The sequence below is a fragment of the Raphanus sativus genome, chromosome 6, assembly GCF_000801105.2.
Source record: "Raphanus sativus cultivar WK10039 chromosome 6, ASM80110v3, whole genome shotgun sequence".
Taxonomy (NCBI): Eukaryota; Viridiplantae; Streptophyta; class Magnoliopsida; order Brassicales; family Brassicaceae; genus Raphanus; species Raphanus sativus.
In genome coordinates, this window is record NC_079516.1 from 24,439,043 (window position 1) to 24,572,644 (window position 133,602).

Below are 133,602 nucleotides of genomic sequence, written 5' to 3' on the forward strand. Positions count from 1 at the left end.
CACTTTACATAATAATATATAACATATCATAGCCAAAGTTGTACTATGGGTATAAGCTTTTTTTTCCTTTTCTTATGTGTATGGGCTCCAATTTCCCTTTTTATTATTATATAAAGCTTTAATTAGTATTATAATTAATATAATTTTAGTTAGGAAAATTATATAATTTTTTTTTTACAATGAACATCAACTTTTCGCAAATTGGGGTATATTCGGACGAACAAAGATTTCGTCAAGAATTTATCCTGATGCAACTAAATTCGTTGAGAAGATAATTCGACGAAACAAATTCTTCAAAAAAAAACTTGACGAATAGAGTGTTCGTTAATATATTTCCCCGACGAATTTGTTGGTATATATTTTTGACAAATTGAGTGTTTGTCAGTATTTATTACCGAAAAATTGGATTTGTCAGTAATAATTACTGAAATTTTTTTAATGGATTGTTACCACATATTTTTTGTTGGGGGTTCTTTCGGTACATAAGTCATTTGTCCCGATCGAATTTTTCCAATGAAATAATCCCAATGCATTTTTCTGTCAGAAATTTGTTGGAAACAATTATTTCCGATGGATTTCTTGACAGATTTAGCCATCGGAAGTTTTTTTTTTTTTTTTTTTTTTGATTAACCAGGTGTTGGCCCCTTCGGGACCCACCACCTAGGCCCGGCGCCAGCCTGCGTCTGTACCGGTTAAGGCCCTGGACACGCCTCCCCGCCCGAGTTTCGAACCCGCGTTCCCTCAGCCGAAGCCTCGGAGTACCACTGGACTAACTCGTCCGGGTAGTTTTTTGGAACGATGTATGTAATGTCCTTTAGAAAAAAATCATCTATATACGCTAATGATTTAAAAGAATCTATGTCTAGGACATATTATTTTAGTTTTGTAAGGCTGCAGCATGCATACTACTAAATTTTTTCAATTTGTTGATTCTTTTTAGTAAATTAGATGTCATGACAGACGTTTATAAAAGAACATAAGAAGTAAAATTCGATTATATATTTCTTTTTATTTTACATGAGTGCATGCTATTGTCATATACCACATTACAATGAAAATAATTTTTGGTAGAAACAAGGAATTTGTTATTATTATTAGGAGATCTATAAAAATCATTTTAGATCTAGCAGTCAAAAATTAGAAAACCATAAAAAATAGAAAACATTTTATATACATTAATATCTAAGAAAATGAAATTTATATTATTTTTAATATATTATTTTTGTATATATATATAAAATTATGTTCTCTCTATTTTAGTGAAGCCATATAGGATCCACGTCACAAAGTCGGCTCTTATGAGCGCGACACGTGTCAAGACCAGTAAAACTCCTCGTTTTATTTATTCAGAGATTTGGTCGGATTTAATCGTTGCGCAATCGGAACTGGGAATGTGCCCGTATATATGATGTGTTTTGGGAGGTAGATTTTGATGGTGTGTGTGGCTCGAAGAAATGGGGTTCGTCCCTAACCCGAAATGTTCGACAGCAACACGGTGACTCATGAGCTTCCGACTGCAATCTATGAAACTGTCCAAAGTATTCATTCAATGAAAAATTTATTTTTATATATTAAAGAAAATTCAAAATAAAAAGATATAGGTTTTTGGGATCAAAGAGAATCCGCAATAGAGACAAATAAATGTATATTATATTTAGTGATTGTAAAAATAATTGTAAATTTATTGTAAGATGCCATTTAAGCCTCTCTTCAAGTATATAAAAATTTTATCGTTTGAAAATTTATTTGCCAAATTATTTTTGTATAAATGACTGTTGGTGTCTATATTGTTTTATTTTATAAGAAAACACCTCACTTACATACCATGCATATTTTTTTTTTGAGTAAATGCATTGTTTTTTAAAGAAAATATCAAAGTATATATCATGCATTATCATAAGACATCCAAAGATAACTATAATATAGAATTTTAACCACAATACATAATTGGTTGTACTTTTTAATAACTATATTTTGTTCAAGAAAATAACAATATTATGCAAATACGACTATGATATATTGGAAAATATAGATGATACAAATAAATCAAAATATATGTAAGACAGGTTGAAGAAAAAAACTTCAAAAGATAAATGTTCTAAGATCCTTGAAATTTACGAAATTATTGGTTCTAAAGCCAAAGTAAAATTTAACAATCTTTTTATACAATAAATAACTTCAAATTAAACAAATGAATCAACAATTCTACACAATTAAAATAAAAACAGAATAAAACTTCAAATAAATAATCTTATTAATCGTAAGAAAAAATCAAGTTAATTGTAATGAGAATGAAACTGAATAAATAATAACAATCAATAAAATAATTATTCATACTAATATAGAAAAAAAAACATTTTAAAATATAAAAAAATATTAAACAAAAATAAAAAAAAACATTTTCTCTAACTATTTAAATTATTTTCAGATTATCATCCCGCATGTAGGGCGGACCGGTCCTAGTTAGTTTGAAAATTATGTTAACTCTTCTTATACTCTCTTTTATAAGATTCTTATGACAACAAAAACAACACTAAGTAATTGACACTACCGGTTCAGGTAGCCAAACCGGAGGTGTTGAATCGACATATAGCATAGCTGAAGGAGAACTCCTCACACCTCATGCAAACTTATCCGCCATAGTATTTCGTGCTCTTGGAATATGTCTGATCCAAAAGGTAGGGAAGAAAGTCTTACTCCGTTTGAATTCTTCCATCTGTGTAGAGAAAGTTGGCCGTTCTTTAGGTATCGACACCATCTGCACCAATTGAGAATAATATGTCGCGAAAACTACATCAGAGAACTAGAGGGTCTTCATGCACTCCATCGCCTAGATCAAGGCTTCACAGTCTGCATGCAGAGGAGAGAAACTACATCGAAGATTCATTGCTCCCATCATAACTTCCATTGAAAACCCCTTTCTGCAGAACCATCCTTGACCAGTATAAATATTCTCTTCTTTCCATAATCCATCAATAAAGAAAACTCTGGTATGATCCGGATAATTCCAAATAGGATTTTGTTGTAATTGTCAATGTTGTCCGACTACCAATGTCTGTGCTTCTTCCCAGAGTGCGCCTTCCACTTCGGCCTTATAAAGTAACTTATGCGTGTTTCCATTCCTATTTGAGTAAATCGTATCATCCATATTCTTCCAAATATACCACATAATCCATGGGAAATTAAAATCTTTTTTTTTAAGTCTTTAGAAGAGATAATCCATATTGGTAAACATCGGTGAAAATGGAAAAATTCCACGAGGCGATGGAATCCTGGACAAAGCCCATGTTGATGGACATTCAAAAATTACATGGTTAATAGATTCCTCTTCTGCCCCAGAAATACTACAACGTGTGTCACAATCGATGTCACGATTCCTTAGATTTTTCGAGACTGGTAGCGTACCCGATAATACTTGCCATACAAAATGTCTCAAGTTCGAAAAACATTAATTTTCCAAAAAAAAACAATAAAGGTTTAATATTTGGTCTAAAGAGGGTCAGTCTGATAGTCTTGTCTGGGTAAAAACATTCTGTTCTGAAACCTGATTTTACCGAATATTTACCTGATTTTGTGTAGCTCCCCCCATAAGAATCAGACCTCTGACACCTGTTTACTGCCCATAAAATTTTTGGAGAACAAACAATTTGGTTTGTCTATTAACGCCAGAACTGTTTGGCTAGTAATGCTGTATTGAAAATCTTGAAGATTTCTAAAATTCAGTCCTCCCTCTTTTTTATGAGTGCAAATCTTATCCCACGAAAACTAATAAATGCCTTTTTTATTCTCACCATCATCCCACCAGAAATATGCAGCTGTGCTCGTTATTTTCTTTGTTATTCCTTTGAGAAGTATAAAGCATGACATAACATCTTTTACGAGAATAATAGTAATTCTGTAGAGTTCGTAAATCCAGGTTACAATTTTGATCAATAAATTTGATTGTTTATCAAAAAAAATTCTAATGTATAGTTTTTTTGAATTTTTTACGCACATCAATATATACCTACTAAATAACCATGTTTGCTTACCGAGTGGGGTTATCCTATTCCATTTGGAATCTTAGTCACACCCTCCATATGAGGTGGTTTCAAACTTTCAGTTTAAACCACTACCTCTAATATAACTACTCTGGCCTTTTAAACATATTTGACTTTTTAAACATAACTAGATTTTGACCCGCTCTTCAAAGGGCGGGTATATGTTTTGTTTTATGTTATTTTTTAAAATAATTTAATTTAATTTTGTGATTTTTATAATTATATTAGTGTTTAATATTAATTTAATTTAATATATTTTTGGTGATTATATTCAATATGTCAAATTACATAATTATACACTTGTACCATATGCATTTCAGAAACCATTTTAAAATTTTATTCCTAAAGTTTGCAACATATTATATTTACTTAATAGTTACCTAACATAATTTAGTCAAGAATATTTATATTCCAATCGACCCAAAATAAAAGTTTCATACTCTATTAGACATGATCTATATACTCGAACGGTTCTTAAATTATTATATTCGAAAGACTAATATCAAACTCAACCCACAACTAAAACCGAACAATTTTTTTGAAAAATGTTTGAAGAAATATTTTTAACATATTCTGTTATATATATATATGTAGTTGGGTTAAAATGGTCTTCACTAACTTTAAGTAGAATCACATTTAATAAATATTTTTTATTCGAATAACCTATTTAGAACCCGTTAAACTAAATGAGTTCATATGAATATTTATTTTTATTAAAAATTAACTTAAACCAGTTGAACCCCGTCAATCATAAAATTAAATTTTAATAACAACCCGCTTCCACCATTAATTAATATTAATATTAGTTAACTTTATTAGTTAACTTTAAAAGTTTCATAAGAATATATATCCATCGGTTTATATATTTTTCTGTTTTAATTTTAATATATAAATAAATACATATATATATATATATATATATATATATATATATATAACTTTTAAAGTTTCATAAGAAATATATTTCCATCAGTTTATATATTTTTCTGTTTTAATTTTAATATATATATATATATATTCCGAAATATTTAATATTTTGAGTTGTACATTTTTAGAAATTTAATTTTCATTTTATTTTTTGTAATCATATATGTTTTTTTGTTTATAATCATATTTATGTATAAGTCTTAATCAAAATATATTCTAATTAATTTTAGGGCCTTTAATTTATCTTTAAATAAAGGAAAATAATAGTTGGAGTAAATATATATTAATAGATTATGTTCCAAATTTAATATAATAGATAATTAAGTTAGTTGTAAGAGAAATAATAGGAAAATAATTAAATGTAATGGTCTAACCTAGACTATTTGCAAGTAGATAAAAGATCAGTTTATTATAAAACAGTCCTTTTATATATTATTTAACTTAATTTATTTTTATATTTATTTTATTGGTGTAAATTTTAATTTAGTTTGAAAATTATATATTATTTTAGTTATATATTTTTATATATTCATTTATACTCCTGGGCTGTTCGGTAACTGTATATGGTGATAATAACAAATATTTATTATAACTATATATTATTAAGTTAACAAATACTATTAAAATTGAGTTTATATTTATTTTAGGTTGGGCTTCACTGATGCAAGAATTGTACTCTCTCTTTTTTTATAGTGGATTCATTTATGTCAAGCAAACAAATGGTATACAATTTTCCCAACAGTCGATGTAAACATAATGCCTTTGCTTGTATTATCGTTCAATTTGAAACAGAAAACAAACTAAAGCACGAAAAATCATTCTTTTATGTTTGAGAGTTATGGGTGCTGATTCCCGAGAATATAGGAACTAATGGAAGAGGTTACTATTAATATCCGCTAAAAGGTAAAAATATATAGTATAAGATTAACAGCAGTTTAGTGTAAATAAAATTAGATATTTTTATATAAAGAGAATAATAATAGTTGGACACAACTTTTTATCAACTGGTCATACAGGAGAATTAATAGAATAGACTAGATTTTGATCCGCCCTTTCAAAGGGCGGGTATATGTTTTGTTTTATGTTATTTTTTAAAATAATTTAATTTAATTTTGTGATTTTTATAATTACATTAGTGTTTAATATTAATTTAATTAATATATTTTGGTGATTATATTCAATATGTCAAATTACATAATTATACACTTGTACCATATGCATTTCAGAAACCATTTTAAAAATTTATTCCTAAAGTTTGCAAGATATTATATTTACTTAATAGTTACCTAACATAATTTAGTCAAGAATATTTATATTCCAATCGCCCCAAAAATAAAAGTTTCATACTCTATTAGACATGATCTATATACTCGAACGGTTCTTAAATTATTATATTCGAAAGACTAATATCAAACTCAACCCGCAACTAAAACCGAACAATTTTTTTGAAAAATGTTTGAAGAAATATTTTTAACATATTCTGTTATATATATAAATATATATATGTAGTTGGGTTAAAATGATCTTCACTAACTTTAAGTAGAATCATATTTAATAAATATTTTTTATTCGAATAACCTATTTAGAACCCGTTAAACTAAATGAGTTCATATGAATATTTATTTTTATTAAAAATTAACTTAAACCAGTTGAACCCCGTCAATCATAAAATTAAATTTTAATAACAACCCGCTTCCACCATTAATTAATATTAATATTCGTTAACTTTATTAGTTAACTTTTAAAGTTTCATAAGAAATATATTTCCATCGGTTTATATATTTTCTGTTTTAATTTTAATATATAAATATAAATATATATATATATAACTTTTAAAGTTTCATAAGAAATATATTTCCATCAGTTTATATATTTTTCTGTTTTAATTTTAATATATATATATATATATATTCCGAAATATTTAATATTTTGAGTTGTACATTTTTAGAAATTTAATTTTCATTTTATTTTTTGTAATCATATATGTTTTTTGTTTATAATCATATTTATGTATAAGTCTTAATCAAAATATATTCTAATTAATTTTAGGGCCTTTAATTTATCTTTAAATAAAGGAAAATAATAGTTGGAGTAAATATATATTAATAGATTATGTTCCAAATTTAATATAATAGATAATTAAGTTAGTTGTAAAAGAAATAATAGGAAAATAATTAAATGTAATGGTCTAACCTAGACTATTTGCAAGTAGATAAAAGATCAGTTTCTTATAAAACAGTTCTCTTATATATTATTTAACTTAATTGATTTTTATTTTTATTTCATTGGTGTAAATTTTAATTTAGTTTGAAAATTATATATTATGTTAGTTATATATTTTATATATTCATTTATACTCCTGGGCTGTTCGGTAACTGTATATGGTGATAATAACAAATATTTATTATAACTATATATTATTAAGTTAACAAATATTATTAAATTGAGTTTATATTTATTTTAGGTTGGGCTTCACTGATGCAAGAATTGTACTCTCTCTTTTTTTTATAGTGGATTCATTTATGTCAAGCAAACAAATGGTATACAATTTTCCCAACAGTCGATGTAAACATAATGTCTTTACTTGTATTATCGTTCAATTTGAAACAAAAAACAAACTAAAGCACGAAAAGTCATTCTTTTATGTCTGGGAGTTATGGGTGCTGATTCCCGAGAATATAGGAACTAATGGAGGAGGTTACTATTAATATCCGCTAAAAGGTAAAAATATATAGTATAAGATTAACAGCAGTTTAGTGTAAATAAAATTAGATATTTTTATATAAAGAGAATAATAATAGTTGGACACAACCTTTTATCAACTGGTCATACAGAAGAATTAATAGAATAGATATATAAATATGTATATATATTATATATATATAACTTTTAAAGTTTCATAAGAAATATATTTCCATCAGTTTATATATTTTTCTGTTTTAATTTTAATATATATATATTCCGAATATTTAATATTTTGAGTTGTACATTTTTATAAATTTAATTTTCATTTTATTTTTTTGTAATCATATATGTTTTTTTGTTTATAATCATATTTATGTATAAGTCTTAATCAAAATATATTCTAATTAATTTTAGGGCCTTTAATTTATCTTTAAATAAAGGAAAATAATAGTTGGAGTAAATATATATAATAGATTATGTTCCAAATTAATATAATAGATAATTAAGTTAAATGTAAAAGAAATAATAGGAAAATAATTAAATGTAATGGTCTAACCTAGACTATTTGCAAGTAGATAAAAGATCAGTTTCTTATAAAACAGTTCTCTTATATATTATTTAACTTAATTGATTTTTATTTTTATTTCATTGGTGTAAATTTAATTTAGTTTGAAAATTATATATTATGTTAGTTATATATTTTTATATATTCATTTATACTCATGGGCTGTTCGGTAACTGTATATGGTGATAATAACAAATATTTATTATAACTATATATTATTAAGTTAACAAATATTATTAAATTGAGTTTATATTTATTTTAGGTTGGGCTTCACTGATGCAAGAATTGTACTCTCTCTTTTTTATAGTGGATTCATTTATGTCAAGCAAACAAATGGTATACAATTTTCCCAACCGTCGATGTAAACATAATGTCTTTGCTTGTATTATTGTTCAATTTGAAACAAAAAACAAACTAAAACACGAAAAGTCATTCTTTTATGTTTGGGAGTTATGGGTGCTGATTCCCGAGAATATAGGAACTAATGGAGGAGGTTACTATTAATATCCGCTAAAAGGTAAAAATATATAGTATAAGATTAACAGCAGTTTAGTGTAAATAAAATTAGATATTTTTATATAAAGAGAATAATAATAGTTTGACACAACTTTTTATCAACTGGTCATACAGAAGAATTAATAGAATAGATCCATTAGAAAATGATGAGTATTTGCCATCGTACAGGACTTGTATATAGAGTATATAACAAACCCGATAAAAAAATCTAAAAGGTGGTTGCTGTCAAAAAAAAAAAAAAAACTAAAAGGTAGTGGAAAAGGAAACTCGAAACATTTGAAGCTTAGGATTCGTTAGTTTGTTGTCATTTGACATTTTTCTACATTCTTCAGGCTATATTTACTAGACACACATTGCAAATTTTGAATAGTCTCTCATAACATAAGAAATTTTCAACAACTTAAGAAGGAATATATAAGGTCACATGTTTATCAAAAAAAAAAAAAATATATATATATATATATATTATATATAAGGTCACACAAAACGCAGTACCTAAACCCGCATTGCCAAGATTTTGGATCATGTCATCGTTACTGATTAAATGTGGGTATTAGATAATCGGAAGTTTCTACTTTTCAGCCTGACTTTGAAATTTGTAAAAAACATTTGGGCCGGAAGTTTAAACAAATATTGGACCTAAATATATTTAGAGAAAAAATTGTAGTTGGAAAAGAATTTAACCCGTGACAAGATATTTACATAGTATAGCTGTTTTACCAGTTGAACTAATGAAAATTTTACAAAATTGAAGGCTGATATTTTATTTATTTAAAAAAAAAACAGAAGCTGGTGTTTCCACGGCTTCCTCCCAGAACCGATACTAGCTTAAATGAATTAAATATATATTAGATCTGGATCTGCACAAGTGTATGCTATTTATTTCAAGTTATATATGTATATAAATATAATTAGTAGCATATATTTAAATTTGTATATAATATTTTCGAACACAATATATTATACTTTTCATGTTGTAAATTAATTAATTAATTCAAATCATTACATATATTAATTTTTATTATATATTTGTCCTATTGAATTTGCGTTTGATTATAAAACCAATTTTATGTGCAGAAATATATATTTGAAAATTATTTATATTTAATTTATTATGATCCTGACCTGTAACTCAAAGCGTTAGATTTACTTTAGCAATTTTTATGTTTATTCATTTTAGATAATAAATTACTGTATATATAAAATTTATGATAAGTTAATTTTTATACATGTATTATATATTTTACTAATGTTAAACTGTTCTACCAACATATCATATTTTTAGCATAAATGTTTTATATTTATGAAAATAAAATATATTAACTTATCTATTTAAAATATTTTTATCATTTTAGTTCAATATAATGGTTTCTTTTACAGAATCTTCTTGAGTCTGTACAAGTCGATGACAAAAATGGTTTCTTTTAAAATGGTAGATATTATCATAAATAGATAAAATAAGATATGATTTTATTTTTTCATTTTAAGAATTATAACTGTATATATAATAATAATGTATAATAACATTTCATGACTAAACTCGAAATTACTGAAATATAAATGTACAATTTTTGACATTTAAGATCTTGTATAATCTTTTTCAACAAATTTGTAAGAATTTTTAAATTTAGATATTTATATTTTAAATTAAATGATATCAGAGGATATCATGATTAAAGTAATTAGAAATGTTATATATATTATATTAGTATTAAGAAAATACATTTAATAAAATGCCATGTGGCATTTTCCTTTTAATAATTAAAATATTTTCTCAATTTTATTTAATGTGTTTGGTGTTAATTGTGATTAGGTGTTAGTTTATTTTTATTATTGACAATTTATTACAATGATATTTTAATTTTGGATTTGAAGTTTAATTTATTATGAATTTTATGTCTTGATTTTTTTTAGATTTCATAACTCTTATGTTACATATTTTTTTAAAATACTTTAAAATATTTCTTAATATTTTGTATGTCAAATAAAAATACAAAAATGGAAACTAAAGTTAAGTATTTTCAAAAAAAAATTAAACATAAAATAGATACATATCCAAACTATTACTTTATGTTTGAAAACATTTAATAGTTTTTATATATTTATTTTCATAGCTAATATATTATTATATTAGTAAAGATATCTATTATTAGTATAAAAAACTCAACTTTATTACTATAGATATCTATACTAATTCATTTACTAAATCGCGGTTCACCCACGGTTGATCCAATGATCCAGAGACCCGGTAAATCGTTCGGTTTAATGTCCGGGTCGGGTGTCAAAACACTGGTTTACAGGGTTTCTTTTTATTTGATGTTGACGATGGAGAATAGAGCCTTTACGATTCTCCTTCTTTAACGCAGTCGACGTAACGTCATATAATAAATCTAGAAATTCCACTCATCCCATTCTAATAATGTTTAGTAATTGATGGCCATTCAAGTCCAAAAGTCTAACATCTGGTCTATTGATATTGACACAAAAACTCTATGGTATCTTCCCATGTTACACTGTGCAAGGAAACCAATAACTTTCCTGATGCATGTTATCCGTGTTTACATTTCAAAAACCGTGAACATGATTAATATACTCTTAAAACTTAACTTAAAAAAGAATCATTATTTCCAATATAAGAGAAATTTAAAAACGTTGCCTGGTTGCTAAAGTTATTTAAAATTAATGTAAACCACACACCATCCTCACCATTAATCCTTTGCACCACACTAACCATTTTTTTTGTCAAAACCATTACTAAATGCAACAAGTCAGCAAGCCCGAATGTCACAGATAGTTAGAAATCGTCTTTCTCATGATCATTATAGATGCTAACATCTTATTTTGCTAATTAACAAATTGACTATTTACTATGAAAATTTGGTGAAATTGTTCCATTCCGGTTAAAATAGAAGTTGTCCATTAAATAGAGGAGTTTATGAACCATTTATAGTTTTTAGATAAAAAACATATTTAGATTCATATTAAGATTCGTTGATATTTCTAAATAAGGGTGGACAAACAAGAATTTCGTTATGAACACACACAAAATCTTCCATTATAACAAAACTAATATAGAAAATAAATTTATGTTTCTTATTTTAAGATACATCTTTTTGAGAGACATTGAAACTAAAGTAACACATACAACTCGCACCTCTATATTTTAAAAGTCAACATAGTAATTTTAAAAATATATATTAGCTACTCACCAATTATTTTACCAAAAATTGACACTTCACCCTTATTTTTTTATAAAATTTGAAACATATTCCATCTTTCTATTATTTGAACTAAATATATTAGTAAAATTTTTATAGTTCATATATAGTTATTTTAATAATTAATAATATAAGTATGTTCTCTATATAAAACATCAACTTTGTTTTATGTTTAAATTCCAACTAAATTAATTTTATTATGACTATCAGCTTTTTATTCTATTTTTATTAAATCGATGAGTAACAACCACTTATGATATTACACTTTGAAATAAACAAATTCAAATAAAGTAATGCACTACGGTCACTAACTATTATAAAAAATCAGAAAATATCATTTTTAATATATTTTTATTTTCATATTTAACATATTTTATTTGTTAAGATCATATAATAATTTATAAATTTATGTAAAAATATAATATACGAACCCGGCGCGTAGCGCCGGAAAATCACTAGTTTCTAATAAAGAAGCACCAGATGTAAAATAGTCTTTCTGTTTGAATATAATCTTGCATTTATTCCAAAAAAAAAGACGAAATCATAATTGCTCGAGGACCAAGTCCAGTGTAAGATGTGAGTTGTCCAAGAAAACTTAGTCTCAGTGTCATTGTTTTTCTCATCGACATCAATCTATAAGGAAGATAACTCATACACACAAGTCTTGGAGAAAAGGGAAACTGTTGTATACAGTAATGGCTCGGTCTCGATGTTCGTTAGGTTGGTGGTCGACCTAATGGTTAAGGGAATCGGTTTAGACTAAGAGGGATAGATTACTTAATTGGGTATGGTTTATATGCCAATTGAGTGGTTTAGTTAATATTTTAATATATGATTTTCAAAACCAAGTGATAGTAATCTAATGGTAATTTCTTGGTGTACATTGTAAATCTGATTGTCTTGAATCATAAAGATCATAGATTTGGAAGAAAAACTTGAAATACAGAGCTCTTGCAAGAAATTTCTCAAGAATTGAGGTTGGTAATGGATCAACAGTCTCCTTTTTGTTCAATAAATGGTCTCCGGGAATATTGATTCAACACACGGAGTTAAGCGGATGAATCGATTTAGGCATACCTATAGACGCTACCTATTGATGCTACTTTGATTCTAATGAACTTCTGAAACTCCAAAAAGAGACTTCACAAAGAGTGGATGAGGCACAGTATAAGATCATGGAGAAATTTTCAAGCCAACTTTTATTTCCAGTCAGACATGGGATTTGATTCGGGAGGTGAATCTGAAAGTCAGCTGGGGTAAGGTAATTTGGTTCACGTTGGCAACCCCTAAATTCTCATTCATCGTGTGGATCGTAGAAAACAATCAATTGGGAACAGCAGATCGAATTGGACGTTGGAACCCGCAAACAGACCCAGCCTGCGTTCTCTGTACTACCCAGACAGTGACAAGAAATCACTTACTTTTCAGATGCACCTATTCTGTGATGGTGTGAAAGAACCTCACAATCAAGCAGCTAGCGAACTGTTGAAAATGCAAGTGGAGCTTGTAGATGTCAATAGTCTTCCATGACTAACCAGGCGACAAAGTCACTGATGCTAAATGCATTAGTCGTTACTACGTAAGGCATGCAGAGTGGTGGGTTACCATGTGGATGCAAGATATGTTGAGATGGAGAAAGATAAACTTGAGGGTTTATATCTTGACGGAGTTGCTGAACTAGTTGTTCATTGTGTGTTAGAGAGTACACTAGGAGGCATGCAGATTGGTGGAGACCATATGGATGCAAGATGCTGAGCTGACGTAGAATAAACTTGAGGAGCAAGTTTATGACTTGAAGAATAAGTACAATTCCAAAAAAAGTGTACATATTAATATTGAAGTTGTCCATATATCCATCATGGTTCCTTGGACAAGGGGTTTAGGAACGTGAATATCACTATAAAAGAGCTATGGAGTCGTGTGTATTCCATAAGACACTAGGGTTATTTTTATAGATGAATGGTGAAAATCCCTTAGGGTGTTCTTGGGTCGTGCTGAAGCAGATGCTGAAGCATACAACGATGGAGAGACAAGTTTGGGTAGATTAAGAATCTTTCAGTAGTAGATATTAGGGTGTTAACAGGTTGTGTAAAGTTGATAAGCAAGTCTTATAATAGATTGTTTAGGCGATTTCTAATAAAGTAATATATGTTTGCTTGTATCTATTTTGTCTCTTGATTTATTTTTTTGCATTACTTAATTGTGGTGTCATCTTTGCACTTACAACCGTTATTCGAATGACTGGAACCATATTCTCACCAGCCTAACAGATAAAACCCTAGACTTTAGTACTCTATTTTTACTACAGTCTGTTTTTAGTCTAAAATCTACTCGATCTGGCGAGAGAAATAATCGACCACACGGAGAGAATCCTAGAGACCCGACTCTGATAACAATATATATCAACAAGCACATCCGTAATCGTATAGATTATGCTCGAGGAAGAATACGTAAGAGATACGACAAAGTGATCCAAGTTTTATCCTTTCAAACCAAGTTACATTCACTATAAAAACGCTTTTTATCTGAATCCAATTTAACATTCATTCAAAAAAAACTTGATTTCCGCTGGAAACTAATTTGCTATTGTTTGGTCAGTCTCGATTTAGGCTTCAGCTAAATGTTTTACAGGGTTACCATGTAACAAACAATCTTGTTATCGCTTAGCATTAGTCAAAACATATTCAAACAAATTATTCAAACCTGGTCATGCAATGTGATAGCTATTTGGTAAATCCATACTGAAGCACTAGGTCCATTACTCCTCGACCGCATAGTCGATATATATACACTATAAATATGGTTTTCAAAGTGTACTTTAAATCATCATGTCAATTTAATTTAATTTTAAAATATTTTTCATTTAACTTTTTTAATATAATTAAATTTTTCTTTTATTTTGAGATCTAAAACTCTTTAGATATTTGGACATACAACTATTAAAATGTTAATTTGACATATTGGTAAATTTACATATTTGACATACTGGTTGTTTTAAATTCTATGTGATAGATTGAATAGGGATTAGGGTTTTACTTGTGAGAATAAATATGCGTATCCTTATGGTTTCCTATTCATGTATCTTTAAAAGATGAACAAAACTTGGGTTCACCCCCTATGGTGAACTCTCAAATTCACCTCAATTGTTAGTACCAATCAAAGTGCCATGTAAAATTAATAAAAAAGGAAACAAAATTTAAAAAAAAAAGAAACAAATTAAAAAGACGTAGACTAATTTTTTTAACGCCATCCATGGCTTCTTCTTCATCACCTACACAAAATATTGAAAACTTCTTTATCATCCACACAGAATATTGAAAGCTTTATTTGTCAAATTGGTAAACCCAAAACACTAAATCTTAAATCCTTGGGTAAATTATAAAAACTAAACCCTAAACCCTTAGATAAATCCTACACCCTTGGATAAACTCTAAACCTTTGGAATATCTCTTTACCCAAGGATTTAGGGTTTACCCAAGGGTTTAAGGTTTACCCAAGGGTTTAGGGTTTAGTATTTTGGGTTTAGGGTTTAGTATTTTGGGTTTAGATTTAAGATATAAGGGAAGAGGATTGTAGACAACAATTTGACAAATAAAACTTTCAATATTCTGTGTAGATGATAAAAAACTTTTAAAATTATGTGTTGGTGATGAAGAAGAACCCATAGATAGCGTTACAAAAATTAGTCGACGTATTTTTCACTTCTTTCCCTTTTTTTTAATTTTGTTTCCTTTTTTACTAATCCTACATGGCACTTTGATTGGTGCTAACAATTGAGGTGAATTTGAAAATTCACTATAGGGGGTGAACCCAAGTTTTGTCATGCACATCGATCTTTTATCCTGCGACCATTAGCGTCAGGAAATTCTCTGATGCTTCTCCTACTGCAGATAACGTTGAAGTGACCTCTGAAAAGATGTACGATAAACTGTTGGAGTTTAGTGAGACAAGAGAGACAGTATCAGAGACGTTAAATCAGTTCATCAGTAATGGATTTCCCCTCATTAGGAAACATCTCTTCGACTACACTAGTCGACTTCGGCAAAAGCAGAAATCCCAACAAGCCCTCAAGGTCTGTCTTTCACAATATTGTCTTAGAGAATTCATGACATTGTTCATTTTGAACCGGTTATAAGCAATTTAATCTAAAAATAACTAGATTTTGACCAGCGCAACCGCGCGGGTGTTTGTTTTCATTTATGTTTATATAAATATTTTGTTTTCACTTCTGAATTGGTATATATCAAAATATATATGTGCATATCAATTTTTAAAACATATTAATATTACCGTATATTTATTTTTCCCAAATAGATTGTTTCAAACTTTCACATGTATTTATATCTTATTCAATATATATTTTTAGATCATTATTTAATTATTGAAATCGTAAATATATGTAAATTTGTATATTTGGGACATTAGATGACGCCGGAGTATATTTTGTGTGATTTGTAATTATCTTATATTAAATATATGATATTAAGAATCGGTTGTTAAGGTTACCTATATTGTCGAGATTGATATATTTATTGTAAATATGGTATCAAGTATATTAGATAGATGATATTATGAATCACTTGTTATGAAAAATAAAGTGACTCTGTTTCAAAAAATATAGGAAATCAATTGAGAAGGTCAGGGCAACAATTAGTATGTGATCTTGATCTCCAAAGTTTGAAATTTATGCGTAGAACATCCTATATTTTATTACTCAGACGATAATTAATTAATATTTAAAAGTAGATATTGATTTGATTAGTTATAACTGATTATCACTTAATATTTAATTAATGTGAATATTAATTAATATGTAGATATTATTGTTGGAAAATTACTGTTGCGGTTGAAAATTCTTAAAGACAAATTATTAATGACGTTAACAATGGAGCAACTTCATCTTCTCCAAATGGTCAATGTGTTCAGTAAATTATTAACAAATGTTTAAAGCTTACAATCAAATAATCTTTAGTAAATGATAGGACAACACACATAAACATTACTGTATCAATCGAGCGTGATTAAATTATTGTCTTCTGGTTTCCATGACTGCGAAAACAACACTACTAAAACACAATAAGTCGTAGAATTTGAGAAGAAGTCTCTTACTGTCAAAATTAACATGAACATGATATTCATTAAAAATCAGATAATGAAAGGATGAGGTGAATGAGTTATACACGTTATGTATGTGACCGTATTACAAACGTATTAATTTAAATGTCGAGATGTGTTTGTAATACTGTCTTATATTTAATATCAAGAATATTAATGGGTGATAAATGTAATGTGACCAACTTTAGTAGATAGTCTATTTTTTTTTAAATCACACATGAATGAAAAGTCATGAATTCTCTTTTAATATAATAGATGGAATAATAGATGGAGCAACTTCATCTTCTCCAAATGGTCAATGTGTTCAGTAAATTATTAACAAATGTTCAAAGCTTACAATCAAATAATATTTAGTAAATGATAGGATAACACACATAAATATTACTGTATCAATCGAGCGTAATTAAAATATTGTCTTCTGGTTTCCATGACTGCAAAAACAACACTACTAAAACAGAATAAATCGTAGAATTTGAGAAAAAGTCTCTTACTGTCAAAATTAACATGAACATGATATTCATTAAAACTGGTGAATGAGTTATAGACGTTTATGTATGTGACATATTACAAATGTATTCATTTAAATGTCGAGATGTGTTTGTAATATTGTCTTATATTTAATATCAAGAATATTAATGGGTGATAAATGTAATGTGACCAACTCTAGTAGATAGTCCATTTTTAAAAAAATCACACATGAAAAAAAGTCATGACTTCTCTTTTAATATATTAGATAATAAGTCTTTCGATAATTTTATAATTATATACTTATGTATATTTTATGTTAATATTTGACTTATGTTTTATTTGAAAGAAAATATTTGACTTATGTTAGTGAGTAAGTTATTTTTTCCTTGTAGATCTTTGAGTGGATGGAGAGAAGGAACATAAAATTTTCTGCCAGCCAGAATGGTGTTTATGTAGATCTTATTGCAATGGAAAAAAAAACACAGTCGCGGCTGAAAAGTACTTCAACAAGTTAGATGACTCTTCCAAGAACCAGGCCACTTATAGGAAGCTACTGAGATGGTACTGTCGGAAAAAAAAAGGAAGACAAGGCAAAGTTTCTTATCAAGAAGATGGATCATTTCAACTTTCTAGATAGAAAGACACCATTTAATGATATGATGTATATGTACTACTATATGAAGCAACTCGATAAGGGAAAAGAGTTCTATAATGAGACTGAACAGAGGAATATCTCTAGAGAATATCTTTGGGAGGAGTGCTGGCTCTATGGGGATGACGATGAAGATGAAGATGAAGAATCACAAGTAATCAAGCAGCACCACTTATGTTCGATGATGGAAAATCTTGGTCACGTCTCTGGAAAAGAGTCGCTGCTGGACTGGAGAGTTCTCGTAGCATCTTGAAGAGGACTGCTGCTAAGGCGGACACCCTTTCTGCTCCTAAAGCTTCAGAGGAAAAAAAAGCATAGGAAGATGATCCAAAAGAAGATACACGAGACAACAAAGGTTACAATGCGGTGACGTTACATAAGCTCATGAGGGATGAGGGTTTTTCAGTCAATAAAACAGATCTCATTTGCTGCGCTGATCTTCTCGGTAAGCAGTATCATTACCAACAAGCACTCGATATCTATGAGTTGATGGAGAAGCTAAAAATGCCATTATCAGCGTCCCAGCATGGAGTTTGTATCGACCGTATTGCACAAACCAAAGGCGTGTCCGCTGCTGAAACCTACTTGAAGAACTTGAACCATTGTTTCAAGACTCAATCCACTTACTGAAAACTTTTGAAATAGTACTGTCGAGAAGGCAAGCAAGAAAAGGCAAATGCTCTTTTCAAAAAGATGGATGGTTTGAAATACCTAAACAGGACTGCACCGTTTCAAGATATGATGGTTTTGTACATGAGTTTGAAGAAGCTCGAGAAAGTAGCTGAGGTGATAAATGAGATGCAAAAGAGGAATATTCGATTGAGTTGAGTTGTCACACTCAGGACGGATTTGAGGATGCAATATATGATTTTTGGGAAGGGTCAGGAGGATATCATGATATCAAAGAAGAAGCATTCGATAGGAGTTGGGTAATTTCAAAGTCGAGGTATGGGATGGATCATCGTGGCGTTATGAAGTCCATGGAGAGATGGGAAAATGAAGTGAATCGTTAAGCAAAACAAAAAAATAGTTGGAATATTGTACGTGCTTGAATGGTGGATTCAAGTGTTATTATAATTGAACTTTTGAACTAATATTTGCTGACTTAATTATTTCAAAGGCCGGTTCTTGTTCAAGCTTAGCTACAAGAACATGAACCGAGATTGGAAGAGACAATCTTTCAACCATAAAAATGTGGCCAAATGGTATGGCAGGTTTAGAAATGTATTAAACACCATGGGTTCAAAACCTACCAAATTCAAATTTACCGCTTATGTGACCAGACGATATATATTTAATTCCATTATAAGTAAACATATCTATTTAATGTGATGGACAGATTTCCAGAGTGAATCGTGGATTTCGGCCCATCGAATACACTCCAGATTATCAAAAAAAGAAAAAGAAAAAAAAACAATTTTTCTCTGTCCCGTTTTAACTAAGGCTGGAATTTTGACCATGACAGACTCAAGAATTTTTCTTACGTATCTTATAACTGGAAGGATGTCAGTGGTGAATCGAAACTCGATTTTGAAGGGTCGTTAGGAGCAAACATACTAATTTTAGCTGGTAACTTTTAAGCAAATCACATACAATTCATATTTCAGTACTTATTTTAGAGGTGTCAAGTGACCCTACTAAGTTGTTAATGGGTCTGATTTCGAGCCAAACCGAACTAGCTGAACCAAAATTTAAATTTTGTTACGAGTTTAGTTCAATTTGGTAGGTTATTTTTAAAAACTAGAAATCGATTTGTTTTTGTTCGGCTGTTAATTTGATTTTCCTTTTAAATTGATATACACTCTCGATCTTAACCAAAATCCAAATTTGTAATCGAGATTAAATCAAAACCAAAAACTATGGCAGAATTTTCATCAACATACAAACCGGATTTTTGTTCGAAATACAGTTCTAGCATAATTTTTTGCTAACCGAAAACCAAATAACCCGGAGCCACATCCTACTTGCTGTAATTCCTTAGGATGAGATGAGCCACGACTAAGGTTTGAATGATTGGGTACTATTATTATGAGCCCACAAGAGAGAAAAGAGAGAACATAAACAATTATCTCATTGTGTTAAAGAAAAAAAGAAGCAATTATCTCATTTATATATATATTACACAAAAGGGAGACTTGTTCTGTTCTCAAGAATGGATAATAGTTAATGGTTTAAGTTCAAGCTCTGAGAAAATTAACGTCACCTAAACCCTCCCCCAATCTTTACAAATTAGAGAACAATAAGGTGACATGCAAAATCTACAACCTCCTCTGTTTTTTTTTTCTTCTTCTCTATCTTCTTTTAATTCAAATCTGACAAACCTCTGTGTTATTTACTTTTTTTAGTAGGTATTTAATGGATTAAGTAAGAAGATCAGAGGTAATGAGTCTGTTGAAACGGCGCAGACACAGCCATCCATGGGCGGTCCAACATGTTCGGTTGCATTGATGATCCCACTGTGAACCCTGTTGTTGACTGTGGTGGAGGTCCCACGCTTGTGTGTTGCTGCATCGGACTGCCCACAACAACAAAAACAAGGTTCTTGACTACACATTAATGGATTCATTAGAAAGGAAAAAAACATGGATTCATATTCTCACCTGAAGGACAGAGATAGAGGACATGATTCAACAGGTGCATGGACACGGTTTTCATCAGGAGAGAGCAGAGACCAGAAAACTGTAAATGTTCAAAAGAAAAAAGCAATTCAATAAAGAGAAACATAACCAACGCATATGCTTTAGGTTTAATCATAACACTCACCTGATGGTTCACGATCATTGTTAACCATAGGGCAAAAGAGAAAGTTCTGCAAACAAAAAAAAAGTATTGGATTCATTACAACAACTCAATGAGAAGCTCATTACAAGTTCATGGCGTCTGAAAGATTACCTCACTCATATCCTGAGATGCATTGCAGACCATTTCTGCCAAAAAAAAAAAAAATGTAGCAATGTCAATGTGTGTAATCATATGACCATGCATTTTCTTCTACACAAGGGAATGATACTTACCTAGTTTAGGAGCGCTTGGTTTTACAGCCAACGTCAAGCCAAGAAAACATTCATCTTGTTTTGTGTTGAAGTCCCAGAGGTTTAGCTCAAGATTAGGCATCTCCGCTGCTGAATAAAACAAAAAAAAGTTAATCTCTGTTGTGAAAGCAATAACAAGAACAAAAAAATCTCACCAATGGTGTTAAGCCTCAGCTCAAGGTCATGTAGAGGATAAGAAGCCTGCGTAGCCATCTATTGGGGTTCTTATATATATCAATACAGAGAGAGTGTGTGTGAAACAGATTCAAAAGAAGTAAGAGGATAAGTCAAATTACATTGAAGAAGGGATGGTTAAGCGCCTGGTCAGCAGTTGGTCGTTTCAGTGGATCCCATGAGCAAAGTCTCTGTTGATTCAAAAGATGTAAGAGACTAAGATGCTAACTTTCTCAATAACAGTAAGAAATATTCAGAGGAAAGAAGAGTAAGAACAAGGACTCACAGTGATCAAATCAATAGCTTCAGGAGAAGCATTGGGGAGTAGATCAGCAATCCTTGTCTGTGGAAACTGTTCACAAATAAATTCAAAGAACAAACTAAATACAAATATTCTCTTAAAAAAAGAACCTTATATCTTTTCACTAAGATCTGTTACCTCTGTGTGACTAATACTCATGATCCGAGAAATGCTTTTTGCTTCAGGAAACGTGGTCCAGTCAGGCTTGCCAAGAACACAGCAAATCTTGTATAGTTGATCTATCTCACTGCTCATAAGGAAAATCACTATATCAGTGTAAACAGTATGCACAAATTTGACCAAAGAAGCTAAACTGCAGTATCAGATTTCACTGTTCAGAGATTCAGTTTAGCATTTGGTAAAAGAACAAATAAATTCACCTTTCACCAGGAAATAGGGGAGAAAAAGCGAAAAGCTCAGCTAATATTGCCCCCACTGCCCACATGTCTGCAGTTCTTTTAAATGTTAGTCTCTCTCTAAACTATATTCTAATGTGATGAAACAGAAAAAAAGATTTTTGAGAAAGTACCAACTGCAGGAGTGTATAATGAAGACTGTAGCAGAACTTCCGGAGCTCGATACCTGTTGCATATAAGAGAGCCAGTTATAAGCTAGTAAAGTTTATAAAATGAAAAAATATAAAATGAATCAATCACTTACCAACGCGTAGACACATATTCAGTGTAAGGAGGCATAGATGCAACTTCTCTAGCCAGTCCAAAGTCAGCAATTTTCAGGATGTTGTTGGTCACCAGCAAATTCTCTTCAAAACCAAAAAAAAAAGAAAAATACAATATGTTTTTAAGTAAAAGACATTCAAAGAAAGACAAGCAATTAGCATGACAAAACATAAGATTACCTGGTTTCAGGTCCCGATGGAAGTAACCATTTTTATGCATGTGTGCGAGGCCTTGAAGCATCTGAGACATAAAACTTCTTATCTCTGCCTCAGAGAAAGGTCGTTGTTCCCTTTCTTTCATTATCTGGTACAGATTGTGATCCTAACCAAAGGAGAATATTATACCCAGTAGATGAGTAAAACATGTTACAAAAAGGTGAAAAGAAAGCGAATATAAGCTCTCTCTCTCTCTCTACTACCATGCACTCAAAGATGAAGAAAAGCTCGTTATGTTCCCTAGCAATCTCCTTCAACTTTATGATGTGAGGATGGTTTAGCTTACGAAGAGCCTACAGAGTCACAAAACTACAGCATTAAACTTTGAACACAAAAGTGGATCGCTTGAAGAATCAATACAAGTACAACACCTTTACTTCTCGCAGATTCATGCACTCTTCCCAATAATAAAACTTTCTCTTCATCTTCTTAACAGCAACCTGAAGGAAACACATAAGGAAAAGTTACAGAATGAAAAAATATATATATTTTATAATCATCAAACTTACAACTTCATATGTTTCAAGATTGACAGCCTTATATACACTGCCACATGTACCATCACCGAGCTCTTCCAGAAACTTATATCTGCACACACAACCAGAATCTTGTCTGTTTCTATAGCATTAAGTTCAAACCAATATGTGCAAAGTATAAGCAAGAAAAACTAACCTTTCCATTATTATAAAAGAATGGTCAACAGATCTCTGATGATAAACTCCACCTTGGATAGGTGTGTTGATGTGTCTAATGTTTGCATAAACGGGTTGATTCTTGTTGACTGTAGCAGGTGGTAAAGATGAACCAGCAGCTTCTCATGTTTGGAGTGATTAATAAGGTCAAAAGTTAGAAACATAGTTCAGCTTTTCTACAAGCTGCGGTAATAACCAACCTTCTTCATCCAAATCCAAAGGAAGATAAACTCAGATAAACAACAGAGTTATCTGCAAACAAAGAACAATTTTTTTTATATTAACAAACAAATGATTTCTATCTTTAATATATTAATTAAGTAAAAGTTTGTTTTATTTTTATTTTATTTTCATTATTTTTTTGTGAAAGAAAAACTGCAGATAAGGATGCTTAAATCCAGATCGGGTTTTAGAATCTGGAGAAACTATTTTTTTTAAGAAAAAAAATTATCAATTCATGAATATGAACAAATTCTTTAAACGGCATATATTCTTAAAGCTGTATTTATTTCGTGAAAAAAAACAATCATAAGGATTTACGCCGGAAAGAATAATCAGCAGGATATGTGCGCAGAGAAAAAAAAAGGTGAAATTTATCTTTATCAAAATTTCTCTAAAACTGAGATTAAAAAACAAAACTAAAAACCAAAAAGAAAAAGAAAAAACAGATCAAATCAATATTGTAAGAAGAAGGTTAATACAATACTAAGAACCAAACCAAGACAGTTTATTTTATTTTTGTATCAATGGAGGAAAAAAACTTACATAGACATAACAACAACAACAACAACAACAAGAGAAACAAAACGATTATTGATTGAAAACGTATTTATCTGGTTTCATTGATAAGATTTTGATTCATTTTACAGAGATTTTAGATAGAAAACTTGTAGCGAAATTCAAAAACCTAATTAAAATATTGAAAAAAATTAAATTAATTAGGCTCAAAATCTATGGAATGATATATGAGATTCCTTACCATTGATACGGGGATAAGTTCAAATTATATTACGATCTGATGATTGAGATTACAGGAAGATTCACCAATGTCGTTTCTTTTACAAAGAGAAGGAGATTAAGAGAAACTAGAATTAATAAAGGGAGAGAAAAAATCAAAGGAAAATTGCAGGTGAAGAGAGAGAGAGAGGAAAGCTTAGGAAGCCATGGAAGAAAGGAAAAACAAATTGATGAAGAAGAAGAAGAAAAAAAAAAATAATTAATTAAACGTTTAAAGTATATCTTGACGAAATAAAATACCAAAGATAATAGTAATTGTTTTTTATTTAGAAATTAATTTTATATTTATTTTTAAAGAAGAAACGGAGGAAAATGGTTGGTTGTGGTGGGGAAGGAGACGGTGGTCCCAGAGTTGATATTAATATTATTGTGATTTGCCCCAAATAATTTAAATTACGAAAATGCCCACTGCTTGTCCAAGAAGATAAAAGAAGAATTGACGACGTAGCAAATGGACTCTAATGGGCGTTTTAGTATTTGGGCTTATTTTCAATGTATCCAATCCGAATAGGCTTTTTAGTGTCGAAATGTTGTTTTCTAGTTATTAAGGAGTAAAAGCCCAAAGTAATGATATCAAAATCTCAACCGACTAAACCAAATGGAAAATGATACACGGAATGGAAATAATATAGACCTTACAATAGCCTATGGTTTTGTAACATTGATTCAACAAAAAATGGTTTGTACCTACAATAGCCTATGGTTTTGTAACATTGATTCAACTAGGGCTGGACAAATAAACCGAACCCGAAAATCCGAACCGAATCCGGTCCGATAAAAATGAATCCGAACTGATCCGAACCCGACATAAATACCGAATGGATCTTATTTTTTGGTAATTTGGGTTATGGGTATTATCCGAACCGAACCTGGATCTAAATGGATATCCGATAGAACCCGAAACATTCAAAACCCTAGAAAAATCTTATACCAAACATGATTTCAATTCCTAATATGAATTCTAAATACATTAAAATATATTGAACATCTAAAATACTTATATATTACATAAATGTTGATGGTTCTATTACATGAAAGTTGATGGTTAAAGTTGGCTGTTGAATTTTGAAATATTTAGATTTAGATTTTCTTTTCAGTAAACAATGTTTCTCATTTCATGAGATTCTGGTTTTCGTTTTATGATTTCATTAATTTGGTTTTTTATCAATAAATATTTTTTTCTTTCGTTCTGCATGATCAATGGTCGATGTTTTTCTCTTATTTTTAAATTGATTTTACTTGTGTTTTAGTTACAAAAAGTAAAAGTTAGATATTTGAAATCAAATCAAACCAAACCAATTTTACTTATGTTTTGGTTACAAAGTAGGTACAAATCAGATATTTTTAAACCGAAGAACCGATTGGGACCCGAACCCGAAAGTACAACGGGTTGTATTGGTTCTTTGAAGATTTACTAAACCCGACCGGTCCCGAACCGAACTTTCAAATAATCCGAATGGTGTTGATTTTGATAAACCCAAAAAATCGAAACCCGATTGGATAAAACCGAAACCCAATTGGGATCCCGAATGCCCATGTCTAGATTCAACAGAAAATGATCTCTTAATAAACTGTATAAAATGTTGGATTATAAAAGGCTTTTTAAGTGAATTAAGACCAAATAATTGGTTTTCCTTGTAAATGTTTTTAGCTATACAGATGTGGAAGATTAAGTTGTGTGTTTTTTTTTAACGCTGATTTATTATGATATTACAATTATTAGGAACATTACATAGATGATTCGACAACCGACAATACTACATGTCTTATGAAGATCTACGCCTAACTGCATCATCTGAGCCGTCCTATGAAGATCTACGCCTAACCAGATTTACTTGCACCATATTGAAGATCTCTTGTAATACTTCCTTCCATAATCGCATAATTGTCTGTAATCCTTCCTTCCATAATCTGCATAGTTGCCTAATAAATCGCGTTCTCTCCGGGACTTGAAACCTGGATTTGAGAAAATCTGCAATAAATTGCATAGTCTGGGAGTCGAACCCCAGACCTGGGTGTAGAAGCCTTTAGACCTTAACCATTAGGCTAAGGTGCTTCCACAATTAAGTTGTGTGTTATGTTACATTTTTATGGAAAAGAAGTGAAAACGTTGTACGACTCTTTTCCATTTTAAACATCAGTTATACGCCAACAAAAAGTTTCCTCTATCGAAAAAGAGGAACGCTCTCAGGCACGTGTTTCGATACTGGTCACTAGCAAGTTGACTTCCGGCAGCTACGCTTCTTATCCAGCAGTCTCTTCCCTCTCTTCTGACTTTACCCATTAGTCCTACTAAAAAGTTTTCAAATTCTTCCCTCTTTGGGAATAAACTACCGGTTCCTTCTCTGCCTTCAGTTTTACACGCCGGGTTCCACCCCCGACCCGGGTCGGAGGGCCGCCGTCAGCCATGCCTCAACTCCGGCAAGCTTCTCCATGCTGGTCCGTTCCTCACCAGCTCCTTTATACTTCGCTGTCTGCTCTCTCTCCCTGCAACAGTGAACCTCCATAGAGATTAATATACTTCAAAACCCAACATCGTCGCTATCAAATCTCTAGATAACCAACTATCTAATAACCTTATCACTTTAAGTGTTGAACCGTCTTCTCACTACTTCGCAACCGAGCAAATACACTTTGTGAAGATAATAGTCTGTATCAACTTACCCACCAGCAAAGATGCAACGACGCCTCTCCTATGCGGAAAAAGGAAAAGCTCCAGTGGCACCTACTCCTCCGCCTCGTACGGCGAGAGTCAGAGCCCCACCGTTTGACAACTCGGAGCTCATAAGAAAACATGCCCTCACTCTGGTTGGGAGGCTAACAAACCAAAAACTCCAACGAATGTGGTCGCTCATCCCTTTCTTCTCAAAACACTGGCAGTGTGAAACTCGACCTGTTGGAGCAGATCTGGGACAAGGATGCTTTCAGTTCCAATTTGCTTCTGAGAAGGACCTCTCTAAGGTCCTAGACAACCAACCATACCACTTTGCTCACTGGATGGTGATAATCCAAAGATGGGAACCTTCAATGGACCCAAGCTTCCCCAATCAAATCCCCTTCTGGATCCAAGTACAAGGTATCCCACTCCACCTCTGGTCTGAAGGGATACTTGCTTGCATAGCCAAAGATATCGGTACCCTTGATGTACCTGAGATAACATCAACAACAGCAAAGATGCGAGTCTTCGTGAATGATCTACAGCCTCTCATCACGAATACGACGGTGGAGTTTGATGGAGGACAAGAAGTTATTGCGACGCTAAAGTATGACAAGATTCAGAATCATTGTACTACCTGCTTTAGCCTATGTCATACCAAAGACGACTGCCCTGAAGCATAAAACTTCTCTGAAAACTCTAGAAGAAATGTTCATCAAATACAGGAGGAAGAACAAGCGAGAGTCCCACCTCCTAGGAGCTACCGAGAAACCTCTAGGCACAGTTCTGGAAATCGCAATGAAACTCCTCACTCCCCACGGGGGGGGGGGGGGGGGAACTACTCCTACTCTAGAAGAACTCCGTATACAAGACCAGAAAATCACCAAAGGAAGCAGCCTTCCAAAAACTCTGACTCATACAGATATGAAATTCCTCCCTCAACGGAGAGAACTTTAACAGCAAGGCATCAACCGAGAGAAAGAAACTACCAATACATACCAAGAGGTAGAGATGCTAGCTATAATTCATATCACTCACGTGAGTATCGTCGTAGTACTGATTTCTCAGAAGGACGCACCCATAACAGAAACAATCAGCCAAGATCCCTATGGGTAGAGAAACCAAACCAGAAGGACGTTGGTGACCACCGAAGTCCTCACAACCTGGAAAAAATTGAAAGATCAGAGTCGTCTCGCCCAGCTCAAGCTCAGCCACAACAAACGAGACAACTTCCCACCCCCAAGGTTACTGAACATGCACTGAATGTGGCGCTGGAGGAAGTAAGGGAATATATGAACCAATACTCAGCTTGTGCTGACCCCACTGAGAGCGCAGCAAGGAGAGAAAGAGTCCGACAGGCAGAGGAGAATGGAGAATTTGAGGAAGTGGCCGCTTCCTTAGCTCTAACAACTTTTGAAACCCAGAGAAGGGATGCACCGGAGGAACCTATGGAGATAACACCTGATAGAATCCCTGCAATGCAAAGAATTGGGCCAGTAAATGATTCAATATCTGCCCTACGTCGTCTCGGCCCCCTCAATGAAACAGAGGAAATGCAGGAGATACCTCTTTCGGAACCGGCCCCAAAAAGGAAGCTCAGTAGATCAACGGTTAGAAGAACGACCCCAACATCGATGTCTATCCATAACGCAGGAACTTGAAGGAAAAGAGTTACAAAAGCTGCCACCTCTCCTAGAGCTAAACCGCCAAGAGTTCCAAAAATAATCCCTCATAATGAGGAGAACATTAACAAACCGTCTTCGTCAAAGGCTGGACCAGGAGGAGCCCAAAGGAACTCCAAATCAACTCGTGGCGGTCCATCAACGTCAAACCAGACGAAGAAACTTAAGGGAACGGATTTTCACAATCCGCCCTATCCTCTTCCTTAAAAATAGTAGCATGGAACTGCCAAGGAGTGGGGAATCCTTGGACAGTTCAGAGAATCCAAGAGATCTGCAAAAGAATTGACCCAGATGTTATTTTTCTCTCGGAAACTAAAAATCCCCACCGTATGGTGCAAGATAAGCTAGAAAAGCTTGGCTACTCGAACCTAAAAACGATTGCGCCGCATGGAGTTGCAGGAGGAGGCCTCGCTATCCTGTGGAAAGATTGGCTACAATTAGAAGTTATCTCCTCTTGTAAAAATTATTTTGATACAAGGATTACCTATGAAGGAATCGTTTCTTATGCGACTTTTATATATGGTGATACTGACAAGAGGAAAAGAAAACAAACATGGGACTACCTTGTATCACTAGCCCTCCTCCGAGATGCACCCTGGTTTGCAACAGGAGACTTCAACGACATCATTGGAAATAATGAAAAGCAAGGGGGCCCAGAAAGATCAGAAGCATCCTTCTAAGACTTCAGGACTTTCTTAGCAGAAGGAGACCTCTACGATTTGCAACACGAAGGGGAGTTCCTATCCTGGCAAGGAAAGAGATGGAGCCATGATGTTAAATGCAGATTAGACAGGGCCGTCTCAAATAGCTCGTGGGCTGAGTTGTACCCCTCAGGGAGATGTGAGTACCTGTGATTCGAGAGTTCAGACCATAGGCCGTTGGTTACATACTTTGAACCACTACGAAAAAAGAAGAAAGGGATATTCAGATACGATCGGAGACTAAATAAGAATCCAGAAATTTCCCAGCTTGTAAAAGATGTATGGTTAGAGAACTCTCACCTAAGAGTGAAGCAAAAGATCAACAGTTGCAGGACTGCTATCATCTCCTGGTCAAAAAAGCAAAGAGAGGGGATCAACAATCTCCTCGAACACCTAAAGGCCTCAATTGAGAAAGAAACAGTAGCAACCCAACCTGATGCAGTGGTACTGAGCGATCTAAAAAGGAAACTGATGGAAGCCTACAAATCAGAAGAGGATTACTGGAAGCAGCATAGCAGACAGCTATGGCTTCACTTAGGCGACAAGAACACGGGCTTCTTCCACGCTTCAACGAAAAAACGAAAAGCCATCAATAAGTTTGCAGTAATAGAAACAGAAGAAGGGGTTTCAGTGTACAAGGAGGAAGAAATTGCTGCAACTATTGAGAAGTACTACTCTAAGATGTTCACTTCTACTATGGCTAATCCTCAACAAATGGCAAATATCATCACGGAAGCAATTACCCCTACTGTTACGGAGGAGCAAAATGAACTACTTACACAAACCCCGTCTGCAATGGAGATAAAAGAAGCCCTTTTCTCCATACACCCGGACAAGGCACCAGGGCCAGATGGTTTCTCTGCCTGTTTCTTTCAAAAGAACTGGTTAGTAATGGAGAGAGACATTGTGAATGAAGTACAAGAATTCTTTACCTCCGGCTGTATGCCGAGAACCATCAATGAGACCCATGTACGACTGATTCCAAAAACCCGAGGTGCCAAGCGAGTTGCTGATTACAGGCCAATAGCACTCTGCAATGTGTACTACAAGCTGATATCTAAACTCCTCTCCAGGCAACTGCAGCCCCTCCTTCAAGCTCTGGTCTCCGAAACCCAATCTGCATTTGTTCCAAAGAGGGCAATATCAGATAATGTTCTGATTACTCACGAAGTCCTACATTATCTAAAGAGCTCAAAGGCAGAAAAGCGGTGTTCTATGGCCATTAAAACTGACATGAGTAAAGCCTATGATAGGCTCGAGTGGGAGTTCATAAGACTAGTTCTCAGAAAGATGAATTTCCACCCTATCCTAATCCAATGGCTAATGCAATGCATCGAAACAGTCTCCTATACTTTCATTATCAATGGAGCTACTAGAGGATTTGTTCAACCAGAGAGAGGAATCAGGCAGGGAGACCCCCTTTCACCTTACCTCTTTATCCTGTGCAGTGAGGTCCTCTCTGGACTGTGCAAAAGTGCGCAAGCTAAAGGCCTCATGAAAGGTGTCTCCATCTCGACTCACTGCCCAAGCCTCAATCACCTTCTGTTTGCCGACGACACAATGTTTTTCTGCATGGCAAACAAGAAAAATGCTGAGTCTCTCAAGGCATTATTGACAACATATGAAGAGATCTCGGGTCAACTCATAAACAAGCAGAAATCTTCAATTTTCTTCTCTAAGAAAACACCCTCTCAAACACGAGACCTTATGAAATCTATACTGAAAATTGATAAAGAAGGGGGTGTGGGGAAGTACCTTGGACTCCCGGAGCTCTTTGGAAGAAAGAAAAAAGATCTTTTTGCGTATGTGGTGGAGCGCATCAAACAAAGGGCTCTGAGTTGGTCCTCAAAGTTCCTATCAACTGCTGCCAAGACAATCATGCTGAAAAGTGTCCTAGCGCCAATGCCCTCACACTCCATGTCTTGTTTCAAACTGCCACAATCGCTATGCTCAAGCATCCAATCAGCTCTAACTCGCTTTTGGTGGGATGATGACCCTGACCACAGAAAAATATCTTGGATTTCTTGGGAAAGAATGGCAAAACCGAAAAAGAAAGGGGGACTGGGATTCAAAGACATCACCTCTACAAATGATGCTCTCCTAGCCAAGATTGGATGGCGAATCATCAAGAATCCCTCCTGCCTACTTGCAAAGGTACTCCTTGGAAAGTACTGCCACTCAGATAACTTCCTAACATGCACAGCGACGTCAACCTCCTCCCATGGATGGCGTAGTGTGCTGATAGGCCGAGACCTTCTGATAAAACAAGTAGGTTGGGTGGTGGGGAATGGAGACTCAATCAACGTTTGGGACGACCCCTGGCTCTCCCACAACACGCAATGCAGACCAATAGGCCCAGCTCCAGAGGATCAGCGCTCTCTAAAAGTCTCAGACCTGTTCCTTCCGAACTCAACAGAATGGGATGTAGTCAAATTAGAACAGTTTGTACCTTTCCATAAAGAACAGATTCTGAAGATAAAACCAAGCAGACTATGAGTACCTGATGAATTGGTGTGGCTGAAGAATACATCAGGAGAGTACTCCACGCGATCAGGATACTTAACACTGATGGAGGAAAAAGAAACCTCGCTCCCCGCGATACCTACAGAGTCATGCGATTGGTTAGCAAATGTGTGGAATATCAAAACAGCAGAAAAGATAAAACTGTTCATTTGGAAGTCCCTACAGCGAGCTTTACCTGTAGGAGAACAATTCGCGATCCGGAACATCCCCATCTCTCCATTGTGCAAGCGCTGCAATGAAGAAGAAACTATACTTCATCTGTTTTTCTCATGCCCCTATGCGCAAAGAGTTTGGAACCTTGCACCTCTCTCATCTACATTCACCATTGACGCAGGGTCAGACTACCAACGGGCTTGGGAGAAGGTAAGAAAGATTCACTCTTTACCTCCTATTAGGCTTGAGGCAGGAACTCTCGCGTCTTGGATCCTGTGGAGCATCTGGATCGCAAGAAATCAGTTTGGATTCCAAAACAGAGACTTCTCACCGGAAGAGACAATATCAAAAGCCCTCACTGACGCACGCGAATGGAAGCTTGCTCAATTGGCACCAGAACCCTCAATAGCGAAGCCCTTGATCAGATCGGAACCAAGCCCTAACCGTGAAGGCTTAACCAGAATCTTCACAGATGCAGCGTGGAACTCTACGACTGGACATACAAGACTTGGTTGGATTTTTGATGATCTGGTTTCCTCACCACAACAATCGACGACAGCGCACAACGTTGCGTCTCCCTTCTTGGCGGAAGCATTAGCAGTTCAGGCTGCTATAACCTCTGCTCTCTCTCGCGGCATCGAAACTATTCAGATTCTCTCGGACTCTCAGACTTTGATCTCCACAATCAACCGTCGATCCATGAACCTAGAGATATTTGGCGTTCTTCAAGATATCTACTACCTATCTTCTACATTTAAGACCATTAAGTTCTCTTTTGTTTCTCGTTCAAAAAATTTCAAGGCTGATACTCTGGCAAAACCGGCCCTTTGGGCCCGAACCTCTTTTATTATTTAAGCTAATGAAAAGCCCAGTTTGAACAAAAAAAAAGTGAAAACGTTGTAAACTTCAAAGAAAAGATGTGGTAGCGAGAAGATAAATATATTTTCTTGTATCACTCTCTAGCATAAAACAAATTGAAGTCTTATATGTTTTCTTAACGTGCCTTTTTTATTTTCTGATCAGGAGATGATGAGAGGGGGTGTGGTAATGTACTTTGCTATTTGACAAAACTTATATTGACATATCCATATGCTTACTGTAAAATATTAAACTCCCTTAATATTTATTTTCCTCGATATTGCTTTTGTTAATGTGTGATGTTGATAAGTATGTAGGGTGTTTATCAAATGTTCAATTTTTGTTCAAGACAAAATTTGTTTAAATCAAAGTTTATAAATATAAACAGTATATATATTATATGGTAAATAGGTTAAAAAATTATATTTATAATACTGTTAGATAAATGGTTAATTTTATTTTAAAATATTGATTAATCAATAAAAATGAAAATAAGAGTTATGGTTATCCAAGTTTAACAAATAGTATTCATCATGAACTCGATACCCGCCAAAAAGTTATTTAAAAAAGGTATAATCCATGAGGATGGTACATGATTTTCAAGTTTTCTTTCAAAACTGATGGAACTAGAAAATCTCTTTGGTTTCTTGACACAGTGATAAGAGAACCATGTAAGATCTGGTTATATTGTCGAGTCTCGTATAAAGATTAATCTCATTGCAATTTGATAAGAATCTATAGATAAGAATACATGTTTTATGCTGGTGGATAATAATTTTAACTGATATAAAGTTTCATGAATCTAAAGGCTTCTGCGGTTACAACCTTCTTCTCATATTTGGAGAAATTATTAAAGTGAAAAGTTAGCAACATAGTTCAAAAGAAGCAGTTTTTCTACAAGCTGCAGCAATCACCAACCTTCTTCATCCAAAGGAAGGAGGATAAAGTCAGGTAAACAACAAAGTTATCTGCAAACAAAATATTTTTTTTCTATTAACAAGCAAAAAAATATATCTTTAATTTATTAATCAAGTAAAATTTTGGTTTTTATTTTCATATTTGTGAAAGAAAAACAGCAGATAAGGATGCTTAAATCCAGATCGGGTTTTAGAATCTTGAAAAACTAATTTTTGTTTTTTTCAAAATATCAATTCATCGAAGCTTCAACCACAGCATCAGAATCATGAACTTCAACAGATCCAGAAGGTTTTAGTACTGCGGTTGTGGCTCTGATGCAACCTATATCAGCAGCCCCAGAATGCAACGCTCCCAAACTGCCAGTGGTTGCAGACCCAGAAAGCAGAGTAAGAGCCGCATTAGAACCTCTGATAATGGAAGGATTTACCCCAATCACAAGAACACCATATGCCATGACATCTGTAGAAGAATTAGGAACGACAATCGGATCAGCAACCATTTCAAAGACCATTTTTCGAGCCACCTCATCCTGAGCAGCCTTGTCCCTCGCCTCCTTGACTTCTCTTTTCGAGCGGATTTTGCCACCTTTTGAGCATGATTGGGAATAGCAACAGTCGGTTCACCATTTTTCAGCAGAAACTTCGACCAAAACGTCGAAAATCAAAGCACAAAAGATGAGAAGAAGACCACACATCTAGAACAAAAACAAGCTTACAAGAAATGCTTGCACAAAAGGAAGAATCACTAGTTTAAACTACAAAGTTAAAACAACAAAAAGACAGAACGATAGAAACAAAACCCTGACTAATCAAGAAGGCGATTAAAGATCAAGCAGTATAAAACACGAAGCCATTAAAAACAAAACTGGGACTAAAGACATAAAAGAGAAAAAGAGACGAAAGAAGTAGACATTTCACTTTTCAGAAGACAATAATGAGAAACAAGGAGAAAGGAACAATAATTTATACTCCGAAAACCGAATGTCGCAAAAGGAATGATTGCGACTCCGTAGACGATTCGGTTTCAATGAGAGAAAGTCAAATCCCTTGATTTAGTTCAATCAAAATCCCTCAATCAAATCCGTAATAAATATGTCAAACCAGATTCATAAACCGGGTCTTAGTATACAACAACCAATGAACTCAAACACATCATGTAAGTCAGATCCAGTAATCAACTCATCTGATGACCTGGTTTGTTTTTAAATCGGACTCAGGGGGGACTATCGTTGGAGCCGGGTTTCACCATGTTCCAGACAAGTCCTGTGATTTCAATCCAAATGTGATAAAGCCTAAATTTAATCACCATCAAGGCACAAGAAATAAATATAGGCCTAATAAGGTCGAGACCTACCCCGGGCTCAAGAAGTCGAACACGCAGAGCTCAGAGAAATCAATGAAAACGTAAAGAAATCAAAAACATTAAAGACCACATTAAAACCCTTGATCCACGCCAGAGATCATGACTATCCGCTATAAGAACCTGTAAAAGAAGGAAGAACCAGACATAAGGGACCAAATTTTTGTTTAGCTAAACTATACTCTCATTACATACAATCTCCATTTGTTATTGAGCACCCATTTGTACTCATTGCCAAATCTTCAATAAAACATCTATTTTCCATAGTTGATCATAGTTTTGTCTTTTTATTTCAAACTTAGTTGTCAATTAAGTCTTTTTATTCGTAAATCCTATATCTAAGTGAGTTTTAGGATTCATCACTATTGATATCTTGACATGCGGCTAAAAGCCTATTTAGCGTATGTATCAACTAATGGAGATATAGACATCAGAGACCCTAATAGAAATTCGAAATGCGGCAGTCGTCTCGAATGAAAAACAAAAAAACTGTAATGTTAAGAGTTATTTTTCTAATGACTAGAAGATTATGGGTCCGTTCCGTATGCTCGTACATCCCCTAAGGAGAAGTTGAAACTATAAGTTTTTTTTTTGGAGAAGAGACTAACAACTGCTTGGTAAATGCGAAAGAGTTATCAAGAAACAGAAATTGATGATGGAGAGAACTGTCATATAGCAACAGCGTAATGATTGTATCCCATCAAATCAGTTTTGGGCTGGAGGTTCTTCATGAAATTGATCAAACAATGTCAGATACACCTGTCGCTGCTAGCAAGGCGGTTAAAACTCTTGGTTCTGCTCTGACAGCCAAGCCAAGTCCCTTATTGTTACCGTCTCTTTCACTGTGCTTACTACACGGTTAGGTACTTAGGTTACATGTGTTATTAATATATCAAAGATTGTCCATCTTGGTTTTAATTGATTCAATATTTTAACTTAAAAGACTGTTTAATTCAAAATTAAGGACATACATGTCACTGAAACCAAATCCAAGATCCGATTCTCATTTCCTTTCCAATACCGGTTTTCTCATCCTGACTTGATTAAACCGGTGGTTTAGCTATTGCCTTTTGAACCATCTCGATACCTGCAGAACAAGAATCAAGAATGGAGGAGACAATCTTTCTCTGCCGCTCTTTGAACTCCATCGCCAATTTAACATCCCACTGCACGTTTTCTCCATCCACAGAATCAGCGTCGCCAAGGTTCTGCATCATGTCGTCAAATGTTGATTTGAGATTCTCGAGTACTCCCATCTCTACTTCCAAGTTCTCCCATAACTTACAAGAACCAATAAAAAGAGACAAAGTTAGACATGTAACTGATCCCTTGTGATAGAAAAAAGCATCAAAACATACATCTGTTTCGGTATGATGAACAAGACCATGAGCTCTCCGCAAGTAGTTCAACAATGGAGTAGGCAAGCCATAGTGGAAGATGTTGTGATTGCTCGAGAGCCATGTCCCACGTAACATGTGAGTTGTCCAAGAATACTCACTCTCCATGTCTTCATCATCATCATCATCATCAATGACATCAACATCTGCAAATGAAAAGAGATTCATACACTAAGTTTTCAAGAGAGCTGAGTGAATGATCACAGATATGATTTATACCTAAGGGAATGATATCATAAAGGTTATCTCCTTTTGGTAGAAACCCATAGAATGTTAACAGATGCGAGCTAGAGTAGTTTCCGTAGCTAAGATAACACTGTTCCCCTTTGTTGCAAGGTCTTGAGAGTGGGAACTTCAACGAACTTGTTTCCACATCTACTTTCCCATACTTCACTATGTGTGGTTGTATCTGCAAAACCCACCAAGATTTTCTCAAATCTCAAATCATCAACTGCTTAAGCATACTAAAAAGGATCATAAACATACAGAATGATTGAGAAAACCGGCGACAGGAATCAAACAAGTCCTCAGCTTCCCATCAGGGAACTTGATTTGCATGCTGTTGGAGTAATACAACTCACAAGCCCATAAGTAATGCTCCCATGTATACATCTCCGGTGGAAATACATTCTTGTGGTTCGACAAAAGAGGTATCAGTTCATCATACCTCTCACGCAAAAGCTTCAAGATACACAAACAAACAGTCAATAGATTCAAGAAATGTAATAAAGATTTATAACATTAGATCTTGTCACACCTCTTTAGATTGCATTATCTCATCTAAGAGCAGTGTACCATCAAGCACCATGACTGCATCAACCCCAAAACTCAAACCTGTAAAGAGAATCAGTGTCTTGTTGTTATCTCTTCAAAACAAAACAAAAAAACTGCTACAAGAGTTAGTTCTTACCGGTACAGAAACTCTCCTGCAGAGAGTCAAAGTATGGTTTGAATCTAGACTCATGGTTATGCTTCTCCCTCATTGTCCACAATAGCATCATTGTCTCAGATGTCATGCCATCTATCTTCTCCAATATTGGGAGCTGAAAAGAGAAGTAATGACTCATCAATATAACAATGAGATGATGAAACTGACACAATCTTTGATTCATACCATATCAGAGCTGTATACATACTCCTCAGAAATGAGACTTGAGATTGGTATCTCTAAAGCAACATCTCCAAATTTCAAGTCTTCAGTAGCTATAGCTCCACGTCCATAGCCCTCAATCTCTGATCAGAAAACACACACTTGGATCACTGTTGATAAGAGAGAAAAAAAACACATTGCAACATCTAAAAGCTTACGAGTGATCTGCAGTTTGGTTTTGACTCCATTTCTCTGACCCCATTCTACTAATCTGCTTTCCTTCTCGCATCTATGGCTATCACCAACTCTAGCTTCCTCCCCTTCCGCTCCAACAACCTCACTGACTCTAACTTTTACAGCTTCTCGTAGAGCTGCTTCCAATGTTTGCGGTTTACAAGAAGAAGCTGGGATGAGGGAAAAGATCCAGGTGAGAGCTGAGACTTCGTTTCTAACACTGTAAACTCCTCCTGGAGTGCAAGCATCATCACCAAAGTAAACTTCCACCTGCATTTCACTCAATCTATCATCTAAAGCAACTTAACAGTGACTCATTTTTGAACCAAGTAGTGTTAATATGCTCTACTTTACCTTGTCGAGGTTAGCTATTCTTCCAAAGTGAAGCAGCTTCTCCAATGCAGCATTCAGCAACTGTTGAGACAATGATCCACTAAGACTCACTGTTTCCTTTACGCCTAAACCTTTGCAACTCAAGAGCTTCTGCAGAGACAAAAGTTATAATACATGTGAGATAATTGCTTGGTTCTCCTTGTCACGTTTCTATACAAGAAGCCAGATTTAACGGTCCCAGCAACATTTTCTAACTATATATCTACATGAATATTCAACTTTCTAATGAACATTAAAATCTAGTCTTCTGATTACAATGAAACTGAGAAACAAAAATAAAAAACTGATGAGTACTGAGATAAGAGAGGAGGAACAGGAGAGAAAAATGGGCAAAATCTGACCTTTTTATGTTGATAAAAGGGATCATCTTCGGACAGCTCTAGGCATAACTCAACAACAGTCTCTGACATTATATTCAAAGCACCAACCTTGCCATTAACCCAACAAACAAGATTCATCATCATTTAAAAAAAAAAAAAAGGTCTATTATTACATAACAACTGATAAATCTTAGGGTTTAAGAGAAAGGAATCTGAAGAGTACCATAAAAAAGAGTTGAGAAAGCGACGAACTTTGCAGACTTGAAGTAACACAGAGACAGAGTCGAGTTAACGGAAGCAGCAGAAGAGGGTTTCATTGTTTAAAGTGGAAAACTGAAACAGCTAATAAAACCTCTTTTTGTTCCGGAAGGTTTCAGGGCCTACCGGTTTGATTTCGAAATTTATGGTTTACTAATCAATCTCAACCGGTTAACTTTCATGGTACTTTTCGCTCATCGCAAGCTAAAACTTTTACAACCTCAATCGTCTAACGAGATAGTGTGTTTATCGAAAACAGTTTATTATCACTGTATATACCGGTTCAATGTACAACTGAGCTGATTATATACAAGACTCGATTGGTTAGGCTAACCAGATGCCTTAACCACTAAACCAATCTATACGGAATCTATTTACATTGAACCGGTATATACAGTGATAATACAGTTTGTCTCATTGTATTTAATGTTTTGCATTGTTTCTCCTTTGACGTTTGATACTAAAAACTCATCATAAGAAATCTCATTCCATTAATTACCACAAAACATGAACACAACAAATGATCTTAGCAGAAGGCAAGACTCCAAAATCATCAAATCTTCTTAAAAAAACTGACAATAATCTCAAGACTTTTTGTTCTTGTTCTTATTCTTGTTCTTGTTTTGGTTCTTTTTCTTGGCACTGCATTCAACAGGCAAACCCTGCCAGAACCGTTTCTTATCCTGACAATAATTATAAACCATGAACTTCTTCTGAACCCATTTGAGAACTTTCCGGCTCGAAGAATCCATTCCTCTCTGCGAAAACCACTCGCTTGTACTGGTGGAAGAAGAAGAAGACGAGGAGCCGCTGGGACTACAAGGGGTAGTAGTCGTGGTTCCATTATCAATCGACCAGACACAGGCATTGTCAGAGTTGTAGTTCATGAAAGATGCTACGAATGGTCCTTCTGACCAGTTTGTCTTGACCAAGCCTCCCCTTGTGGCCCAATCATCTGCGTTCCATAAACTACCGTACATTCTCATGGGTTGGCTCCTTGGATAAGCCACACCCATTGCTTCCAAATTCTTGAATTCTCTAATTGGTTTCCCATCAACGTAGAACCTATATGTAGAGTTTAAATATGTTAACACCAGAAATTATTCAGTGACATTTTACCAAAAAGAAAAAGTGATAAATAATTATGTTGGGATTAGTTTTTGCCAGCCCCTCTTTTTTACTAATTAATCGATTTTAACGATAATTAATATCGGTTTTAAATTTTTATAAGACTAGCTAAAAATAACTGTAAAATATACGTACACTATGTGACTCGGATTCCAAAGAATGGAGTAGTTGTGGAACTCAGCTGTGGGATCGAACCAAAGGTAAAACTGTTGCTCTCTATCACCTTTGCCTTGAGTGTAAACGTTAGTGTGAAGTATGTAAGGATCTCCACTAACATTCCCCAGGAACTCGAAATCTATCTCGTCCCATATTAATCCTTGAGACTTCAACTACACAGCAAAATCTATTATTCAACGTAACATAAGGTAGTAGATTTATATTTATCTCTAGCTAATTAAGCTTACGTAGAATGTGGTCACGGTCCCGGCGGAATTTCCCGGAACAAGTTTGATCTGCATGTCGACCTTTCCGTACAAATACTCGGCTTTCGATTGAAACCCTGATCCCGAAGATTGATCAAGAAAGAGGTTCAGAAGAGTACCATTGTTCAAAAAGTTTCCTCGACCATCACCCCATGTTATGTCAATGTCTTGGTTGAGATAGTTAGCGTGTGCCACAGGAAATGTGTTTAAACCAAGAAAAAGAATTAGTGACATAAACAAAAGTGTCTGAGAAACCATTTTGGTTTTCCACTTTTGGAAAGTATCTCTTCTTGAAGGTTGTAGGTGGTGGAAGTGTTGATTTGAGTTCGAGTCATTCAGATGAGTATTGATTGGTGGGTGTTTATATAATGGGGTTTTGATTCCTTACTATAATTTCAGTCCTTAAATTTACTTTAATTTTCTTAAAGAAAAAAGTTGGATTAGTGTGGCTAATGTGAGAAGCGACCAGCCTGGAGAGCATAAACCAAAGCTATAGTGCTATACATCTTGAACATTTAAGTCAATTAATTATTGCTACTGTATTACATTTTAATCTTAGCCAACCCAATTTAAATATTTCAACTTTATGTATATGGTGGAACTTGAAAAAATAAAGCCAACTTTTTGGACGGTACTATTTCCTCATAGATTATTATGCGATTGACTTTAGCTCTTGAATGCGTTAGACAGACTAACTGGATCCACCAAATATGATTTGTAAAACTGTAAACAATCAAACTGGCTGGTGTGGAAGCTAAGAAATAAATTACATAAACGATTAACTCTTCTTAAATTACATTATAATTACTCTCAACTTTTTTGTTTTATCTACCAAGGTCCAAATGTCATATTGCATCCCTTTAGAGACCTTATTTATAAAGTACTAACAGTAAATGACCATAGAATTTTCAAAATGAGACTTTATTTTAAAGTTTGCAAAACTTTAAATTTGAAATTTTTAGGTGTTTTTCTCCAAAAACAAAACTTCAAACTTAATTTCAATTTTTTTTCTATTTTACACTATGATCCCTATATTTGTTATAATTAATATAAATCGATAAAACTTTTATAAATCTTGTACATATATAAAACTTAAAAATATTAAAGTAATATTAATTAATAAAATATTACATTAAATATATAAAATTATAAATAGAAATACATGGTTAAATATTAAAATACAAGAAAAATACCATAATATTCCATAAAATTATTTCCGTAATGTTCTATCTTCGATTAGACAAAATTATTTTTGGAAAAAAAAATTAAAAACTTTGAGGCTCCGGAGTAATTTTATCAGACTATTAGTTTTTTTGTAATATTTAAATTTATCTAATAATTATGTCTTCATTTATCTTTTTAAGAGTTTTCATTAAGTTTTGTAATATTTTTTGCTTTATAATTAAAGTCTTAAAATATTATAAGAGCATCTCCAAAAAAATACTCTATTTTAAAGTTTCCAAAACTTTATATTTGAAATTTAAAGGTAGTATTCTCCAAAATCAAAACTTGAAACTTAACTTCATAAGTATTTATATTTTATGATAAAGTCCTTATGTTTATCATACTTAATTTAAATTTATACAACTTTAAAATAAATATAACTTATGTAAAAATATTATAGAAATATTGATTCATAAAATGTTACTCTATATAAAATTTTACATAGAATACAAAATTAAATATCAAATTACAAGTAAAATACCACATTATCCTTAAAAAACTATTTTTTGTAATATTTTAATATATGATTAATAAACGCATTTGTTACGTTTTTTGTAATATTGTTGTTTTGTAAATCTAGTTTTAAAAAATATAATTCTTTATTTTAAAGTTTTTATTTAATTTTATGTGTAAAATTTAAATTGTAAAGGAAAATTTGAGATATTTATGAGTTATAAATTTTTTAAGGATTAAAAAAAATTAATTGGAAAAATATTTAAGAATCATAAATGTAATATGTATTTATAATGGCTAAAATGCAAATAAAAATATGAAACTTTAAATTTGAAGTTTTGAACAGTGACACTCTATATTTGAAGTTATAGAGTGTCTTTTAGAGATGCTCTAAGATAGACAAATAATTATTGAAATCGAAATTTTCTCCAACATGTTATTTCCGTAAAGTATACAAAATGTTTATCTCCACAAGATGCGGGTCGAAACCTTGTTTAATATGCATGAGTAGTCCAGTTTTCAAAGCATACATACATATATATATATATATATATATATATATATATATATATAACTAGAATCGGCCCGCCCTACGGGCGGGATATTAGGAAAAGAACTACTCCATATGAATTTACATTAATTTTATGAAACATTTTTAAAAACTTTGTATGATATTAGGATTAAACATATCCTACTGGCAGATAAGCAAATGAAAAATAATTGAAATATAATATATGTAGAATATAAGCATTTTATTAAAACTTTTTTCAAATACACCATATCATTGAAACTATTTTAGATTATTAAACAAATATTATTGTTAGTTTTTATAGTATAAATGGTTGTTGTTTATTTTTATTTTATTACCTTTTGAATACTAACTTTGTACATTAGTTTTATTATATATATATATATATAATTAGTTTATTATATTCTTAAAAATTTACCATATTTTTTATTACTAAAGTTTTATTAAATATTGTTCTTTTATTTTCATAATATTATATTTTCAATAGATATATTGCGTACTATATTTTCGGATCAAGTAACACTGATTCAATGAATATTTTGAACAGGATTTTGTAAAGGTATATTGTTATGAAATTAATTATCTATTATAATCTATTACTATAAGATAAATTTATAAAAGTATATTCCACCAATATTTACCTTTAAATCATAATATGCAGATTTTGATGCTACTAAAGATAATGAATCTTTACGTTTATGGAATTTAACCAATATATATTTTAGTTAATTCCATAAAGAACTTTGTTAAGCATATAAACCTTCGACCAACAGTAGCTGGATATGGAGAAGAGTTTAGGATACAAATCATTGTGTCTACACCTATTGGAAGTAGTGTCGATTTTTTTTTTTGTGGGTGCATTTTTGATTCGATATATGAATTCAATGGTACGTAATTTGCTGTAAACTTACTCTGTGCAGTGAACATATCAATTGATGTACCAAGTGTTATTAACTGAAACGATTAACTGATAATTTTCTAATGATTCAGAGAAGAAGATTCAAGTAGAATCGCAGTCTAGAAAGAATATTATATACAAAAACACATAGACCAAATCCTTGTGTGCACTCATATGCTTTTTCTACATGTGGGCTTATATATTAAGTAGATATGATTACACCCTACTTGCTGTTAAGACTCTTTTTATATTTAGACAAAGTAGGTTGTTGATGGTTCCAGTTTGGGAGAAGGCCACACATCAAATGTAGCTTCTAGTTCATCAAAGTACTGCAGATCTCTGTTTTGTATTTATCCTCTTTTGTGTCCTCTATATCAGTAGCCGTACAACTGCAGCAGATACACATCTATTTCTTTCTTCAAATGATCATGTCTTGTCATGTTTAACGTGCTAAGGATGATGCAATCGACATCTCCGTTCTTGAGACAGCCTTCATACTTTGAACAGTAAGAAGATTAGATGACACAGGGAAAGAAATATCTACCTGAGACTTCTTCATGTACTATAGAGTAAGAATTGAGATCTGAGTGTCTTCTGTTTTGACTGATCCTAAACCACAAATATAAGAAATATTAATACAATGCATAAAGAAGAATCTGTTGCAAAAGTAATATCAGGAAATATGGAATTGCAAGTGCCTCACTTTAAATGAAAGAGACATGTCTAGCTTCTGCATCAGTTTCCTCGTCGGAAAACACGTGTTCCCGAGGTGGCATTCAAGAACAAACGTCCTGCAGAAAATTATTCCATGTGTGTTTTAAGAATATTAAGCTCCTCCTACGTAACTAAATTTTAAAAGTAGTATATGTGATAAGTATGCATGTGTTTTTAATTCAAGACAAAAATATACCTCCTACAATCTTTGTGTTAATGCTACTTGCAACAACAACCCCTAGATATCCCGGAATCCTTCAAGTTTATTGTGAAAAGAGTCAGCCTGTGAATCAAACAGACTCAAAGTGACAGAGATATGTCTGTGAAGAGGAAGACAGATCATAAATGGTCAGATATATATTCAAAAGGTTTTGAATAGATTCAAATATATAAGAGAGTTACCTGTCTATCTTGATAGTCGCCGTAACTCGCTCTTTTACCTGAGGAATGTCACTCAGTGTACTTCTCACAACAGTGAGCTCACCAATAACGGCTGCGAGATTGAGAACATCTTAATTTATTATATGTTTCAATGATAAGTCTGTCGTAAGTGACACTTCTTGTGGTTATGTCTTTACCTTGTTGAGTCTCTCATCGAACTTGACTGCTTGCACTACTCCAGCATCGTATAGCTTAGGGTACGGACCAACTGCATCAAACCAAAGACTTAGAATCTCCAATTTTGATCATATCTCGAATAAGGAGTCTAACTTACTTACCTGGACGAAGGAGATGAAAAGAAGCTGCAGCTCCTCTGCTCCAAGATTGCAGAGCGATGAAACATCGTGATCATCGAACCTGAAACGTTCTCCAGAAATGGGAGAATCTGGTTCGTTTAGCACATCTAGATTGGTTGAATCACTTAACCGGATTTTCAGAAGAGACTCCGAAAGCCTGAAGTTATGGTTGCACCGGTGAACCAGCCTGGAGACTGTAAAAAATGTGAAAAAGATCTTTATAAAACAACATTGTGAAAAAAAAATAGGTTCAGTAATGATCACCAAGAAGAACAGATGAGTTAGCCATAATTGGGAATTTTCTTTGTTTTGGAGAATCACAAAATGTGAGGATGATGTTAAGGGTAGAAGACTTATCCTTTTATAAGTAAAAGAAAACCGCCCTGGTGTTAGATGAGTACCATTGAATGAGAAGTTGTCCTTGATTCACGTCGGTGGAGTTAAGACGAAGACAAATCGTAACGTCTAGGGTTAAATACGAAACAACGGCTGCTTGATACGAAGGTTCCCGAGGACGATTCAGCTAGCTTGATTTGATCACCGGCTGGCTTGATTTGATCTCCATTGTTGTATCGCGTAGATAGAAGAAGACCACTAACCCTATTTCGAGAAGACAACGGGTTAGAGCCTAAAGTTCAAGCCCATACACAAAGACCAAATCAATTGTATTATAACTTAAATGAAACGGAGCGTTTCGTGATGGATCTGACGTGTCACGCTGTCAACGCTTGACTTTCCACGCTGGATCCTATGTGGCGGAACGTGAGAGATGGAAACATTCTTTTATATATATATAGATTTCCAAACTGTATTGGTTTCAAATCCATATATTTTATGGCCTGATCCTGATACAACAATACCCATCCTAATTAATATTTGTCAAAAAATGTTATTTACGTAAAACGTTGCCGTCCATAATCTTATTTGATTAGTTAGGATGGCTATTGTTATATCAGGATCGGCCATAAAATATATGGAATTGAAACCAATATAGTTTAGAAATTGTATGATCTAAGGTGGTGTTATTCAATTATGTATTTTAATAAAGTTTAGATTAAACACAATTCACTGAATCACTGTTATTTGAATTGTGATTATAAATTCTATTTTGAAATCTAGTGTTGTTCAACTTTTAATGATTTTAAATTTTTTTGTACTTTGAATTGATTTCAAATCATTTATTGTGGAGTTTCATGAATAAATAATTGAATTTAAAATCCAATCCACACTACACAGATTTTAGAATCAATCAACTTAAACTATCATAAAATTTTAAAATTTGATATATTACAAACACATTAGTAATTGATTATAAATCACTAATTGAATAACACCCCCTAAATATATATAAAGAGATTTGAAAACTGGATGATTCATACATATTAAATAAGGTTTCAACCCGCATCTTGTGGGGATAAACATTTTGTATACAAATTATATTTACGTACTAATATTTATTTTATATTCTACATATTATAAAATAAAAAATAATAATATATATTAAATAATTGAGAAAACAATAGAAATAAATTGGTGCAAACACATAATCATCAATTAAATATAATAAATAACGTTTCAGTTATATATTTCCTTATTTCATTTTCCTGTTTTAGTATTATGCTTTGTGTTTATGATAATCTTCACAAAAAAAAAGAAGCTAAAGTAGCTACTATAGTGCACAATCTTAATTTCAATACTATGGTTTCCTTAAATAGTCCAAAATTCAAGGTCTTCCCAATGTTATGCCAAAAAAAAAGATAATCTTCACATTCTTGCAACTCCTCTCAACCAATCTCAAAGCCTTTTGACTTATATTAAAAGCTTGGCTGATATCGAGCTCCCTAAGTTTATGGCAGTTTGAAGCTACTTTTGTCATCGATACATCTGTCAGCTCTAAGCAGCCGTAAACACATAAAACCTCCAACTTAGGGCAGCTCAGAGGTATCTTTGTTATTGATGCATCTGTGACACCTAAGCAGTTCTTAATACATAAAACCTCCAAATTAGGGCATCTGCAAATGTTCACTCAAAAATTAAGATCAAATTTTATTAAAATAGTGATGATGTTAAACTTAATTGTTTTTGCTATAGGGGAATCCTACAAGTAGTGATCGCATATACCTCTCGGCAGCATACGACCGAGATTGATCCGAACAGTGCCTAGCGGATCTCCTTGAGACCACATTGGCTTCGATCCACAACACACCAGAGAAAGGAGTCACTTCTGCTCAAACTCGTAACTATACCAAAGACTTAAAATCCGAGTGGACCGAGTCCCCTCAAACCAAGTTTCTAGATCGAAGACCGAATTGAGCGGCGGGTCGACGCAAGCGTACATCCAAGGCTTGCATACGAACATAGGTCCTTTCCAACGTTCTTCAAGGCTTAGCCGTGAGAGTATGTCAATGAGACATATTAGGGACAAAATTCTACATCGAGTATTGGAAGGGATCCTTAACAATCTATAAGATAGATGAATCACTCCTTTTATCACTAAATGGTTCTAAGTGTGAAGTCCATCTACTTTAACATGGTAATCCATCTAGCTTAACAAGACATTCCTTATTCAACTCAGACCAGTCATGGCTTAGACCAGATCCGATCTCCTTCGTTCTTGTCGTTCATTTCGATAATAGCTTCTTTCATCATGTGTTTGGTTTTTCCTTCGCCTTCTCTTTGACACGGAATTAAGTTGCATATAATCAGAATCCTCGGTCTTTCTTTTGATTAATCTATACTTACTTAAAAGTTGCATAAGGTTTTTTTTTTAATCTTTCCCGACATGTCTTTATTGTTTCATATCATCATCTTGTTCCCACAGTCAACTTTTGATTGATTTTAAACGGTCTTTCTTATTACAATCTAAAACCAAAATACAATAAATCGTCCTTTATTATATTGGCCAACTATCTTGGCCTAGAGTTCGTAATAATGAATTCGATAAATTTGCAGAACACTCAATATCCCCTTTTTATTGGGTAACTAGGGCCGGCCCGCCCTACGGGCGGGATGTGTTATATTTATATTTTTCATTACGAAAATATGATTGTTAATATGTAAATCCAATGGTAGGGGTTACTTTGGAATTTGATGTTGTAGTTGGTTTGTTTGTGTAAAGTTAGATCGATATGGATGGACAATTAAAAATGAAAATCATGTTCTTTGAATTATTTTGAGTTTTTTTGTAGCAGACTCTACTGTAATTGTCTGCTGTATATAATATAGTGCGATTTTGGTTGAGCAAGTGCATTAGTGGAAATAACATGAGTTTTATAGGTTGGGTATCGCTGTGGACCTCTGATTTATATGATTAACTCTGGTAATAGTATTTCTTTGTGGGGGCTAATCGATTCTTATTGTTTCAGCAAACATATTAGCCAATATAAATTGTTTTCCACATAGTTTTAAGATCACCTAATGGAAATATTGGCGATTCTACGTTGTTCTAGCAAAAATAATGGCAAAGATTGTGATGAAGTCACAGCAGATCACTGTGAAAATTTAAAGTGTATACGCATATATGATACAAACCGGAAGTGGAATCACCCATAACATTTGGAACGTTTGTGTTATCAGTATCAGAGCCCAATTCTGTTTCAGCGGTGGATCTCAACTCAGTGGAGCCGGTTTTATGGGTTTTCACAGGCTTCACAGCCGTCTTTTTCACCATCACGCGAGCAGTTCTCACATATCATAAAACACTAAAAGGGAAGATTTTTCTGCAATGTGTATGATGAGAAAAACAACAATGATTGTTGATGTTTATTAACTAACTGTTACAGAGTTATCATCTAAGAAAATGAGAAGTAATATTTAATTACCTTTTTAGAATACCAAGCATAATATGTCCGGCCCTATTAACAACAATAAATCTGTCTCACACGCGTAAAAACGATTATATTTGTATTCTATAAATTCCTTATTAAATTTTTTTTGTACCCTCCTTTCATTTAATTCAAAAAAAAGAATCTCGCTTAGATAATTACTCAAACAATATTATAAAGTAGCATAACTAATAAACATTTTAAATTTATACTTATTCAACACTTGAAAGTTAGCTATGGAATTAGTTTTATGTATATTCCTAACGAAAAAGCCTCATGCTCCTAGGAAAAAGTGTAACCGGAGTTTCCCCGATCCTTATTCAACTTGTGTCAATCAGGGCACAATAGCTGATCGGTTAGACTACAATATCCAAAATGATTATACATCGGTAGAGGAAGGCCATAAGCAACTACAAAAGGTTTGATTCTTAACCAAAAACTACATAAGTTATTTTATTGTGAGGTCTTAGAGAACTAACAGAGAGACATGTTTCTTTTATAGGCGGAGAGAACACAAAGAGAAAGAGCAACGGTGAAATGTGCGATGATACTCCTTATACTTTGGTTCCTAATGATTGTCCTTTTAATTCTCAAGATTGTATTGTTTTAGTCACATCACTTACGTATCATTTTTCTAAAGGATCAGCTGTCAGCTGCCCTTTTGTTATAAACAAACGTTAACCATGTATTTTTCTTGTTGAGTTATCATTTTCCAAGCGTATGTAGAGTTTCAAAAAAAAAACAAATAGCAGTTTATTTTTGTTTTTTGTTGTCTTGAAAATTTGGAACTGATGGTAACACTGGAAAGGAAAAAACAGTTTCATCCATGTATAATGGAATCACATTGATAAAATATTAGATGAACGCAGCAGAGAAAATATAAGCTTTCATTGATATTGATAAAAAGTTGAGTACAGATGAGAGAAACGTTTTATGGAGTCTCTCCATTTACTTGCTTGCTGCTGTTTTAACGTAGCTTTCATTGATATTTTACCCTGATACACTATCCCAATCCAGACATTGAGAAGCATTTAGATTAATGTGCATTGCATAGATAGTATCAGGTGTCAAACAAAAGAGACCTTGCATGTGTAGCATCAGGTCCTTTCTAAGATCCATCAAGATGAAGTGCCTTTTCTTGTATCATTCTCAGTCTCGCAGCTTCTCTGATCTCTCCTGGGTCTCTTCTTCTTATTCTTCTATGTGATCCCTCTTTGTCTCAGTTGACTCCCTCTTTAAAACTGTTCCTGTTTCTATTTCTCCCTCTCACTGATATCTAATGTCTCTCATTGTTTCTGTTTTTCATACTCTGATTCCAGTTCTGTTTCTTTCCTAACTCAGGCTCTTTCACAGCCATCTCATCATCCAGAGCCTAAGCTTTATCATCCTCCTGAGTCATGAACTGACCATAGCAAAAAATGTGAGCAACAGAAAATAAGTTCAAGACAACAGAGATGTGTAAAGCATCTAACCGGTGAAACTACTCCGATGGTGAAAATTTACGAACATGAAAAACGTACACAACAATCATCGAAATCTGGAAAATGTCTGGTGAAATAACTGTAACAGAAACTAAAAAAAAATTGACGATTATAAAAGATTCATGACGGCGAAGATGTGTAAAAAATTAACCGGTGAAACTAATCTGACTATGAACAAAAGGGGGAGTTAAATTGATAAACTGAGAGGAAGACTGAAACGTGAGCCATAGAACACCATTTTTACTGGGTTATTTAGAACGAATGAGAGGATGATTCTCAAAGGTGTAAAGCAACCTTTTTATAGCCGAATTCCATCGCCTTGCATAACAAAACTCGCATTGAATAGATCGTGGATCATTAATGGAAGGTTAAAGTGGATATCTCGGTTACTTGTACCGTTCCAGACTGTAAGAAAGAAGATGAGAGATCGTTTTCAGAACCCTAATCGCTATTAGAGCTGGAGACGAAAAAAGAAGAACACGTGATAAAGAAATGGTGCGTTTCATCAAGGAAAAGCTAGTGGGCTAGACAGAGAGGTGACACGGCCCAACAAAAGTAAGAATCCATACGAATGAAGGAAAGCAATAAATGGAACGGTGCGTTTAGCACACAGCGGACACGTGTTGAGACGACAGACACTGAATTTCTGACCAGGACGCTGATGTGTCAGTAGGAGAGAACCAACTCTATTTTATAGTAATAGATGATGTTCTGTTCTTCAATAGTTTTACACGCTGTTTTTTTTCTGTGAAAAGAAGACAATTAAACTATCTACATTATCACATGTTAAGGATTATAATCTCTATCTTTACAATCTAAGAATTTAAGACATTGATAAATTCACAGAACATCTTAAATCAACTTTCATTGGCTAATGATGTTTCTTGTTCAAAAGTTTTTTCAAGAAATTTTTAACAAGACGGTTATGCACTGCTACAGTTAAGTTATTCAAAAATTAATCCATGTGTATAAAAGATATAAAATGTGAGAGAAAAAGACAGAAAAACTATAGACAAATATAGCTGATGAGAAAAAGAAATGATAATGTAGTTTTTTTTTGTAACTAAGGGTCTGACTGGTGTAACCGCAGCGGTTGCGATTGCGGTTGCGGGAGTTTGCGGGTGCGGGTGATTGCGGTTTTAAGCGTTTTTTAGAGATTTGTACGACTGGTATAGCTGTTAGAAATTGTTGCGTTTGCGGGATTCTTATGACTGGTAAATTACAAAACGCAACATCTGTTAAATAATAATTTAACAATATTTATATTTTATGTAATTATAAAATATTAAAAATCATAATAATATGATAAATATAAAATTTATATTTATAAAATCATATTATTCAATTTTAAAAATTTATAGAAAATATTTTAGTTTTGAATTTTATAATATAAATTGAAATATAATATGAATACATTTTACAATTTCTATTATTTCAATTGAAAATTTTTATTGGATATTTTTAGTATTATTTTTATTTATTCTGTTTTTAAAGAAAAAAAATTTACCCTCCCGCAACCGCCCGCAACCGCAAACGCTAGCTGGAACCAGCTTTTGATTTTAAGAGGTTCGGAGCAGTTTGAAGCGATTTGTAGCGTTTTCTGTGATTGTTTCGAAACGCCAACAACCGCTCTAAACCGCAAAAGCTGCGTTTGCGGGTGGTAGTGGGAAAACCAGTCGGCACCTAAATGATAATGTAGTTCCTTGGCTGAAATGCTTAAAGATCCAGTCACCGAACAAACTCTCTAAGGCACTAACACGATTTCAATATCCAAAATCCTCCAACAATATTATCACAAATCATAAATTCATGTACATAAAAGACTTAAGTGTATGCTTAATGCTCACACATCATTTCAGCTCTTCATGGCTTAACATATTCTCTGATGAACTCTTGCACTTGCTCTGTTTCTCCTGTTAGTCCAGATGCTTCAGCGACAGTGACTTTGTTCAAGCAGTGCGAAAAGGAAAACACTTCTCCTTCAATCCCAAGAGTAAAGTCATTGGCTATGTCAGCTGTTGAAACCGCACTCCTCGAAACCCTAAGTTTCTCTCTGCAAAACACACACACATTATTACCAAATGGAACATCGATGAGAGCTTTTCTTCAGGAAAACAAATCTTACATTTCTTTCTCCATCTGCTTGCGGATGAACTCTTTTGTGTGTGCAGTTATTTTATCTGTCTTGTTGCAGCAGAGCAGGACTGGGATCTTATTCTTAACCACGCTTGCATTGGTAAGAATGTCGTAGAGGTACCTGGAGAAGTACAAAACCATGTTTAAGTGTTCACTCTCTAAGAGTCACTTTATTATGCCTAAGCAAAGCATATCTTATGTGGTAGTTAACTTACTCTGAAGCTGCACGACAATTAGGGAGGAACTCAAGTGCATCTACTACAAACACAATAGCGGCTGCTCGTGGCAAGTACTCTTCTAGCTTAGATCTAAGCCGAGAGTGCCCAGGAACATCAACAAGATGAACGGGCTTCGTTTTCTGTCAAACAAACACGGCAATGTCTCTGTTTAGTCCACAAAAAAAAAACACTTTAGCGTCTTAAACGAAACCAAAGTGAAGATCTTTCTTTACATTAGTGTTTTCAGTGTGGAGCACAAAGGTGCCTTCGTTAGGTTCCATTGACGTCACAGAACCCTGATGAGAAGATCCATCTCGGAGCTGCCACAAACATAAAATGTAATCAAAACATCTTATAATGACACAACAGCAGCTCTTTTATGAAAAAAACTAGAATACATTTGTAGGTAAATAAGAAAGCATACTTGAAGTGAGAAAAGGAACAGAAACCATAAACACTCACTTGATAGAAGAGAACGGTTTTGCCACTTCCGCTTAGGCCAGAGAGGAGTACAGTATTGGCCTTCGTACGTCTGAACAAGCGAACTGCACAAGGCAGCCAAAAGTGACGACATTCATTAACCACCGAAACATTTGATTTTCTTTATGTAGTATAACCAAAGTGAGATATTTCAAAAACATAAAAAAAAATTGGAACCAAGAACACAGAAGCACCTTTACACTCTGAGATACAAATCTAAAGTGCCACCTTTAAAACATCAAACTCCTCAACCGCAAACAAGAATGCAAGAAAACTAGCGCAATTTCATGTATAGATACAAATTCTATGCCTACAAGGTTCCCAGTAGAATAGTATCCGGATCCTAATATAAACCAACAAAACAAGTTGAAAGAGAAGAAGAATGACTACTACTACTTACTAGAGAAGAAAAAGAGCAAGAAGATGGTAGTTAATAACAGAACACCAACAGCAGCATAAAGCTGATCCTGTGGTATCTGTTGAACAAATTCAGTTCCTTGATTCCACCATTGCTCCCCCACAATTCTCAAATCCTCCAAGTTCTTCTCCATTTTTCGCCTGCATTAAAACACACAACGATAATTAATCTCCAAGGGAAGCAGATGATTATGCAAAACTGCAGACCAAACAAATCGTAATGATCAACCAGCAAAGACAAACTAAAAGTGAAGTGATCAGCTTCTTCTTTCAGGCATTTTAACGAACAGATCTTGTGCAATCGAACACACATTGTCCAAAGGATAAATTCACGAAAAAAAGTTAAATATATTCACAGATCAACCAGGTAAAAACACACACATTTGGTTCAAACAGTGATGCTTACAAAACCCAGATCGAAAAAAAGAGAAATTGTAAAACCCTAGATCTAGAGAAACAACAACGAGAATTGGGAAAAAAAAATAAGAGAAAGAGGAACATAACAGAGAAGAAACTCACTCAGTCACTGATGAGAAGCACGGCAGGAGTCGAAGAGATGGAATGGAGACTGTCTGTCCTACGTGACGATGAGAGATTCGTTCTGAAGATGTGAATACGTTTAGTTGGTCTTTTTTGAAGTTGGTCAAGGGTATTTTCGTCAGAATCGATACACATCTGACTTAAACAAGTGAACTTATGAGGGTCAACGCGTAGAATAGTTACCGATCGGTTTTTTTTTTAACACACAATTTATTATGATATTACAATTATTATGAACATTACATAGACGATTCGATAACCGACAATACTACCTGTCTTATGAAGATCTACGCCTAACTGCATCATCTGAGCCGTCCTATGAAAATCCACGCCTGACCAGATTTACTTACACCATGTTGAAGATCTCTTGTAATTCTTCCTTCCATAATCGCATAGTTAGCGATCGGTTTAAATTGGGATTAAACTATCAATTTGAACCAATAATAAACCAAACTCTATATTTCTACAGATTAACGGTTTAATTGGTAGAACATTAGTATAAACATTATACTCATTATTATTCAATCAACATTTATCTCCAAATGCTCTTTATTCGATGTTCTAATATAAAGTTTTTGGTAACACATTTGCAGTTAAAATATATAAAAATTTAGATATAATTATATATTATTTATTTATTTTTATTTAATAATATAAAAATTATACTCATAATAATAATATATTTTTACAAATAGAATTTGCAACTAAATATTTTTAACCTTTTAACACAAACAATATCTCACATTTAAATTTATATAATTAAACATATCATTCAGTATTTTTAATTAAAAAATAATATATATTATATAATAAACATATCTATATTATTTAGAAATAAATAAATTATATGTCATATATTAATTTTTATGATAATACTATATATGGATCATTTATTGTTCTACCAATAAACAAATAATGGTAATGTATATAAATTATATATAGTATTTATTTTATTTAATAGTATCAAAATTAAATTTATATCCAAATACAAAAATTTTGAAATAAATTTTACATTTTAAGAAAAAATAATTCACATTTAAAATTTAATTTAATTTATGTAATTAAATAAGATTCATTATTTTTAATAACAAATTATTAATATATATTTTAATTTAATATATATTAATTTAAAATAAATATCTTATATTCTAACTTTTATGATAATTCTAAAATTATATATTGCTACTGCTCTACCAACTACTTTATTAAAAAATTTAATGAAAGCATACAGTTTCTGGAGCATAATAATTCTACAGCATACTGCTATTGTTTCTTCATTAGTTATACCAGTCGAAGCTAACTACCACTTTATTACATGTTTTGGATCACTAATGACAAAAATGCCTCTATTAATTAAACTTGTCAAAATATAAATGTCTTATTATTAAAATAAAAGCAGATTTTAAAATAACTTTTAACTTGATAATTTATTTACAACTATGTCATTTGCTGTCATGTCAATTCTTTATGCTTCCTCAGCATTTTAATATAAATAGTTTTTCTATTAAAGGGTGAGGTCCTAGCTTCGAAAAATATCAAACGTACCAACAACCTAAATTTAAAGCAAGTGAGAACTCATAATGGAGGATTGGGATCGGTGTCCTACATGGCCAGCCTAGGGTCCAGGTGCGGGTAGTTCCTACGAGGTGAGTTGTTATATAAAATGTCAACTTTTATGTAACAACCTGGTAGATCAATTGATGCAACTTGTCATGTGGAAAGGTTGTTAAAAGGTGAGGTCTTATGCTCGAGGAATGCCAAACACATCAACAACATAATTATGGAATCAGTGGAGACTCATAATGGAGATGTTGGAATCAGTGTTTTGCAGGGCAAGCATGGGGCCTGCGGAGCGGGTAATTCCAACGGAGATGATTGTTACGCTTTTTACGGTAAAATAATTATGATGAGTGTCACTGATACAAGAAATATGAATTGCATTGTATATTATAGGGCTGGACACATATACCTATTACCCACTTTAAACTCGTTATCCGTCCCGGTTTTTGCCCCATAAACACAAGTACTCGTCTTAATCAAGGTAAATAACAAGTTAGAAATTTTAATTACTTGTAAGTCCAAACCAAATAACAAGTCTTAAATTTATTTTAACTATTTGACTCGTTTTGACCCATTACTTAACTTTTAAAATGTTTTATAACATCTATTTGTTATTTCAGCTACTTTAATACTTATATACTATATCAAACATGTGGGAAAAAATAAAAATTTTCCATCAAATTCTATGTTATATTAGCTCACATCGATTGTAACATAAGAATCAAACAATTTTTTTGCTATAAATATAGACAATCACATAATCTTAAAATCATTGAAATGGAAATTTTATTTTAAAGGCTCAAATGCAAAGAAAAAAAAATAACTTAAATAAGCAAGTACAAGTAGAGCAAGTTATTCGCAAGTATCTCATATATAGACAAGTACTTAGGGCATCTCCAATGGTACAAAAAAACTTACTGTATATTTCACTCTAAAATAGAGTAATTCTATTATAGAAGTGAATTTGTTCCAATGGTTCACTTTATCTCCTAGACATTATTTGTCAAGTGATTTTGAAACATGTCATCGCTACAATCAGTCTAGCAAAAAATTATGACATTGCATGTTATAATGATGACATGCCTTATGATTAAATGTGACATGTACAATCACATTTAATTATTTATATTTTTGGTAAACTTTTTAGAATATGGTAATAAATTATACAATATTTTATTAAAATATGACATTAAATAATATAATTATAAAATATAATTATATTTTATAAATTTCGAAATACTATTTATTTTAATATTTTAATACTTATACAATTTATTACTAAATATATTTTCAAAATCTTTATAACTTTAAAAATAGAATATTTAATCATAATATTATGAAATAAATTATTTTCTCTTTACATATTTACAAATTTTGATGACAAAAAAAAAATATCTACAAATTTTAGAAATACTGTTTGTTTTATTTTTTGATAATTATATAACTTTTATATCAATTTTTTATTAATTTTATACAAGTTGATTTAATATATTTTATCCAAAATAGAAAGATAAAATTGATAAAATTTTAATCTAAGATTTTGATTTTAAATATATACATATCTATTTTTAAATATAATTTAAAATAAAAAAAAAATATTTATTTTATCTTAATTTGTGTTCAATAAAAATATTAATAAAAGTAATAAATTTTAAAAAAAAAATTTAAATATAATTTAAATTTAAAATTTATATTACTGCACATAGTGGAGGAAAACACCTAGTAATAGCGTGAATTATAGAGTAATGTTGCTTGTCCACTCCAAATATAGAGTAAAAAACAACATTACTTTATAATAATAGAGTGAACTATTTTAGCAAATCCAATTCTATAATAGGGTTACTCTATTTTAGAGTGAAATATAGAGTAAATTTTTGTATACCATTTGAGATGGTCTTAATCAAGTACTTGGTATTATCAAGTACAAGTACAAAGAAATCTTTTGGAGATGGCAATTAATGACTTTTCTGTGTACAATTGGAGATGGTCTTAATCAAGTACTTGGTATTATCAACCTCAACAATATCAAAATCGATGTCACACATGTTTTTCCAACAAACATATTAAAAATTTGTGTTCATGATTTAAATAGTATACTATATTATGATCCATTCTTTGAAAGGCGGATATATTTTTTGTTAAATTTTTGTGTAATCATATTTGAGTTTAATATTAATTTAATTTGATATAATAACCTCTTAAATAAATGTAATACATTATTGGATCAAATATATATCATTTGGACATGATTCTATTTTAATAGAATAGATATAACATTTTAATGTCAATAGTATATATCGAGGTGCCTTACAATATCGTTCAACTTTAGCAGCAACATGCACATAATTCAGTCTTGACATCAAATTTTCAGTCTCTAATTGCAAAGTTAAGAGGTTTGCAATTAGAGACAAGTACACTTTGCAAGTGCACTTCGAGAGAGATTGCAAAGTTAAGAGGTTTTTATATATAAATGAATATTTTTAAAAAATTGATTTGACTATCTATGTCATCAAAGTGTGCTTACCTTTTCGGTTACACATCCATTTAGAACTCTTAAGTTAAGTGTGCTTAAGTTGGAGTAGTGGAATGATGAGTGACCTATCAGAACGTAATTCGCTATTGTGTGAGTGAGAGAAAAGTACAAAGAAAAGTCATGCGATAATTGCAAGGTCAGTAAACAAGATTTTTGAACCTTCAGAAAATTAATGCACAGTTCATCGCATGGAATTGAGTCCACACGTTCCAAGTGAGTGGGCGTGGATGATCCATTAGCTATAAACAGTCGAGGATTAACATTTTGTTCAACAGAATTTTAGTTCAATCAACACAAAATTATTTTAATTTAGTGTTTTTTATAACTTCTTTATTGATCTTTATATGATCGATAAAATATGGAACATAAAAATGTGAAATAAAATTATGTTGAATTTTTTTTCCTTGTTTTGCTAATTAATCTGCTACTTGATTTTCATCTTGTTGAATTCACATGAAATCAACATTTTCAAAATTTCCAGCTCACCATTTCACTTCTATTTTCCCGTTATAGGCGTCAAAATGTTTTCTTCCTTCCATTAACAATCTCGATCATCTTCAAGCAATCACTCTCGAAGTGCACTCTCCTGTATCCTTTACCCCAACAGTTTTGCATTGAGATTATTAAATCTTGGAACTCACTTTCTAGTGCATTTTTAGCCTTGTTTCTAGAGGCTTGATCGGCTCCTTTATATTCTCCATTGCTATCATATATACCCATCCAGCTGAACTTATTTGGTTTCGATGATGAAAAGATCCATTAATGTTGCACTTAATCGAACCTTCTTGTGTTTTATGCCAAGCTCATTTAGCATTAACATGCTGTGTTCGTGATGAAGAAAGCATAGATGTATTTCTTTGCACAGCGTTCTGATTCTCCCATTCCTTAGCATCACTCTCTTTGCCTGTAAAATAACACATTCCCAGCGAACTTGTTTTTGTTGAAACAAAAGTATGTTTCTACTTTTACATATTCTCCAAAGTATCCAGAAGGGAAGGTCTTGATAATGTCGTAATCGGGATGATATTGAAAATTGGAGACATGTTTCTATTTTTTTCCTCCAGTGTTGCTGTCATACTATTAATTGCCAGTCACGTTGGAGATGCATGTCGCCTTCCAAGTAGATTGAGCATAATGACATTCAAAAACTAAATGTTGTTATGTTTCCTCCGCCAAGTAACATCTTTTACTCTGAAAGTCTGTGACTAGATGGCGTCTAAGTAAATTATTTCATGTTGGTAGAATTTTTGACATTAATTTCCATAGAAAATGTTTGATTTGTGGTGGTGATTTTGTTGTCCAAATCTTCGCTTTTACTCTTACATCACCATATACCGGAACCACTTCATCATTATCAGGTAGATGCGTACTCAACCAATATTTCATCTTCATTGTACTTCCATCCCCTAAGATCCATTCTAGCTGTCTAAGTGACTTCAATGTTCATAACTTTTTAAACATCATCTTCTCTTCATTGACCTCTGCTTCAAGTTTGTCCCATTCCAAGTATTTCTGTAATCAGAGTAATAGTGTTTTTTATATAAAAAGAAAGACAATTAAACTGTTTGCATTACATTTTAAGGCTTAATCTCTATTTTCCAAAACTAAGAATTTAAACAGTCATTAATAGTGAATTTAATAAATTCACGAAATAACTTTTTATCGACTAATGATTTTTTGTTTTTTTTTTCAGAAGTATATTTAAAAATTCAAAACATTTAAATTTAATGATGTCTTTTATGAAAAAAAATTGCAACATCTTATGATCTTTATATGATCAATAAGACATTTAAATTCATTGTAACGATTGGCTTGATCCTTATTTAAAGGTTACGTACGCAGTCCTTCATTGGGTCCAACCTCTTAACTTTGCAATTAGAGACTGAAAATTCGGTGTCAAGACTGAATTTATGTGTCATGTTGCCTAGTAAAAGGCGAGGATGAGATGCTGCTTGGAGAGCAATTGATCGGAGAGAGCAAAGGCTTGGCGCGGAGAGCAACAGTTCGGAGCAGAGAACAACGAACCAGAGAGTAACAACTAGGAGCAGAGAGAAACTGCTAGGAGAGGAGAGCAACAGCTAAGAGCATAGACCAACAGCTAGGAGCGGAGAGAAACTGCTAGGAGCGAAGAGCAACTGTTGGGAGCAGAGAGCAACTGCTGGGAGCAGAGAGAAACGGCTCAGTGCGAAGAGCAACAGCTCGGAGCGAAGAGCAACTTCTAGGAACGGAGAACAACTGCTAGGAGTAAAGAGAAACTGCTAGGAGCGGAAAGAAACAGCTCGGAGCAGAGAGAAATTTCTGCAAGCTGAGAGCAACTGCTGGGAGCAGAGAGCAACTGCTGGGAGCAGAGAGAAACGGCTCAGTGCGAAGAGCAACAGCTCGGAGCGAAGAGAAACTTCTAGGAACGGAGAGCAACTGCTAGGAGTAAAGAGAAACTGCTAGGAGCGGAAAGAAACAGCTCGGAGCAGAGAGAAATTTCTGCAAGCGGAGAGCAACTGTTGGGAGCGGAGAGCAACTGCTGTGAGCGAAGAGAAACTGCTGGGAGCGAAGAGCAACTGCTGGGAGCCGAGAGCAACTGAAAGGAGCAAAGAGCAATAGCTCGGAGCAGAGAGCAATGACATGCACTTAGGTAGTTATCCTGAAATGTATTCTCTCTCTCTCAAGAAAATGTTATGGATCTCTCCAAAAGTCCAAGATAGGATCCTTCTTAAGTATGGGGTGCTTCTTTATTTATAAAAGAATGGGGTCAAGGGTTTCCTAGTGACCTCCTTTTAAATGAGCTGAGTTCATTGTGTAATAGACCTTGTAGAGGGGCAAAGCCCATCTCCTACAAAATACAAAAATCGTTCAAATTTAAATATCTATTCTGCATATTTGAAGCCTCGCCTTATCTTACAAACCGCTCTATTTCCGTAGTCTAGTAATTTCGATGATGCGGCTCCGCTGCTATATTGATTTCCTCAGCCGTGCTGGAGAATAACTTATGATTTAGACCTCCTCACGCTGATATAAAATCTCAAAAGTTGTTACAACAGTGAGCTGACAAAATATTTTACACTACATGCAAACTAAGCCCAACAAGAACAATCTCCCTGATGTACCAAAGAAAAAAAGAATTTAATGGGTCGTGAGTGACTCCAATGGAAAGTCCGTAACACATTGAATCCAACTGGTGACCATCATAAAAATATTAGGAATGATAAGGAAAAACAAAGAGGAATAAAATTATAGGAATGAAAAAAAAATATTTCTTATCAATTTTGGTGATAAACAATTTTTCCTATATTCCTCTAGAATAAAATGAACAAAAATGAATGGAAAAGAAAAAAAATATTCCTTATAAATGGTAAAAAAATTTAGGAACAGTAAAAAACATATTTTTTTATTCCTTAATCACCGGTTACACTCTTTATCTTCCGAAAGAGTATAATATAACAGACACACAGCTGCAATTACTAACAACTTATTAGACAAGAACAACTGTTACAGAAAAACCCTAGCAATACTAGTTGTCATTACCACTTCACTGATTCGAGATGAAAATAATTCACATTTACAAGTTAACCACCATACCACTAATTTCTAGGAGTCAAACAGAAGGACATTTCTGGATGGTCATTATTAACAAATGACTAAGGGGGTGTATTCAACTAAGGGTTTGAAGTGATTTGTATTAAAATGACAAATCCACTGTTATTCAAACGTGAATTTTAAAAAAATACTTTAAAATATAGTGTTATTGAACTTGGCATTTTATAAAACACTATGAAATCCACTGTTATTGAAAAACATTTAAGTTAGAGATTTTAGAGTGCTTTAAGTATTTCTAGAGTGTTTGAGGGAAGTTCCTTAGTTATAAAAATAAAAATACAAATCTCACTGTTTTAGATGAAATTCTAGAGTGTTTTAACAAAAAACACATCAAATTCTCCAATTCTCCTGCAATCATCTAAAACTCATTAAAAATTAAATCACTTCAAATTTCTGATTCAATATACCCCCTAAGTTCATCTACTTTATAAGTGGTCAATTGTTTCTTTTTTTTATCCTAAGCTATCACTTCCAATTCCATCAACTTTATGTCCTACACAAATCTATATTATTAAAAAAAATTACCGTTTAAAATGTCCCTTAATTTCACACTTATTTACCCTACCATGCCACTGAGAATTAAATAATACTATTTATTTTAATATTTTATCTTTTCCACTTAGATTAATGTGTTTTCCTAAATTAAATTTCAATACACAGCATTAACTTCTCCATTAAATCAATGTCAAAAGTATTTATTTTTATCATGTTCAAAAAATACATTTTTATTAGACAAACAATTCATGGAAATTATAATATCAATTTTTCATTTAACAAATCTGAACAAAAATATATTACCAAATTTGAACCGAAACTGGATAAATATCCAAACAAAATTTACTATTTTGGTATCTAGAGAACCATAACTAAACCTGATCCGAACGAAATATTTCCGATATTTGAATGTATTTGAATCATATTTATATACTCGAATATGTTAGCTATTTTTAGAGTTAATGTCCAAGATATAAGCTATTTTAAATTTGTCTAAAATATTTGAAATATAAAAATAGTAAAAAGTAAACATTTAAATTAGATAAACAATAATCAAAACACCAAAAATACTTAAATATATATATATATATATATATATATATATATATATATATATATATTCTCCATCCAAATATCCAAGTTAAAACTGTTTTTAATATTTAATTTAGGTACTTTGGCTACAATTATTCAAATTTATATGTTAGATTATTTTTATTTTTAGGTTTAGGGAAATTTAAAATATATATAAATTTTGAAAATCTAAAAAAATTTAAACGGGTAATCCGAATCCACAAAGATCTGAATCGAACCGGAATTTTTTTTTATAAATACCCGAATAGAGCTGAAATCTTTAAACTCAAAAATCTTAAACTATAATAGATTTTAACCAAATTTGAGTGGTATCCAAATACCCACCCCTAACTTAGTCAATGTAAAACGATCAAATATTACAAATACATCATTTAGTATAAATAAATAAAAACTAAAATAGAAAATTAATACATGTGCGATCGCATGGATCTAGATCTAGTAATAACTATTTCCGAAGTTTATGTTGGACACAAATATAAAATAAACTACCTGTCCACCCGAACATATTTTTTATTTTAATAGAATAAATATATGAAATTCTTTGAAACACAAAAAATGTAATGGTTGCACTGATATGCATACATATGAGTGTTTTTTTATTTGTATCATATAAAACTATGACAAATCGACGGTTTTTAATTTTCTGTAATTTGTTGGTTGCTCATATTGTGGTTGGATACTAAATCAATCATAATGATATTTTATATAACATATTCCTTAATTAGTAATTTTTAATTACATGAACCATTTTATGTATTTATTTATAAATTATAACACTATTTAGTATTTTTAATTATATTAATAATATTTCCAAAAATATAATATTTTATGTCAAATAAAATCCACTTCTGTTTTAATAATATATATATGTCTGTATTTTATAAGCCAAATCAAGTTTTCTATGTTTATTTTGAAGAAAATATTAATTTAAAATTTAATTATTCTATTCCTGCAAATATATATGTTTGAATAATATTAATCATCAAATGTATAGCATATATTTGAAAAAAATTAGATGTTTTGATAAAAAATATAGTTTCTATTTTATGTGAAATGAAATAATAATATACATGAAATATAATATTTAAATTTTGTATGTCACATTTTAAATAAATCTGTTAGTTTTATTTTAGATTGATGATATCTCATGTTTTTATAGGTTTATAGATTCATATTTTAGATTATTAAGATCATTCTAGGTTGCATTTAGGTCATTATATTGCATTTGCATACTCATTTGCATATTATAGGGGTTGGAGTGCACAATTGAAAGTTCTGGGTCAAATCGCGAGGTCATTTCTGCAAATTCTGAAGTTTTGGGGTCACTTCGTAAAAGCTGAAAATATAAGGACCAGATGTGCAATAACTCTCAAATCCACCATTGTCGTTCTTCTTCACTTCGATCCCAACGATTCCGGCGGCGAGAGGCACGACTCCGGAGCTTCAAGACAATACTGTCACGGCTCGAGCTAAGGTCACGGCGGCGATTCTGAGCACAGCCACGACTTGCTGATGACGACGACTGGTGCTTGGACGAGATCAAATCGCGATGAAGAACTCGCCGTGGAAGCTTGGTCCGGTGACGGCGCGAGGAGGAGGAGATGAAACGACAGGAGCTCTCGGATTGGTCCGTACGCGCGGAGAAGCTTGAATTCACGGTGGCTCCCGGAGGTTCACGGCTCGAGCACGGCAGACAGAAAGCTCAGACCCTCAGGCGATGAAGTGGTGGTGCTGTAGCGGCTATTGAGACCTCGAGGAAGAAGACTCACAGCGACTGGAGAAGGCGAACACAGAACGTCGCTGGGAACTGAACGAAAGGAGCAGCGACTTGATGCAGCGACGTGAAGCCATCGCTCGGGTTGAAACGAGATTGGGAGCGGTTTGGTGGAGCGGGATGCAAAGGCCGTTCCGAAGAAGACATTGACGCAAATCTAAATTGTTAACCGGTTTATTCCGGTTTGACTCCGGTTTACTTCTATTAAACCAGCTCGATTTGTACTTCTTTTTTTTTTTTTTTGTCTATTGGTCACTTTTGGACTTTTTCAATCCTCAAACTGAGGTAAGTAGGGGTCGAACCCCAGACGCCAGGGTCCGAAGACAGAGCTCAGCAACCACTTGGCTACGAACAACCCGACGCTCGATTTGTATTTCTATAAATAGTTTTAGACCTAAAAACTCTATTTTGGATCTCATTTTTCTCTCTAGACTTTGCTTCCATTGTAAAAGCTTGAATCTTTTTATCAATCTAAGAAGTACTTCATCATATATTTGTGTTTCTCTTGCTCATTAACATGATGTCTTGAATTTCATGTAGATTTAAGGTTTCTCATAGAGATTATGGAGTAGACATTATTTTGGATTCATGGGTTTAGGTAGATTATTGTGATTAGATTAGTTCTAAGATGTTTTAGTGTAGATCTTTCTTAATCCTTGCTAGTAGAGTATTCATAATGCATCTTTTGAGGTTGACCACTCAAAAGTTGATCTTTAGACATTTCTCACCCAAAAGGTGTTTGATGAAATGTCTGAGACAACTCTCCTAGACTTTTAGTACACTTTGCCAAAGACATTTGTTGTTAAAGGTGCTAAGATAGCTAATAGACTTGTTAGTAATGATTGTTTTCATATTATTCAACCAAAGACATTTGATGTTTGAGATATGTTAGCAAATGAGCATTCATCTAGACATAGAGCTTGCTTAGAATTGTGTCTAGGCTTAAGGTTGATAGTTTGATTGATCATTTGCATTCCTTAGTTCGAAACCTGATCACCTTATATCAATTATCCTTACCCATGGATCCATCCTTAGCTTTTGATTGAGTTCTTGTATTTGTTTCTTGATTGGATTTGAGATCACTTTGTTTTTATTTTTAGGATCTTAACTTGTCACAAATCATCCTCCATCTTCTTGTTTGCTTAGATTAGGAAAGCTTGTGTATTCTTGGTGTTATAAGTCTCTAGTTCTCTGTGGTTCGACAACCTTTCTATACTATCATTTGACTTGGGAGCCTTGAAAACTCCCACCATCAAATTGGCGCCGTTGCCGGGGAACTAGTTGATTTGTCATTAGGATTTCAATCTTTCTTGAGACTAAGCTTTATTTTCTTGCTTTGTTTAGCTTTTGTATAGTTACTAACTCTTTATTCTAGTGCTTTTGTTCTTGCAGTGATGGCTTCAAGCTACTTTGAAAAGCCACAAGAAGAAGAAGACACATTTGAAGATCACATCGAAGATGAGCCATATGTGTATGTGGAGCCACCCTTTTATGCAAGTATACTCACACCAGCACAGCTTGTGACGTTAAATGAGCTTCAGAAGAAGTACCCGGGGTCAGCAAAGACATCCCTAGCACGAAGGATCCGACTGGAGCTTATTCGAGATCAAGCAGAGCTTGAAGGAAGGGAAGTTACACATTATGAGTTTAATATTGCTTATGACCTTAAAGAGGTAATGTGTTGGGCTCCACCACTCCAGCGGGAACATATAAAAATTTCCACTTTAAAACTTCAGCTTGAGGAAATATGCTTGCCTTGTGATGAGAATAATGCCCCTGATCTTGATCCTCTTGTGCTCATAAATGAATGTCTTGATCTGATATGTGAAACTAGGAAACTAGATGAGCTTAGAGTAGAAAAGCTTGCTAGAGATCATATTGAAGTTTGTTTTGATAAGAACTATCTTTGTGCTTCAACTGATCTTGAATCTGAGTTTTTGATGCATAATGAATCTAGACCTCTTCTTGAACTTGTTGATTTAGGGGATGAACTTGATGTGGATAAGTTCTTGCTTGAGATAGAAAACCCCCATATCAAAAACAATTATGAGAATGTGAAAATTGTGTATTATTTGATTGATGGAGATAGAGTTGACTACTTTGTTAAAACTTCGTTTGAACCTGTAGTTGACTTTGTGTTTCCACCAAATACATTTGATTCTCATCATGACCATTTGAACCTCAAAGACCATCTCATGATTCATGATACATCTTTAGTGAAGCTCTCTGAGGAAAAATCTGTCTATTATCTATGGGCAGTAGTGTGCTCCTTTGCACATTTTGTTTCTTGTGTTTGCAGGAGAAGGATCAAAGGTGCATTGGCTCAGCCTTTTGATACTTATGATTAGCAAGCACACAAAGTCAAGCTAGAGACTTAAAACAAGCCCACTTGGGAGGAAGTCCCATGTTTATCCATTGTATATATTATTTTGAAGTTTTTTTTTTTTTAATAAGGATAATTGAGGTTTTTCATGTTGGGTCTAAGGCTAGACAAAAAAAGAAAGGCGGCCAAGCATTGTGACTCTAGACAGTTGCTCCCACTTCTCCACTTCAGTCAATCTCTCCCAGTGGCACAAATCCGAGGCCAAGGGTCCTCTACCACCCAATTCAGCCAATAACTCCAAGTAAGTGCCCTTCCACCCTTGTAAATATTTAGTTATCATGTTTATTTCTTTCATTTAGATCTCTTCTTTGAGCTTACTCTCACACAAGGGACTGTGTGAAGTAAGTTTGGGGGAGAGTCTACTATCTCACATTGTTTTTTGTTTTGTTTACTTGTTATGAGTCTCATGCATTGCATTTCATACATATTTGCATTAAAAAAAAAAATTGAAAATTTTGAAAATCACAAAAAAGCATTTAGTTGCATCATTTGCATCTTCAGGATTGAGTCTAGAAGCATTTAGATTGCATTCATGCATTGGGAGAAACCTTGTAAAGAACACATGTCTAGAACTCAACTTGGCACCCTAGCTAAACATATCAAGTAGCTTAAGCATCTCTTGAAAGTCTTGCACGCTTCGAGCATTGAGAACTCTTCTTAAAACATGTTGCTTGCTTGATATTGACATTGTTCTTGAAAACCAACTCCAAACTGAACTTTAATGTAATGAACTTAATCTCTCTTGCTTATGGGCACTTGCATATTTAGTCATGGATCTCATACACATTTGGGTTGTCTTATTTCATTCATTATCCTCTTGTTAACCCAAATGGCACTCCCATACCCTTTAACCCTTACCATTCATTGAAGCCATCATTGATTTGCTTGAGTGAGGCTTTTTTGTGAAAGCTTGTCATGTGCAAAATCTTGAGAGTATTAGGAGCGACAATGGTTTGTTCTTATCTTTGGCTAGCACTAGGACCTCATTTGAGCTAGTACTTAGGATGGTTGTTGGGTATGTAAGCTTGTTTTGATCTTGGGATTGGGATGTGAGAGAGGTGAAAAAAAAATGAACCAAAAAGTGAGAAAAGAAAAGAAAACCACTAGGGATCTAAAAAAAAAAAAAGAGAAAGCTCTAGAGTGCATAAATATAATCTCCTTAAGAGTCAAAAGAAAAGAAACATGAAAAGAGTGGGAGAAAGAAAAGAAAAAAAAAAGAAAAGAAGAGCTTAATAAGAAAAAGAAAAAAAAATCCCTAGTTGGTTAAGATAAGAAAAAGAAGAGTGTTCATTGGGTGAGTGATGAAAGTGGTATCTTTGGATTTTGGGATGACGAAAAGAAGAAGGGTAGAACTTGAAATCATTTAGGAAAATGGTAGAATGATAAGAACAAGTCATTGTATACATGAATTGCTCCTTTTCTTAGATAAATTTTGCATAATGTTCTTGCTCCTTTTCTTGAGAGTAAGTCACCATGAAAGATGCATTTGAAACTCTTCTTGCTTCACATTAGACCATTTCCACTCACCAAGCCAAATGATTGAGATTTTGTGCCCATTTGCAAGTATTCACCTTATGTGTTTGTATAAATGAATGTGAGAGTTGGTCTAAAGAGCTTGTTGATGGATGAGCACTACAATTTGTGTAGAGGTATAGGAGTATGGATAGACCTTGAGAAGCTAAAGTGTAATAAAGTGTTTGCTCATGCTATTTGATATGTTTCTTTAGGATGTCAAGTTGAAGACTAGAAAGTGTCTCTTTTAGTTATAGGTTTCTATTTGCAATCATCTCTTCTTTGAGTTCTTGAAAGTTTACTTGTGGACAAGTAAATGACTAGTGTGGGGGAGTTGATATCTCATGTTTTTATAGGTTTTTAGATTCATATTTTAGATTATTAAGATCATTCTAGGTTGCATTTAGGTCATTATATTGCATTTGCATACTCATTTGCATATTATAGGGGTTGGAGTGCACAATTGAAAGTTCTGGGTCAAATCGCGAAGTCATTTCTGCAAATTCTGAAGTTTTGGGGTCACTTCGTGAAAGCTGAAAATATAAGGACCAGATGTGAAATAACTCTCAAATCCACCATTGTCGTTCTTCTTCACTTCGATCCCAACGATTCCGGCGGCGAGAGGCACGACTCCGGAGCTTCAAGACAATACTGTCACGGCTCGAGCTAAGGTCACGGCGGCGATTCTGAGCACAGCCACGACTTGCTGATGACGACGACTGGTGCTTGGACGAGATCAAATCGCGATGAAGAACTCGCCGTGGAAGCTTGGTCCGGTGACGGCGCGAGGAGGAGGAGATGAAACGACAGGAGCTCTCGGATTGGTCCGTACGCGCGGAGAAGCTTGAATTCACGGTGGCTCCCGGAGGTTCACGGCTCGAGCACGGCAGACAGAAAGCTCAGACCCTCAGGCGATGAAGTGGTGGTGCTGTAGCGGCTATTGAGACCTCGAGGAAGAAGACTCACAGCGACTGGAGAAGGCGAACACAGAACGTCGCTGGGAACTGAACGAAAGGAGCAGCGACTGGAGAAGGCGACGTGAAGCCATCGCTCGGGTTGAAACGAGATTGGGAGCGGTTTGGTGGAGCGGGATGCAAAGGCCACTCCGAAGAAGACATTGACGCAAATCTAAATTGTTAACCGGTTTATTCCGGTTTGACTCCGGTTTACTTCTATTAAACCAGCTCGATTTGTACTTCTATAAATAGCTTTAGACCTAAAAACTCTATTTTGGATCTCATTTTTCTCTCTAGACTTTGCTTCCATTGTAAAAGCTTGAATCTTTTTATCAATCTAAGAAGTACTTCATCATATATTTGTGTTTCTCTTGCTCATTAACATGATTTGTCTTGAATTTCATGTAGATTTAAGGTTTCTCTTGGAGATTATGGAGTAGACATTATTTTGGATTCATGGGTTAAGGTAGATTATGGTGATTAGATTACTTCTAAGATGTTTTAGTGTAGATCCTTCTTAATCCTTGCTAGTAGAGTATTCATAATGCATCTTTTGAGGTTGGCCACTCAAAAGTTGATCTTTAGGCATTTCTCACCCAAAAGATGTTTGATGAAATGTCTGAGACAACTCTCCTAGACTTTTAGTACACTTTGCCAAAGACATTTGTTGTTAAAGGTGCTAAGATAGCTAATAGACTTGTTAGTAATGATTGTTTTCATATTATTCAACCAAAGACATTTGATGTTTGAGATATGTTAGCAAATGAGCATTCATCTAGACATAGAGCTTGCTTAGAATTGTGTCTAGGCTTAAGGTTGATAGTTTGATTGATCATTTGCATTCCTTAGTTCGAAACCTGATCACCTTATATCAATTATCCTTACCCATGGATCCATCCTTAGCTTTTGATTGAGTTCTTGTATTTGTTTCTTGATTGGATTTGAGATCACTTTGTTTTTATTTTTAGGATCTTAGCTTGTCACAAATCATCCTCCATCTTCTTGTTTGCTTAGATTAGGAAAGCTTGTGTATTCTTGGTGTTATAAGTCTCTAGTTCTCTATGGTTCGACAACCTTTCTATACTATCATTTGACTTGGGAGCCTTGAAAACTCCCACCATCAATTGATTAGAGAACATTCGATTAGAGAATAATGGTAAATTTGGTTAGAGAAAAATGGTAAGTTTGCTTTTGTGACCATGACATTTATCTTAGTGCTTTATATTAATAATGTACTAGATTCTGACTCGCTATTACAAAGGGCGGGTATATATTTGTTTTAATTTTTTTGAAAGTTTAAATTTTTTTATTTATTTTATTTTTTCGTAATCATATTTTCTTTTAATATAATTTAATTTAATATAATTTTTGGCAACTATTAAATATGTCAAGTTGCATAACTAGACATTTGTGCTATATGTATTTTAGAGATTATTTTGAACTTTATTCCTAAAGTTTACAACATATTATATTTTATTAATAGTTACTTAACATAATTAATCAAGAATATCCATATCCGAAAAACCCGACTCAAAATTAACCTGAAAATTAAAGTCTTATACTCTATTAGACATGGTTTATATACTCAAATGGTTTTTAAAGTGATATCTGAAAACCAATATCAAATCCAATCCGCACCGAAAATCTAACAATTTTAAAAAAAAAATATTTGATAAAATAATTTTAGTATATTCTGGTAGATATATGTATACATTTGATTAATATGGTCTTCATTAACTTCAACTAAAATCGCGTTTAATAAATATTTATTAATCGAATAAACTATTTTATATTTGTTAAACTAAATGAGTTTATATAAATATTTATTTCTATTAAAATCCACTTAAACCTCGTTACCAAACACAATAGTGAACATAATAGTGAACACGTTTAATAAATAGTTGAAGGTAAAAGTACAGATGATTAAAGATTCATGTGGGAAGTTCACAAAAGAAAAAAAATGATTCGTTGGTAATATCAAACGGAATTGATACTATCAAACGGTTTAAAAAGGAGTCCACTAAGGAAAAAGTAGTTATACCTATACATTACCAATCAAAATAGTTACATGTCGTTGACAAGCAAGTTCGAAACCGCATCTCCAGCATGAAACATCGAGACTCCTCTGCTTATAAAAAACCCATGGAAACATTGTTTTCTTATCGATAAATTTCGAATGTGATGTAAAGCTAGCTTGGTTTTGATTTCAAAAACAGCAACACTAGTTGTAAACAGTCTTTTTTGGTTGAATTAATTTAACATTCTTTCAAAAAAAAAAAATAGTTACATATACAAATTATTTGGACATAATATTTGTTAATTGGTCATATTCTAATTTAATAGTATTGATTATTATGTGGGTTTAAGCATATATAAGTCTGTATTATTAACCAAAAAGCTTCATCATTACTCGGTCGGCAAAGGAAAGTTCAGTACAATTTATTCTTGAAACGACAGACTCGATTTTTGAATTTTCTCTAAGGAGGTGAATTGGTCCAAACAATAATGGATCGATATTCATCGATTTATCAGGAGGAAGTTTCGGAAGAATTAAACTTAAGCGAAACACTGTTGACGCAGTGACGCTCATCGGTAGCCGTGGGGAAACCTTCTCCTTTGAAAACATGACCTAAATGTCCATCACATTTTGAGCATGTGATCTCAACTCTTCTCCCATCTGGCTCCAGCTGATGGATATATAAGCAATTTTTTTGTTACAACAAATCTAGCTTCTTTATACATATATGTAACATAGGTGCAAAATCATAAAGACGGTATTAATAAGTTACGTACAGTTTGTTTAATGGCACCGGGAATAGCGTCGAAAAAGGCAGGCCAGCCACAGCCAGAGTCGAACTTGGTGGTGGACTTATAAAGAGGAGTTGCACAGCCAGCACACGCATATGTTCCTTCGTCGTACAGTTTATTATATTCTCCTTTGAATCGGGCTCTAAACCAAAAAACCATTAAATTAATTAGGAGGACCGTCTCAGAAAAAAATATTTTTTGGAGTATTTATTCAGCGGACACATAGTAACATGTTATAGTGACTATTTGTTCGTCTGATAAGTCTTGGACCTAAACTCAGAATAGTATCGAGATACCACCACTAGAACATTAGGGTAATCATAGTAGTTTTGAGAAACACGCAATGAAAATATAAAAAATAATTGTAGAGCTTGCTTACTCTGTGCCCTTTTCCCTGAGAACTCTAAATTGTTCAGGAGACAGAACGGCACGCCACTCATCATCTGGTTTTTGCACAGATCCAGTTGAAGGAGCTGCCAATGTTGCTGTCGTTGCCATGGTAAGAAGAAGCTTTTAAGGCGACAGAGAGATGGTCGTGTGTTCTGATGTCTTCTGAGAAAATGAAAAATTGATATTTGAGTGAGTAGAACTACAAAGGGGTTGGGGTATATATACAGAAAACATCTTCTTATTCTGGGTGTAGAAGAGACTAAAATATTCCTAAGAAATAAACAACTAATTAGAAAAGAAAATATAAAATAACAAGGTCACAACTCAGACATAGAGCTAGATCTTTCTTTTTTTTTGGGTAAAGAGCTAGATCTAATCGACAGACAGGAACTAGAAATTTTAAGTAGACTAGTTAAAATCAAATATATACTAATGTTCAAAGTGCTAGGTGCTACGCAAGCAGTGACTTTCAGCTTAACGCATAAAATGCTTGATTGAACTCTTACAACTTTTTTGATTTTCTGTTAAACAAACCACATCTAATAAATGAAAAGTAAGAAGATTAATATTAGTTGCATGATATACTATTACAAATTTATTCATATTCGTAGTAATTAATTTTGTTGAATACTTATTGTACTAGATAGTTAATTCATTTCTTTGAGTAGTTTATTGTGTTTGGATTCTCGTAGTTTAGTTAATGCATTTACTTTTATTCATGCAAAACATTAGTAGACTTTAATCAGTAGATTGTGTCACTTGGCTCTTCTAGTGGCTGCGTTTTAATCGACCTTGGCTTGACAGAGCTGCATTGTGACATTTCTTTAGGAATTCATTGGGTTCGTTTCATGATGCCTTGTTGGTTTCCTAAGTTTGTTCTAAGGATTGATGTTGTCAGTCTTTGTTGGGTTTGTTCTGACAGTCGTCATCAGGAGACCATGGTTCGTACCTTAAAACGTCATCGGGGAGATAGGGTTTGTGCTAAATGATGTCGTCTGTTTTATCCGTTTTTTGCGGTAGTTAATCAGAAAGTTTTAGGATTTAACTGTCTACATGATTTAGTTCTTAAGTTTTTTTTTACCTTTCCTAGGACTTTAAACAATTTGTAATATTATTTTCATTGATGAATATAAGAAAAAAGAAGAAAAAAAACTCGAAGTTTCGTCATTTCAACTGATGTGAGTTTACCATTAATGTTAACTGAATTTATTATTAGTTTCATGTATTAGTTACTTTTTTTTTTTTTGAATAATCAGGAGGTGATCCGGTGGCCGTGGCCAACCGACTAATCCCCCTGAGCCCGGAACCAGCCTGCGTCTGTACTCTCAAGGGGCCTAAGTCATTCCGTTGCCAGCGCGTATCGAACCCGGGTCCGTATTGGAGCCTTATCATTAATGTATTAGTTACTTCTCACTATATATTCCGCATACACGATTTTATCAACTGGAAGTATAATAGATCGTACCTAACATAATAATCATAATAAATAAAAAGTATAAGATCCATAGTGGTAGTGATAGCAAGTTGCAAAATGGAACCAAAATATTCTACTAAAATAAATAAATAAATTCTACCAAAATATAATTAATACTTCTTTATATTGGTGGAGGGTTTGCTTTTTTTTTTTTTGGTCATCTGGTAGATTAATATTGATTTTGAACATCAAACTTACACAAAGCCGGCTAGGAACACATTCCCACCGGAGCCAAGAGCCGGCAAGGACCTAGATCCCTCCAGAGTTAAGTTCAAACAAAACAACAAACTCCTAACTATAAACAACAGATGATTAGCTTTAGTACAGGTAAAGCCAAAGACAGACAGAGCTCGGAAGTAAAATACTCAACCTCGACCTCAACAACAAGCCAAACTCTGTTCAAGCCTACAGGGCGATGGCTCAATAGCAATTAAAACCAACTTGAAAGGAGACCAAATGAAGCACACGTTGCAAACATCACTAAAACATAGAATGAATCCAGAGAAGTTAAAAACCCTAACCGTTGCTGTAACACCCTTCAATTCCAACTAAAAACTCGCCATTGGACCTTGATTGGGCTCTCCACGCGCCTCATATGTAGCGCCACATACTCATCACCACACCACAGCCAAGCCTAGAAAAGCTTCTGGAAGTCCCTTTATTAAAACAGCCGGTAGTCGGAAATTAACTACTCTAAATCCACGAAACAGATAACAACATGGTGGCAATCTACAAACCAAGAGAGCAAAAGCTCCCCAGTCCCAACCATAAACATTGCCTTTAATCCTTTCAAAACACCAGATGAGCTCACCGTAGGTCAATGCTCTGTCCCTCAAGACTCACCCGCACGGTCAAAGCAAACCGGAAGCCAAAATTGAAAAATAGCTTCGACGAAACCGAAAGCCGACTACTGCCTCCAACCACCGTTCCCTACCTCATCGAGAAGCCAGAAGAAGAAGACCCACCGCAGCGACTGAAACATCCTACCATCGGAGTTCATTCGAGTGTGAATCCCTACTCCAGAATCGCACACATATCGGGAGGAGAGCGCAAGGTCGTGGCAGCAGCAAAACGGAGACTTCATTTCAACATCTTCGAAAATGGCAACCAAACAGGAGCTAAGTAGACACAAAGAGGGCTAACTTCACCGGCGCCGGAACCCTACCAACTCGTCCACAACCACCGCACAGAAGCCACCGCGACCCCAGCCCACCGCTACTCCAACCCAGCTTGAGCAAACAAAGATCTGAACCACAATCCAACCAAATCTTCTTGCTAAAACTAGATCTGAAGCCAAAACATTGAAGACATCAAAAGAGAAAATCCACAAGACTATAAGCAGAGATGAACGGGATTGCTCCCGACGGCGGCGAGATAACGCCAAACCGCCGGAGCAGAAAGAAAACACGACGACGGCGGCTCTTTGCGACTAGGGTTTGCTCGAGAGAAAAAAAAAAGCACGATCTATTCTCCAGCCTCACGTTCTCTTTGTTTATCTTTTGTTTGAAAGGTTTGTTTCATTTCTTCAAATGACATTTACATTCTTAGAAAAAAAAACTAAAATAGTGGAAGCATGTTAGCAGTTTGTTATGTGAAATCTTTGTTGGGGTAAAGATCCCACATTGGAAATATGAATGGGACATGAGTAATATATAAGGGACTGAGTCACACCACTAATAGCCAATTGGTTTTAAGTTGGAAGCCTTTAATTAACATGAATCTAATATGGTATCAGAGCGGTCGATCCTTGTGGATCAAAGTTAAATTAAAAAAAGTCACCCGATATTGGGCCACTCCGTGGATGGTATTCCCACAGTTGTCCACGCATGTGCGTGAAGGGGAGTGTTGATGAATAAAGTTCCACATCGGTAGGGGCCAATCCACTAATTGCCAATTGGTTTTAAGTGGAAGCCCAAGAAACTTATCATGGTATTAGAGCGGGCTCATACCCTGACCCATTAATCCGGCCCGGATAGTGACCCGATCAACCCATTAGCTGATGGCCCAGAGAAGGCTCAGTTCTTCAAGATAGCTAGAAAAAGAGCATTATCTCGGAGGGGTATGATAGATTCGCGAGATTAATGGTTGTACGCACCATTATCTCGAGGGAGGGTATTGGGTAAAGATCCCATATTGGAAATATGAATGGGACATGAGTAATAGGACTTGAGTCACACCACTAATAGCCAATTGATTTTAAATTGGAAGCTTTTAATTAACCTGAATCTAATAATCTCCAATGTGAATAATTAATTTGATTGAGGAGAATTAAAATTATGTGAAAGGAAGATGAGTCTTTGTTATCAAATTTGCTCTTTCTCGAGAGATGGTTAACATGTTTACATCTATCATCAACGTTTTGTTCCGAAACTAGGTTTATTATGTGGGGAGGACCGTTTTTATAAATTATCAAAGTTCACTATTATTACTTTCAATAATTTTTAAAATGCACAAAATTAAATTAAAATATTTATAGATGTTTTTACTATGGTTACCTAATTTATTTGATATTATAATTTTTTTTTTATTTTACAGTTTCTACAGCATATAAAACAAAGATGTAGAGTTTTTTTCTAAAATACATAAAAAAAAATTTGCTTTAGTTTTTTTGCTGTAACTTTAAAAGTAAAGCTAAAGCATGATTGATAAAAAATAATAAAAATTTGTTGTAGGTTTTAACTTTCAAAAATAAAGCTAAAACATGATTGGTAAAATTTAGTAATTTAAAAATAAATAAAGTTAAAGTAGAGAGATACAACCCAACCAATCATCACATTGTATCATATTTCAGAAGTACTGAGATTTATAATTTAATAATCTTGAAGTCAGAATTAAAAAAAACTCACTGCATCTTTCAGTTAAGAACTTAAAACTAAAAACAAATGACATGTGAATATATTCTGTATTTCAGATAATTATAACTCAACTAGGCTAATAACTTTATAAAAGAAATTAATTAAATGTGTAGTGGTCAGAAATATGCCAAAAGAGTGGTTGGAAATCAGAAAAAAAAGTGATCCTGCCATTTTAATAGTTGGAAATTAACATAACTCTCTTAGAATAACGACACATTGTGTATGAGTTTGATGTCTCTATTTATTTTAGAAAGAATTGGTAAAATAATAGTTTGTCCCATTAAAATTTTGTGATAGGTAATTAATTATCAGATTATGATTTAAATGGGAAATTCGAGAAAAGACACACTTAGAATTTGAGCTTTTCTCCCTAAGACTTATCTAATTTTTTTTTATCCTATTAAAAATTAATTAATGTTAATACCATTATATCCCTAAATTAATTTAAATTAAATTTAGTTAAAATGAGAGAATATTTGTTATTTGTTCCCAGCGGTGACTCGAACCCAAAACAACAAGCCGCTGTAAACCCGGAACTTTGTGGTTTGTCATTTATAAAATCTTATATATATATATATATATATCATTTATAAAATCTTATATATATATATATATATATATATTTAGACCTTTTTATGACCTTTCATTATTCATATAATAATATATATATTTAGTAAAATAATAATAATATATATTAATAAAGTAATATATACATATGTATATATATTATGATTCAAAATTAATATATTATTTATTATACAGTATTATTTTTTTATATTTTCTATACAATAAAATTTTGTATTAATACAAAATTTAGAATCTCTATAGATCCAAAATTATTTTAATAAATTTATTTATTTTTGTAAAACATGATAGTTTTTAGTAGGATATTTGTTAGTTTTCATACCAATTAGGAAGAATACTAATAATATATAAAGAATACTAATAATAAATGGAAATTCTAATAAATTAAAATAAATATGATGGAAACGAAAGAGGAGGAAAGAACGTTGTCTTCTCCGACGTGGTATGGCTAATCCTGACCTCCAATCATCTTCTTTAGCTCTTCATCATCGTGTTCTGCTACGTGTTGGCTTTGTCTCATCGAATTTGTGGTCATACTATGTTCCAATCGCTTCGACCAAGCTTCTTCCACGCCGTTAACTCGCGATGTTACTTCTCCGTCTCATATCCGAAGGCTTCAATCTCGTCGTACTCTCAGCTTCACTCCACTGTCCCCGTTACTTCAAAATCAGCCTTTGTTGAAGAGCAACAATGGCCAGTTTGAGTAATTTTGTAAGACAGGTCTTCAAACTTTTGACTAATCACGGATTTTTCCCGTAACTTTCTTTTTGTACATATCACTCCTCCTGTTAATTCCAAAACTTTAAATTGTGCAATCTAGACCAGAAAGTATTCCAATTTTCACTCCAGGTCCCTGAATTTTCTATTGTTTTAATGTTTTCTCCAATACTTCTAATTTTACAGAAATATCCTTATGATTTAGCCATAAGCTTCCAAACGTGTACATTTGACCCTATTATATGAAAATGCAATATATACAAAAATCAGAAATTAATCATGGATTAATCAAGGATTATTTTCAGATTTTTATTATACTTGACAGTATATAAACTGGAATACACAATTACATATCACGGTAGCGTGAATCATGTGTGGTCTAGTGACTTGCGTGTGTAGTTTTCTCTTGAATAATTAGGGTTCGAGTGAAAGAAAGAGCAGTTCTGATGATTTTTTTACCTGAGAGAAAAGATATTGTGCGAGATTTATGATATATTTTTTTGTAGATTTAGAAAATATATTAACCGAAATATGGAATTTTCCATATTTTAGTGATTTGGCTATAATATGTATTCTATGTTGTGCAAAACACTGTAAAGAGAGTGAGAAGTTTATTCTTCCGTAGGCGTAACATAAGGTAAAAGGCAGAAAATGTATTAAACAAGAAAAGGTAAATCGTAGAGTCGTGGCTATAAGTTGTAATAAAGCTACATGTGTAATAACAACATCTTGCTAGAATAAAACCTAAAGAATTCTAGGTGAGATATAATACATAAGAAATTTTTGTTTGCATTATATACCTAGGATAGATTTATGTATAATACTTAGTATTCGATTTAAAACTAAATAGATGGTTAGAATAAATATTCTATCCCCAACTAGAACATATAATAAAATATAATTCCACTATTTTTTAAAGACTGTTAAACATATAAATAGTCATACTTATTATTCTAAAATTCTAATAATTTACACTTTTTATATTTCTAAAATCTAGTTTACTATTTTTCCATTACAGAAGGATAAAATCTGTCCAAAATGACCAAAAATATTAAAAGTTCTAAAGAGACTAACCAAAGTTAAGAGTGTCTCTTTTTCCATTTTTTCTTTTAAATAATGTTTAATACAACACTTCTTAATAAATTGAATTTAATTTTAATTAAAATAGAAATTCCATTAATCAGTGCAACTACTACAATATCCTTAACACCAAATTTCACATAGATATGAACTATGATGTGTTTCACATAGATATAAACTATGATGCGTAGAACAGATAGTAAGAGAAAATAGATTATGAAATACAATAGAGAAAATGATAATCTGTGCGCATGCGCGAAATGAGTTTGTTATACTAATATTTGTTTATTAAATGGTTTTAACATTTTGCAATATTACAATCTTTATTGATTTTAAAATGACGATTACAAATGTTAATCTCTTGAATATATCATTGTTGCTGAAGAATTAATGTATTACAGCTCATTTAGTTATTTTAAAGACTTCATATGCACAAAAAGAAATTAAGTTACACAAATCACCAAAACCAGATAGGCAACATCGACTGTAAAATGACGAAAGGGGGTTAGGTTTTCAGCTCTAGATTTGTTTACTATATTGACTCCCCATAACTGATTTAGTTTTCGAGTAATTCTTGGGTTCACTCCCTAGGTGAACCTATAGGTTAACCCACCAATAGGATTTCACTATTTCATATTTAGTATCTTTTAAAAAAGGAAACAAAATATTGTCAAGTTATATTATATTTTTTTCAAAATTAAAAGATAAAAACTCAAGAATTAAAATAAAAAATAATAGTTGTTGCAAAAACAATATTTAAAAAAACAATAATACCATCAGCAAAATACTAAACCCTAAACTCTAAATCTTAAACCCTAAACCCTTGGGTAAATCCGGAACCCTTGGGTAAATATTAAATCCTTGAATTTTTTTAAAAATAATTTTAATACGGTCAGCAAAACACTAAACCTTAAACCTTAAATAATATATCCTAAACCCTCAGGTAAATATTAAACCCTTGGATAAATCTTAAATCTTTGAGATTTATCCAATGGTTTAATATTTACCCAAGAGTTGAGGGTATAGTATTTAGGGTTTAGGGTTTAGTAATACGGTCAACAAAACTTTAAACCTTAAACTCTAAATAATATACCCTAAACCCTCAGATATTAAACCCTTGGATAAATCTTAAATCTTTGAGATTCATCCAATGGTTTAATATTTACCCAAGGGTTGAGGGTATAGTATTTAGTGTTTAGGGTTTAGTAATTAGGGTTTAGGGTTTAGTGTTTTGTCGATGAGATTAAAATTATATTTTCTAAAAAAGAATTTTTGTTTTGAACTAGTATTATTTTTTATTTATTTTTATCTTTTAATTTAAAAAAACATAAACTAACTTGACAATATTTTGTTTTCTTTTTTAAAAGATATTGAGTATAAAATAGTGAAATTCTATTGGTTGGTGAATCTATAGGTTCACCTTGGGAGTGAACCCAAGAATTACTCTTAATTTTCTACCTCTATAAAATTGTGCATTTGTTCTCGTTTATGTTTCACTGATATGATTTTTGTTTCTTTTTTTTTTAATTTATTATGTGAAATACATAAGTGCTAATTTAAAAAGATGAGCATCTGTAAAAGTTAGTTGCACTCCAGAATCCAGATACATAAAAACTACCGAAAACTGTATTCATAGATTAGTGTTCAAATCTAATATATAAAGTTGTTATAAAATATAATTTTAGACTATAAATATAAATATATGTCTAGTATATATAAACCAGTTCGGTCTAATAATCTAAAAGTATATTTTACTTATTTTATTAACTTACGCTTTTAAATAAAATTTAATATTTTTATTAATTATCTAGGTGTCACTTCAATTGGTGGTAAAATGTGTGGTGAATTTAAAATTTCACCATATGAAGTAAACTTAACTTTTTGTTGTTTTGACTCGTGGTCATTTGCGTTCCAAAAAGAAGTTTTCGTGATCATTTAAACTAATAACTTTTATCAGTTCATTCATACTGTTGATTAGTCTTTCCTTGAGCGGATGTCTTAAAATGATCTATTTAAAAAAAAATTATCTACCAAAAAGCATAAGATGTAAATGTAATAAAATACATGTAACTATTAGATATAAAATAGAAAATTTTGGTACAATAACATTATATAATATTTTTTGTAGATGTACAATGTTAATGATATTTTAATCATACAGATGGACCAAATATCTAATTATATACCAAAACCGCAATTTGATGTTAACTAGATTCTAATCCATTCATAAAATGCGCTGAATTATTATTTTTATTTATACAAATTTTATTTAATAATAGTTGTACTTTTAAACATGCCTTATATTATTAAGCTTTGTGCATAACTTATGTCGAAATTTGAATATATAATTTACTTTAACTGTTTTCTCAGATGGACTACACTTTTGACTTTAAAGAAGATTTGATGTGTTATACATGGATTATCTTATATCACAACATGAAGCAAAGCTTTATTTTGAGATGCCAAATATATTCATTGTTAGGGCTTGTGAAAAATAATTTATTCTACAAACTGTAAAAATATATTTATCATAAAATAAATTATGTTCTAATTCGTGTTACAATGCGTAATCATAATTTAACAAATATTATAATTTTTTTTTAATAAAATACTCATTATAAGATTAATATATATTGTATTGAAACGTATTTTATTATAAATAATATATATTGATATACATATACATATATATATATGTTTATCCTCTAATCTATATTTGAGAAGTGATTTTGACATGTGTATCACCATATTAATTTTGAAAGAAAAATGATGACACACTAACATTGATAACATGGATTGGAGTAAATTATGACATGGATATTTACATTTAGTGTTGATTTATATTTAAGATAATAATATGGTAATAACTTATAGATAATTATGACATATTTATATTTAAGGTAAGTTTTTTAAAATATGGTAATAACTTATATATCATAATTAATATAACAATAAATAATAAATTAAATAGAAATATAATAATAATTAAAATTTCGAAATATTATTTAGCTATATTTTTATAGTATATAATTTTTATTACAAAAACAATTCTTCAAAATACTATGCATTTAAAAAAGAATAATTTTCTTTAAATAATGACATGTACATTTACATTTATTGTTGATTTGTATTTTTAGTAAGTTTTTAAAATATGGTAATAACTCATAGATCATCATTAATATAGTAATAAATAATATAATGTTATAAATAGATATATAATATTATTTTGGAATTTTAAAATTTAATTCTATTTTATAATTATTATTAGTAAAACAATTCTTGAAAATTATACAGTTTTTACATGTAATTTTCTAATCTCAATATTATTAGTTTATTTTTAATATCCATAAATTTTAGAAAATTATTTAGTTTTATGTTTTTATAATTATACACTTAACAAATTTTCTTTTACATTTACAAAATTTGATTTAATATATTTTAACAAAAATATATAAATTAAAGAATATTTCAAAATTGTAATTTTAAATATATTATATATTACCAAATATACATTTAATAAAAATATTTTTTAATCTTAAATTTTTACATATGATTAAATTAATATTATAAATTGTAAGCAAATAATAAAATAAAAATTAACAAAATCAAAAATTAACAAAATTTATATTTTAAAATAAATTTAAATTTTAAAACTTTTATTTCTGCACATGGTGCAGGAAAACACCTTGTTATAATTATATAATTAAATTATAAATTATATACATGTGACTAAATGATATTCTAACATAACAATTAATTTATTTAACATGTCATGTATTCTTTCTAGTTTTATATTATATATCATTTCGAGCGGACATCAACTTAGTCAATTATCTAGGTTTCTTGAGTGTAGAAAATATATAAAAACTAAAAAATTTTAATCAAAATTTAGAAAAAAAAATAAAAAGATAAATTATATGTTTGTCTGTATCATTTAAGTTAATATCTCGTATGATACTATTTGAATTGGATTGATTTTTCACATACAACATTTTTTTGACAACCATATGATATAATTCAATACCAACGTAGGATAAATACCAAAAAAAATGAAAATATTCAGACAGTCAAAACAATTGTTAGACGCGAATGAATCAGTTAAACTGAAAGACCATAGCATCCCAACCACAGTGACTCTATATACCAATTTATCCCACAACATATTATTTCATATACATACAAATTAAACAAACTCTATAATCAACGAAAACATTCACTCCACACAAACACAAGCATAACATTCTACTGCTATTAATATAGAAATTTTATCTATCACAAACCACAAGAACCAGGCTTATGAGTTCTACAGACGTCTGAAAGTATATTTACTTCTCGGATGAGGAATGTGAGATTCAGGTTTTCAAGCTAGAAGAAGGGAGTTAAGTGAGTTGTTTCTAGAAGTTTGTTTAGGTCAAAGTTACTTTCTTATGGATGAATGTTGTCGACAAGGCAGTGTGAAGGTAGGCTAATGAATTTGCAATTTTATCGTTCTAATTTTTTTTAGCTTGTTAGAAAGTTTTGTGTATATATAAATATACCTAAACCTCACCAAAAAGGTTCATTAAAAATGTATGAGTTAATACGTCAGAATCTTCTAGAGGTTTAGGGAGCCGTGAAGCAATATGTATATGGAACAATACTAAAACTTGGAGCAGTTTCTTATGTTTTCAACCAGTAGAGAATATAAGAGTTATATATAGGTTTACAAAGGGAAAACAGAGCTATTAAAAGAGGTTATTTGGTAACGCAATGGTCATCCCCCTATAAGAAAATGCTAAATGAGTGGACTTGCTTGTTGAGGCGATGTGATTGATGCTAACCTGAATTAGTATCACAATAATATATGGACTATCAATCTCTTGGGGAAGGAAAGATTTCAATACCCAATAAGTATTTCTCTGCTTAAAAAAAGTTGGTCTCCAAAAACTGCTGAGTTTTTAGATGTTATATATCTTTGTCGTGTAATAAGTTAATGATATGGATCATGTGTATTTTTGAAAAGAAAAGAAAAACCGTGTAATTCATGAGCACGGTCTTTACACAATATTATTAGCCTTTGGTCAAATTGACAAAAGAGACATTAGGATTTAGGTCTGACAAGTTTCAAAGCTCTTCTTCTACAAACTCGTAGCTAGGTGGTCTGGCCTAAGTTTAAAGGTCTTCTTTTCCAAAAATGTAAGCTATCACCTGCGCATTGATATATATATATATAAACATGTCCTTTTGTCCAAAAAAAAAATATAAACATATCCTTTCTAGTACCTGTTAGTGGCAAGATGATAATCCATGGCGCATTTTATGGTAAAGCAGAGCAAATCTGTGAAACTTAGTATAAAGTGGTATGAACCCTTCAATGTCCAAGATACCTTCTCCTGCTGGTTGTTGGGATATAGAATGGCTGAACTATCGCAACTGTTTCCGCTATATGCTTATCATGTTAGGTTCAAATAAGAAGTTGGTGCCATATTAAAAATGGCTGAACTATCTCAACTGTTTCCGCTATATGCTTATCATGTTAGGTTCAAATAAGAAGTTGGTGTGCCATATTAAAAAGGTTTAGTTATGGCATCTAAAAGCTTGATTTTTTTAAACTTCAAAAGGTGTTAACGTACGTCCCCTTTGTTCAATACACGTTTTATACTTTCTTTTTTCTTTTTTTACTTTTAAATTACAAAGAACAGGTAATGAAAATGGATAGATTAAAACTTAAAAAGTAATAGACCGAGAAAATTTATTAAGAAATCACGAGGTTACATAAAGAGTGTCACTCTAAAGACAAAGAAAAGAAAACCAGCAACAAATTGTTACAAAGACTTTTGACTATCAGTGTGATTCGGGAAAGCAAGGAGCCTACGCTTGTCATCTGCCCCTCTTTTAAACTCAAATCTTCTCCAACTGTGTCTTACCGGATCACATAATAAAATATAAGGCAATTGACTAAACATGTCTGGTACATAAATAAACTCACCAGCATAAGAGAAACCTACTAGGTCGAAACCCTTTATCTTACTCAGACTGTAGTCATCCAAAGTTGTAAAAAAGATTTGACTCGACCACTTGTGCTTCTGCGCATCCTCCAAAATCAAGAATCTATTATGATACTTTCGACTGAAACAAGCTAACCTTCCCTTATAAGTGATCAGCAAATCCCCATCAAATCCCGATGGTAGTTTTATCATATTGAACTTTTCAGATCTGACATCAAAGCTCATTACAACAAAGTCAGAGCCCTTACAAGTAGATGCTATATAATATATCACACCCCGAATGCATCGGCCAACTGGCCGAGTTCTAGACTGATGCTTAAGATTAATCTTGACCGTTCTCCATGATTCTTGAGCTGATCCCAGTGTAAAAACTCGGCACACATAACAAGTCCTTTTCCTTGGAATGCACACTACTTTGTGTTTACGTTCAACGGGATCATATCCTAGAAATATTCTTGGCGTGCCCCAGTGCTTACAAGGTTGTGGTATAGTTGGTAAAGTTATGAACATTCTCGTGCTAGGGTTCCAAACTATCGGGGTTTCTGACTTGAAGCAGATCAAGCCATGGATAGATTCGGTAGATGAAAATTGACTATAAATATGTGGGAGTTGGCTCATATGATGATTAGCAAAAGACAGAGAAGAAGAGTATGACCTGTTCGAGTTGTGAGTATGGTGTGGAATCGAGGAAACATACAAGTCGTCATAGTTTTGGAAACAAAGTAGAAGGTGAGGCCGTTGGGAACGAGGGTGGCGAGTTTCAAACGAGCTGATAAAAGATGAGTCGTTGATTATTGATGACCAAAACTTGGACACGCATCTAAACCTATCAACAGATTTCTCAGGCAGCCTTAAGAGTATCTCTATGAGTAGGTCCGTAGGAATTGATTGTGTTCTTCTTTTTCCGTATTTTGTTTTTCCCTTCTTTTCTTTTCGCTCCATATTTACTCCAAACGACAAAACCCTAACTTGATCACACGAGACCCTTGTGTATATATATATAATCTAACCTAAATTAAAAAAAAAAAAAGTAAAATACCATAACGCTAAAACCTCTCTTCTCATAACGATAACCCTAGCTAAAACCTAATTTACGTAGAAAAGGAAACAGACAAAAACCTTAGAAAGTCCTAAAATGCAAGTGGGGTCTCATTAAGAAAATTGAACGATGAGCAAGAAGTGAGAATGTGAGATCGCAATTCCCAAGTACATGTTGATCAGAAGAACCTCCCAGCTTGGTGCATTCTGTCCAAATCAGTTTATGCAATCTTTGAAGGCTCGATCAGACTAGAGCAATAGTCAAAGATTTGTAGTTATAAGCTTCGTTCCATTAATCATAATAGAGGACAGGAGCTCCACCAAACTTGAGCATCCTCTAAAATACAATAAAATTGAGAGTAGTGCCATTTCAGTTAAACGAGAGGAGGTCAAGCAGAGTAAAGCATCCAACATAAATTATTTGAGACTGGTGTTATTTCCAATAGAAGAGGGAACTGTAACCACCCGCTTTAAAAATTAATTTTATCGATAAAGTTCGAGTAACGTTTTTCTGCAAAGAAGATTTATTTTCTAAGTGTCGAAACATTTAGTCGTCAACGATTGAAATTGAAAAAAAAAAAAACTGAATTTGGAATAAATGCAGAATGACTCTGGATTAAGCCAAACAAGGAACAGTTGGGAGTCGAGTTAGGAAAAACGCAACCGGAAAGTCACTACATTGCAATTACACGATAAAGAAGAGAATGAAATAGTAAAATTTAGGCAAATACCATCCTTTAGATTCCACGAAACTCCATATTTTCTCAAACCTTTTACTACATTGCAATTACACGATAAAGAGAAGAAACCATTGTCAGTTAACAGAAGAAGAAGAAGAAGAGCTCAATTCAGCAAATGCTTGGGAGATAATCGAAAAGACACCATCTACTGCTCCACCACGAGAGTGTTTCTTGAGACTTGAGAGAATAGTGTGATTACTTTCCCCTGTTAACATAAAAATGAATGGTTGTGTGTTTTCAGTTTCGGTGACAAACCAAGTTGTGTTACTTGATAAAAGACAGAGGACAAGAGTAGGAGATTGTGTGTTACTTACGTGTTCATCATCAGCGTTATGTTGTCTCCTTTAAGTAGAATCCTTCCTGAACATAGGCATTTTAAACAGGGTTGTTGAGAACGATAAGATAACAAATAAAACGAGAGAGAATCGTTATCAGAGACTAACCAAGTTGTTTTCTGGTGTTCTTCTTGATGCTCACTTCTTCAGCTTCATCCAACACTAGGTTCATGTATTCGTCGAACCCCTGAAAAAAAAGGAGAGAAATTTGAAACGAGGAAATCAATTAGAATGTCATAAACACAAATCTCAAATCCCTCAGAATTAACATAGTAGAGCTGCAAAAAAACTTCAACTTTAACTAAAGAAAAAAAATGTTAATGCAAACCGAACAAGGAACAACATCCAAAGTCAAGTATGCAAACTCCACGTTTTAAAAAAAGAAACTTTTTCTGAATAAGCAAAGAGTCAATCTAAGAAAAGCTTGCATCATATTATCGCAAGTAACAAGTAATGTCCAAAGTCAAGTAGATAACTCAAAGTTGTAAACCAATGAGAATGACAGACATGTCAAATTCCTCCTAAATAAGCAGAGTCTAAGAAAAGAGTCAAACTTCACTCTGAGAGAAGAATCAAAAACAAACTGAAACAAGGGAGACCCAGAGTCAAAGTAGGCAGCTACATATTTAAAACCAATGACACCCTCTAACAGCTGCAGAATATTTGTAACTCAATAAGCACAAAGGTGTAAGTAGCAATACAAACGCAGTCTGAGTCAGAACTATCCCTAAAGAATCAAACTAGTTTTCTATTGCAGGCTCTAATATAATCAGTGGTCTGGTGCAGTAGCAACAGTGACAACAATCTGCCATGGCTGAATCTATTCAACTCCAGCTAACAAATGCAACAGTCAAATCTTTAATTCTTTCCTAAAAGCCTGAACCAGAGAGATCAATCACTATGCAAAACCACATAGTTCATATGCTTATGGAAACTCAGTTAGCAGAGCGAAACAAGAAAAAAAAAATGTTGTCAACTTACAGTGATTCTTCCTTCAATCCTCAAATCTTTCTGCTCAAAGAGCCAAATCTGGATCCTCGCTTTCTGCATCAATCATATAGGGAAAGACGAATCAGAATAACCTAAAATCACGAGAATCAAGAGAGAGAGAGAGATAAAAAAGGAGCTTACGCTTTGAAGAAACCTAAAAATCAAGTTCTGGTTGCCGCCGCGAAACCACCGGAAAAAAAAAACAAAGCAAAAACTCAATAAAGAATAACAGAGAGAGAAAGAGAAAGCAACAGAGAGAAGATGCATTACGATAGGTTGGGTCATAATCCTTTGAACTTTGGTGCTCGCCATTGCTCCCGACTCTCTCAATTCTCTCTCAATCTTCCCAACTCTTTAAACCCTAAATCAACACCAAAGACAGAGAGAGAGAGAGAGATACGCTGTTTATAACACTTTTTTTTAATTAAATTTTCCGTTTTTTTACTCCTAGCATCTCTGTAACTTTCGGCCCATACAAAATAACACGCTTATTGGGCCAACAATTCAAATCTTCTTCTCCTTTTTTTCTCTTTTATTATTTTTTGCCGATTTGCAAAATTCTTTTCTTGTCTTATTTTAAATTGAATCTATCTTTGCAAAGATCTCATCGAGATGAGTTCTTTTTTTTTCTTTTTTTCGTAAAGAATCTCATCAAGTTCAGTATGAAAAACCGTTTGGTTTTGGTTTCGAATAGGGTCTCTTAATGAGTTTTGATTCAAATAAATTTTACACCAAGTTTTGTAATGGTGTAAAATTTATTTGAATCTAAACTCATCTGAGGTTGGGATGATAATATTTTGGATTCAAATCATTTTTGTAACTGGGATCAAAATAAAAATAAAATTAAGTATTTATTTAGATTTAAATATAAATATAAATTCTTATTTTTAGATATTATTCATGTTTATTCTTTTGGAGTTTTTTCGGATTGGGATGATACTTGTTATTCAAAATACCATCATACGCGAAAAATACATGTTTGGATCTGAAGGGGAAAAAAACTATGAGAGGCGCTAGGGCTTTTGAGATTGGCGACGTTAGGGTTTTGGAGGCAGGACATCGAGATGCGGCCATGATGGATGTGGGGGATGGAGCAAGACCACCGGGAGACCCGCCAGATACAGGGACTTCGTGGGTATCCAAGGTAGTGGGAACGAGCGAGGGAGGTATGCCGATTCCGGAGAATTTGATTGACGATGATTTTGTGACGGAGAGGCTTCGAGTGGAGTTTCCTAATGGAGAGGATGGTGAACCGTCTATCACAATTGACACAGAGGTGTTAGAAGCGATGAATGGGATGTGGAAGCAGTGCATGATCGTTAGAGTACTGGGAAAGAGTGTGGCAATCTCTGCCTTGAGCAGGAAGTTACGAGAGCTATGGAAACCAAAGGGAGCAATGTACGTGATGGATTTGCCCCGACAGTTCTTCATGGTCCGTTTTGAGAAGGAGGATGAATACTTGGCGCTGACAGGAGGTCCATGGAGAGTTTTTGGTAGTTACCTCATGGTGCGGGTTTGGTCGTCGGAGTTTGATCCTTTAAAAGATGATATTGCTACAACGCCTGTCTGGGTTAGACTAACGAATATTCCAGTGAACCTCTATCACCGTTCGATTCTTATGGGGATTGCGAAAGGTTTGGGAGCCTGTTCGTGTAGACATGACCACGCTGAAGTTTGAGAGGGCAAGATTTGCAAAAGTTTGTGTCGAAGTCAACTTAGCAAAGCCATTGAAGGGGACAGTACTAATAAATGGCGAGAGATACTTTGTAGCATATGAAGGGCTATCTGATATATGTTCTAAATGTGGACTATACAGACATTTGGTCCATGCGTGTCCAAGAACAATCGCGGAGAGAGTGGCTAACATGGTAATACAGACGGAGATGTCACCGCCGTCTAAAGTAGCGCCTAAACAAACCACGCCAATGCAAGATGATGGTTTTACCCAAGTAAGAGGAGCGAGAAGAGAAACAAAAACATTGAGGCTAGTGAGTTTGGTGACAGGAGAAGCAAGGGAGGTAGCTAAGTGGAACCCGCGAGAGATTCCTAACGCTAAGGAAACTAATAACATTGCACTAGCAAACAAGTATGGTAGTCTTGAGATGAATACAAATGTAGATGGATCAAAGGAGGATATGGTTACTGGTGAAGGGAATAAGGAGAACCAGGACAAGAATATCCAGAACATGAAGGAAAAGATCTTACCGCAAGAGAAGGAAGGGTTGATCTTTAGCGGGAAAGCTAGTGTTCCCACTAGTTCGAAAGGAGGGAATCAGGAGAAGTGGGCCACAAATAAAAAAGTGATTGAGGGAAGTAGAGGGAAGCCCAAAAAAGTGAACAATAGGCCCGTTCGAGGCTTGGTGTTTGGTCCAACGAAGGGAGAAATCAGTTTATCGGAATCTGGAAAAAGACTGAGAGTGGAACATACTAATGCAGGGAGATCTGGTGGAGTGTTCAGTGATAGCGTGGAGAAGGTTCAGACTAGGTCTACAACTCTGCTATTACGAGATGCAGAGGTGGAGAATCCCATGGATAGTACTATCAGCGAGGAGGAACAGAGAGTGGCTGATACACAGACGAGTTTGCAAGGGGATGGAAGGGTCTTGTCCCTTGCATAACAGGGTGCCCCGGTAGTTCATATATTTCTCGACAGATTTATGATGATGAAGTGCTTATTCTGGAATTGCCGGGGGGTAAATAAACCCAATTTCAGACGTTCTATTCGGTATATCTTAAAGAAATTTGACACTGATGTTCTTGCGCTATTCGAAACTCATGCGGGTGGAGAAAAAGCGAGGAAGATATGCCAGAATTTGGGATTTGAGATTCTTTTCGGGTAGACGCCACTGGTCAAAGTGGTGGAATTTGGCTCGTATGGAGAGATCAAGCTGGAGCGATCACGATTTTGGAATCGTCGGATCAGTTTGTTCATGCTAGAGTGGTGATTGGGACGGAGATCATTCATCTCATCGCCGTTTACGCTGCACCTACAGTCAGTCGTCGTAGTGGACTTTGAGGGCAGCTTAAAAGAGTTTTGGAAAACATCGATGAACCGGTGTTGGTTGGTGGGGACTTTAATACTATCTTGAGGCTGGATGAGAGGACTGGGGGAAATGGTAGACTCTCACCAGATTCTCTGGCTTTTGGGGAATGGATCAATGAGCTAGCACTGGTGGACATGGGATTTAGAGGAAATACTTTCACTTGGAAGAGAGGGAAAGAGTCACAGAACTTTGTGGCGAAGCGTTTGGACAGGGTTCTATCTAATGCAAAGGCGCGGATAAGGTGGCAGGAGGCGGTGATCTCACATCTCCTGTTCCTAGCATCAGATCACGCACCTCTCTGTCTGCAACTAGAACCCGAGCAGAGAGGGAACCCGAAGAGGAGACCTTTTAGATTTGAGGCCGCGTGGCTCAAACACGAAGGTTTTAAAGAGCTTCTCTCGACATCTTGGAATGGTGGACTGAGTACTCCGGAGGCACTGGTATCTTTGAAAGCCAAACTTAAAAAATGAAACAAGGAGATATTTGGAGATGTTACTCAACGTAAAGAGAAGCTTATGGGAGAGATTAAAGAGATTCAGGAGCAGTTGGAGAGAAATCCAGATGATGATTTAATCTTGAGGGAGACGTCTCTGCAAAAAGAGTTTGACGTGTTTCTGGAACAAGAAGAGGTACTATGGTATCAGAAATCGCGTGACAAATGGATAGTTCTTGGGGACAGGAATACAAAGTACTGCCACACAAGTACAATAGTCAGGCGGAGGAGAAATAAGTTGAGATGCTCAAGGATGAGAATGGCCGTTGGGTAGATCATTCGGAGGAGCTAGAGAAACTAGCAATAAATTACTACAAGAGATTGTATTCGACTGAGGATCTCAATCTTGACACAGAGAAGCTTCCTCCGCAAGGATTCACTGCACTTACAAGGGATGAGTTGGTGAACTTGAATAAACCGTTCTCGGAAGTAGATGTTGAGAAGTCTGTGAGATCGATGGGTAAATACAAGGCCCAGGGCCGGATGGCTACCAACCTATCTTCTATCAAGAGTCCTGGGACGTGGTGGGAGAATCTGTAACTCGGTTTGGGCTGCAGTTCTTTGAAACAGGTGTTCTCGCCGAGGGCATGAATGATGCAATGCTTGTTCTTATACCGAAGGTACTCAAACCAGAAAGAATCATGCAGTTTCGGCCTATAAGCCTATGCAATGTTCTTTTCAAGATTATAACGAAGGCAATGGTACTGAGGCTAAAGAGTCTGATGCCTAAGCTTATAGGACCTGCGCGAGCAAGTTTTATCTTTGGTCGCCTGAGTCATGATAACATTGTTATTCTTCAAGAAGCGGTCCACTCAATGAGGAGGAAGAAAGGGCGAAGAGACTGGATGCTTCTTAAGTTAGATCTTGAGAAAGCTTATGATAGAATCAGGTGGGACTTCTTAGAGGATACTCTCTATGCAGCAAACTTACCTCAGATTTGGATCAAATGGATTATGGAATGTGTTACAAATCCTGGAATGAGCTTATTGTGGAATGGAGAACGTACAGAAGCATTTACGCCTCAGCTTGGACTCCGCCAAGGTGATCCCCTGTCCCCATACCTATTTGTGTTATGCATGGAGAGACTGAGCCATCAGATTGAATTCTCAGTAGCCAACAAGGAGTGGAAGCCAATCAGTTTATCTAGAGGTGGACCATCATTATCAGATGTTTGTTTCGCGGACGATCTGATTCTATTTGCAGAGGCTTCGATATCGCATATTAGAGTAATACGCAAGGTTCTTGAGAGGTTTTGTGAGGCTTCGGGGCAGAAGGTTAGCCTGGAGAGATCTGTAATCTTTTTCTCTGAGAACATTCATCGAGACCTAGCGAACTCAATAAGCAGTGAAAGCGGCATAAAAGGGACTAAGGAGTTGGGAAAGTATCTGGGTATGCCAGTTTTGCAGAAAAGAATTAATAAAGAGACGTTTGGGGAAGTGGTTGAGAGAGTCTCAGCTAAACTAGCTGGATGGAAGAGTAGATTTTTGAGTTTAGCAGGAAGGATAACACTCACGAAGTCTGTTATCTCGTCTATTCCGGTCCATACGATGAACACTATAATGCTACCGATGTCGACCTTGAACCAACTGGATAAGATCGCTAGAGCTTTCATCTGGGGGAGCAGTGAAGGCAATAGAAAGCAACACTTGGTATCTTGGAATAAAGTTTGCAAACCTAAAGGAGAAGGGGGACTTGGTATTAGGTTGGCGAAGGAAATGAATATTGCTTTATTAGCAAAGCTTGGATGGAGATTGCTAAACACCGAGGATGCCTTGTGGGTCAAGATTCTGCGGCGAAAATTTAGAGTGGGTGAGTTATATGATTCAACATTGTTGACAGCTCGGGGGACTTGGTCGCCGACTTGGAGAAGCATAGTGGTGGGGATCCGAGATGTGATCGTTCCGAGAACACGTTGGATCCTAGGTGATGGTCGCAGGGTCCGCTTTTGGAAGGATAACTGATTGCTGAATGAACCCCTACATACGTTAAGTATGGTGCAAATACCGGAGCCGTTATTAGAGGCAAGAGCTTGTGATTTATGGCAACATGGAACTGGTTGGATACTTCAAGTCATCGAACCATATATGTCAACATACGACCGGTTGAGATTGGCTGCATTAGTAATTGATGATGTTACTGGTGCCCGAGATAGGATGTCGTGGGGAGAGAGCCAAAATGGACTGTTCTCGGTTAAGTCTGCATATGCTTTCTTGACTAGAGATACAACCCCGAGACCGAATATGGAAGCGTTGTATTGTCAGGTATGGCGCCTAGTTGCCCCAGAACGAGTTCGTGTTTTCCTATGGTTGGTTTCCTATCAAGTTATCATGACAAATATGGAACGGAAGCGGAGACATGACCTGAGTGACAATGGCGTCTGCAGTCTGTGTAAGAACGGAGACGAAACTATTCTCCATGTGCTTCGTGATTGCCCGGCTGCTGCGGGCTTATGGAAGAAAATCGTTATCCTGAGTAAGCAACATCGTTTCTTCAACCTTACTCTTCTGGAATGGCTTTATGAGAACCTAGCAAGAGACAGGTTAGGAAACGGGGGCCACTGGCCAACAACCTTTGCGATGACTGTGTGGTGGTGCTGGAAATGGAGATGTCAGTATGTCTTTGGTGAGACAGGGAAGTGTCGTGATAGAGTGAAGTTCGTTATAGACAAAGCCAGTGAAGTGGTGGAAGCAAATCAAAATCTGAGGGAGCGATCGTTGGTTAGGAGTCGAGTGGAGAAACAGATCGCATGGAAGCATCCAGTAGATGGCTGGTTTAAACTGAATATTGATGGAGCAGCTAGAGGTAATCCGGGACTGGTCACTGCGGGTGGAGTCTTGCGGAGCGAATATGGAAGGTGGGAATGGGGCTTTGCTCTTAATATTGGCATCTGCTCTGCTCCGTTGGCAGAACTGTGGGGTGTTTATTATGGTCTGTGCTTAGCATGGAATCAGAGTATACCGAGGCTGGAGGTAGAAGTTGATTCAGAGAGTGTGGTGGGCTTTCTTCAGATAGGGATTCATGATACTCATCCCTTGTCCTTCCTAGTACATTTGTGCTATGACTTCATTTCAAGAGACTGGATAGTCAGATTTATTCATGTGTATAGGGATGCTAATCGTCTAGCAGATGGATTAGCTAACTATGTGTTTTCTTTGCAGTTTGGTTTACATTACTTTGAGTCGGCTCCGGAGCATGTTGCTTCTGTTTTGTTGGAGGATTGTAATGGAGTGTCTAGAACTCGGCGAATTTGTATGTAGTTGTTTGGTTTTGTTTTGAATAAAAAATAGGGGACCATGTCCCCTGCCACCTACCAAAATAAAAAAATACCATCATACGCTGTTTATGTCACGTATTCGGGTTAAGATCTCATCTACAAATGTCCAAGGCCTAGGATAAAATCCTATTAGAGATGCAAACTTTTAAGTGATCGATCAATTACCAGGGGAGATAATCTGGTAAACCAAAGTTTACAAACACAAACTTAGGAGGTTAGGCAGAGTACAAAACAAACGTTTCCTTGTTGACTTACTATGTTCGGCCTTATCAATTTTGTGTGCACAAGACGAATATGGGAGAGAGCTTGTTCCTTACTTACTTGTATGGTACAAACGCAAACTTCATTTCTCACAACACAAGAGATTTACAACAACCAACAGTCACAATAAGCATAGCAGCTATCTATGCTGTCTAAATAATCATATCCAAATTACCAAACCAATTAGCTTTTTTTTCTAAAAAGAATCCAGCTTTGAATAGCGATCATGCACCATTTATCATCAGAGACTGAAATGGAACTTTTTTAATCTCCACAAACGTTGAGTACTCAGGATTCATGGGTTGCTTCCATGGCTCTCCATCCATTTGCAAGAAGGCATCTTTCCAGTCACCTCCTCTTAGCTCGAATCTAACGGCAGCAGCCTAGTAATGATCACCGGAAACAGAATCTTGTTAATACAAAACTATATGATTCAACATTTTAAGTGTTGTGTTTTGTAAGTTACCTGAGCTATGTGCTTGGCTGAGATGAGCTCAGTCATGACAAATGACGCATGCCATCCATGCTTGAAAGCAAAGATCTCTATCAAACCATCATCAGAATGCGCCTCAACAAATCCTCTCTGATGAACAAAAACAGATAATCATTAGAGACTTGAGTTCAGTGATGATCAAATGAAAACAGTAGAAGAAACAATACCTTCTCTAGGTAGTCTGGTTTTAAGTTACCCCATGGATGACTTCCACTTCCATAGCTTTGGAGATTCAATGCCACAACTGATCTCACACTACAAGACAAACCAAATGCATCAGGTCTAAGCATTAAGATCATAGGCACTTCATACAATTCTTGTTGGGAGGAACTATTTACATTGCTTGGGTTCCCAGCAAAGACGTGAAATCACTTTTTATTTTGACATTTCGACCCGAAAAAAAAAGATCGAAAGCTTACTTTTTAGGGACGGCGATCTCTTCCCATTGAGAGCAGTTAACCTTCTTGATGTGGATTTTCAATATGTTCCTAAGTCCCCTGCAGATTTAAGTAGCACAAACAACGGTTTCAGTAACACTAAGAATTACACAATCAAAAGCGATAATAACTAACCTTAAACCTGGATCACTGACACAAGGAGTGCAAAACCAACCCTGAGTGCAACTAAAGCCAGAATAAATAAGCTGCAAACAGCAAAAAAGTTGCGTAGTTAAGTAATAACAGAGAGATTTCAATTTTGGCTGAAGAAAATAGAAAACAAAACCTTGTTTGAGATAGGGCCTTGAGCAAGATATGGTTTAGTGTTGCGAAGATGATGGAAGCCATACGCAACTTGAGCATCCATACCTATGCTTAAGTAATTGTAGAACACACCTTCATAGGTCTTCGCCACTGGTGGCGCGTCTACTCCAGCTTCCAAACCCTCGTCAAGTTGGTTTTCCTCGGCTGGTTTTAAAGAGTAAGGAGGATCCACAACTTCTCCAGTTGGCATTGACACTAGAATCTTCCAGCTGCAACACCATATATTAACAACAAAGACAAAGAGAACAAGAGCGATGAAAAACAAAACTCTTTTTTCTTACCTATCTAGTCGAGCAACTGGACCCATGCTTGCACGATGGAGTGTTCTTTTAACAGCAGATCTCCAAGCAAAAGGGAACGAACCACCCTGAAAGAAACACAAACTCAGTTTCACTATTCAAACAGACTTGAATAAGATAAGAGAGAGGAGGAAAGATTGACTCACCCAACCAAAACTCCTTGAGAGATCATTTCCTGTACCGAGTGGGATGACGCCGACAGGAGGAATATGTGATGTTTCATCTTTGTTAAGCTCTCCAAGACATCCAAGAACCCAACCAACAGTACCATCACCTCCTGCAACCTATCAAAACAAACAACATTTCACAATTTAACAGCTGAAAAAACGTTAGTTAAGAAGATATGAGATTGTGTATACAACTCACCATAATCCTCAACCTAGCTCTGCATTCTTTAGCACATTCATCTCCTTCCGCTGCAACTTTCTCCAGACACGCCAAACCGTATCGAACAAACTCATGCGGCTTCACTTCCGTCAGATCAAACACCTGTTATTTTTATAGAATCACCAATGAAAACTTCAATATCAAAGCTTAATCCAAAAAGAAAAAAGAAACTTCACAAAATTCCAAATAATCTTCCACCCTTCAAACAGAAACTCAGCATTAAAGAAGACTCAAAATATTCAATTTTTGAAGTCAACTCATCATTCAAGAAACACACAATTTTCTCAACTAGATCCAGCATCAACTAAGCATGAAACACAAAACACACAGTTGAAAAATAAATATTAGAAAATCTGATTAAGACAAGAATACAAAACACATATCTTTTACACACTAAACCAATCCATTATCCATAGATCAGGCAGGTTAGGTTCAATCTAACTGGAAAGACCCACTAAAGTAGATATGAATGAGATTTCAAATCTCTTCACAAACCCCAACAAAAACATATTGTTTGACCTTAACCAAAATGTTTCATCTTTTAAGTCAACTTATCATTTCAACGACAAAAAAAGAAAAAAAAAAATCCCCTACCTAACCAAAAGCACATCAACCAAGCATGAACACTTATAACAGTTGAGTAATTAATTTTCTTAACTGAAGCAAAAAAATAAAAGAGAATCTGATCAAGACAGAACACAAAACACATCTCTTTCACACACTAAATCAATCCATAGATCAGACCGATCACGTTCACAAAGTAGATATGAATTAGATTTCACAAACCAATTAAAAAAAAAGAATTTTTTTATGTTTGGTCTTAACCAGAAACAGAGAGATTCATTACATAGAAAAAGTCACTTAAAAAAAAAGACAAAACCAAACCTGTTCATCGCTCATCAACTGTTGAAGCCTCTCTTTAAGCACAGGACCGTGACGACCACCACTTTTAGGATTGATAAACACGACCATCGGCGCGTGAGGAGCCATATCAGCGACGCCGCCACCAGGAAGAAGCAAATGGTCAGGAATGGCCGTGGCATCTTTCCTTTTGATACAGTCACGCATGGCTAAACGGAGATACTCAGGCATCAACAGCCTCTGGCGCAGCTCCTCCTTGTCTACACCAACCCACGTCAGATTAGCAAGCCCACAACCTCTCATCCCCGCCGTTGAATCAACCGTAGATGGCCGTGAAGCAACGAATTTCTCCGTCGTTGCATCCATTAAACACACACAAAAAAAAGGTGAATACTTTTCGTGCTGTGATTGGAGGAAATGGAGAATATTCGAAACCCAGATAAATCAAAAATTGGATTTTGACGACTGGGTTTTTTTTTTCCTTGTGGATTCAAATCAGCCAATCTTCATTGAGCTGTTTGTTTTGTTTTTATAATATTTTTTCCAGAGATGTTGAATTTTGAAGACAGCGAAGAAAACGTGTAGCAATATGTTCTTTTATTTTCAAAAAGGAATTACACGGTTGGATTTAATGTGACGTCAAATAGTGATCATCTAGGTGCTGTTTTTTTTTTTTGATCAAATCATCTAGGTGCTGTTAATTCACAGAACTGACACTCTGTATTTTTCCTTAAGATCTTTGATCAAATCTGTAGTTTCTATGAAAGTTATATTATATTCCTCTAAATGATTATTTGTATTATCACAATGATCTCCAAGATTTGAATATTATTGCAGGACAGCTAAGATAAGATTACATACGTTTTTTTGGGTAGTACTGTACTAATAAAAGAGTTATTCTTGGTTCACTCCCTAGGTGAACCACCAACTAATAGGATTCATGTATTATATTTAATATATTTTTAAAAAGGAAACAAAATATATTTAAATTATTTTATGTTTTCAAATAAATAACTAAAAATAAATAAAAACAGTTGTAGTTCAAAAAAAAAAATTTAATAAAAACTCAAAACCCAAAATACTAAACTCTAAACCTAAATACTAAACTTTAAACCCTTGAAAAACCCAGAATCTTTGGGTAAACTCTAAACCGTTGGATGAATCATAGTTTTAAAAATTAAAAAAATAAAATCTTTTTTTCAATTACTACTATTTTTATTTATTTTTAGTTATTTATTTTAAAAACATAATATAATTTAACAAGATTTTGTTTCCTTTTTAAAAAAATATTAAATAAAAAATATTTGAATCCTATTGATTGATGAATCTTTAGGGTGAAGGTTCACCCTAGAGGGTGAACCCAAGAATAAATCCTAATAGTTGCCCAAAAAAAAAGTCATTTAGGTAGGAAGCCATAAAAGGAAAGTTATTTAGGCAATAAGGGGAAAAATTATTTATTTAGGTGGTTGGTCATATGAAGCAAAACGAATTTACATTATTCTCCTCTTGCTCTATCACTAAACATCAGCATGCGATCGTGTGTCTTTTGTTGCTGTTTAATTGAAGTTAACTTGCTTTAATCCCAGATTCATTAACCATAAATTTGTAGAAAAAATTAATGGTTAGTAATCTGTAAAACAAAATTCGTCAGTAACCATTTATTTTGGATACTAAACCGTAATGGGTGTGTAAACTTTAAATCCAAATAAAAATTTTAAACTTTAAACCTTGAACTATAAACCTAAGTAAAAATTATAAACTGTAAATCTAAATATAAATTCTAAATTGTAAATATTAAACCAAAATAGAAGCTCTAAATACAAATAGAAACTCTAAATTAAAAACCCAAATAAAAATTTTGAACTCTATATCTTAAATCTAAACCCAAATAGAAACCCTAATCTCTAAACCCTAAACCCAAATAAAAATTATTAACTCTAATCTCTAAACCTAGGTATAAACTCTAAACTTTAAGTCCAAATAAAAACTTCAAACTTTAAACTCTAAATCGTAAACCCAAATAGAAACTATAAACTCTAAAACCAAATATAAAACCCTAATTCTGATCCAAATATAAATTTTAAACTCTAAATCTTAAACTCAAATAGAAACTTTAAACTCTAAACCCAAATAAAAATTTTAAATCTAAATAAAAATTATAAACCCTAAACTCTAAACCCAAATAAAAACTCTAAACTTTAAACCCAATAAAAATTCTAAACTCTAAACCATAATTTTTTATCTTCTAAAAATCCTAAAGTGACAAACTCAAGATAATAATGTTTTTTTTTCAATTTTTTTTATATGAGTAATTATAATACTTTAAACGGATAACTCACTATTAATACATAAAAAGATAACAAATAAAAAGATAGGTACAAGATAGTTGAAACATAATTTGGGTTAGTCTCTCTTAACCCATATCGATTTCTAAAGAAATAGAGTAAGAGGAAAAAAAACACCAGTATTATAGGGATAATAATGTCATATAAGGAAACTCATACAGTCACTTACGTATGTTTACCAAAGATGCAAATAATCTTCTAAACATGTCTATAGCATGCAATTGCTCAAAAAAAAAAGAATAAGTCCTAATAAAAATGATTTGTCATTGCAATGTACTGTAGTTTAATACTTTATGGCTTTTATATTTAATTTAGGTAAGTAAGCTTTATATATTTTGAGGTGTATAAGTAAGCATAGAAAATTAAATTTTGATTGCTCAAAAGAAATAATTAAATTTTGATTTTTTCAACTTTATTATATGTCTCTAAAAATGGACTGAAATCATGGTATTTTTGGGAAAACCAAAACCAATTAATTAATTAAGACATTGTCAAAATAAAATATGTTGTCATTTATCATATTTAAATTTGTTCCATTAGAGTTTATATTGGTTAAATATGGTTTAATGTGATTATCATAATGTAGAAATATTTTTCACTTTTCAACAAAGAAATATGGGACTTTTTGGAAGGACGGAATGGCGTGTGAAACGTGATTCCACAAATATTTTATCAATCAACAAAATGGTAAAGAATGAAAAAAATATAAAAACGCAGATTTGTGTGTCGTTTTTGCTAATAAAAATATAAAAAAATTATTAAGTGGAAAATGAGTTTTAATAGATTATGGTGAAAAATTTTATACAACCAATACTTTCATATTATTAAATTATATGCTAGTACTATCTTAAATTTTAAAATACATAGCAATATTTTGTAAATAAAGTTATATTATAATATGTATATTATTAAATGTCAATCTACTATCAAAACATATTGAAAGATAAACTAGATATTTATAATAAGAACTAATTTTTTAATAAATTCTAGTTATTTATACATTTTGTAATAATTAGTTTATTTATTGATTTTTTTGTTTTTCTGTTATAAAAATTGAATATCATAAAAATTGTTTGATGAATTTATTCTATTATTCAGTAAATTTTAGATTTTTCTGTGATTTTAAATTATTTTTTCTATAGATTAACTTCCGCCATTAACTAATGGTTACAAATCGGAGCCATGGAGTAAGAAAAAACCCCACTTAATCACTGATGGCGTTTTCGTAAGTACCCAGTGAATAGTTTGGCGTTTAGTGTAAATTGTAAAACAAGCAACGACGGAGACCAGACAAGTTGGAGTGGATCTTGCGCAGAAAGGGCCCCACGTTGTTAATGTGCTCGCCAATCAGGGATTACATTTGAGAGCTGCCCTTTCCATTCATCATTCATCGTTGGATTTTTGGTTTTTTTCTTTTTGTAATTTATCACCTATCTTTTCTTAATGCCTCCTTTTCATATTCCTTCTAGAATCCATGCTACAAGCACAAAGACACATTTAAATGTTTTTTTAATATATTTGTACCTTTCTTAAATGTTTGATTAACTTTTTATTAATGATTCTTGATGTAGAAGTTTCGGGGGTTGGAGTCTAAGAAAATATAATTTATTAACATTCATACAAATTAATGAAAAGCAATTTACATGAAATCTTCAACAGAATACAAATAGAATTATTGTCAAGTGTGAATTTACATAATACATTTCAGAAAGGTACAAATATAATAATTAGACATAGTTTTTTATGAAATAAATATAATTATCGGTTGTAAACTTTTGATTTAATATTTTATAATTTAAAAAATAAAGTACAAATACGTGTTAAAACATAAAATACAATTAGGTGTTGTTTGAGATTTTTAATAGCATCTAAAATATTTTTTCTATAAAGTTGAAATTTATTCACAGATATAAACTGTAAATAAAATCACCGTGGAAGGATTTGATGGTTCTCTCCCACCTTGCACAAACTCTGTAGACTTTTATGAATTGGTTTTTTTTTTCTTTTGATCAATTATGAATTGGTAAAGTCTCAGACTTTTACATAGTTTACTAAATTGTTGTTCATTTTAGTGGGGGTCATTAATTGTCTCTATGACTCTATTGTGGCATCGCCACGAATGAGGAACCCACTCACGTTACATCTTTGAAGGAAAGTAGTTTGGATTTAACCACATGCATGATAAGATGCTCCACCATCGCATAATCCTTTTATTCTTACTAAATATTTTAAACTATGTTTTCCTTTTGCTTTTCTCTTGTGTGCAGCCGATGGAAGACCATGCCGATACGCACATAGTATTTTGGATTAAAATAAATCATAAACTAAGGAAAATCATATATGTCAAGTTAAAAGTTTTTTTTTTATCAAATTAAAAATACAATTTATACTTTTTTGTTGACATATAGTTTATGGTTACTTAAAACTATTAGTTATACTTAGTCTATACTATTATTTGCAAATTTATTTTTCGCGACGGAGCTCTCACGTTGAAAGTTAGTGTCGATATTACCTTTAATGAATAAAAAATATAAATTAGATATAAAATAAAAACAAATTTTAATTTATTTTATTAGATAAGTTATTAAAAATATTAATAATAATACTTATCCAAAACCTAAAAATATTTATTAAAATAAAAGATAGTTCTTATATATGATTGTGTTGTTATCTATGAAAGTGCTTTTTAAAAAAGGTTAAAAATTAAAAAACACAAAAGACGTAAATAAATATTAATAAAAGAATTTTTATATAATTAAAAAGAAAATATTTTAAAATAAAAATATAATTTTTAAATATATTGTAGCGTACAAATAACTTTACGAGAAATTGTCTAAAATATCATTTTCATACTACCAGTTTTCATGTTTACACTAATCACTTTTACCACTATTTTTAATGAAGGGTTTAGATTTGAAGGTTTATAATCTAGGGTTTAGATTTGATGTTTTAGGGTTTAGGGTAACTAAAAAACAAGCATATAAGAGTCTTTAACCCTATAATAAATAAGGTATTTTTGCAAATGTGTCTTTAGTGGTGGTAAAGATGAATAATGGTACTTTCAAAGTGGTGTTTTTGAAAATTCTCCTAAATTTACAAAAAGGTCATAAGACATAAAATATTTTAGATGAAGACATAAATAATAAGTTAAATATATAAATTACTTAAAAATAATAAAAAAATATTTTTATTAGATAAGTGATTAAATTAATAATAATATGAATTATCCAAAACCTAAAAATATATTTTAAAATAAGAAGATAAAACTCTCACGTTGAAAGTTACAGCGGTTAGTATTTTTATACCATTAATAAATATAATATATAAATTACCGAATAAGGCAAATTTAAATTAATTTGATTAGATAAGTGAGTATATTACTATTTACCAAATAAAACAAATTTAAATTATTTTGATTAGATAAGTGAGTATATTACTAACAATAAGAATTATCCAAAATCTAAAAAATATATTAAAAACTAATTCATATATATATTTTGTTGTTATCTGAAAATATCTTTTAATAAAAGAATTTTTAAAAATAAATACCAGAAAACATATAACTAAATGTTAATAAAGTGAAATTCTTGATTTTATATAATAGAAAAAATATTGAATGATTTTTAAGACAATAGCATAGATAATGAATATAGTGCACAAAAAATCTTCAAAAAAATTACATGTAAGAAAATAAATAATAGTTCTCTTTTAGTTAGTAAATAATTTACTAATAACTAATTGAAAAATGTTTATGCACGCACTTAGATATCAATATAAAAAGATGATTCCTATATATTTTGTTGTTATCTGAAAAGTATTTTAGTAAAAAGTTCAAAATTAAAAAACATAAAACGCATAACTAAATTTCATTAAGTAAAAATTCTTAATTTTATATAATTAAAAAGATAATATATATTTTTTTAAAAAGATAATTCTTAAATATATTGTAATATACAAAGAAATTTACAAACAATTATAAAACATAATAACTTTTAGATGAAAACATAAATAATAATTTATATTATAGTTTTTATTTAGTAATGACTATATTTATTAATAATTATAAAATATTTATATCTGCATCCGCAGGCCAAACACCTAGTTTTAAAGTAACTACTAGAGTTTTGATCCGTGCATCCGCACATGTTTTTGTTTTAACTAAGATAAATATAATATATCAAACATATAACAATTTAATATTTCTATTTGCACTTTTTTAGTTTACTTTTTTTAGCAACACACTTCTTCAGTTTATTTTTTATACTGTATACTGTGTTGCTGATCTTATTATAATTTTATATTGGATGTATGTTGTATTAGTTATGTGATTATACAAAACAACATTTCCGATCTATGTTTAAATATACCTTTAATTATAAGTTTACAAAAGTTAACTAACGTGTTTTATTGTGCGACAGAAATATAACATTAATATATTAATAAGTTTCATGTCAAACTTCAAATCACGTACAAATATATTCAAAAATAATAATTTCAACATTTACAGTTTGGGATTTATGTGTAGAAACAAAAGAATAAACATAGTTTGGTTACTAATATGGGCCATATACATTTACAAAGAAAATATGCTTCACGAAGATATTAACTAACGGACAAAGGCCACCAAAGAATCTGGAAAATATCAATGTACACGTTGTTTTCAACCTAACTAATTATTTGTTTTTTTTTTGTTTTTTTTTCTATTGAACACCAAGTCAAAATCTGTGAGTAGTTCATATATGGAGATAGTTCATCTATGGAAATCAAGCTTTATTATGAGTAGTAAATTTTGGTTTAGACTTTTAGTTTCCATTGGTTATCTATATACCAGAAATATATTGTTTACATATTTGGCACGTATATATTGCTTTTTATAATTAGCATAACACGTATATATTGATCTCCCATTTGAAATATCTTATATTTCAAATTTTTGTGTAGGTAAGAAATGGTGATCCCAAAAACAGACCCGTGGACTTCTTAAACCGAACTAATTCAAATATATAATCACCAAACAGAATCAGTAAATTTCGTAAATCATATGATATAAAACGTAGGATTAAAGTATATAATAACCAAAACAGGATCGGTTGTCTACTCTCAAGGTACTTACAAAAAAAAAACTTAAATATAATCGTGTACTAGGTGATAACCTGCGCTTTGTGCAGGGTGAGAAAACTTAAATAAATTACAATTTTAATATATGGATATTAGAAAGGTAAAATCATAAACACATACATTACAGATTATTCATGTTAAGAGATTCAATGAAAGTACAGATACATAAATAAAGTAAGCTTCAAAGTATTTTAAAACTTGTGTTATTTGTTTTGTGTAATTGAAATATAGTTTGTGGAAGTAAATCTAAAAAAATAAATAAAAACTGATATAAAATTAATGAAGTCCGCCATATGTGTTTTCCTAGTCGATTTCTGGTTTTCTTAATGATGATTCGAAAAAAGGGATGTGATGAGAATATGTGTTAAAGACAGTGCGTAAGTATATACATAATGATGTATGTTTAGGGTTTTAATGATGAAAACAAATCCCCAAAATTATATCAATATTTACTAATTAATATTCCTAAATTTGTGGTACAATTTACTTTAAAACTTGTTCAACACATGTTTTAATAAAAACACAGCTCTCAAATTAGGCAATATTTGTATTTGAAGTTGTATATATAAACATGTTTATCAGCGATTATAATTGAGGAAAACTACTTGATGGTTTAAACAAAATTAGTGAATATTATGAATTGATTCCACACATGATTGATACCTTTGTTAATATTTTAATACTGAAAAGATCATGCTCACATTCTGCATAAATCATATTTTAGATGTGAGACGAAAACTAATGAAAAAGTCATGTACCTAATACAAAATATTACACTGGAACGATTTATTTTTTTATTTCGACCAATCATAAAACTATGAATATTTGAAACTACATATATGTTCAAAATGATTTGTCTCAGTTAGAATAGCAATTAAAATCAACAGTAATTTAGGAAAATAGATTAAATTTCCGTAAACAATGCATAATCTTTGATTATGTCTTTCTTTCCAATTTTTTTTTTAAAATAATATAAGGAACATTTAAAACATTTGATATGATTTATGTAAAAAGATAAACTAATCAAGGCATCAAGTTCATATAACAATTGAATTTATATGATTATTACATACCTAATAAAACATAATTTTTGTATATGATATATTTTTTGCATATCATGATTGACTACGTATTATATTATAATTATCATATAAATTCGTGGATCAGAAAATAAATAATATGATGTATCAAAAATGATATGGTTCTCCGGGTTAAAAAAATTATATGGTTTAGTAGGTTGAGAAAACAAATTTTTTTTCTTAGTAAGTTTGTTTAAAACAAATATTTCTTTACCTAGAGAAACAAACGATGTATCAGAAACTATAGTTTTAAATAAACGATGTATGAGAAATATAATTTACGCAAAATGTGATTGTATCTTTGACTGATTTGATGTTTTGATTAAATCACCATTCTAAATGGAGTGTATTTAATTATGACTGAGAATCTATTTACTAATTTATGGCGATGAGAATCAAAATTTACGGATGACTGAAACTATTCTGTAATTTAGGAAACAATATAATACATTCGGCAATGTACTAATCTCATTAATTATGCATTTCAGATATGGATACGCAGAAGTTATGTGAATGATTACATTGTTTTAATACATTCTTTTTATATATATTTGAAATACATTTTATGTTTAGTAGATAGATATCTAATGTTCATTTATAATTGACTACACAATTGTAAAGTCATAAAGATGGAAACAAAAATTATGAATTGGTGCCGATAATTTATCTCATTTTCTTTATTTCGTTGGGAGTTTAATGTATTTCATCTTATTATAAAAATGTTAACCATAATGTTAGTTAATATTATTGCATGGATAACATTATGTTTGGTCGAAATATCAAGAGGATAGACTGTTTTATAAAATTTTAAATTAACCTTGCATCATATAAAACAACATATTACGATGAAATATATCATTTTGATTGCAAACTTTATTTTCATGCCTTATTTCATTCGGATTTTAATGCATTTCATCTTATTATAAAAATGTTGACCATAAAGTTAGTTAATAATATTGCATGGATAACATAATGCTTGGTCAAAATATCAAGGGTATAAACCATTTAATAAATATTTAAATTGTCCATTTTATAAATATATAAATTGTATTTTTATTATACAAAACAACAAAAACCTACGATGGACGAACATATCATTTTATTGCAAACTTTATTTGCAGGAACTACGTGATAATAAATTAACAATGAATGGATTAATATTTAAGTTAATCCTATCGTTGTAACATGCATAGAAAATGAAACATATATTATAATAACTTTGTAGGTTTATGTGACATGGCATGACATGTAATTAATCTAAGCAAGAAAGGGCTATTGAATAAATGATGTGAGGTGCATTGTGGTGTTGACACCTAGGAAATGGCAAAGTTGTTAATCACACATGGAGGTAAGGTTTATTTTTAAAAGTGCTTCTCAAATAATAAGAAAGGGATTGTTGTAATATATACACTAGATCATGACCCGCGCGACCGCGCAGATTTATTTTTTATTTTTAACACATAACATATATTCTATAATAGTTAATATAATTTGAAGTTTGTCCTTTTCACATAATATGGTTTTATATAATTTCGAGTTTTCTCATTATTTAAGAAAAATGTTAAAACTGTTTTTTCTATTAATAGTTTTTCATTGGTGTATTAGAGATATAACTGTATGGTGAAAACACTAACATAATATCAAACAATACGATTTGGTTTTGACATTGTGCTTTTTGGGAGTTTTTTTCTGAATGTTTTGTGAATGTCCAATGATAAATACGAAGGCAAGTACTTGTACACACATTTTAAGTGGGAGGAATTGAATATTTTCTAACCTATTAAGTTAGATATAATAAATACAAAATCTATTGACACCGAGATTTTAGGTATAGTAGAATAAACTTGGAGAAGAGGATTTTCCATATTCATGATTTTTCAAATCTGGCAATTTGATTGTGAATATTTGATTGTAACCGAGATTTTAGGTATAGTAGACTCAACTTGGTGAAGAGGTTTTTCAATAATCGATTTTTTTTTAAAAGTATAAATTGATGTTTTTGAAATAAGAATATACGTTAGTATATTCTATTCAGTGTATATTCAAAGTAAACCTCGATTATTTGAGAATCAAAAAAATATATTCTGATATCTTTAGTATTGAGTTTTAAAAGTTATGTATCAAGCTATTTAAAAATTTAAAGATTCATCAGTATTTGATGCCAAATAATTGTTTTTTAAATCCGATATTGTAGGTTGAGAGTTATTTGGTTAATTGAATCAATTGGTTTAGTTGTATAATGACTGGCTAAAGATTCGCGTAATTTTTGTAATTTTTTGTCAACCTACTCGTGTAATAATATTTATACTTTTAATAACATGTGTAATATTTATTTTTATTTCTATCTATTTATATTTTTATTTTTAATAACTCAGACTCGTGTAAATATTGGAGACATTTATCGTATTCATTTGACTATAGTAAAAGAGAGGTTTATTGTATTTATTTGACTATAATAAAAGAGAGGGATTGTTATTTTTGTACTATGATATAATATAAATATGATAATGTGAGTATATTCTAACGAAAAGAATAGATATTTTGTTTAATAGATGTATATAATGTAAGACATAGATCTTATTGTGGAGTTAATTAATGGATGGTTGATATCTAACTCTTTAAGGAAATATTTAAATGAAAGGTTAGACTAAGAATAATAATGTGAAGTACAACTTAAAAATCTACCTAGAAGAAGTTATAATGTTTCTGTTTTAATAAGATAGACTAGGGTGAGACCCGCGTCCTGCACGGGATGAGATAAACCTTTTAAAAAAATTAAAGTTTGAAATGTTATTTTCCAACATTATGTATTTATAAAACTAAAAGAATACAATGTAGAAGTATTAAATTCTAATAAATGTAATAAAATCGGGCATGGTACATAAGATATTGAATTTTTTTTTTGGAAATATGAAATGTTGTTTTCCTATTCTGAATAGATTATAGGGAATTATTTAGAATTAAGAAATACATATTTTTATAAAATGAAATATACTCTATATACATGATATATTTGGCCTTATTGCCATTATTATCATTCTTGAAGAATTTGGTCTATATAATAATTATGTTTTGTTGTGCCTTAATTCACAATTGTCTAAAATTATGAATAAATATTTTTTTTTAAATGTAAAAAAAATCATGTTACACTTAATTGGATAATGGCCTCTAATATATATATATATATATATATATATGTATACTTCCACTGTTTTTATGTTTAATGTTAATACTTGTTCAGTCAATTATAAATGTTATTTATTTATATATATATATATATATATATATATATAATTTCAGGTTTATTTGAATTAAAAAGTAATTATGGGAAAGTCTGAACTCATAATGGAAAACAACAAAACAAATTTAAACCATAGAATAAAATCCAAGATCGTAAGCAGCACATCCATACCAAATTTCTTAGTAGTTATAGAAGGGAATCCTATTAAAACAATATAATTTAAGTTAGTATATTATGTAATGTCTATCTCACTATCAAATGGTATTACCTCTTTCTGAAAGACTGGATCTCTCGAACATCGTCAGGCTCGAATAAAATTCTCAAAAATCCATCAATCGTTCTCACTTGGTTGAGCCCACCTGATCATGATAAAAAAGTGAACATCATAATAAATGTTTAAGATATTTGGACAACTATTTGAAAAAATATATACTCGTAATCCCTAATGACTGATCTTATAACAAAATATATAGGAAGTGAAAATAATGCAGTAAATTTCGTATACAAATCATGGAAAAATGAATCTAATTAGTTCCTAACTCACTCACTATTTAATATTTGTCAAAATTCAATTTCCATATGAGAAACAAATTTGGAAAATCTTCGTAAAGATCGATTAGAAATATGAAAAGTGGAAAGGAAGAGAATAATCAAAATTCGATTTCGAAATAAATATGGTCCCGAAATTAACTTCTTCCCTTTTATACATATGCGGACATGAAACTATGTATAAGGGACATACGAATATGCATGTATGTCCAATGGCAATAGCCGTAATATCCTAAGGTGATTAAGCCTTCTTTCATAAAGGGTCTGAGAAGGAACCTCGTGCCGACACGTCGTCAAAATGGCAAACTCGAAAATATAGTACTCTTTAAAGGTTACTCTCTATTTTGCTTCCATTTTAATACTAAGAGGATGTTTTGATAGTGTCATTATTCAAATAATATTCATAGATTTGTAATATGTTTAAAACTATACATATTTCGGCCCAGGTGGTTATTGTCGATCATCAACATTAATGTGAGTGGGCTTTGTCGATACAACTAATAAAAGCTTGGGATAGATTTAATTTTATTGTTAAGATTGAGTGGCATTAGTTAGTAATTTTTGTGCAAAACTTAGGGTTAATTACTATTTGTACTTCAGTTTTAATAGATTAGACTAGACCTTGACCCGCCCGACCGGGCGGGTATTTATTTTCTGTTTTTAAATTTTTGTGTTTATATTAAATGATGAATTTGTAATATTTGCACATAAATTCCGATTGAAAATTAATTTTGCAGTTATAATAAAACTTAAAATTAAAAGCTTAATAAAATATTTTGATACATAATTTAAGTTTCTTAATAAAAATAATATAGAGGTGGGTCATATTTTTTTCCAATTTCACAATCTTAGCATCCCAATAAAATAAATTTATAAATACATAAAATATATATACCATATTTAGAACAATATTTCTATCAAAATAAATTTGCTAAAGAAAAATAATTTAGCGATGTTGTTGTTTATTTCTAGAGTTTGACCCGTGACCGTATAAATATTTGCTTTCATTTTAAATTTTTATTTGTACTAATGGTATAAATATATATATATATATATATATATATATTTAAATTAAAATGTATTACATAATTATTAATAAAACATTTTAAAACATAACAATTTTATTTATTATTATATTTTGTGATTTTGATCGTCTATTATGTCACAGTGTATCATATAAACAAATCCAACATTTATATTTTATTATATTTATATTATGAAACCATTATATAAATTGATTATGATGTGTGATTTTTATTTTATTATTTATACCAATAAATATTAAAAATATTTAAGATGTTAAAACGAAGTATATTGGGAAATCTAATTTCGTAAATATTTGATTAAGAAAATCTATTATTTAAATTAAGAAAATACATTAAATGTTTAAATCTATTATTTAAATTAGGAAAATATAAGCATACTTAAATATAGGTTCAATAAAGATAAGTATACTTAAATATAGGAAAAAACAAGCATACTTAAATATAGGTTCAATAAAGACAACTATAATTAAGGAAAATGCATTTACAAATCAGAAAAGACAACTATAATTAAGGAAAATTAATTTATTACTTCAGTGACATTCTAATGTAAATAACTTCAAAAATTTAGGGGCATTTTCAAAGTGTACTTTTTTTTAATAATATAGATATATGTAAGATACAATTTATAAACAGAAAATTATTTCAAATTTTAATTATCCGAATATTTTTATATTTAGAAAGATGTTCTTAGAACTAAAATCAGAAAATTAATTTGTTTATTTCATGGGCAATTCTTTGTTTAAGAACAGCTATTATCCTCTTACTCTTCTTAGGGGCAGACTGGTTTTCCCGCTACCACCCGCAAACGCAGCTTTTGCGGTTCATAGCGGTTGTTGGCGTTTCGAAACAATCACAGCAAACGCTACAAATCGCTTCAAACCGCTCCGAACCTCTTAAAATCAAAAGCTGGTTCTAGCTAGCGTTTGCGGTTGCGGGCGGTTGCGGGAAGGTAAATTTTTTTCTTTAAAAACAGAATAAATAAAAATAATAGTAAAAATATCCGATAAAAAATTTCAATTGAAATAATAGAAATTGTAAAATGTATTCATATTATATTTCAATTTATATTATAAAAATTCCAAACTAAAATATTTTCTATAAATTTTTAAAATGAATAATATGATTTTATAAATATAAATTTTATATTTATCATATTATTATGATTTTTAATATTTTTTTATAATTACATAAAATGTAAATATTGTTAAATTATTATTTAACAGATATTGCGTTTGGTAGTTTACCAGTCATGAGAGTCCCGAAAACGCAACAATTTCTAACAGTTGTACCAGTCGTACAAATCTCTAGAAAACGCTTAAAACCGCAACCATCCGCACCCGCAAACTCCCGCAACCGCAACTGCAACCGCTGCGGTTACACCAGTCAGGTCCTTAAAGTCCTAAACGCCCAAACAAGATTGGACGCAAATAGATACTGGGCCTACAAGGCCTGGCCATAAACAAAAACATAAACTTAATAAAAAAAAAAGAAGAAATCGTTCGTCTGGAGAAGACGGAAGCCGGAAGGGATAAGGATGATAACGGTAAGCCAAGTTTCCTCTTACTCTTCTTCAAACCTTGCTTCTCTGTCTCGTATCAACCACAAACACTCCTCGAGACTCCGAAGCTCTTCTCTGTACATCCCAAGCTTCTCCGTTCCGACCAAAACCAGGAACACTTGTAAAGCCAAACCATGGAAGAATCTCGGTCTTGTTATCAACTCTAGAAGGTACTTTCAATCTTATATCAGATGGGTTCCACTTGAAATCGATTATATAGGTCCTGCCATAGATAATGCGACTTAAAGTTCTCAGCTTTGCCTGAAAAAAAACTAAAGAAAATGATATTTAGGACCAGCTTGATGTTTCCTAGGATATGTCTGGTTCGATAGGACTTGATAGTTGCTGTTCTATTACTTTAGTGTGCATTGTTTGCTGATGAAGCTAAAAAAATGATTTTTAGGACCAATTAGTGTTTCCTATGTTCTGTCTGGTTCGATAGGACTTTGATATGTTGCTGTTCTATCACTTAACTGTACATTGTTTGCTGATTGGAGTGTCTCTGTTCAGCTCTGAGGCTTCTACTTTTGATCCCTTGGGCATCAACCCAAAAGAAGCTTCTGGTCTGAGTAGCATTTGGGAAACCTTTCTGAGTGTTTTGTCTCCATCACTTGAAAGCTCCTCCGGTAGCAAAAGAGACAAGCCTTCTTCTGGTCGAGGCGTGGCAGGTCCGATTAAGCTTACATATACATTCACTTACTTGTGTTGTTTTAGAATGTTTAAATGATGCTTTAGTCTATTGAATGTTTTCAGCTGCTATTGAAGACAGTTCGATTGACTTTGGAGATTTCTTCAAAGGTCCATTGCCTGGGAAGTTCCTAAAGCTTCTTGGCTTCTTAGCACTCTCTCGCCTTGGAATCTACATACCACTCGGTGGAGTCAACAGAGAAGCCTTTGTCGGCAACTTGGACCAGAACAGCTTGCTGACCACTCTAGATACATTCTCCGGTGGAGGCATTGGTAGACTCGGTATATGCTCTCTCGGTATCGTCCCATTCATCAACGCACAGATCGTGTTTCAGCTTCTTGCTCAAGTCTATCCAAAGCTGCAAGACCTTCAGAAGAAAGAAGGCGAAGCCGGTAGAAAAAAGATCCTTCAGTACACTCGCTACGCTTCGGTAGGGTTTGCTATAGTGCAGGCGATAGGACAAGCGGTTTACCTTCGTCCTTACGTGAATGACTTCAGCACTGAATGGGTTGTTTCCTCTGTCACGTTGTTGACGCTTGGCTCTGTACTCACTACCTATATTGGGGAGAGAATCTCTGATCTGAAACTTGGAAACGGCACTTCGCTTTTGATATTCACGAGTATTATCTCTTACTTGCCTGCATCATTTGGTAGAACAGCTGCAGAGGCTTTACAAGAAGGGAACTATACTGGTCTCGCCACCATTGTTGTTTCATTCCTACTCTTGGTACTTGGAATCGTGTATGTTCAGGTAACTAATATATGTTTATTTTACATCATTTTTATTTAAATAATTGTACATTAACTAAGGGTATATTAGTATATTTTACCATTATCTTAATCCGCCTTTCCTGAAATGTGTTAAAGTGACACTTTTTGCGAAACGGAGGGGAGTATAACCTTTGTAATGGAGTAGAGTCTAATAAGCAAAGTGTTTCAGGAAGCAGAGAGGAAGATTCCACTCAACTATGCCTCCAGATACACCAGCAAAGCAGGTGGGCTTCAGAAGTCTGCTTATCTTCCATTCAAGGTCAACAGTGCTGGAGTGATGCCTATCATATTCTCCACGTCATCTCTTGCTCTTCCGGCGACTCTAGCGCGGTTCACCGGCATATCTGCTCTGAAGAATGTTGCTTATGGTTTGAACCCTGGAGGTGAGTCCTTTGAAAACTGTTTTGCCAAATGTTGTAGAGACCTAAAAAAGGTTCAAACACAAACTCTTTTGCAGGTTCGTTCTATCTTCCAACCAATATACTTCTCATAGCTTTCTTCAACTACTACTACACTTTCCTGCAACTTGACCCGGACGATGTGAGTGAACAACTGAAACGACAAGGTGCGTCCATCCCTCTTGTCCGGCCTGGTAAAAGCACTGCTCTCTTCATCAAAACCGTAAGATCCTCTCTCTCCCTCTCTCCTTCCTCAGTTTCTTTAAACTTCTAATTTTGGTTTATCATCATCAGGTTCTTGGACGGATATCTGTGCTTGGATCAGCATTTCTGGCTGTTCTAGCTGCTGGTCCTGCTGTGGTGGAACAGATCACTCACTTGACAGCATTCAGAGGATTTGCTGGAACTTCTGTTCTGATTCTTGTCGGGTGTGCGACAGATACGGCAAGAAAGGTTCAAGCTGAGATCATCTCGCAAAAGTACAAGAACATTGAGTTTTATGAGCTTGACAAGTATGATCCATAAACTAGTTCATTTTGTTTTACTTATAATACCATCAAATCATATTGTACTGTATGAAAATACTATGCAACATTAAGGGTTTTGACTTTGATTTAGTATATATAGTGTCCATGTTGAAAAGTGAACTTGTTCTATTGTTCACCGTTCTTTAATATGTATTTGAAGCTGAGGCCAACCGTTCACGCATATTGAGAACATATAGTGTATCATCAAGTTAACTTCTACGATGGGTTGGACTCTCTTGACAACAACAGGCGTGTTGGTGAACAAGCTTTCTAGATGATCAATAAGATTATTATCTAGCTTGCTAAGAACAAAATGAAAGGTTAGATTCGTGGTAGTGTTCCATCTGTGAGGATAGAGTTTTGGAACTCTATTGTTCTAGCTGACTCAGTAATTATCAACTAATACATTCATATTTTAACAATAGATTAGTATAAATATTTGCCATACGTATAAACTTGAAATATCTATCTTCATCATGAATAAAGTATATAGCGTGTAGCCAAAGTAGAATCGGAACTATAGATATTATATATAAGGTGAAAAGTACGCATGTTATACCACATGTATCACACTGGTACCACAGTTTCAGGCTCAGAACCAGACTAGCACTCGGTATCAGACAGACGCATAACCAACGCTTCTTCCTTGTCCCTCCATAACTTGCACGAGGATTAGAAGTTACAAGGGCCCACTGGGCTTGAGAGACTCTTTTAGCGAGTTTAATCAGCTGCTGACGCAAATGTAAGTTATCACTCTTGAAACAGAGATCACCACTACAAAGTGTTGTAAAGTGTTGGTTTCTGTTCGGTCTTCATGCCCAAACATGTAAAACTAAAGAAAGTCTAGAAAAGTTTCCCACACTTATGTTTATTCTCAAGAGTCAAGACTATTAGTCTGTGATGCTGAAGTACCAACAACAAGTCGACAATCTATTTATTATTACTGATCGTAAATCTAGTGGTTTTGGCATTTTGATCATATGTGACTTTTTTTTTAATACTACAAGTTCTAGACTGAAGTCCGTAATTTCTCCAAGCCTGACTACAACATTTATTATTAGTTTCATGGTAAGCGTCACCGGAAGCTTTGTCTAAGGTGTTTTTCCAGTTGAGCAAATGAAACTTGGTCAAATGTGTCATCTTATCCAAGTGTCATCTTATCGTAAAAACAAAGCAAAAGTACATATTGTTGGTTAAATTTGAGTCGATAATCTATATTTGGATGTTGGTTAAATTTGAGTCGATAATCTATATTTGGATAATGATTGAATCACCATATTTTCGTTAAAAAGTATTTCAATCTTATTTTAAGTTTTGAATTACACGAAATCCCTTTGTATGATAAAACAATTGAAGTTTCATTTCTATTATAAACTAAGATACAAGAATAACAAATATACCTTCAATACTTATGTCTTCCGATCCTTAAAAATCTGTGATGATCTTTGAACTATAATCTCTCTCTTTTTCTTTATCTACTAAGTAGTTTCAGATTTTTTTTTTCTTTGAAACTTAGTTTCAGATTTTTTGTAACTCAAATTATAGAAGTTGTTAAGTTGTCATTTTTCACTGCCCACAACTCCTATAGAATACCAACGATTGCAATGATTAACATCAATGATTGCAATGATTAGCACTAATAGTTTCAACGGTTTACCAAGATTTATAACTATTAATGTCAATAGTTGCATTTGTTAGCCAACAATCACAATAGTTCATCACCAAAGACTTACATTATCTACAGTTGCAATGATTTATAACCAAAAATTACAATTGTTCATCATTAATGGTTATAATTACAAACAATTACAATTGTTCATCTAAACTTCTTCACTTTAATGGTTGAAAAAAATCACTTAAATATCCAACAAATATTTGCTCAGATATTCAACCAAACATCTGATTATCGATAATATATACATCTTACCAATTCCCAAAGCAAACAAACATTCCATTCACGAGACTTTGAAGAAAAAAAATAAGATTCATGAGAGGTATAGTTTAATCATGAGACTATACCATATATATTTATACTTGTATTCAAATACTTCAAGGCAATGCTCCTATGAGCGCAGTGGAGGTTAGTTTCGTATATTCAACATCCCTCAGCGACTCAACGTCCTTGCCTTGGAGGCTCTTACATTGGAAATAGGCAACAGTGTAGGTCACAAGCTGAAACATCCTCACTGCAGCGATCAAACTCATAAGAACCAAACCGGTGGTTAAGGTAACTGCCAACGAACGTTTCAAATCAACCCGCCTCACTATCTGAGCAAAACCAAAGGACAATAAACCAAAGAAAAGATTCAATATGAATAGTTTCGGTTTCATCCCTTTAACAATCTTTGCAGCTTTCCCCAAAGCTTCGATCCCATAAGTTTCTTCGAGGATCGATATGACCAAAGATAGGTACCAAACGATAGCTAAATAGGACTCAAACACTGAGAACAGAACAAACAAAGCCCCAGACTTGGCTGCCAAGGAACCAAAATTTGTAGATAACAAAAGAAGAGGGAAAAGGATTATCAAAAAGATAAACCAATAGCCAAGAGTGAAGAGAGCAATGTAGAAATATGTCACAAGAGGTCCCTTCAAAGATTTAAGTGGCAGAGCCGGGAACTCTTTGATCTTGACGTTGTCTTCTTTATAAGTAAGAGCCGAAGCGTGAACGATGATTATAACCGATAAAAGGTTGAAGATGGAGCAGACTGCGGCAAATATATATGAATAAACTACAAATTGTCGAAAATCTTCAAAGACTTTCATAAGATGGGCTAAGTATTCAGGGGTGCTTGGATCCATCATAGGTAACAAACTAGATTCTTGAATCAAGCTTGTTATCTCGGGTTTGATGGCATAGACGTTGAACAAGTAAACTACACCATTGAGAAATATAGGGAATACCAAGACACAGAACATCAACTTCTTGTTCTTGAGAAAGAGTTTGCGAGATTCATTCAAGATACCCACAACCTCCCTTAGAACATTCAAGAACGAAGCCATCAAGAGAAAAACAAATGAAAAGATTTGAATATTGGTTTTGGAAACGATGGTGAGGGTTTATACATTCAGTAACCATCTGCTTATATTATATAGTACCCATTTTCCTATTATCCATTGACCGGGACAAAGTCTATAGAGCAACAAATATCACCTATTTGATCCAAACTCAAAAGAAAGAAACAAAGACTTAGACGAATTCAAGGTCAAGAAACCGAAGCATTTATTAATTAGAAGAGGTGTTAAAGGGATGAAACATGTTCAAATGTACGTGATGAACACTCACTTCATATATATTCATGTTGAAATGGTCCAGCAACACCGTGGGAAAAAAACAAAACGTCTACATCTATATACAACTATACATGCATCTTCTTAGAGACTTCAAGGATTATGTAAATCAGTGAAGCTATTGGTGTCATCAAGAATGAGTCATAAACTATAACATAATGTTACATCGTCATCAAATTCAACTAGAAGAGAAATCAACAATCACACTATTTGACCAAACATTAAAGAAACAAAGATTCAATTATTCAAACATAGGAACTTTTTTTCCAACAATATCTATACTAAACTAATCAACACCTGATTCAGTAAGCTAAATCTGTAGAAAAAACAAACAAACATAAAACATAGCTGAATGAAAACTTAGAACACCTCTCGTGCAAGTTTGTTGGTTATGTATTTGATTATTAACTTGTCAAACATAGGACCTTGAAAATAAATAAAAATATGTTTAATCATTAACTTCTTATTCAATTATAGTTGAAACAAAACAAGAACACTTACAAATCTAACACACTACTCTTCTATGACCAAAACATCTCAACAATCCTTGTTGTTCATCTTCCTCTCTCAATCTAACCCTAGCTCTGCAGACAGGACAAGTTGCGGCTTTGACCAACCAAGTGTCCACACACTTCCGATGGAACACGTGTCCGCAGCCGGGAAGGTTCCGACACCATTGTCCCTGTCTGAACCCATCAAGACAAACCACGCAAACGCTTCCGAACCGTGTGGTGGGTTCGTAGAATTTGAACTGTGGAAGCTTTTTAACGAATCTTGAAGATAACCCATCTGAGGATACGTGTCGGCGGTTACGTCGGCGACGTCGTAGGTGGCGATGGAGAGAGGAGAGGAGGAAAGGGAGAAGAAGAACAGATGCGATGCCAATAAGGAGGAGAAAGAGAAAGAATATTGATAACATGATAACGCCTACGAGGAGTATAGAGAGAATTCTTGTTTTCGGCTTTGGCGGTGGTGTAGACGCCGAGTTATACGGTGGCTCGCCGGAGATTCTGTTATCATTGGTCGGAGGCATCGCAAAATAAAAAGAGTTCGTTTTTGGCTTCTCTGTCTTGTTTTTTTTTTACACCTGAATTCTAATGGGAGAAGCTAAACACGGAATGCTTCGATATATGACGCGATCAAAAAGTTTACAGAGAAACGGTCATGTGTCAGTGATTTTTAATTTTACTTTGGGCTTTGGATCGGATCATGTGAAAGCACTTTTAATATGGTTTTGTTCTGGCTCCATGTCGGATATTTATAACAGATGTGTATGGACTACTATATAATAATATTTCATCCTATAAATATCTTATTCGTAGGTTTTAAATATTATCTATGAGAAAGAAAATACAATACCACTTTTTGCTACATTTTTAAAAAATAATAAACTAGAGTTTTAATCCGTGCATGTGCACAGATATTTATCAATTGTTTTGGTTAAAATTATATATTTTATATCAATTTTGTATATAACATTATTTAAAATTTTAAATTTGCTGAAATTTGTTTTTGATGAAATTTATTTACTATAATAGTTAGGCATGTAGTTATTATCCGAACCGAAAAATCCGGTTATCAGTTAGTTTGATTTGAAAGTTTGGTTTAGTTCGGAAAATAAAAAATCATTTTTCGGTTTTGTTTGGTTCGGTAATCAATTAGTTTGGTTATATAAAAAATCTTTTACCAAATAGTACCATCTGTAACCGAAATCCAATATGAACTAACCGAACTAACCAAAATCCAAACTGAAATAACCAAAATTAATCGAAATGATTCATTTTTTAATTGAAATAAAAAATTTAACCGAATTAACCCCAAAATCGAATACTCCTAATACGTTTTGAAACAAAACTAAACGAATCAATTTTTTTTGTTCACCATATTTTGACCGATACAAACAAACCGAATTTCAAACAAACTGACACGAACTAACCGAATAAACCAAACCCGCAGGCCTAATAATAGTTGTTCGACCTTAAATAATAACGATTAAACCACAACTAAAAATATAATGTTTATTTCATTTTTAAGGTGAACCTAGTATAAATCGAAGTTTTTATACAAAATGTAACTATAGACACATATATGTTATAACTTAATGTAGCTACATAATAAATATAAGGAAAACATTATACTATCTTTTATTTGAGAGATATAATAATTAGACCTATAATTATTCATTTATAAATACTAATAATAATTGTACAATCTATACTGGTAACTACTTTTATTGAGAATATAATTATTTAGATATATATTGTATTTTTGTTAGCAAATATTACATGTGAGTGAATCTAGGTTAAGTTACTAATTAATGGTCCTACCATAACTTTTTATAGTAGATAAAAATTAGGACCTTAAATTAATAGATTAGATAAGAGAGAGTCGCCCTAGAAAACTCTCAGACTCGATAATCGAGGCAACACCGTCAACCACCTTCTTCGATGCCGGTGGCATTTACGGCTGCCGACGTCGGGCTCCTTACTCTGCCGTCTACTCTCTAGCTTCTTTTATCTGCTTCACTCTCACTTTCTTTGTTTTCTTGCTCCTCTTGAGTGTCTCTCAAGCTAACTGGCCTCTTTAGAGATCGTCTTTAAGTGGCTTAGAGCCCACCGGATTTTTTTCGTTCTCCGGGGATTCCTGAACTTTTTCTTGGTGGCTACTGCTCGGTCAGACACTCTCTACTCTCGCCGCAGCTGCCTTATCGAATCCTTACTCAGAGAGTCAAGTCTTCTTCAACGCCAGACAGAGACTCCTCACCGGAAATCTATCTCCCTCTCACGACAAGTTCTTTTCTCTCCTTTTGGTACCTATGAACGGACGTTTGTTGTCTGTGGGGCTCCACGCATGACCCGTCGTCTCTATTTGGAAGTTCATAGCTTGAACAGAATGACAACCTTCATCTCTATCCCATCAAGTCTCTGTTTTGAAAGCCTCCCTTATGGATTCAGTAAGATCCGATGCATTAAGGGAGTGCCTGCTCCACCTCCGCCAGGCTAATATGGCAAGGTTATATTAACACTATCCGTTGCTTCGTGCTCCTCATCAGGCGGCTCCTCCTCAGACCCCGGCGAAAACCCTAAAGATTCAAAACTCCCGACCAAACGGCGATTCCTTGACATGCCGAGAGTTTTAGCTATGTGGGACTTGGTTTCAATGGCTTCTTCTTATGTCAGCCCATATATTGACCCACCAAACCTCAGGTCCGTGGTTATGGATTGTGATAATTTAATTGGTGTGACAAATGTTCAAAGGATTTTCGATGGATTCACTGAGCCCTTTATTCTGCTAATATTGTTATATTTCTCTTTTTTGAAGAATTTTCCGGTGGGTTCACCGGGATCGGTTCTATTTCGATCATCTTCCTTGTCTAAGAAAAAATCTTTACCTTCCTACCCTATTTCTTTAGAAAGAGATTATTACTCAGCCTCGTTGCCGAGCGTGTGTTTCAGTTTCCTCATCAGTTTGTTATCTTATATAGCGGTCTCTACGGGACGTGAAGATGCAATCGAGATTATTTCGTTAGTTCTCGTAGATGACTTCTGGACTTCAACGTCACATTATGTGACTATTCTCCATCTGCTCAACTTTGTTCTGAAAGCTCTCCGGACGCATTCAAGTTTCGTCTCGAATTCGCTGTCATCTTCGATTGAAGACATATCTCTTTTAACTTATATTTCCTTTGTAGTTTATGCTTATGGTCAAAGAGGATGGATAATTCCCTCTTTCTATTGTAGTGAAAAAGTTTAAGATCTAACTAAAGCAAGTTTGAGTTAAAAAAAAAAGATTCGTTCATAAATTGTAATTTAATTAAATTTGATAATAATTTAACTTTGTTGTTTAAAACTTATTTGGAGTACATCTGTAAAGACATTGTGAATCACTGGAATGTAATGAAACAGTTCATTTGGATCGTGAATATAGGTAAACTACTGAAATATTGACCATTGATTTCATTAATCTTTCTTCAAAGTAAAAATAATAAGTGGCTCGGTTACTTCTAATTTGATGACTGGTCACCTCTGGAAGGATTGATTGAGCTGACAGAAACTACAAGATGCATTGCTTTAGGAGTGCATCTGGATGCCATAGTGGAATACACGATCCAAACATATCGACTCTGAAATCATAGAGCAGAGCATCTGGTTTTCATTGGAAAAGAAATTCTGAAACTGAGATAGCAGGGACTAACTCAGAAATATGCTATTAGGCTTTGGAAAGAGGTAGAAGTGACACTTTCAAACCGAATTTCAACACAAGAAAGACCTGACAGTTGACTCGAATCCAGAATCAAGAATCCAGAATCCAAAAGTAGATTGGTACATATGCATCTGGTTCTGAGGTGCAACTCTTAAATACTTAATCAGCTTGCAACAGGAGATTGAATCATAAAATATGGTACAATCCCAAGTGCCTATTCTGTGTGTCTCAGTTTGAAGCTAGAGATCATCTATATTTTAGGTGTTTCTTTTCGGAAGAAATTTGGAAAGATCTTCCTTACCAGTTGTTTGGATCATCATACTCAAAGAGTTGGGACAGAATTTTGGAGATACTAATTTATGGGGACATAGGCAACATACACACTTTTCTACCGAGATATATGGAGTCAACTTTTCCTGTACCCCTATTTCTCAACACACAATCTCCTATGGGCTCCCTTGGTCTTCTATACTCATTTTTTATAATTCTATTTTTGATCAAAACACAAAAGGAACAAGTTTCCATTTATTCAATATGGACGGAAAGGAACAAGAGGAAACATGATGAACAAATCAGAATCCTACAACCATAATACGGTTCATAGACAAGTAGGTTTAAAATCGGATCACATCTCTTACTAGAGGTGGAAGCACACAGTTTGTTACGGTTATGGCGATTTGGTTTGGCTCTCAAAAGCTATAGTTTTTATTCTGATATCATTTACTCATAAATCAATAAGCTAGATTATATTCACCAGTTATTGTTTCAATATATATATATACCCACCAATTGTAAAAGGTTTTTTATTCAAATAAATTTTAACATTTATTCAAAAGAACTTGATAATTAAGTTTATTTATTAAATGAGTCTTTTTGAAAAAAAAAAATTGAATTTAATTTAACATTAAGTGACTTGTTAAATGACTCTTTAAGAATAGATTTATACTCGGTCAAGAAAAATTGAGTTGAACCAGCTAGTGAGTCAAAATTCACTTTCACATTCCTAATTAAATGAAAATAGATCATTTGAGTATGTAGTTTAGTTCCAAATATGTATTTGTCATAAGGATAGTCATACCGACTTACCGTCTTACTGATGAATGTTGTTTTGTATTGGAATTTCTTTTTGCAATGTTATTTTTAACAATTGTCTCGGTAAACAACTTTCTCGGTAAAGACTATTAAGTTAAAATATCTTCTAATTGGTGATAAGTGGATTGGTTAATCTATTTTTTTATATTGTTTAGGATTCTTTCTATCTATCAATCTGAGACATTTTGTGTTTAATACGCCTCTTCAAAATGATTTTTCTCTGAACATCTTGGAATGTTTGGGAAATGATCGATGAGCCAACTTTAAACTGGATCGGTATGATAGATTTGTCACTCCACTCGGATATCAAGTGGCTTTTGTTAAGCTAAGTAAACACTGACCATACCTTATAGGTTTCATCATTTATTGTTTGGTTTGGTTCGATTTGTCATCTTTTGATATTGTATTTTGGTATTGTATGTAGGTGTGGGTTTGTTCGGCCCATTTAACCGGATACCATGCAAGTGTCGGAAATGTCTATTTTTTTTCTAGTTAACATCATGAGACATGACAAAAGAAACTTTTTGTCAACATTTTCATTTCACTGAAATGAGTCCAATACAGTGGTATCAAAATTATAAAGCCCAAAAAAAATATTTAACTAAAATAAAATAGAGAAGCACACTTATGAAGGTGGTTTTGATCTTATCATATAACACGTGTAATCTTCCTGGAGACTAAGAAAGGCGCGTTGATACACATGTTCTTCATGAGCAGGTATGCTCCTCCGATCACCGTGAAGCTTCTCCGCTGCAGACTCCTTCGTAAACCCATATTATATCTTTGCCTCTTATCACCACGATGGCTCCTCGTAGGGATAGTATCTTCAATCTCTGATACCCTTTGCAGTTACTCCATCCTTCTGATATCACTCAAATTACCCTAACAAGTGATCTTACTCTCTCAAATAAGAGGTTCGATTGTAGTACTTAGGGATCAAATCCACAGAGAGCTAAGGCACACACTAAACTATAGATATTAAAGTTAAACTAGGCAAACAGTTTATAGTAAATATGAAAGCAATTGATAAATGAAAGCAAAGTGAACAAGGTAGTTGTTCGGTTGGTTGAAGTTGTAAACAATAAAGAGAAATAGCTAGATCTAGGGATTTATCATTCAAGAGATTCAAAACTACAATGCAAGGATGCTAATGGTTTATAGATTCAGTTTTAGAACTTGACTTCAATAAGCAAGTAATCCAGCTGTCGCATGTAATTACTAATCAGATGCCTAAATCGTTGTTCCGGCTCTCGCACGCGAACAAGGAGTGAGCGTCGATCGATACTATGACCTGAGTGTCGATCGATACTTCCTCAGACAAGCAATAACGACCTAATCAATTATGTTCAACTAGATTCCTAGACCACCTTTCGTATGTATCTAAGTATCTAATCCAGCAGGATTCGGGTTCCGTTAATTGATTACACTTTCGTGTCTCTCAATCGTCCTATGATTCTAGATTCAAATAGTCAGTCACATTTTCATGGTTTTCTACCTATTCCAGATTCTAGTATTACAAATCACCCTGATGTAGAAGTTCTATAGATAGCCTAGCAATCCTAATAGTTTGACATTATGCTCTCGAAATCCCTAAACCTAATAAGATAAATTACTCAGACATATAAGCAATAACAGAAATCATAATCTGAATAATAATGGAATAGAAATCAATGATAAAACCAATGGAGTTCCAATCAATCTCTGAAGGAGAATGATTTTCTCTCCAAACCCTAGAACAAGAAGAATGAATAATAGAAAGCGTAGAAAACATAGCCGTCAACAGTGGCTTAAAAATAACATAAATAGGGTTTCTGGTCTTCAAGGGTATTTTGGTAACTTTGTGGTGACTCTTGGGCTTCAGTCGATCATGAAATATACTCAGACCACATTCTGATGTCCCTGTCGATCGACATGCAGTGTGCTGCATCGATCGACATACAATCCTCTAGTCGACAGCTTCCTCTCGCGAGGCATACTGATCACTCTTCAGTAAAACGGATATAACTTCTGATACAGGATGCGGATTGACCTCAGACCAGTGGAATTGGAAAGCTAACTCAAAGCTATATCTTGTGTCAAAATATTAGCTAAATCCAACGGTAGGAAGGTCTCCGTCGAGAGCTAAACATCTGAAGCGTCTGTGCAGTTCTGCACTTGGGAAAGACTCCAAAAGGCACCAAAATCACCATATATTTCCAAATCGTCCCTGAACCTGTAAATCCTATAAATAGACTCCAATACATAATAAATAGTATCTATAACACTTATATACCATGGGTAAAACTGGATAAAATCCATGGTATATCAACTCCCCCAGACTTATCCTTTTGCTTGTTCTCAAGCAAAACCAACGCACAGTCTCTCTGAAAGAAGTTTAAAAACAGTAGGGACTCAAAAGATTTTAAAAACTCAGTTCATCATCTCTCTAGTAGTGCAAAACAAATCATTAAACATTATAACCTTAGAAGCACATTATACAATATCCTAGTATAGCAACCAAATTCCACTAGTTCCACAACCTAACATATCCTGTCTGACAATCCCCTCTACTAACCTCATTTCTTGCATAAAATTAAAAGTATAGACTTTACCTTGGGAGTATCGATCAAAGGACATATGGACTCAACTCAAACAAGTTTTTGAACACACATGTAGTCTTCTCTGGTCTCTTTCTCCCCTCTTCTCTCTTCTCTGAATCTCTTATTAGTTTCAATTTCAATGAATTTCGATGCTGATTCAGACCATCTATTTCATCTCATTGAAATTGTTGCATTTGTAACTCATACAGTTTGACAAAGTGTAGCGAATAATGGGGTCGCGGATAATTTACCTATCCCTCGTTTCCATAATATGTGATCATCCTTAAGATTTAGAATAATGGGGTCGCAGGTAATTTACCTATCCCTCTGCCTCTTAAGAAATCATATCAATCTTTTCTTTATAAACTTATATCTTGAGATGCCGAAGAGAGAGAAGGAAGGAAACCAGAAACACACAGACTTTTTATCTTCCAGACTTGTAGGAGGATTCCGATCCTATGTATACCAAGCCCCAAGACAAGCAAGTAGTGTCAATATTAGGTTGGAGGTCAGCTTTGGTTCCTTCAAACAATCTCAGCAAGTGCAAACATAATTGACAGGTTGATCCACTTTAGTATCTCTAGTACTTCTGCGGTTAGTAAATCTAAGACTGGTCTAAAGAGTGGTTAGATGACAAGTAATAAATCGATTAAGATTATATCCCCTTCTTGACTCAATAAAAACTTTTCGATAACATTTTAAATAAGACTCATAAAGTAGATAATCGTTAGTAATCTCCCCAGACTTAAATTACACTATCCCCAGTGTAACACAGTCGGTGGTATGAAAAACATAAAGCATAAGTACGAAATTTAACAAATTAGAACATTATACCTGACCAAAACTGTATCAATCGATGTGGGTTAGTGCACGTTGATCGTGGCTGATGTGATGATGTCGATCGATTTCGACATGGTCTTGTCGGTCGATTCTGCTGGCAAACGTCTACTCGGATCTTTTTTTATACTAACTAAAACACAATATCAGTAGAACCTCCCCGTGACTTAAACAACATTGTCTCCAATGCTGCCATTGATGTTAGTATCGATCAACACAGTTAAGTGGCGATCAATGCTCATGAAGCTCTGTCAAGTGACACCGGCCGGTTGTCGATTGATGCTGGTGCAGAACTCAGGAACCTTGGATCGTCTTTTTTTTTCTTCTTCTGATGAACAGTATTCTGCTACAGTATGTTGCTACGGTAATTCTGCTAACTTTGCTACAATGTCGATCGATTTGCGTGCTACAGTATCGATCAATGTTCTTGCTACTGTGTCGCTCGGCACTGTTGCTACAGTGTCGGGCGTACTATTCATCTTTTTTTTTACCTGCAATAATTAAAAACAAAAATCAGTAGTATATGAAAATAAAACCAAATTTAAAACAAACCTAACAGTGGGTTGCCTCCCACTCAGCGCTTATTTTTAGTCATTAGCTTGATTTTTGGAGGTCTGATTTAATCTGGATGAGGATGTGAACTTGCTCCAAAACAAGCTTCTGTGTCTCTTTTCCTCATTTGGTTGATGCAGCTGATGAAAGCTCTTGCAGATGCTTCCCCTTTGTCTTTCAGTTTTGGATCAGATAGCCCTCTAACCTTAGCAAAAGAAACTGAACCTCCTCTGCAGCGCACTCTACACTCAAGACTTTCTTCTTGACACTGAGAAGGGACTAGTGACAGGAAATCTGCATCTTCTCTTTCTTTTTTTCTTCTTCTTTGTCATGGTCCTTCCTCCAGACTTAGAATTTTCAGTCCCATTCGGTTCTGAATTTTGTAAGTTGTCGACCGATGCTTAAGGTCCCTTATCGATCGATTCTTGAGACAGACTGTCGACCGATGTTGAAAACTGAATGTCGATCGATGCTGGTCCTGGTTTTGCAGGCTCGCGAATTGCATTTGTTGTAGGCGCTGGATCTTCAAACATCTCTATGCATGAAATAAACTCTTCACTTTTCTTCTTCTCCACAATATCATAGAAGATAGTTTCATCAACATTAGTCAGACAAATCTTATTCTTCTTAAGATCACAAACTGCCCCTACTGTAGCCAAGAAGGCTCTTCCAAAAAGAAGGGAAGATGTATTGTCTGATTTGAACTCCACGACATGAAAGTCCACAGGAATAGTGCATTCCCCTATCTCCACCTTAACATTCCTGACCATGCCTGCTGATTTTGCTTTGGAGTTATCCACAAAAGTGAAACTATCTTTTGAAGGTTCCATCTTAAATCCTAATACTTCAGCAGTATCTATAGCCATGATGCTGACTGCAGATCTAGTATCGTAGATGGCGTTTGGTAAATCGTAGCTATGTATAGAGCATGGAATCAGAAACGTTCCAAGATCTTGTTCCTTCTTTAGAGTCCTCTTAGGCTTACGGCAGACATTGTTGAATAATATCTCAATGTCCTTTTCTGTCTCTCTGCTCTCTCTGAAGAAATTACCAAGTCTGTACCTATAATAGGCTTCCTCAAAAGTCATACCCTTAGGAACTCTCTTCACCCTCTTGTGAAATCCATCAAGTTCAACTTTGTTAGCTTCTCTCCTCAGGTGTTTGGGAACATAGAGTTTCCTAACTTTCGACCTAACTTTCGACCTCTTCCCAATCTGAATCACTTCTTTTGTTGCCTGCCGTTCCATGACAGGTTCATGTCCGTCCATTTGGTGTCAATCGATACCAGGTGGATTTCGTCGATCGACACTCTCAACGAAAGAAGTTTCAACGAGAGTCAATTGCTTTTGGTCTGGTGCATCTGCATGTTGCTGTTTGGTCTTCTCCATTGTTTTAAGCAAATTGGCTTCTGAGATGGGTTACGAGTTGCATTCAAACCGTTGGCATAAGGGTCTGGTAAACACACTAGATTAGTAGTGAGCTGCTGTCGATCGATGCTTTCCTATGGAGATCGATCGATGCCGTTTTGTTTGTGTTGCTCGACGTCATCTGTTTTAGCATGGTACGGGATGAGAGGATGTGGGGGTCGAACAGCGAAATCTGAATGGCTCTGAATTTGAACAGTACTGCATGACCCTAAAAGTGGTGTCGATCGATGTTCAGCTGATTGTGTAAATCGACACAAGTATGAGTTACCAATGGACATGCAACTTTCGACTAAAAAGACTTCTTCTTCCAACTTCTCATGTTTGATTACTTTTCCAAAGTAGTTATCCCATCTGGAATCGACCTGCTGCTCTTCCCAGTCGGGATGAATAGTGTCACGATGAACAGTATCCCGATGAACAATTTCTGGGTGAACAGTGTCACGATGAACAATATCACGATGAACAGTACCGCGATGAACAGTGTCGATCGATACGGGATGAACATTGTCGATTGATATCTGATGAACAGTGTCGATCGATGCGGGATGAACAGTACCTCGATGAACAGTACTCGGATGAACAGTACCCGTGTGAACAGTATCACGATGAACAGTATCACGATGAACAGTATTTCGGTGAACAGTGCCGTGATGAACAGCGTCGATCGATATGGGATGAACAGTGTCGATCGATATCGGATGAATAGTAACCGGATGAACAGTACCAGTGTGAATAGTATCAGAGTGAACAATGTCGTTCCTTTGAAGAAATTTTTTATTTTTCACAGTTTTTGCAATCTGGGAAACTTCGTTGCACAACATCTTGAAATGGGTATCGGTGATGTCTATCATTCCATTCACCTCTTTGCAGAGAGAATCCAAATGCAGATTAAGCTCCTCAGTGATTTCCTGCTGTTCTTTCAAGCGCTCCTCTAGCATAAATTCCATTTCTTCTAAATTGTACTGATCCTCATCCTGGTATATAGCATGCTTCACAAATGAGACTTCATGTACAGAACCAGTCTCAACCTCAATGATCTTGTTGTCATCCTTTACAGCTGATTTTATCATGTGCATATCTAGATTTTTGGCACTGGTGCTGGACACCAAGCTCTCAATCAGTCTCTTAGCTTCCTCTGGGGTCCTTGTTCTAAAGTTCCCCTCGCTTGCAGTGTCCAGCATTACATGATATTGCACATTAATACCATTGTAGAACTTCATCAACAGCTGAACCTTCGTAAAACCATGATGCAGACAGTGCCTTTGGTAGCTCCTGAACCTCTCCCAAGAGCTTCTGAAACCTTCAGTAGGTCCCTGAGAGAATGTCCAAATTTTCTCTCTTATTTCTTCAGTCCGTGCTTCATCAAAGAATTTACTCAGGAATGCATTTTGGATGTCGGTCCAGGATGTAAGAGATCCTGGTGGTAGCTGCTTAAGCCAATGCGAAGCTTCTCCAACAAGTGAGTCCTCAGGGACTTCATTCATACAGATAAGAGCAATAAGATCCTCAAACCTTTTCCAGATGGTCCATAGGATGCTCGTGAGATAATCCAGAGTAAGGTATCTGTGCCACGAGCGTGTAGTACTTTGGATTCAGCTCGAAATTCTGTGTCTGGATATCTGCTGGACGAATGGCTGATCTATTGGCGTAGTATTCCTCTGGACGGTTATAGTGACCCAATGTCCTTTGTCGAGCATTCTCATCTACAGGTATAGCAGCTCCTGTAGCATCAATATCGGAGTCAGGAATTACAGTCCCCTGAGCATCAAGTCTCTGACCTGCTGCATTATGCAGATGACCATCCCGGTCATGCAGGTCCCCATTCTCATCCCTTTGTAGCACAAGTATCTCGCTCATGGTTGCTCGCAGATTGGTATCGATCGATGTTGCAGATGATGTGTCGATCGATTCTCTTTCACAAGTGTCGATCGATGATGTATAAGTGGTATCGATCGATGCTGCGAGTTTCTCTTTGCGGATCGAGTGTTCTAAACGTGCTGGGTCTGAGAAGAAAAGCAATTCTCCCTTGCTGCTTCTGGTACTAATTGACATGTACCTGAAAAACAAGAAAAATTTTTCGTAAGTAACTTAAAATTGTAAATAAAACCTCGAATAAACCTATTAATCAAGTCTAATGGTGAATCCTTGCTCCCCGGCAACGGCGCCAAATTTGATATCACTCAAATTACCCTAACAAGTGATCTTACTCTCTCAAGTAAGAGGTTCGATTGTAGTACTTAGAGATCGAATCCACATAGAGCTAGGGCACACACTAAACTATAGATATTAAGGTTAAACTAGGCAAACAGTTTATAGTAAATATGAAAGCAATTGATAAATGAAAGCAAAGTGAACAAAGTAGTTGTTCGGTTGGTTGAAGTTGTAAACAATAAAGAGAAATAGCTAGACCTAGGGATTTATCATTCAAGAGATTCAAAACTACAATGCAAGGATGCTAATGGTTTATAGATTCAGTTCTAGAACTTGACTTCAATAAGCAAGTAATCCAGCTGTCGCATGTAATTACTAATCAGATGCCTAAGTCGTTGTTCCGGCTCTCGCACGCGAACAAGGAGTGAGCGTCGATCGATACTATGACCTGAGTGTCGATCGATACTTCCTCAGACAAGCAATAACGACCTAATCAATTATGTTCAACTAGATTCCTAGACCACCTTTCGTATGTATCTAAGTATCTAATCCAGCAGGATTCGGGTTCCGTTAATTGATTACACTTTCGTGCCTCTCAATTGTCCTATTATTCTAGATTCAAATAGTCAGTCACACTTTCATGGTTTTCTACCTATTCCAGATTCTAGTATTACAAATCACCCTGATGTAGAAGTTCTATAGATAGCCTAGCAATCCTAATAATTTGACATTAAGCTCATGAAATCTTTAAACCTAACAAGATAAATTATTCAGACATAGAAGCAATAACAGAAATCATAATCTGAATAATAATGGAATAGAAATCAATGATAAAACCAATGGATTTCCAATCAATCTTTGAAGGAGAATTATCTTCTTTCCAAACCCTAGAACAAGAAGAATAAATAATAGAAATCGTAGCCGTCAACAGTGGCTTAGAAATAATATAAATAGGGTTTCTGGTCGTCAAGGGTATTTTGGTAACTTTGTGGTGACTCCTGGGCTTCAGTCGATCATGAAATATACTTGGCCCACATTCTGATGTCCATGTCGATCGACATGCAGTGTGCTGCATCGATCGACATACAATCTTCTTCTCGACAGCTTCCTCTCGCGAGGCATACTGATCACTCTTCAGTAAAACGAGCATAACTTCTGCTACATGATGCGGATTGACCTCAGACCGGTGGCATTGGAAAGCTAACTCCAATATATATCATTTGTCAAAATATTAGCTAAATCCAACAGTAGTAAGGTCTCCATCGAGAGCTAAACATCTGAAGCGTTTGTACAGTTCTGCACTTGGGAAAGACTCCAAAAGGCACCAATATCACCATATATCTCCAAATCGTCCCTGAACCTGTAAATCCTCTAAATAGACTCCAATACATAATAAATAATATCTATAACACTTATATACCATGGGTAAAACTGGGTAAAATCCATGGTATATCACCTTCTTAACAACGGTCAACACCATTGAGATATTTTCCATCCTCTGGAGGAGCGTACCTGCTCATGAAGAACATGTGATCCAGAGGATGGAAGAATATCTCAATCTCTGATACCCTCTGCAGTTACTCCATCCTTCATAACAACGGTCAGCACCATTGAGATATTTTTCCATCCTCTGGATATGATTTACAGCAAGAAAGCTTCAGAAATATGGATAGAGACTGTTGAAACACTCTTCTTTATGAAGAGCTTCAATTCTACTGACTCTTTCAACTAATTCCCAAGCCCAATCGATCAATCCAAGAAACTAATACAATTAGATACTCTTCTTATAAACCTCATTGATCGAACTATTATATAGACCAAAAAACATATCTCTTCCTCCCAC

At 33.4% G+C, this 133,602-nt stretch overlaps 12 protein-coding genes, 2 long non-coding RNA genes and 1 pseudogene across 20 annotated transcripts; 2 read left to right on the forward strand and 13 right to left on the reverse strand.

Moving 5' to 3' along the window:
• Window positions 1-20,270: 20,270 nt before the first annotated feature.
• On the reverse strand, window positions 20,271-24,486 carry LOC108813867 (serine/threonine-protein kinase MHK). Of its 4 annotated transcripts, none has more exons than XM_018586544.2 (18): window positions 24,260-24,486; window positions 23,261-23,532; window positions 23,098-23,176; window positions 22,960-23,028; window positions 22,792-22,881; window positions 22,553-22,694; window positions 22,354-22,456; window positions 22,223-22,275; window positions 22,074-22,140; window positions 21,832-21,940; window positions 21,679-21,744; window positions 21,515-21,583; window positions 21,374-21,419; window positions 21,201-21,305; window positions 21,079-21,113; window positions 20,950-20,995; window positions 20,787-20,865; window positions 20,271-20,701 (listed from the first exon to the last, which is right to left on the reverse strand). In XM_018586544.2, exons 2-18 carry the CDS (start codon window positions 23,266-23,268, stop codon window positions 20,560-20,562), a joined length of 1,308 nt encoding a protein of 435 aa, XP_018442046.1. In that variant the 5' UTR covers window positions 23,269-23,532; window positions 24,260-24,486; the 3' UTR covers window positions 20,271-20,559. The 4 variants fall into 4 exon arrangements, with proteins under 4 accessions (XP_018442046.1, XP_018442045.1, XP_018442043.1 ...); XM_018586543.2 differs by having other exon boundaries at window positions 21,201-21,308; XM_018586541.2 differs by having other exon boundaries at window positions 21,201-21,308; window positions 21,374-21,431.
• An 11,569-nt stretch (window positions 24,487-36,055) lies between these two features.
• Window positions 36,056-38,924, reverse strand: LOC108806792 (uncharacterized). The gene is made up of 11 exons (XM_018578984.2): window positions 38,805-38,924; window positions 38,603-38,689; window positions 38,223-38,351; window positions 37,853-38,138; window positions 37,659-37,777; window positions 37,455-37,587; window positions 37,302-37,378; window positions 37,031-37,225; window positions 36,764-36,953; window positions 36,506-36,690; window positions 36,056-36,427 (listed from the first exon to the last, which is right to left on the reverse strand). The coding sequence occupies exons 1-11, from the start codon at window positions 38,805-38,807 to the stop codon at window positions 36,191-36,193; spliced, it is 1,641 nt and encodes a 546-aa protein (XP_018434486.2). The 5' UTR covers window positions 38,808-38,924; the 3' UTR covers window positions 36,056-36,190.
• A 396-nt stretch (window positions 38,925-39,320) lies between these two features.
• On the reverse strand, window positions 39,321-40,711 carry LOC108813710 (probable xyloglucan endotransglucosylase/hydrolase protein 21). The gene is made up of 3 exons (XM_018586341.2): window positions 40,372-40,711; window positions 40,103-40,296; window positions 39,321-39,904 (listed from the first exon to the last, which is right to left on the reverse strand). The coding sequence occupies exons 1-3, from the start codon at window positions 40,645-40,647 to the stop codon at window positions 39,424-39,426; spliced, it is 951 nt and encodes a 316-aa protein (XP_018441843.1). The 5' UTR covers window positions 40,648-40,711; the 3' UTR covers window positions 39,321-39,423.
• Window positions 40,712-43,580: 2,869 nt separating this feature from the next.
• LOC108813711 (uncharacterized) lies at window positions 43,581-45,591 on the reverse strand. 3 transcript variants are annotated; one of them, XR_001943590.2, is made up of 7 exons: window positions 45,346-45,586; window positions 44,927-45,138; window positions 44,786-44,856; window positions 44,610-44,700; window positions 44,404-44,527; window positions 44,197-44,284; window positions 43,581-44,102 (listed from the first exon to the last, which is right to left on the reverse strand). It is a non-coding gene; the product is annotated as an uncharacterized LOC108813711 (long non-coding RNA). The 3 variants fall into 3 exon arrangements; XR_001943593.2 differs by having other exon boundaries at window positions 44,404-44,462; window positions 44,927-45,591; XR_001943589.2 differs by having other exon boundaries at window positions 44,927-45,587.
• A 4,048-nt stretch (window positions 45,592-49,639) lies between these two features.
• LOC108809637 (uncharacterized) lies at window positions 49,640-51,363 on the reverse strand. The gene is made up of 2 exons (XR_001942862.2): window positions 50,544-51,363; window positions 49,640-50,170 (listed from the first exon to the last, which is right to left on the reverse strand). It is a non-coding gene; the product is annotated as an uncharacterized LOC108809637 (long non-coding RNA).
• Window positions 51,364-51,994: 631 nt separating this feature from the next.
• Window positions 51,995-54,176, reverse strand: LOC108806648 (uncharacterized). The gene is made up of 7 exons (XM_018578817.2): window positions 54,020-54,176; window positions 53,484-53,641; window positions 53,066-53,148; window positions 52,837-52,923; window positions 52,601-52,743; window positions 52,375-52,506; window positions 51,995-52,302 (listed from the first exon to the last, which is right to left on the reverse strand). The coding sequence occupies exons 2-7, from the start codon at window positions 53,632-53,634 to the stop codon at window positions 52,113-52,115; spliced, it is 786 nt and encodes a 261-aa protein (XP_018434319.2). The 5' UTR covers window positions 53,635-53,641; window positions 54,020-54,176; the 3' UTR covers window positions 51,995-52,112.
• A 17,743-nt stretch (window positions 54,177-71,919) lies between these two features.
• LOC108811572 (peptide methionine sulfoxide reductase B9-like) lies at window positions 71,920-72,803 on the reverse strand. The gene is made up of 3 exons (XM_018583634.2): window positions 72,623-72,803; window positions 72,229-72,385; window positions 71,920-72,122 (listed from the first exon to the last, which is right to left on the reverse strand). Exons 1-3 carry the CDS (start codon window positions 72,739-72,741, stop codon window positions 71,964-71,966), a joined length of 435 nt encoding a protein of 144 aa, XP_018439136.1. The 5' UTR covers window positions 72,742-72,803; the 3' UTR covers window positions 71,920-71,963.
• Window positions 72,804-85,068: 12,265 nt separating this feature from the next.
• On the reverse strand, window positions 85,069-86,304 carry LOC108811127 (putative F-box protein At1g47790). Its single transcript, XM_018583177.2, has one exon. The coding sequence runs from the start codon at window positions 86,271-86,273 to the stop codon at window positions 85,149-85,151; it is 1,125 nt and encodes a 374-aa protein (XP_018438679.1). The 5' UTR covers window positions 86,274-86,304; the 3' UTR covers window positions 85,069-85,148.
• A 758-nt stretch (window positions 86,305-87,062) lies between these two features.
• Window positions 87,063-88,857, reverse strand: LOC108809337 (uncharacterized). 2 transcript variants are annotated; one of them, XM_018581485.2, is made up of 6 exons: window positions 88,705-88,857; window positions 88,576-88,602; window positions 88,426-88,488; window positions 87,553-87,631; window positions 87,424-87,469; window positions 87,063-87,314 (listed from the first exon to the last, which is right to left on the reverse strand). In XM_018581485.2, the coding sequence occupies exons 1-6, from the start codon at window positions 88,744-88,746 to the stop codon at window positions 87,305-87,307; spliced, it is 267 nt and encodes an 88-aa protein (XP_018436987.1). In that variant the 5' UTR covers window positions 88,747-88,857; the 3' UTR covers window positions 87,063-87,304. The 2 variants fall into 2 exon arrangements, with proteins under 2 accessions (XP_018436987.1, XP_056845725.1); XM_056989745.1 differs by having other exon boundaries at window positions 88,576-88,623; window positions 88,705-88,821.
• Window positions 88,858-89,437: 580 nt separating this feature from the next.
• Window positions 89,438-95,390, forward strand: LOC108808155 (uncharacterized; annotated as a pseudogene).
• A 148-nt stretch (window positions 95,391-95,538) lies between these two features.
• Window positions 95,539-98,986, reverse strand: LOC108813248 (diacylglycerol kinase 3). Its single transcript, XM_018585746.2, has 10 exons — window positions 98,332-98,986; window positions 97,426-97,548; window positions 97,206-97,343; window positions 97,042-97,127; window positions 96,723-96,969; window positions 96,572-96,642; window positions 96,419-96,496; window positions 96,167-96,254; window positions 95,973-96,089; window positions 95,539-95,889 (listed from the first exon to the last, which is right to left on the reverse strand). Exons 1-10 carry the CDS (start codon window positions 98,671-98,673, stop codon window positions 95,731-95,733), a joined length of 1,449 nt encoding a protein of 482 aa, XP_018441248.1. The 5' UTR covers window positions 98,674-98,986; the 3' UTR covers window positions 95,539-95,730.
• A 14,189-nt stretch (window positions 98,987-113,175) lies between these two features.
• LOC108805876 (preprotein translocase subunit SCY1, chloroplastic) lies at window positions 113,176-115,758 on the forward strand. The gene is made up of 6 exons (XM_018577857.2): window positions 113,176-113,413; window positions 113,754-113,911; window positions 113,997-114,682; window positions 114,872-115,085; window positions 115,160-115,323; window positions 115,395-115,758. Exons 1-6 carry the CDS (start codon window positions 113,220-113,222, stop codon window positions 115,623-115,625), a joined length of 1,647 nt encoding a protein of 548 aa, XP_018433359.1. The 5' UTR covers window positions 113,176-113,219; the 3' UTR covers window positions 115,626-115,758.
• A 1,661-nt stretch (window positions 115,759-117,419) lies between these two features.
• Window positions 117,420-118,672, reverse strand: LOC108810648 (uncharacterized). The gene has a single exon (XM_018582752.2). The coding sequence runs from the start codon at window positions 118,628-118,630 to the stop codon at window positions 117,677-117,679; it is 954 nt and encodes a 317-aa protein (XP_018438254.2). The 5' UTR covers window positions 118,631-118,672; the 3' UTR covers window positions 117,420-117,676.
• Window positions 118,673-119,361: 689 nt separating this feature from the next.
• Window positions 119,362-120,162, reverse strand: LOC108810780 (RING-H2 finger protein ATL56). The gene has a single exon (XM_018582868.2). The coding sequence runs from the start codon at window positions 119,949-119,951 to the stop codon at window positions 119,424-119,426; it is 528 nt and encodes a 175-aa protein (XP_018438370.2). The 5' UTR covers window positions 119,952-120,162; the 3' UTR covers window positions 119,362-119,423.
• Window positions 120,163-128,582: 8,420 nt separating this feature from the next.
• Window positions 128,583-129,449, reverse strand: LOC130495666 (uncharacterized). The gene has a single exon (XM_056987104.1). It carries the CDS (start codon window positions 129,447-129,449, stop codon window positions 128,583-128,585), a length of 867 nt encoding a protein of 288 aa, XP_056843084.1.
• Between the last annotated feature and the right edge of the window lie 4,153 nt (window positions 129,450-133,602).

Coding starts and splice junctions, on each gene's coding strand:
- LOC108813867 (XM_018586541.2), bottom strand. Junction 21,745..21,831: donor TGAGTATTAGTCACACAGAG/GTAACAGATCTT, acceptor ATTTGTGAACAG/TTTCCACAGACAAGGATTGC. Junction 21,584..21,678: donor AAGCTATTGATTTGATCACT/GTGAGTCCTTGT, acceptor TTGAATCAACAG/AGACTTTGCTCATGGGATCC.
- LOC108806792 (XM_018578984.2), bottom strand. Junction 37,588..37,658: donor ATGTATACAGCTCTGATATG/GTATGAATCAAA, acceptor TTCTCTTTTCAG/CTCCCAATATTGGAGAAGAT. Junction 36,954..37,030: donor CCGGTTTTCTCAATCATTCT/GTATGTTTATGA, acceptor TGGGTTTTGCAG/ATACAACCACACATAGTGAA.
- LOC108813710 (XM_018586341.2), bottom strand. CDS start 40,647: ATGGTTTCTCAGACACTTTTGTTTATGTCACTAATTCTTTTTCTTGGT. Junction 40,297..40,371: donor GGACCGTGACCACATTCTAC/GTAAGCTTAATT, acceptor TTTGCTGTGTAG/TTGAAGTCTCAAGGATTAAT. Junction 39,905..40,102: donor TGGAATCCGAGTCACATAGT/GTACGTATATTT, acceptor CTCTACATATAG/GTTCTACGTTGATGGGAAAC.
- LOC108806648 (XM_018578817.2), bottom strand. CDS start 53,634: ATGGAGAAGAACTTGGAGGATTTGAGAATTGTGGGGGAGCAATGGTGG. Junction 53,149..53,483: donor CTTGCTCTTTTTCTTCTCTA/GTAAGTAGTAGT, acceptor TGCCTTGTGCAG/TTCGCTTGTTCAGACGTACG. Junction 52,303..52,374: donor AAGCAGATGGAGAAAGAAAT/GTAAGATTTGTT, acceptor TGTGTTTTGCAG/AGAGAAACTTAGGGTTTCGA.
- LOC108811572 (XM_018583634.2), bottom strand. CDS start 72,741: ATGGCAACGACAGCAACATTGGCAGCTCCTTCAACTGGATCTGTGCAA. Junction 72,386..72,622: donor CTCAGGGAAAAGGGCACAGA/GTAAGCAAGCTC, acceptor TTTTTGGTTTAG/AGCCCGATTCAAAGGAGAAT. Junction 72,123..72,228: donor CCGGTGCCATTAAACAAACT/GTACGTAACTTA, acceptor TATATCCATCAG/CTGGAGCCAGATGGGAGAAG.
- LOC108811127 (XM_018583177.2), bottom strand. CDS start 86,273: ATGGAGCGAAAAGAAAAGAAGGGAAAAACAAAATACGGAAAAAGAAGA.
- LOC108809337 (XM_056989745.1), bottom strand. CDS start 88,746: ATGGCGAGCACCAAAGTTCAAAGGATTATGACCCAACCTATC. Junction 88,489..88,575: donor TTTTTAGGTTTCTTCAAAGC/GTAAGCTCCTTT, acceptor TGATTGATGCAG/AAAGCGAGGATCCAGATTTG. Junction 87,632..88,425: donor GGATTGAAGGAAGAATCACT/GTAAGTTGACAA, acceptor CTTTTTTTTCAG/GGGTTCGACGAATACATGAA.
- LOC108813248 (XM_018585746.2), bottom strand. CDS start 98,673: ATGGATGCAACGACGGAGAAATTCGTTGCTTCACGGCCATCTACGGTT. Junction 96,090..96,166: donor AACCAGACTACCTAGAGAAG/GTATTGTTTCTT, acceptor TTTGTTCATCAG/AGAGGATTTGTTGAGGCGCA. Junction 95,890..95,972: donor CAGCCAAGCACATAGCTCAG/GTAACTTACAAA, acceptor GATCATTACTAG/GCTGCTGCCGTTAGATTCGA.
- LOC108805876 (XM_018577857.2), top strand. CDS start 113,220: ATGATAACGGTAAGCCAAGTTTCCTCTTACTCTTCTTCAAACCTTGCT. Junction 113,414..113,753: donor CTTGTTATCAACTCTAGAAG/GTACTTTCAATC, acceptor GTCTCTGTTCAG/CTCTGAGGCTTCTACTTTTG. Junction 114,683..114,871: donor TTGGAATCGTGTATGTTCAG/GTAACTAATATA, acceptor AAAGTGTTTCAG/GAAGCAGAGAGGAAGATTCC.
- LOC108810648 (XM_018582752.2), bottom strand. CDS start 118,630: ATGGCTTCGTTCTTGAATGTTCTAAGGGAGGTTGTGGGTATCTTGAAT.
- LOC108810780 (XM_018582868.2), bottom strand. CDS start 119,951: ATGCCTCCGACCAATGATAACAGAATCTCCGGCGAGCCACCGTATAAC.
- LOC130495666 (XM_056987104.1), bottom strand. CDS start 129,449: ATGGACGGACATGAACCTGTCATGGAACGGCAGGCAACAAAAGAAGTG.